The following is a 141,463-nucleotide window of genomic DNA, read 5'->3' as shown; positions in this document are numbered from 1 at the left end:
ATAGGAAAAATGGGGATCCCTAACCTAATGGCTAATGCTCTGTCGATAAAATTCCCAGCTGCGCCTGAATCGACGAGCACCTTATGCTGGGAATGTGGGGAAAACTCAGGGAAACAAACAGGCACAAACAGTTGATCAACAGAAGACTCTGGATGAGTGTGGTGCAAACTCACCTGGGGTGACGACAGATTGCCCTGCCTGTTGCCTCGACTCCCAGAGGAACCAACACTGCAACGACCGGCAGTGTGTCCTCTGCGGCCACAGATGGTGCACGTGATGGCTCCTCCTCCAGTCTCCCTATGAGCAGCCCCTTCTAACTCCATGGGCACCGGAACGGGGGTGCTGGAAGATGGAACCGACAGAGCCCCCTCTGGACGTCCGCGGGTGACCAGCAGGTTATCCAACTGGATGGACAAATCCACCAGTTTGTCAAAGGAAATGGTGGCATCCCTGCAGGCCAGCTCACGTCGGACATCCTCTAGTAGGATGCTCTGGCCAAGGTCCGGAATTCCAGGGCGAAGTCCTGGGCGCTCCTCATCCCCTGCCTCAAATGGAAGAGCCTTTCCTCCGCCGCTCTGCACTCGTTTGGATGGTTCAAGACGGCTCAGAAGCGACGGGTGAACTCCTCGAAGTGGTCCGACGCCGTGTCTCCTTCTCTCCACACGGCGTTTGCCCACTACAGCGCTCTTCCTGTGAGACAGGAGACGAGGGCGGCCCCTCTCTCCCCTCCTGAGGGAGCTGGGTGCACAGTGGCCAGGTAGAGGTCCAGTTGTAACAAGAATCCCTGGCACTGTGCTGCCGTTCCATCATACTCCCTGGGAAGGGAGACACGCATCCCACTGGAATTCTCCTGGACGCGCTCCTCGACTCCTCTAACCGGGGTACCTGCTCTTGCTGACTCCATTAGAGGTGTATAATTATGTTATGGTGTGTACTGGAGGGGAAGTCAGGTGCAGGAGAGCAGAGTAATGTTGACAGGCGCACTTTTATTTTCGTTCCAAAAAACGAGAGCACTACATAAATCAAACGCGCTCAAAAACACAGAACATAACAAAAGTCAAGTGCGTAAATAAAACACCACATGACATGAAACAATTACACACAAATACATGATGGGAAACAGAGGGTTAAATACAAGTAGATTGATTGGGGAAATGAAAACCAGGTGTGTATGGAACAAGACAAGACAAATGGACATATGAAAAATGGAGCGGCGATGGCTAGAAAGCCGGTGACGTCGATAGCCGAATGCAGCCCGAACAAGGAGAGGGGTCGACTTCAGCGGAAGTTGTGACAGTTGTGGCTGCTTTGCGTGATGTATTGTTGTCTCTACCTTCTTGCCCTTTGTGCTGCCCAATAATGTTTTGTGTATGGTGTTTTGTGCTGCTACCATGGTGTGCTGCTACCATGTTGTGTTTCTACCATGTTGTTGTCATGTTGTGTTGCTGCAATGCTGTTTTTGTTTTAGATCTCTTTTTATGTAGTGTTCTGTTGTCTCTCTTGTCATGATGAATGTTTTGTCCTATATTTTATTTTTGTTCTTTAAAAAGAACCTCCCTGCAGGAGGCCTTTTGCCTTTTGGTAGTCTGTCATTGTAAATAAGAATTTGTTCTTAAGTGACTTGCCTAGTTAAATAAAGGTAAAAAAAATAAAAATAAATTGGAGTCAACATGGGCCAGCATCCCTGTGGAACGCTTTCAACACCTTGTAGAGTCCATGCCCCAACGAATTGAGGCTTTTAATGTTTTGTGCAGTCAGTATATCTACTTCTGTACTAAAATATTGGATTATTATATGCTTGTTGACATTTACTGCATTGATTGATAGGAACTAGGAACATAAGCATTTCTCTTCACCTGCCATAACACCTACTAAACTGTGTACGCGACCAATACAATTTGATTTGAACACACCTGAACAATCTTGTCCAGGTTAAAATTGGCGTCATTCCTTGGAGGATTGTGTACTTGTTCCTCACAAGTCCTATCACTCGCTCCGCATGTATTCTAACAGCAGCAAGACCCCTGGTGAATTCGACTTCTGCAGGAAACTGCAGTTGTGACTTTAGATGGGCAGGTATCTTTAGATGGGCATTTACCAAACCCACTGACTCCCTCACAGTGAAGGCTTTTGTCTGCCAGCACAACATCTTCTGAAGACAGTTTGTCAATAAACCCAGAGTTCTCAGTTATTTGTTAGTCGCTGGTCCTTCCACTCCACCTCTGGAAACAAAAGAGATTACTCCCAGTGGGGTGATAGAGATGAGGTACTTCCCTGTACTGTGACGTTTGTAATTGGAGTAGTTTTCCTCGAGGTTTGGCGTTTTTCAACCTCTTCCTCCAAGCTCCCTGTGTACCCAAATCCATGGGCGTTGTTGTGACACCCGCCTCCACGTCGATCTCCTGTGACATCTGCCTCCTCCTCTGCCTCTAGTGGAGCCTTTACCCTTTTCGTTGTCCTCTTCATCTCCTGTCTGGTTTCAAATTTGTTTAGGATGTAGTGACAGGTGTCTTTCTAATGGGATGTAAGGTGGGCGAAGACAGATGGCACGTAGTCTGGGCTCAGTGGACTATCCCTTTTCCTTGTGAAAAGATTCAGAAGTTGGCATCAGCAAAATGTAATCTGCTTCCTGTTATTCTTATAGCAGTTAGTTCAGAGTAAGTTTAATAGTTGCAAGACTGCTGTAGCTAGCAAGCTAGCAGTGAAATCAAAAGATCAACTCCAATTTCCACTCCTAAAATAGAGATAGATTAGCAGGTTATTTCATTAAAATGCAAATATATAGTAGATAAAAACATATGGATGGCCCTCATTTTGGCTGTAGCCAGTATGAAGCTTTTGTCGTCATTCCCTCAGGCTTTCCTCAGGTGTCAGTCGTCATGTAAAGATGGCTAGCTGGCTAATGTTAGGTAGGTAATCAGAAAGCAATTGTGGCTAACTGATGAGAGTAACAATGCTGAACAAGTTGAATTTAATGACGTTGATGATTTACAACAGAAAACATAGCTAGGTAGCAAACTGTGACAAAACTTACCAGACATGAAATGTCCACTGCACAGCTGATAGTGCTTTGTGGGTGTCCATTCATCCATCCGTAAGGCAGCAAGCCACCATTGCTGATGGTCTAAATCGTTTGGGGTACGATGGAAGATAACCCTTTCCGTTACGGTGCAATTGTTACACTCGACAGCACAACATATTACAGGCATGTTGGCTAATTCAGCGATTTAGATAGAACTATTGAGGAAAATAGTGTGAATGCTAATGCTTCGTAACTGATTTTAATGGAATGATGCTAACGAGTTGGGCAGCAGTATTGAGGGCACCACGGCACGCACCACTGTTTATGACGTCAGGTGCAAACCATTAATAGGGTTCCAGGTAGAACCATTTACAGAGGGTTCAAAAAAGGTTCCCCTATGGGGACAAACCAAAGAACCCTATATGGTTCTATTTAGCACCTTTTTTTCTAAGACTGCATATGTCAAAATGTGGTTGTCATATATTTGCTTGCTTCTTTAGACTGATCACATCTCCAAAGTGGCTCTGCTAGAGTAGCAGAGCAGCTAATGTCTTCACACACAGCAGAACATATTTCTTATAAGGACTGAGTTTTTAGGTCCCTTTCAATGCCTTTGTAACGTTCAGTAACAGTGGTGCTTAATATGTGTTGTGTTTGATGCGTTTCACGGCAGTTGAGCTGTTAGGTTATTCCTGTAGCTTTCCCTGAGATTGTGAGGCTCTGTCTATGTGCTGGTGTGGAGCTTGTCAGGCCATGACTAAGGACCTTGGGGCTAGGCCCTCAGCTCATAGAGACTGGCATAAATAAAGTACTGTATGTCAGCCAGTGATTGCTGCGATTAAGTTACGGCAAAGGAGATGGCCTTTCGAAAATATTCCGTCTAGTAAATGAGAGAGGGAAAAGACCAACAAATAAACAAGATTTATTGCATGCCCACCCTGCCGAATCAGTTTCACCGTTACAAGAAAAGAGCAGAATGTTTTCTGTTGAAAGAGAGAGAGAGAGAGAGAGAGAGAGAGAGAGAGAGAGAGAGAGAGAGAGAGAGAGAGAAAGATTGATTGATGGATTGGCTTCTGGGGGCACTTCTAAAGGGGAGAGGGGACCCGAAGAGAAAACAAATGACTTGGTGTGTGGGAGTAGATTCACAGACCAAATGATTATCAAACTAAGTTTAAATGAACTCCCCTTGAACCTCTTTCTGTGTGTGTTAGAAGTGCATTAGCAATGTGCTACATGATTCTCAAGCCTCCCAGACAAAAAAGCAAACTGGACTCTTGGGTGTCAGCAAAGGCCATATGACCGTTTTATGATGGAAACCGTAGGAGCGTTCACTGTCGCCCCATCCCTCACCCACGATCTCCGGTTACCAGTGATACTCTGTAACGCTAACGGTAAGCGAGATCGTTAATAGCCTGCAATGTTGACAGACAGGCCTGGGAGATAAGGTGTCCGAGGTAGGGTAGGATTTGCGCGGGCACTCATTTTACCCAATTGTGCATGGGTGGTGGGGGGGTGGGGAATTAGGGTGCACCTTTGGTAAGGGTCTGTGTGGAGTGTTTGCGTGCGTGTGCATGTGTGCGTGTGCATGTGGAATGTGTAGGCAGATGGGGTTCCATCAGGGACGTGTTTGTGATGTTTCACCTCAAGCGAAGAGAAACCTGTTTACAGTGTCAGACCATAGAGCCTGCTTGTATTCTTCTTTATTGAAATAACAGATCACAACCTTCCCACCATGGGATTGAGCCTATCGCTATGGAGCAAACGGTTCAGTTTGTTAACCCTCATAGAATCAAGGTCTCTGCTGCCCCCCCCCCCCCCCCCCCCCCCCCCGCCCAATTAAAATCTGCTCCTCTGGGCATCCCTCTGGCCTCGGGTCTCTGGCTCCTCCTAAGAGTTTGGGAAGGCAGCTGGTTTGTACTGTACCATGTTTTCAACATGCTTCCTTACAAACCAACACACACTCACGCACACATGTACACACAACCTGCCCAACTGGAGCACGGTGTCTTTTGTGTGGCTCCACCTGTATTGTTTACAACACGATCACCGTCCTCAGAGAAATGAGCTTCGCAAACGCACATTTGCATAATGTCGGCTCCATGCTGGATGTGTGCGTTGTTCTCTTTTCTCTCTACACACAAACTCTCCAGGACCAGCTCCAAACTGTTCAACAGGAACTTTAAGAAGCTGAAGCCTTATTAGTTGTGGAAGGAGGCTGTTGCAGAAGCATTCCGTCAATTACAGAAGTATGTCTAATCCCATTCCATTTAGTCTTATCTGCGTTTAATATGGATCAGCTGGGTTTTATATAAACCCCAGTGAACGCAATGAAGAAAATGTCTTTTATCAGCACATAGTAGATGGAAATGTCATGTGTCAGCTGCCACTTGTGCGATATCATGCTTCACATCTGTGCCATATTATCTGTTCCTTACATGGAAGAAGGCCCGGAACATGCCAAAGTGCTCCCATGAATTTTGGGTCTGAAGATGAACATTCCAGTTGATCATGGGGTGACGCTACTCTGGCTGGTATCCTATGGTCGAGGATCTATCAAATTGGAGGAACTCCATTGCAAAGGCAGTGGAAGGCAAGTTGGGCAACCTGACAGCAGGTTTTCATTTCACATCTCATTAATTACTTTGGGGAGAATCCATCACAAGAGGTGTCATGTGGCCTTGGACCCTTCTGAGTTCACTTTCTGAGCATGTATTGGTCATCGGAGGAGAGGTTTGAATGGCTTTGCCAGCTGCCGGTCCCTTTCCGTTGAGATGAGTTACGACTACAGCTACGGTCAAAGCCATAAACAACATACATCTAATCATGTTAGGGCAGAATCCGCCTCCCGCTTGTTCCCCCCAACCCGCCCACAGGCCTTTCCACCCAGGGGGGGTTCATATAGGTCAAATATTTTGCCATTCAATTTTAGCTCAAGGCTTCCCTCTTAAGTCCCCCAGGTGGAAAATGGTTGTACCCCTCAATACCACCACTCCCCTCCTCCCCTGCTTGACGTAAAGACTCTGCTCTTTAGCAGTAACTCCAACTGACCCAGCTGCTGTGTGTGTGAGCCACACGCAGGGAGAGTTCCTATTTTATGAGTGCACCGCAGTGCATTATAACAGGGGAAGTCTATTTAGGTCTGGCCTCTTGGCAGTGACCTCTAAGTAGGGGCTTAAGAACCAAACTTAAATGAGGAAAGAGGCCTGGGCCAGGAGAGAGAGAAAGAGAATCTCCTCTGTTACTAAGCCTTCTCAAGACGTTGACTCTATGCACAAAAAGGCCTGATAACACTTTTCCGAAACTTTCAAGTATAAGGCATTATGAAGCGGTTATTCAAGCTCATACAAGTAATGAAGCATTATACCAGCAGACTTGAAGTAGTGTTCTCAAAGGCCTATTTCAGCTGTGTCAAAGCCACCTCCTGGAATGTGGATAAGCATAACATGGCTGTGCCATGTTACAGAGCTCTCTGATGCTGCCATCTAAAATATTGTTCTACATTCTGCAATAAAGAGCCATGACAGAGCCCATGTGAGGCCCCAGAGCAATTGGAGCAATGGGAGAAGTTAAGTCAAATTGGTCTCTAGAGTGTTAATATTTTGTTTGGATAATTCCACATTTTGTTGTGTTACAGGCTGAATTTAAAATGTATTAAATTGAGAGTTTTTTGTCACAGGCCTACACACAATACCCCATAATGTCAAAGTCGTATTATGTTTTCCTTCTTTTTTTTTTACAAATTAATTACAAATGAAAAGCTGAAATGTCTTGAGTAAATAAGTATTCAACTCCTTTATTATGGCAAACCTAAATAAGTTTGTTAACAAGTCACATAATAAGTTGCATAGACAATAGTGTTTCACATGATTTTTGAATGACTTCCTCATCTCTGTACATCACACATACAATTATCTTTAAGGTTCCTAAGTCAAGCAGTGAATTTCAAACACAGATTCAGCTACAAAGACCGGGGAGGTTTTTCAATGCCTCGCAAAAAAAGGGGATCTATTGGTAGATGGGTAAATAAAAAAGAAGCTGACATTGAATATCCCTTTCAGCATGGTGAAGTTCTTAACTACACTTTGGATGGTATATCAATACAACCAGTCACTACAAAGATACCGTTTCCGGAGAGGAAGGAAAGTGATCAGAGATTTCACCACAAGGCCAATGATGACGTTAAAACAGTTACAGAGTTCAATGGCTGTGATAGGAGACAACTGAGGATGGACCAACAACATTGTAGTTACTCCACAATATTAACCTAATTGACTTAAGGAAAAGAAGGAAGCCTCTACATAATCAAAATATATAAAAAATGCATCCTGTTTGTAACAAGGCTCTAAAGTAATACTGCAAAGAATGTGGCAAAGCAATTCACTTTTTGTCCTGAATACAAACTGTTATGTTTGGGGCAAATACAATACAACAAATTACTGAGTACCACACTCCATCTTTTCAAGCATAGTGGTGGCTGCATCATGTTACGGATATTGTTGTAATCGTTATGGACTGAATGTTCCGGAGTGGCCGAGTTACAGTTTTGACTAAAATCTACTTGAAGATGGTTTTATAGCAATAATCAACAATGAATTTGACAGAGCTTGAAGATTTTTTTAAAGAATAATGGGCAAATGTTGCACAATTCAGGTGTGGAAAGCTCTTAAAAATGTACCCAGAAAGACTCACAGCTGTAATCGCTGCCAAAGGTACATCTACACAAGTATTGACTCAGGGATGTGAATACTTTTGTAAATTTGATATGACATTTTCAATACATTTGCAAAAATGTCTAATAACATGTTTTCACTTTGTCATTATGGGGTATTGTGTGTATATGGGTGAGAAAAAACCCGAATTTAATACACTTTGAATTTAGGCTGTAGCACAACAAAATGTGGAATAAGTCAAGGGGTATGAATGCTTTCTGAAGGCACTGTAGCTCAGGTTCAACATGACAAAGTCTCTTTTCTAAGTCTGAAATCCAAACTGTGTGGGTCTAGTCTACAGAGGAAATGAAAAACTGTCTTATTATGCGTTGGCCGGTTCTCTTCAAAAACATTATTAGTTTTTCATTTTCTCCCAGGTGTTTCCAACGCAAATGGTATATTTTGGAAAACACATTAGCTTCCTTGTATGGACTTGTCCTTATTTTTCTAATGACGCTGTTTACTTAAAATGTATTAGCCCTATTCATCCCTGTCATAATACGACACAGAAACATCCTTCATTTATATTTGTTCCACCAGAGTTCTAAAGACCAGAAATGCTTGGTACGTTGGTTAATTATTCTCATGAGGGAATAAATAGTGAAACCAGTGCTAATCCACAAACCTACTGATACTGTTTTCAACTGTATACACTGTCCTTGGCCCAGTTAAATACAGTAGTGTCCTTTGTTTCCATTTCTGCTGACAGCTTCTATCACATTTGTCAAACCACTTGAGTTTTTTGTTGTTGTGTTACAGCCTGAATTTAAAATTGATTAAATGGAGTTTTTTGTCACTGGCCTACACACAATACCCTATGATGTGAAAGTCGTATTATGTTTTTCCATGTTTTTTTTGTTTTTTTTTACAAATTCATAAAAATTAAAAGCTGAAATGTCTTGAGTAAATAAGTATTCAACTCCTTTGTTATGACAAACCTAAATACGTTTGTTAACAAGTCACATAATAAGTTGTATAGACGATAGTGTTCCACATGATTTTTGAATGACTACGTCATCTCTGTACATCACACATACAAGTTTTTTTTTTTTTTTACAAATTCATAAAAATTAAAAGCTGAAATGTCTTGAGTAAATAAGTATTCAACTCTTTTGTTATGGCATGGGTAAAATTGTTCTTAAATGATATTGTAAATTATAATGGTAGAGTTATGTCCTTCATGGCGTTATCAGAATTGTACTGTGTGCATGCTAATTTGGAAAGGTTAACCTAATCCGATGCGGAAATTGCCTACGATCAGACAGCAAGGTCAGGCCCAGGACAAGAAAGGACCATGGACATTCCACAGGGGCGATATGGCAAACTCATTGGGGTCATAAAATGTATAGCTGTGGAGGTGACACCTAAAGGAGGGAAGAGTATAAGATGTGTCACAACAATTACTTTAGAGCCTTGTTAAAAACAGGATGCATGTTTGTTGTTGAATATTTTGATTATGTAGAGGCTTCCTTCTTTTCCTTAAGTCAATTAGGTTAATATTGTGGAGTAACTACAACGTTGTTGGTCCATCCTCAGTTGTCTCCTATCACAGCCATTGAACTCTGTAACTGTTTTAACGTCATCATTGCCTTGTGGTGAAATCTCTGATCGGTTTCCTTCCTCTCCGGAAACTGTATCTTTGTAGTGACTGGTTGTATTGATACACCATCCAAAGTGTAATGAAGAACTTCACCATGCTGAAAGGGATATTCAATGTCATCTTTTATTTTATTTTACCCATGTACCAATAGATCCCCTTTTTTGTGAGTCATTGAAAAACCTCCCCGGTCTTTGTAGCTGAATCTGTGTTTGAAATTCACTGCTTGACTTAGGAACCTTAAAGATACTTGTATGTGTGATGTACAGAGATGACGTAGTCATTCAAAAATCATGTGGAACACTATCGTCTATACAACTTATTATGTGACTTGTTAACAAACGTATTTAGGTTTGTCATAACAAAGGAGTTGAATACTTATTTACTCAAGACATTTCAGCTTTTAATTTTTATGAATTTGTAAAAAAAACAAAAAAAACATGGAAAAACATAATACGACTTTCACATCATAGGGTATTGTGTGTAGGCCAGTGACAAAAAACTCCATTTAATCAATTTTAAATTCAGGCTGTAACACAACAACAAAAAACTCAAGTGGTTTGACAAATGTGATAGAAGCTGTCAGCAGAAATGGAAACAAAGGACACTACTGTATTTAACTGGGCCAAGGACAGTGTATACAGTTGAAAACAGTATCAGTAGGTTTGTGGATTAGCACTGGTTTCACTATTTATTCCCTCATGAGAATAATTAACCAACATACCAAGCATTTCTGGTCTTTAGAACTCTGGTGGAACAAATATAAATGAAGGATGTTTCTGTGTCGTATTATGACAGGGATGAATAGGGCTAATACATTTTAAGTAAACAGCGTCATTAGAAAAATAAGGACAAGACCATACAAGGAAGCTAATGTGTTTTCCAAAATATACCCTTCCGGTTACTGGTCCAATGCTCTAACCACTGTTGTTCTGCCCCTGAACAAGGCAGTTAACCCACTGTTCCCCGGTAGGCTGTCATTGTAAATTAGAATTTGTTCTTAATTGACTTGCCTAGTTACATAAAGAATAAATAAATAATGAATTACAAAAAAAAGTATCCTGTCTTGGAGCTGTAAGTTGTAGAAACATCTGAAAGATGATCAATGGAAACAGGAAGCACCTGAGCTCAATTTCGAGTCTCATAGCAAAGGGTTTGAATACTTATGTAAATAAGGTATTTCTGTTATTTGTTTTTAATAAATTTGCAAACATTTCTAAGAACCTGTTTTCGCATATTTCAACCCTGCAGGCGCGACACAAAACGCAGAAATAAAAATATAATTCATACCTTACCTTTGACGAGCTTCTGTTGTTGGCACTCCAATATGTCCCATAAACATCACAAATGGTCCTTTGGTTTGATTAATTCTGTCGATATATATCCAAAAGGTCAATTTATTTGGCGCGTTTGATCCAGAAAAACACCGGTTCCAACTTGCTCAAACGTGACTACAAAATATCTCAAAGGTTACCTGTAAACTTTGACAAAAAATTTCAAACTACTTTTGTAATACAACTTTAGGTATTTTTTAACGTTATTAATCGATAAAATTGAAGACGGGATGATCTGTGTTCAATACAGGATTAAAACCAACTATAGCTAGCTTTCTGATCACGCGCTTCTATCTAACAGGACACTTCAAGTGACTCTCGTTCAAGATGGCCGTACTTCTTCATTACACAAAGGAATGACCTCAACCAATTTCTCAAGACTGTTGACATCCAGTGGAAGCGATAGGAACTGCAAACAGGTCCCTTAGAAATCTGATTTCCCAATGAAAACTCATTGAAAAGAGAGTGACCTCAAAAAAAAAAAAAAATCTGAATGGTTTGTCCTCGGGGTTTCGCCTGCTAAATAAGTTCTGAGAGAGACATAGAGCCTGACTTGGTAAAGTGTGAGATGTCCAGACTGATTGTGGACTACGATAGGACTGGCCAAATGGTAGAGACATCGCATATCAATTTATTGGACTCATTATGAATACATATGACATCTAACTAACACTACCATCCTGAAATATAAAGATTGTTAAGACATCTGATGGCGGTCTGTGCCTTTAAGGATTTACAACTGAAATGGTGAAATGTACTTTCCTCCACACTGTCATTTATATTCTTGAAGTCGCTAATTCTAGCACAAAAAGAACCCATCCTTCAATGCATCGCAAACAACAACAGATTAGACAAGCATAATCAAATGCAGTTTGGGGGCTGAAGAGTAGTGACAGTCAACAGAGGGTAATGGACATTGAACTTTTGTTTCATTTATTTGTTTTCTCTTAATAATTTGTATGGAACATTGTGAAATCTATGTATTTCCCCACCTGAATCAGGACAATCAATAAACTCCTTCAAGTCGTTCTAACCTTGGTTAGAAAGGTTAAAGGCCTCTGTACTTAGGTGAAAAAGTAGACCTTTATGGGTCCACAACTCAAATCCTTTAAATCCAATCTAAATTCACAGGCCTCTTCTTTGAAGATGACCTTTCTGGGATCCTTTGTAGCTGGGTAGTTGCAAGAGGCTCACATAAAAAAGGCCTGTAATTGAATAGCAGTGCTTTGTAGAGCGAGGAACAGGTACCATGGTTGTGTCAGCGTGGAGTAGGAAAGTGAGTAGAGGCTGGATTTGGGACTTGACGTGGGATTTGACGATAGCATGGCGTCTTGGCTCCAACCAACCCCGTCTCCCCACACCGCTGTTACCGGGCAGGAAACGGCGAAAGTGTGCACCAATACGTGCTCTATGTATCACTGCTCTGTGCATCACTTACATAGTCTGGGCTTTACAGACATATTAATCTGAATCTTGAAAACGATGCTTAAATAAATTCAATAAGATCTAAATCTATAATGCCTTCATGTTATCACAATGATTCGTAGTTCAATAATCGAAACATGACCAGCTGTATTGCTAAACTGTAGATACCTCCACGCTGTGGTAACCATTAACAGATGGTTAAAAGGCTTTAAAACAATATCATGCAAAGTCACTGGCACGGAGACACAGGGAAAATAGTGCTTCTGAGAAAACATGTCTGTTTCAGACTGCATTCCCATTTGTGATATTAGTGCTCACACAGCGATGTTGGGAAATCCCACAGCCTGCCAAACACGTCACTTTCTATTTAAAGTGTGTCCTTGATCCCTAGTAAGGTATTGGTTAATCATTGGTCTCAATCATTAGAGTTGAGATTTCTTTCTGCTTGAGGTTCACATTAGGTGTTGGTTGAGTCTGTGCTTGTCGTCCATAAGCATCTCCTGCTTCAGCATCTTATGTTATTCTTTACTATGAAACTACACTGTCTGTGGACCCCTGCAGATGAGGGCAGTTTTCTGGAAGTTAGATTGGATATTGTAAAGACCTGTGTGTTCTGACCTGTCAGTTAGGGAGAAAACGGCTCCAACGGGTGGGCAGTATGTGCGGAGTGAGACCTCGTTTATCCAGGCACAGATGGAGAAAGTGGTGTCAGATGGGTCGCCCAAAAATAAACCTCCCTGCTGTCTGTACACTCGTGGGTTATACCAATTCTGTGGGTCACAGTCCAGGGCTAATAGGGTAGGTGGGGAAGTCCATGAGGGGCGTGACTCAGGGGGCAACTATTCAACTGTAAGTGTTAATGCAAAACGACTCTTTAGTTCACACACACATACACACACACACACACACACACACACACACACACACACACACACACACACACACACACACACACACACACACACACACACACACACACACACACACACACACACACACACACACACAGCAGATGAGGAGGGAATGTGGCCTGTGTTTAGGATGGGCTATTCAGTCAAAGAGAACCCAAATATCCTTGGAATTGATATATCACTGGATAACTATTAATTAATTCACAATAAAGACAAATATTTCTCTATTTATGTCTTCAAGTGTGTTGAACTCGTAAAATATTTCACAGCTGCTCTGAACCATAGACTGTGCTCTGAACACATGCATATTCATTCTGTCAATTGGATAGTAGTAAATCATGTAGGATATTTGTTTAGATATGAGTGCACAAAACTCATGATGGTTAAACAGAAGTGTTAAACGACAGTTTAACACCTTAAAACCCCCCCCCCCCCCCCCCCCAAAATAATATATTCTGACAGAGGTACAGTGTATTCAATAAAAGTATTGCAGCTAAATTATTTCTGTGGATAAAGAGTACGATACTGAGGCCTTTTGGTGACCCCTTACAATGTGAACTTTTGAACCGTAAACACTGCAAAACAACCCCTGCTTGATGGAGAGACAACTCTCTTTGACACTTTAACCACTTTACGACCACTAACCCCTACTTTGCCTGCTCTCACATCTACTCATGAGGTGAACAATGTACTGTAGGCGTTTGCTTTTGGCTTCCTGCTTTAAATTAATCAAATAGGCTCTCAGATAGCACTATTTGTTTTGAGATTGATTTGTGCCACACATTTGGTTATAGAAATTTGTCTATACCAAAATAGGTTCATCATCGCTGTCCAAGTTTCTGGCAAAAGTGGCAGGCTGTTTCAAGGTTTAAACGTTCCAAGGCCTCTTCTTTTCTTCTATCTTACATGAGGATTTTTATCTTACATGATGATTTTGGGACCAGGGCCCATATTCACAAAGCATCTCAGAGTGCTGATGTACGATGAATTTTACCTTCAAAATCATAATGAGTAACATTACATGGACAGGGGGATCTGAACCTAGATCTGCACTACTACTCTGAGAGGATTTATGAATACAGGCCCTACTCTTTAAATATTGATGATGACGAGCAACACATGCCAGTAACGCTACACTAAGCTTCACAAGGCGCTTAGTGTCATTTTGTCGTCAGATATGTTTTTCTCTTTCTCTCAATGGGGCTGTCCCACAATGAGTTTTCCAACAGGCAGAACAAGTATTACACAGTAGATAAAAGGATGTTATGACAAAAGCAAGAAGAGTCTTTAGGTGATTTGCCAGCAGGCACGGTTATAGGCTGTGTTGTGTCTTGAGAACAAAGCTATTGCTATGAGTGGAAAAGTCTAACTTCCCTTTGCTAGTTACAGTGGTGTAAAGATTTTTATTTAATTTTATTAACCTTTATTTAACTAGGCAAGTCAGTTAAGAACAAATTATTATTTACAATGACGGCCTACCAAAAGGCAAAAGGCCTCCTAAATACAATATAAATATAGGACAAAACACACATCACAACAAGAGAGACAACACAACACTACATAGAGACCTAAGACAACAACATAGCAAGGCAGCAACACATGACAACACAGCATGGTAGCAACACAACATCACAACAACATGGTAGCACCACAACATGGTAGCAGCACAAAACATGGTACAAACGTTATTGGGCACAGCAACAGCACAAAGGGCAAGAAGGTAGAGACAACAATACATCACACAAAGCAGCCACAACTGTCAGTAAGAGTGTCCATGATTGAGTCTTTGAATGAAGAGATTGAGATAAAACTGTCCAGTTTGAGTGTTTGTTGCAGCTTGTTCCAGCTGCAAGCTGCCGCGAACTGAAAAGAGGAGCGACCCAGGAATGTGTGTGCTTTGGGGACCTTTAACAGAATGTGACTGGCAGAACGGGTGTTGTATGTGGAGGATGAGGGCTGCAGTAGATATCTCAGATAGGGGGGAGTGAGGCCTAAGAGGGTTTAATAAATAAGCATCAACCAGTGGGTTTTTTGACGGGTATACAGAGATGACGAGTTTACAGAGGAGTATAGCATGCAGTGATGTGTCCTATAAGGAGCATTGGTGGAGAATCTGATGGCCGAATGGTTAAGAACATCTAGCCGCTCGAGAGCACTCTTACCTGCCGATCTATAAATTACGTCTCCGTAGTCTAGCATGGGTATGATGGTCATCTGGATCAGGGTTAGTTTGGCAGCTGGGGTGAAAGAGGAGCGATTATGATAGAGGAAACCAAGTCTAGATTTAACTTTAGCCTGCAGCTTTGATATGTGCTTAGAGAAGGACAATGCACCAACTAGCCATACTCCCAAGTACTTGTATGAGGTGACTACCTCAAGCTCTAAACCCTCATAGGTAGTAATAACACCTGTGGGTTCTTCTTACCAAACCACATGACCTTTGTTTTGGAGGTGTTCAGAACAAGGTTAAGGACAGAAAGCTTGTTGGACACTAAGAAAGCTTTTTGTAGAGCATTTAACACCAAATCCGGGGAGGGGATAGCTGAGTATAAGACTTTATCATCTGCATATAAATGGATGAGAGAGCTTCCTACTGCTTGAGCTATGTTGTTGATGTAAATTGAGTAGAGTATGGGGCCTAGGATCGATCCTTGGGGTACTCCCTTGGTGACAGGCAGTGGCTGAGACAGCAGATTTTCTGACTTTATACACTGCACTCTGAGAGAGGTGGTTAGCAAACCAGGCCAAAGACCCCTCAGAGACACCAAAACTCCATAGCAGGCCCACAAGTATGGAATGGTCCACTGTATCAAAAGCTTTGGCCAAGTCAATAAAAATAGCAGCACAATATTGCTTAGAATCAAGGGCAATGGTGACATCATTGAGGACCTTTAAGGTTGCAGTGACACATCCATAACCTGAGCGGAAACCAGATTGCATACCCAAGAGAATACTATAGACATCAAGAAAGCCAGTCAGTTGATTATTGACAACCACAGATGTTTTTTGGGGGTCAAGTTTAAGGAGCTCCTTTAGTACCTCGGACTCAGTTACTGCCTGCAGGGAGAAACATTGTAACGGGGCGGTGGAAAAAGAGGGAGAAGCATCGGGGATAGTCGCATTAGAAGGAATGGGAGATGAGGAAATTTTGGACGGGCAAGGAGGCATGGCTGAGTCAAATAGGAATCCTGACTTAATGAAGTGGTGATTAAAGAGCTCAGCCATGTGCTTCTTGTCAGTAACAACCACATCATCAACATTATTAAGGGACATGGGCAGCTGTGAGGAGTAGGGTTTATTCTCTAGGTATTTAACTATTTTCCAGAACCTCTTGGGCTTAGACCCACAGAGAGAGAACTGCTCCTTAAAGTAACTAACTTTGGCCTTCCGGATAGCCTGAGTGCACTTATTTCTCATTTGCCTGAACAATAGCCACTCAGCCTGATTATGCGCGTGCCGAGCCTTTCGCCAAATGCAATTCTTGAGGTGGAGTAACTCTGCGAGATCATGGTCGAACCAGGGGCTGAACCTGTTGTTAATTCTCATTTTCTTTATTGGGGGCGTGTTTGTTAACAATATCACTGAAAATATTTTTTTTAAAGAAGGTCCAAGCGTCTTCGACAGAGGGGATCCAGCTGATTCTATACCATTTAAAAAAGGTAACCCTTCCACAAGCTTCCCACTATGAGTTGGGTGAATTTTGGCCCATTCCTCCTGACAAAGCTGGTGTAACTGAGTCAGGTTTGTAGGCCTCCTTGTTCGCACATGCTTTTTCAGTTCTGCCCACAAATTTTGTATAGGATTGAGGTCAGAGCTTTATGATGGCCACTCAAATACCTTGACTTTGTTGTCCTGAAGCCATTTTGCCACAACTTTGGAAGCATGCTTGGGGTCATTGTCCATTTGGAAGACCCATTTGCGACCAAGCTTTCACTTCCTGACTGATGTCTTGAGATGTTGCTTCAATATATCCACATAATTTTCCTCTTCCCTCATGATGCCATCTATTTTGTGAAGTGCAACAGTCCCTCCTGCAGCAAAGCACCCCCACAACATGATGCTGCCACCCCCGTGCTTCACGGTTGGGATGGTGTTCTTTGGCTTGCAAGCGTCCCCCTTTTTCTTCCTAACATAACGATGGCCATTATTTCCAAACAGTTCCATTTTTGTTCCGTCAGACCAGAGGACATTTCTCCAAAAAGTACAATCTTTGTCCCCATATGCTTTTTTATGGCGGTTTTGGAGCAGTGGCTTCTTCCTTGCTGAGCGGCCTGTCAGGTTATGTCGATATAGGACTCGTTTTACTGTGGATATAGATACTTTTGTATCTGTTTCCTCCAGCATCTTCACAAGGTCCTTTGCTGTTGTTCTGGGATTGCTTTGCACTTTTCGCACCAAAGTATGTTCATCTCTAGGAGACAGAACTCATCTCCTTCCTGAGCGGTATGACGGCTTCGTGGTCCCATGGTGTTTATACTGCGTACCATTGTTTGTACAGGTGAACGTGGTACCTTCAGGTGTTTGGAAATTGCTCCCAAGGATGTACCAGACTTGTGGAGGTTTAAAAAAAAAATCTGAGGTCTTGGCTGATTTCTTTTGATTTTCCTTTGATGTCAAGCAAAGAGGCAGTGAGTTTGAAGGTAGGCCTTGAAATACATACACAGGTACACCTCCAATTGACTCAAATGATGTCAATTTGCCTATCAGAAGCTTCTAAAGCCATTACATAATTTTCTGGAATTTCTCAAGCTGTTTAAAGGCACAGTCAACTTAGTGTATGTAAACTTATGACCCACTGGAATTGTGATACAGTGAATTATAAGTGAAATAATCTGCCTGTAAACAATTGTTGGAAAAATTACTTGTGTCATGCACAAAGTAGATCTCTGAACCGACTTGCCAAAACTATAGTTTGTTAACAAGAAATTTGTGGAGTGGTTGAAAAATTAGGTTTAATGACTCCAACCTAAGTGCATGTAAACTTCCGACTTCAACTATAAATAACATTTCAAATATTTAGCAGGACAGGAAAATGGCCCAGTTCTCACACTTATCAAGAGTACATGTGTGATATGGTGAGGTTAGACCCAGGTTCAGAGAAGAGTCCAGACAAGGAATCAGCGGTTAAGGATAAACATAACACTTTACTGAGAAACGGTAACGGAAGGATCACAGTATCACTGGGAAAACAACAAATATGAAGTCTCGAAAACTCACTCAGTAGACAAACGCACACGGCACATAATTCAAGCTTCAGCAAAGGACAACCGAAAACACACTTCTTTTAACAGGGAAATAATAATAAGTAAATAGGACACACCTGAGTGTCGTTAATGTCTCTAGGTAGGTCTCTGCCGCCCTCTGGTGACATGTGGAACCATGACAACATGTGTTCATCCCTACTGCCTCTGATCTGGCGGACTCAATAACACAAATACTTTGTTTTTAAATGATGTCTGAGTGTTGGAGTGTGCCCCTGGCTATCCGTCAATTTAAAAAACAAGAACACTGTGCCGTCTGGTTTGTTTAATATAGCATAAACTTTTGCTTTTGATACTTAAGTGTATTTGAGCAATTCAATGTAGTTTTTATACTTATCTTTAAAACCAAATATTGTATTACTTTTACTCAAGTAGTATTTTACTGGGTGATTTTCACTTTTACTTGAGTCATTTTTTATTATTATTAATGTATCTTTACTTTTGCTCAGGTATGACAATTGGGTACTTATTCCACCACTATCTAGTTACTATTTGGGTATTGTCTTCTAGTTGTGTCTACGCAAGGGGTACTTTAGGTTACTTGTGGATTCACTTGTAGGCTTACCACTGGAAAGCTGTAGGCCTACATGGCAAGGGAAAATGATCACTATGTACATTCTATCTGGTCTATGTCAAGATAAAAAGCAAAGTCAATATAAGTCAATATAAGTCAATAGTTGGGGTTGTGATTCTTGCAATTTGAATGGTCTCAATACCACTCAACAGAACTTTGCCTAAGGGCTTGTTTGTTCACTGTTTTTCCGAGACTACGTTAGTTTGATACATCCTAACATATGTGCCAATATTTGCCTTGCAAATAGCTCAAGGCAATGTCACTGTAACCCCAGGACCTGAACTGTCAGTGCATCCAGTTGGTCCAAGCACTCAGGTCTGTTGATAAATAAATATGTCGAGCACGTATGGTAGATATTGAATTATTTGTGCAAGGTTCATGCCACCATCATCATTTCAGTCTCCATCACTCTGGTATATCTTAATCAAGACTAATGATGTTTCCTCCTGTCCAATTTATGCCAGGACAGAAATAACTTGCTGTAGTATAGCAACAAATTATGGAACATGTCTATAAGACCTCTCGCCTGCCTTATACTGTGTATGCAGCGTACATGACCAATGACATTTCTGCAGAAGCACTGTAGTGACTGCAAAAATGTAACAATTGTGGTGGACTTTGTTACAGTATAAGTAGGAAACATTTTGCTAGTGTAACTATACTGAACAAAAATACATGTAGCATATATATGTATATGTACATGTAGCAATTTCAAAGATTTTGCTGAGTTTTACAGTTCATGTAAGGAAATCAGTCAATTTAAATACTGTATATTCATTAGGCCCTAATCTATGGATTTCAAATGACTGGGAATACAGATATGCATCTTTTGGTCACATATATCTTTCAAAAAAGGTAGGGGCATGGATCAGAAAACCAGTCAGTATCTGGTGTGACCACCATTTGCCTCATGCAGCACAACACATCTCCTTCGCATAGAGTTGATCAGGCTGTTAATTGTGGCCTATGGAATATTGTCCCATTCCTTTTCAATGGATGTGCGAAGTTGATGGATATTGGCGGGAACTGGAACATGCTGTCGTACACGTCGATCCAGAACATCCCAAACGTGCTCAATGGGTGACATGTCTGGTGAGTATGCAGGCCATGGAAGAACTGGGACATTTGTGTACTGATCCTTACGACATGGGACCGTGCATTATTATGCTGAAACATGAGGTGATGGCGGCGGATGACTGGCACGACAATGGGCCTCAGCATTTGGTCACGGTATCTCTGTGCATTCAAATTTCCCTCGATAAAATGCACTTGTGTTCATTGTCCATAGCTTATGCCTGCCCATACCATAAGCCCACCAGCCACCATGGGGCACTCTGTTCACAACGTTGACATCGGCAAACCACTCGCCCACACGACGCCATACACGTGGTCTGCGGTTGTGAGGCCGGTTGGACGTACAGCCAAATTCTCTAAAATAACATCTTATGGTAGAGAAATGAACATTCAATTATCTGGCAACAGCTCTGGTGGACATTCCTGCAGTCAGCATACCAATTGCACACTCCCTCAAAACTTGAGACATCTGTGGCATTGTGTCCCCAGCGAGAAGTGCACCTGTGTAATGCTCATGCTGTTTAATCACCTTCTTGATATGCCACACCTGTCAAGTGGATGGATTATTTTGGCAACGGATAAATGCTCCCTAACAGGGATGTAAACAAATTTGTGCACAATATTTGAGTGAAAATAAGCTCTCTTTTTTTGCATACGGAACATTTCTGGAATATTTTATTTCAGCTCATGCAACATGGGACCAACACTTTACAAGTTGCATTTACATTTTTGTTCTGTGTACGTTTGACAGGGGGATACCAGGAAGGAAATTTGACCTGTGTGCGCACTGAGCACTAGTCACACCCCCTGCTGCGCTGCGAAGGAAGGCTCTACTGTAGCCAGTACTATAGCTGCATATTGTATGCGTTCTCGGAGAATTTCTACACTTTGAATTCATTCCTCGTGAGCGCACAGTGCAGTGTCGCGTTACAACTGCTCTAGCTATTTAATGTGACATGAATACGAAACGGACCTGATGAAAGGCTTGTTGAACGAGCTGATAAACGTCATTCCCGCACATTTTTCGGTCAATACGATGCTTGACACACAGTAGTCAAAGTTAGCTCAACTGGCCTGTTTATTCGGATTGCAACCTATCATCTAAAATTATTTCTTTGACAGTGTGACAGCAACGGATCCTCCGCCGACTGTCACCCAAGAAGCTATACGACCCGGACCCGCCAGAGGAGCGTGAAAAAAAACAGAAACATCGGAGGTAAGCTATAGCCTGTCTGTCCTTGCTCTAGTATGTCCTTGTATCCCCACCAACTACTATATATGCTATAATGTATCACATGTGAGGTTATTCCCATGGCATGATACAGTGTAGTTACTATTATATAGACTAACGTTTCGGTAGCAATGTTATGTTTGCATTTCTCTGGGATTTCTTTGGCACCATATCTCAAGCGACAGAAAGTCGACAGCTCGATGTCACTTTAAATGCATTCCTTGTTGTCGATTGATTGATCAGCAACGCTCGAGCTTCAGTTCAGTCAGCCAGTGAGGTATCCAGCTTTCTTCATAAATGCATCAGTTACATAGTGCAAACCCCATTCATTGTTCACCCCCCCAATTATAATTTCACAGGATTTATGAGCAAAAAATGGGACAGGGTTGATTGTGCCACCCTTTGCATAAATAATCATTACATCATATCATATATCCTGTTGCAGTGTGCTCTAGGATCCTGGCTTATTGTTCTCTTAGCGCAAATAATATCTGTTCAAATGTACACAGATAAGAAAGGCGTAACCACATTCCCACTGGTATCCTGGCACGGGTCCTTATAACAAAGAAGCTGTACTGTACTGTCACTTTTGTTTTTTTACTAAGAATAACTTTTCTATTTGCTGTTCATGGGGATCATTGTAAAGCAATGGGATTGACAGTAATCGGCCTTGTGGTCTTTCACAGTATGTATGCTCTGTTGTTGACTAGCCTACAGTTGATGCTGTGTACATTTGAGGATCCTGACACTCCAGTGTCAGGGTGTTGTATTTACAGGGTGTTGTATCTACAGTGTGTTGTATCAACACTTGTCTCTTCACAGGATTCACAATTTACGTGACATTTCTTTTCAGACAGTCCACAATGTTCACAGGAGAAGTCGACAATTTGATATGGAGTTTTTGACACTGCCAACTCTGGGGTAACGCCACTTGTGTGTGAATGTAACGACTTTGGCCCCGGTAGAATGGCTACCACTGAAAGTTGACCAAATACACCGGATATCTACAGCTTTAGCCTACATTCGAATGAAAATGTCTGTCAATAGGCAAGACCTAACATATACATAATCTCACCACATTGCTGAAATAAGGAACGATAGCTTGCCATTTGCCATGCTGTTCACAACGGACCAAAATAGAGAGGACCTTTAGCTGTTGAGTTCCATCTTGATAGCAGCAAGCTAAGACGCATATCCTCACGATTTGAGGATGCCTCAGTCATTTTCTACTATGTATTTTCAGGACAACAGTTGTGTAAATCAAAAGCTCACATAGCTACATATGAACTTTTCACCTATTTACAGCAGTCCAAGAAATAAACATACTGATTATAGTGCTGACTGATTAGGTTTTGAAAGAAGTCTCAAGTAGCAACAAAGATTATATGTACCGCACATGGATCCTTCTCCGATGGTGGGAGTGGATGTGAACTCGCTGTGGCGGTTGTACCCAACAGAGGGACTGTCTCACGTAGACAGACACTGAACTTTTAGTGAGAACACACTGCTATGGGGCGCTGTATTTTCTCACTCTGAGAAAATGAAGCACATTACTTTTCTCAGCCTTTCAGTTATCGAGTGAGTTTTTTTTGTTTGGTTTTAGTGATTATTGTTGTATTGTCCAATTCAACGTTGGTTTGTCAGCTTTGGTCAGTGTTGAGTTTGCTGCAGAAAATCACAATGACGCAGTCATGGTTGAAAGAATTCTTATCTGAGAGTGACATTATTAATAGGCCTAAATCAAGTTACAGTGGCCTTATTTGGTAATAAGGCAACTTTAAGAAACATAATAATTATCCTATGATGTCCATGGAACTGTATGGAAGGAAGCTACGCAGTGTATCTGGACTCCAGCAGCAGAGTCCGCTTGGCAATCCCGGAACTGCCTCTATAAAGCCACGTCTTGAGGGAAAACTCTGACACCCTGACAATGATGCCCACATTTCTGGTCCATTTTGGTAACCAAAGACAACATCAGTGACAGTTGCTATGGCGAGTGTTATCTCAGTGGTCCATATAGATGCCAAATGTGATTCCAGCTGCTTCTGAGGCATCCAGGTCTTAAGGATAGTGTAGTTGATTGAGCGGAGTGTGTCTGTTTATACTCTTGCTGCTGTATCGAGTTGCCCAACCATTGTTCGCAACAACTTTTGCCCTTAAATAAACAGGTGACCGGGCTTGAGCAGCTGTCACTCTTTGCACCAGGGGCCCTTTGGGTGTGTTTGTGTGTCTGTCAGTAGAGGGTACATAATTAGTGTAGATGCTTGTCACAGCCTTTTGGATGTTTAAATCCTAGTGATTAGGCTGGGGAGCACACTCTGTCAGGAGGAGACAGGCAGCTGCCTCTGGTTATCAGTTGGAAGTGGGTCACTGTTCTCTGACTGAATGGACCCACGATTCATCACACTTTACAGACACTTATTACTTATTAAGTTACAGCTAACTACAACTGGAATGGGCTACACATATCCTTGCCGTTTTACCAGTAGGATAAACCATTCACACACAATTCAGGGGAGCATCTATTTCAATCAAGTTTCAATCAAGTTTATTTTATATAGCCCTTCGTACATCAGCTAATATCTCGAAGTGCTGTACAGAAACCCAGCCTAAAACCCCAAACAGCAAGCAATGCAGGTGTAGAAGCACGGTGGCTAGGAAAAACTCCCTAGAAAGGCCAAAACCTAGGAAGAAACCTAGAGAGGAACCAGGCTATGAGGGGTGGCCAGTCCTCTTCTGGCTGTGCCGGGTGGAGATTATAACAGAACTATGCCAAGATGTTCAAAAATGTTCATAAGTGACAAGCATGGTCAAATAATAATCATGAATAATTTTCAGTTGGCTTTTCATAGCCGATCATTAAGAGTTGAAAAACAACAGGTCTGGGACAGGTGGCGGTTCCATAACCGCAGGCAGAACAGTTGAAACTGGAATAGCAGCAAGGCCAGGCGGACTGGGGACAGCAAGGAGTCATCATGCCCGGTAGTCCTGACGTATGGTCCTAGGGCTCAGGTCCTCCGAGAGAAAGAAAGAGAGAAGGAGAAAATTAGAGAGAGCCAAGATTTTCAAAATGTTCATAAATGACAAGCATGGTCAAATAATAATCAGGAATAAATGTCAGTTGGCTTTTCATAGCCGATCATTAAGAGTTGAAAACAGCAGGTCTGGGACAGGTAGGGGTTCCGTAACCGCAGGCAGAACAGTTGAAACTGGAATAGCAGCAAGGCCAGGCGGACTGGGGACAGCAAGGAGTCATCATGCCCGGTAGTCCTGACGTATGGTCCTAGGGCTCAGGTTCTCAGAGAGAGAGAAAGAAAGAGAGAACGAGAGAATTAGAGAGAGCATACTTAAATTCACACAGGACACTGGATAAGACAGGAGAAGTACTCCAGGTATAACCAACTGACCCTAGCCCCCCGACACATAAACTACTGCAGCATAAATACTGGAGGCTGAGACAGGAGCGGTCAGGAGACACTGTGGCCCCATCCGAAGATACCCCCGGACAGGGCCAAACAGGAAGGATATAACCCCACCCACTTTGCCAAAGCACAGCCCCCGCACCACTAGAGGGATATCTTCAACCACCAACTTACAATCCTGAGACAAGGCCGAGTATAGCCCACAAAGATCTCCACCACAGCACAAACCAAGGGGGGGCGCCAACCCTATTTAAGTTTAAGATGATGATACATGATACAATAGTTACCTAGTGAATGCCCAGTTTGCCCAGTTTTGGCCCCTGCAATGCGCTACACGGTTTTACCAGTAAGATAAACCGGTCACACAAAATGAAGTGAAGGAAGTGATTATACTCTAGTAGTGGGTCCAGTGGATGAATGCAAAAGTTATGGCCCTCATCCTGTTTAGTTTCATTTGACAGGCATTTAAGAGCTTTCAGAAAGGGTTATTCTCAGCCATGTGAAACCAGTCCCGAGAAAAACAGATGTTTTTTTTGTTTGCTTAATTAGTTTTAAACAGATTCTTGGTATTACAGTATATGCAGTTATACAGCTACACAGCTATAGTCTACAGCTATTAAATCAACTGTGTATGACTAGGTGATAAAGGTCTTCTGCAGAGAGTACTTTGCAAAATGTCTAATTTCATAATATGCCATACCATCTGTTGACCAGGGTTTAGTTTCCCTTTATTTTTCCAAATGTGGATACGGGAGCACGCTCTGAATGCCAGTCATGAAATGTGCCCGGTAAGCGAAAAAGTATATTCCAGTGCCTTCAGGAAATTAGCCCTGGAAGCCAAAAATAACAAGCGCAGTCTGCAATGAAGAAAAGCGAGGGAAGGAGCACCATAGAGGAGTAGCAGGAGGAGGGATCCATTTCAATACTCACCAAAATAGTAGCAGGGATATACTCTGCGACTAGCATGTGCTGCTTGATGCCGGTGCACCGTTTTTGAAGTCCTCCCAATGTTTAGTCTGCAATTTCCTCCTCATGGCATCCCCCCTCAGATGCTTTTCAAAATGAAAAATAAATGTTTTGATCCCTGCCCACTTAGACCGAAGATCATATGCCATGGAGAGTGTCCATAGACTGAATAACCTCATCTGCTGTATCATATGAATCATTCTCAGAATATAGCCAGAATCCCCTTAAGGAATCGTATTTACCCTCCACAGGGGTAAGGAACATGTTAGGCACTGATTGTGCTATTGAAGAATGGACATTCTCTGGCCACTGATTGGCAGTTGCATTAGGGCCAATAATCAGATAATCTTCTCAACTCTCACGAGCCAATCCACTTGCTGGTCTGGCACCATATGACGTTATCCTTTTAATTTGTTTATTTCGAAGAGTGTTTTTCACACATAATTGACATTCAAGGTGAGCCAGAGTGACCTCTTCTTTATTGGCAGCCCAGTTGTTCAGTCTGTGAATCTTATAAAGCTCTCCAGTAATATCTTGTAACTTTGTATAATCAAATCGAAGTGTATTGGTCGCGTACACATATTTGCAGATGTTATCTCAGGTGCAGCTCCAACAGTGCAGTAATAATACCTAGCAATATGAAACTATACGCACATAATCCAAAAAGTATATATATATTTTTTTTTAAATATCAGAATGAGCAATGTCAGAGTTATTGGGTACGCCCATCTAGTACCGGGTTGGATCCCTCTTTGCCTCCAGAACAGACTGCATTCTTCAGGGTTCAGACCCAGGGCCCTGACCTTAGTGATGAGCTTGGAGGGAACCATAGTGTTGAAGGCTGAGCTGTAGTCTACAAACAGCATTCCTTACATAGGTATTTCTCTTGTCCAGGTGGGATAGGGCAGTGTGCAGTGTAATGGCGATTTCGTCAGCCGTGGATCTGTTGGGGCGGTATGCGACTTTGTAGTGGGTCTAGATTGTTGGGTAAGGTGGAGGTGATATGGTCTTTAACTAGCCTCTCAATGCACTTCATGATGACAGAAGTGAGTGCTACGGGGCGATAGTCATTTAGTTCAGTTACCTTTGCTTTCTTGGGTACAGGAACAACGTCTTGATGCAAGTGGGAACAACTGACTGAGATATGGAGAGACTGAATATGTCTGTGAACACTCCAGCCAGCTGGTCTGCACATGCTCTGAGTACGTGGCTTGGGATGCTACCTGGGCCGGCAGCCTTGCGAGGGTTAACACGCTTAAATGACAAAATCACGTTGGCCACGGAGAGCGAGAGCACACAGTTCTCATGAGTGGAGGGGGTCTGTGTCGGTGTCTCAATGCTGTTTTCCTCCAAGCAGGCTTAGAAGGTGTTTAGTTTATCCGGGAGTGAGACGTTGTGTTTGACGTGGCTAGATTTCCCTTTATAATCCGTGATTGTTTGGGTTCACTTCCACATATGTCTTGTGTCTAAGCCATTGAATTACAACTCCACTTTGTCCCTGTACTGTCGAATATACACTGCAGTTATGATGACCAAATAAAATTATCTTGGGAGGTAATGTGGTCTGCATTTGATGGGGAGGTATTCCAGATCAGGAGAACAAAAGGACTTGAGTTCATGTACAGTATGTTACCACAATCACACCATGAGTTGTTAATCATGAAACAAATCCATTCGCCTTTCTTTTCCCCTGAGAGTTTTTTCTTCCTGTCTGCGCGATGGATGGAGAACCCCGCTGGCTGAATGGACGGGGACAATATATCCGGAGAGAGCCATGATTCCGTAAAACAGAGTATGTTACAGTCCCTGATGTCTCTCTGGAAGGAGATCCTCGCCCTGAACTTGTTTACTTTATTGTTCAGGGACTGAACGTTAGCAAGTAATATACTCAGAAGCGGTGGATGGTATTCACGCCGCTTGAGTCTGACTAGGGCCCCACTTCTTCTTCCACTTCTCTGGACTTCTTCCTCTTCTCCGATGTCGGAATTTTGGTGCAGCCCCCAGGATGAATAGAGCTGCCTCGGAAAGTTCAAACAAAGGATCCAGGTCAGGGAAGCCAAATTTCTGCTGAAATTTATGGTTAGTGGCCGCTGATCTAATGTCCAAAAGTTTATTTTTCAGCTGTAGGTAATAATACAACAAACGCTCTGAGCAAATAATGTAAGAGATACCACAACAACAACAAAAATTCTGCAAAGTTGTCTAGGAGCTAGAAACAGGGCGACCGTGTCTGTCAGCGCCATCTTGTCCTGTCCTGTATAATGATGATATAGTAACGCCCCTGACCTGTAAATGTTGCCTATCGTTTTCTATTGCATTCCATTTAGCACTGAGACTGATTTGAAAGTTATAAACGTGTTACAAACATCAGTCATGTATGTTATTATTTCTTCATTGGTCCACCGTGTCCATAAAGCCTTCGCTGTCACTCCTCATACTCCTTCTCTCTTTTTCTTTTCCACCTTTGCACGTAAAGTGGTTCTAAAATCATCTACACGGGAACAAAAACAGGGTTGTAATACTATTAAATATTGGAATGATTAATGAGTTTTCTATTAACATAGAATGCTGTCCTAACAATGAGACTGATGGGTGTTTGGTAAGTAGTGAAACAACCCCTACACTTTCCTCTTTTATCTTTGCTGAAAGCTGCCATTAGTCTATTTTTGAACAGCTGGCTATAAGGATTTCTCTCTTGAGAGAACAAGCATTCCCATCCACCATTCTTAGACTAGCACAATAATTAGGGACAATGTGACAGGCTAGTGGAATGTAAGGTGATTGTTCCATTTGTTACTGGATATATAAAGTGTGTATAGAGGCTCGAGCCTAGAATGCATCTATCCCATTAGAGTGAAGTCTATACTTAAGCAGACTTAGTGTAAGGTTCCTCATCTTTTCTTGGGACCAATACAAGTCAAAAGTTCAGTCCCATCACTGGAATGAAACTGATTCCTTAATGCAAATGACTGACTACATGAAACTGGTTTAAACTGACTACATGAAACTGGCTTTAAACTGACTACATGAAACTGGCTTGACTGATTATGTAACTTGCACCTGCAGTATCCTCACTGTTCTCCAACAGTTTTTTTGGGGCAGCAATAGTTAGTGTACGCTAGTACATTTTTGCACAGAAGCTTTTCTGAAGTATGGCATCTCTTGAATGCCTCATGTCTCTTGGAGGCATTGTTGTCATGGTTTTCTCGAGTCACAGCTCTTTATCTTAATCCCTCTGTTTCTGCAGTGATTGTAGATAATCATTCAGCGGCCTAGCCATCTGGTTGTAGTTTGCCACCTGATACTTCGGTCACAGTGATGGACAGATTCGCCCACTTGTACTATTTGACAGTCGTTTTGCTCTACATCTTCAAATACGTATGTGAAGAATCCTTTATCTTGTTAAGTTGTATTAAATTGTGGGTATCTCCTATGTAGTAGGCCTCTTTGAAGAATGTCCGTTTTTGTACGCAATGGTTTCAGATGACAAAAATTAAATAATAGTCAATCATTGTTATTAATCCTATGACCAGCACTTTAGCTGATTTCAAATGTTCCTTGTTCTACTTATTCAATGTTGCCTATGTGGGCCGATGGAACCTGTGGGTGAAATGTTGAAATTGAATAGATGCTCATGATCACTCATGACTCCCCTCTGTTTGTCTTACAGGCTGTCGTCTCAAAGAGGTTGCCTGCAGTGATGTCCAAGGCAACGAAGTCAGCGTCCAAGTCTCGGTCCCACTCTGGGTCCTGGTCCAGATCTCGCTCCAGAAGCAGCTCACGATCCAGATCTAGGAAACATCGCTACAGGTGGCTAACAACGTAACTTACTGTAACTTAGCTAACTTACTCAAAGTGAGTAACTCAAAGACCACCTCAAACTAGGACATTGTTATGAATTCATATTATTTTGTCTATAAATTGTCTATGAACAGGTGAACCAACATATTCCACCTTATAAGGACTTATGAAGTATTTTTTTTCTGTAAAAGGTCATTACATGGGTAGAGAGCCTGAAGAAGATTTTGAAACAGAAACAAGAGGGGAGGTAACAGTTTTCAGAGAAAGATTTTTTCCGTCTTTCTGTCTATATGGAAAACAACAGGAGTGACAATTCGAAATGAGATAGGAGTTGCCAGATATGCTACACATAGATTGTAAGAAATGCTTTTGACCCAACAAAGGTTGTTGCTATGTAGATTACTCAAAGTTTTTAAATGCTCCTGATTGGTTGCTGATCTCCAAGTTATGTGTGGACTATACATGCTATGTTTGGGCCTCAATGAATGACATGTTTCATTTGTCATCACCAACATGTGAAGTTCATAGTAGCATGTCAAATGAAAGCTCAGTCATAAATGTGTTACAAAGTATCTATAACCATATATCATGCTTTATAGAGGGTCATAAATGTGGCATAACTATGTGACATAATCACCCATGTCAAATGTGACATAACCAACTATGTCGAATGTGATATAACCATGTGCTTTATAAAGGGTGACATGTTGGGTCGAAGGATTGGATTACGCTTTAAAGTAAAGTAATGTTAGTCACATACCACCTAATCTCATTCGCAGACCCTTCCACCCAAATGTGTGGAAGTTCTGGAGGACCAACACATCAAACTTGGCTTTTATTAGTTATGGTTAGATTTAAAATCTAATTTTAAAGAAGATACATTGTGGAAGTGGGCCGGGTTTTAGCCATAATCATGAATTTCTGACTGTGTTAACTAGTGACAATGACAAATACTTCATTCAGTAAGGTCACTCCTTTAACATTATATGGTTACTCCCACTAAGGACAACTTTGAATGGTTGATATCCCAGGCTTATATGTGCCGTGTGTGCAGTAGCCTGGAGACAATGTTGCAACAAGAAACACTGACCTTGGTGAAAGAAATTGAAAGTGGCTTTCTTCTGCAACCAAGTTACATGTTCCTCAGTGCACAAACACACACACAACCAAAACGAGCCATACCGTGCGGTGTTGCGTCCATCAGGTCTTTGACACATTTCACCCACTCCCCCACTGAAAGATCACCCACAAAATGTTGGCACCATTGTAACAGGTTGTAATCAAGCCCTGGTCTCCAGCATGGGAACAGAAGAGGAATACCTGTTGCGGTGGACTTAGGTTGGACTACTCCAAATCATCTTGGCTCTGACACACACAAAAGCTTTGCAGGTCCATCAACTTATTTAAATACCTCACACACCCTACAGTAACCTGTGGATCACGAGAGAACCTTCATAAATCAGCAGAACGTTAATAACCTATTTATTGACACTCTATGTAGTGTCCTGTAGTACTTAGTTTGAAGTGAGACACCTTCGGTCATTCTCAACACATACATAAATACTCTATATCACATGGTTCTTTACTTAATTTAAAGTCAGAAACATTTTGAAATGTACAACATATACATAAATGCCTTATATCATATGACGCTGTACTTACTATAAAGTCAGACACCTTTGGTCATTCCTAACACATACACTACCGGTCAAAAGTTTTCGAACACCTTACTCATTCAAGGGTTTTTCTTTATTTTTACTATTTTCTACATTGTAGAATAATAGTGAAGAGATCAAAAAAACTATGAAATAACACATATGGAATCATGTACTAACCAAAAAAGTGTTTAACAAATCAAAATATATTTTATATTTGAGATTCTTCAAATAGCCTTGACGACAGCTTTGCACACACTTGGCATTCTCTCAACCAGCTTCAAGACTGTTGCAAAAGCATTCCTCATGAAACTGGTTGAGAGATTGCCAAGAGTGTGCAAAGCTGTCATCAAGGCAAAGAGTGGCTAAATTGAAGAATCTCAAATATAAAATATATTTTGATTTATCTAACACTTTTTTGGTTACTACATGATGTTATTTCATTGTTTTGATGTCTTCACTATTGTTCTACAACGTAGAAAATAGTAAAAGATGAAGAAAAACCCTTGAATGAGTAGGTGTGTCCAAACGTTTGACTGGCACTGTATATACGGTGCCATTTCATCGGGTTCTGAATAATACGGAGTGTTGCTGGCCTTTTACTCCACCCATTCCGTTGGCGGTCACAATGCAAATCACTGTATATGGAATACATAATCATCACATGTGCGATTACTGCACTACAAAAAACTCTCCAACCAAACAACAGTGCAGGGAATGAGTGCTGAATTAAAGGGCAACTACACTAAAAAATGTAAGTTTCTTTGATTTCTCACAGACCTCAAAACTCATCCCCTGATTTGGTTTGAGCATTGTTGTGGACACAGAAAATCAAATGTTGTTGTTTTTCTGTTAAAAATGTTTGAAAAACTAAGGGAAAACCTGAAGATATTGGGAAAATTTGAGAAAACTGAGAAAATGTAATTCGGTGAAAAAATCTAACTGATTTTAAAAGGCCACACCAATATTTTTTTGCTGTGACTGACTGCATTTAGTTAAGAAGTTGGGCCATCCTAGAAATGTTTTAGAAAAATGTAATATATCAAATTTTGCTGATGATTTTAATGAAAACGACAGTCATGCGTGAATATATTTTTATGTATGGCTGGCCCCGGGAATCGAAAACGCTATCCTGGCATTGCAGTGCTCTACCAAGATGCTTGACAGGGTTATAAATGCTTTGTGAAGCCTCAATTTAATACGATATATAAGTCCTTTATTAAGCTGTGCTTATGCCACCTTTTATAAAGCACAGGTTTATGTCATATTTGACATAGTGGGTTATGTCACATTTGACATTGGTGATTATGTCACACAGTTATGCCACATTTTGAACCCTTTATAAAGCATGACATATAGTTATAGATCGGCAGGTAGCCTAGTGGTTAGAGCGTTGGGCCAGTAACCCGAAAGGTTGCTGGATCGAATCCCCGAGCTGGCAAGGTAAAAATCTGTTGTTCTGAGCAAGGCAGTTAACCCACTGTTCCCCGGGCGATGACGACGTGGATGTCGATTATGGTAGCCCCCCACACCTCTCTGATTCAGAGAGACACATTTCAATTGAAGGCATTCAGTTGTACAAATGACTATGTACCCCCCTTTCCCTTAGATGATTTGTTACACATTTATGTAGTGTTTATGAAGGCTTTATGAAGCCTTTATAAGCTGCATGTCATGTCAAGATGGAATAAGTAAAGGCTTTGATTTATTCTTATATAAAATCACAATAATGTTGAATTAAAGACCCCTGCCAAATAATATCAACACTTAACATTTTTTCTGCCTTCTGTAAGTTTAAGAAACATTGCCTTGTGCCTTGAAATTCTGTTACCAAAATCCCACATATCTTTAAGATATTTTCTAATTTCTGACCCTCATGAGGAGAGAGGATAATGAAAGTACACAGAAGTTACAAGTAAAGGTACACCTATCAATTAGTTATACTGTTTTTACTAATATACATTTTGTTTATGAATTATTAAATGAATAAAAATCGGTAACAAAATTTCATAAAGATCTGTAACGGGATTTCTGCTATTTAATAGGCTAAAATGGGAAATCATAGTACTCACAAACCACAAGTGGGTGACCTGCTACTGTCCTCCCTTCCACTGGAATATGTTCGGCTGATAACGGTTTCCTTTCTATTTCGGTCGTCTGGTGGTCAAAGCGAGTCGGACAATCCTCCCTCTCTCTCCTTCTCTACCTCCAATTAATGTCACCTCTCACGGCTCTTACTGACACCTACCCATGAGCCCCCTCTCTTTCCATTTACTGTAACCAGCAGCATCCTCATCCACTGAGCACAGACCGATACCGGACGTCCATGGACGTTGAAAATTAGTTGACATTTGGTCAGTCCGCCCTAGCCTTGATTTCAACGTCTACAAACGTCAGGACCAGCCTTCATTTGACCCAGACTGGACCAAATCTGAACCAATCATAGATATCTATGTTTCAACAATTTGGAAAGCACAGTACATTACAGTACAGTAGAGCACAGTGGAGTACAGAACAGTAAAGTAAAGAAAAGCAGTGTATAGTTCTGTACTCCAGAATAGAGTGGAGTAGAGTTCAGTACAGTACACAGTAGACCACACTAGAGTTGAGTACACTATAATGTATTGTACTGGACTGTACAGTTCTGAATACTTTACGGAACTGAATTCTACTCTACTGTACTGATTTCTACTGTACTGAATTATATTCTAATTTAATATACTCTACAGTACTGAACTCTATTGTACTGCACTGAATCCTACTCTATTGTGCTGTGCTGTACTGTACTGTACTCTACTGAGCTCTACTGTGCTGTACTTTGATGTCCAAACTTGTGAAACATAGACGTCTATAATTGGTTCAGATTTGGTCCGGTCCGAACCAACCAAACAGGGTCTTGTTTGGTGGCTGAGCTCATTAAAATAATAGCCAGTGTGTAAAATAATAACCAAATATGCAAAGGAGGATATTGCATATTTCTACCTTTTGTGTACCTATTTAGAATACACCACCATGAAGAGAATGACATTCATATCCAGATCAGAGACCCATGATGCAATTCCTTTAACGCAATTCTGTTAATGAGTGTAAATCCACTTCGCTTACTGTAGTTCAATAACCAAAATAGATTTTTTTCAAAGTCGAGGTGTCATGTCATAGCTGACACCCCATTCTTTCTGCAGATGTCCGTGGCGTAATATTTGAGTGTGCTTGGAAGGGGTTGCAGTGGTGCTGAAGCATACATCTTTTGATTTCCTGCCTCAAAACCCATGCACTTCCTGTGGTTTATGGTGAGTTGGCGCTCATATTAACTGCAGAGCGACAACAGCTTTCTATTGGTTACGGGCCTTAACCAGGGTCTGGTGCACTTTATACAAAGGGAATTGCTGTGTGTGGGAAAGAGCTCTGGTGCTGTGATGGCACACTTGCCTCAGTGAGACTTGGTACTTGGCCATTTGTAATGAGCTCTCCCACTACTACACAGGCCTTTGACTTGCACCAGAAACATTTCAGAATTATTTGCATCACCCGCACCTCTCTGATTCAGAGGGGTTGGGTTAAATGCGGAAGACACATTTCAGTTGAATGCATTCAGTACAACTGACTAGGTATCACCTTTCCCTTACTACGATATTGGCATTCCTTAGTAGGCTACATGTCCAACATCTACCTAGTGCTTTTACTATGTTGCTTTGTAGTCCTAAATGGAAATTCCTTGGCAGGGGTGTGGGTTATCTGTCAGTCGGCTGCAATGTTGTTCATTTGCAAGGGAAACTGTGGTTTGAGTGTGACGCCACCGGTCACTCTTGCTGCTGGCAGAATTGTTTTGTGTCTATTAAAATGGAGTGCATGGCAGCTCTTTTCCGGGGAGTGGCACTGCATGGCATGGCACTATTAAGCCATGGTCTTGAGTTCTGTTAGTTCAGAAAAGAGATGGCTTGAACATGAAAGTCAACACTGACCCTGGATTGGCCTATCACTGTTTACAGTGTGTGAAATGTAACCCTCTCGCAATACAAGACGGCACACACGCACAAACATGACTTATTTTAGATGTAAGCATTCCATGAAATGTTCCTTCATCAAAAGTACTCCATGTAGACAGAAATCTTTAGCATTTCAAGTGAAATTGAAATCCAATGCTAAGATAGCCTACATTGTTTGGTTTAAAAATGCTGTAGATGCTGTATTATGTAATATTAGACCATTTCATTCATAAAACTGTGATTTTAGCTGTCCTAAATAGAGGTCGGACGATTATGATTTTTCAACGCCGATACCGATACCGATTATTGGAGGACCAAAAAAGCCGATACCGGTAAATCGGACGATTTTATTTTTTTTATTTGTAATAATGACAATTACAACAATACTGAATGAACACGTATTTTAACTTAATATAATACATCAATAAAATACATTTAGCCTCAAATAAATAATGAAAAAAGTTAAATTTGGTTTAAATAATGCAAAAACAAAGTGTTGGAGAAGAAAGTAAAAGTGCAATATGTGCCATGTAAGAAAGCTAACGTTTAAGTTCCTTGCTCAGAACATGAGAACATATGAAAGCTGGTGGTTCCTTTTAACATGAGTCTTCAATATTCCCAGGTAAGAAGTTTTAGGTTGTAGTTATTATAGGAATTATAGGATTATTTCTCTCTATACCATTTGTATTTCATATACCTTTGACTATTGGATGTTCTTATAGGCACTTTAGTATTGCCAGTGTAACAGTATAGCTTCCGTCCCTCTCCTCGCCTCTATCTGGGCTCGAACCAGGAACACATCGACAACAGCCACCCTCGAAGCATCGTTACCCCCCGAGCTGACAAGGTAAAAATCTATCGTTCTGCCCCTGAACAAGGCAGTTAACCCACTGTTCCTAGGCCGTCATTGAAAATAAGAATGTGTTCTTAACTGACTTGCCTAGTTAAATAAAGGTGTAAAAAAAAAAAAAACGGCCAAATCGGTGTCCAAAAATACCGATTTCCGATTGTTATGAAAACTTGAAATCGGCCCTAATTAATCGGCCATTCCGATTAATCGGTCGACCTCTAGTCCTAAATCCCTGTATATAGTTGCTGTCTGACTGAATTGCTCCTTTTAGCCTAGGTTTCTGGGCAGGCTGGCCAGCCAGGGTAATTGGCAAGCCTAGCCCCCTCCTTTTGCTTTGAAGGATTAGAGTAGACATTTTTCCCATATGGCCCATGTGACCGCCTCTTTCCACTAGTGCTCAGCATAAGAGATGCAGATTGTCTTGCTCTCAATGTGAGTGTGCAATGCTGCTCGGTGCACTACTTTCTCTGCTTACTCTTAATTCCAATGAAAAAACACACGGGGTGAGTAGTACAGCAGGGCTTTGTTATTTACTTCAAAGGTTTCCAGATGGGTCTTATTTAGAAGTACTAGATTGTTCTGTCAATGGTGGTTTTCTGTTTCGATTTTGTGTGCTTTTAGTCTAAGTGATGTCATATTAGGTATTTTTCTCTAATGCTGACTGTAGTTTGGATTTCTCATTGTTATTTGTGAAAGTTATCCATCTTTGCCTGCACAGGGCAATATTGACTGCAGTGCATAGCTGCTGAGCAGTTTGAGATTTTAATGACTTTTAACTCATATATTATTATCAAAGGATTCTGCTTATTTACCAGTCTATTTATTGTTGTATCGTGCGATAAGAAATTTCAGAGATGTATCCTCTTTAAAATGAGATTGTTTTCTTTACTGTAGCTAAGATGGACCATATGTGTCAACTAAATCTTAATACTTACAGAGGCGATAGATTGTTTTAGAAACTGGAGAAACTTGTCTAGTGGTACTGAAGGCTACCTCTGTTATGCTTTAGCGTCCATGGTGCTATGGAGCCACCATGTGGACTGGGTAAACCTCACAGCCATGTCTCTAGATGAATCGAGAAGTCTGTTTTTCTCCATTGCTCCATTGTGCACCCATGTATTTCCACTTCCCAGCAGTTAAATGTTAAGATGTGATTTGCTACCTCTGTTAATATATTTGTCAGATGCACATATATGCATCACAGTGTGCCATGTCATTACCTGTACATGGGATTATGATATACTTTACAAAAACACAACTGCTAAGTACATGAGTATCTGTCACTTTTTTTGCATTTTTCCTGTAACCAGAAATCACTTGAATTTAAGCTGTAGATCCATGAGAAATGTGAACTTGAAAACAAAATGTGTTGGCCTAATTGTTTCAAAGGTTTCGGAAGGAGGACAGCATCACTTTCATAAGCAACACAAACAAATGAATTGCTCATAATATAAGCTTGTTTATAGTCTTGAGAAAAACAGCATTGCACACCTTTTTCCTCAAAGCATTTTTTTCTAATGAGATTTATACAATGGAAGGTGTAATCAGTCATCTTTTCTTTGTCTTCCCTCCCTTTCATCTCTCTCTCCATTCTCCCTTCTCTCTTTCTCCCACTTTCAAAGCTCTAGGTCCTGCACTCGCTCGCGCTCCAGATCTCATTCTCCATCCCACAATAACCGAGAGCGGAACTACCCAAGGGAGTACCAGAATAATAACCGTGAGTTCCGGGGCTACCACCGAGGCTTCCGGAGGCCCTACTACTTCAGAGGCCGAGGGCGTGGTTACTTCCCACGGGGGCGCTTCCAGAGGGGTGGGGGAGGCGGCTACAACAACAACTACCGCCCCAATAACTGGCAGAACTACAGGCAGCACCCCCAACAGCAGCAGCAACAACAGCAGCAGCAACACCCCCACAGCCCGAGACGGGGACGATCCCGTACCCCTAAAAAGCGCTCGGGTAGCCCTCGTTCCCACAGCCACTCCAAGGTCTCGGACCGCTCTTCCTCGCCCCGATCCCGGCGCTCCCCCCACTCCTCTTCCTCACATTCCTCCTCTCCCACACGCAGGTCGGGCTCTGGGTCGGCCACGCAGAACTCTAAGGATGTCAAGGAGGAGCGCTCTGCCTCCAAGGAGGTCCAGAAGAAAGGAGGAGGAGGAGGAGATGGCGAGCCCGTGGAGATAACAGGGGGGTCTGCAGGGCCTGATGGGAGCGCTGGTGGGGACAATCCCAAGGCTAACTGGCAGGGCGTGACGGATCACAGCAACAGCACCAGCCCCAAGGAGTCAAGTCCTCAGGTGCGCTCAGCTGTTATCATTGGTCAGGGCGCCCCAGCTTCGACCCAGTCTAGTCCCTCTCCTAAAAGCACTAATGCTAATGGCTCCAATTCCAATGGTGCCCCCTCATTGCAGATACAGACAGTGGGCAGTTCACCTTCCACCAAAAGCCCTTCTCAGAAAAGCCCCACACCTGTGTTCTCTGGCTTTGGCTTCTTCTCTAAAGACGACAACCTGGCAGGAGATACAGCAGCTATCTCCTCAGTGTTCAAAAGGTAATACAAATATTTTTCTCCTTTTCTCTTTGCCACTTATGAAATATCTTTAGAAATTAAAGGTTAACACACACACACTACCATGTTTTTCATTTTTCACATTTTTCACATTCTAGCACATGATTATTGTCAACATTTTGGTCAAAGACCCTTTTCAAGGCTAGGAAATATCTGTCATATTTTTTGAAACCTTTTATTTAGTGTGGTTAGTGGATAGTTCTAACGTGCCAATTGTATGAGTCTAGGACTCTTTCTCTGAGAGTCTTTTATTTGTATTTAGAATTCATGGTTCTTTCCCAATGCGTCATGCACCACATAGAATCCACATAGAATAATTTGTCCCTGGTATTTTTCCTTGGACCTAAGCCCTTAGGGAAGTGGTGGTCGTCATAGCATGCTGAAACAGGAGTTTGTAAGTTGAGAAGGCTTTACGGACTCTTGGGAGTTTTGAGACGTGTGTGTTTTCTTGGCCAGTCAACGCTGCACTAACCATGACAAATCCCTCATGGCTTGGGCCTTTGAAGAGGGGAGATCTTTTGCTGACTGTCATATTCTATAACTGTATCATCCATTACCCTAAGTCCTCCACAATCAATGGGATTTTTTTTTGACAAGCGTCCTTATTTCTTTCACATTTTTTTGTAATTAAGTTGCAGGGCACTCACCTGAACTGGTGTCCAAGATGCATTTTAACACAGTTGTTTCTCTTTCTCTCTTCGCCATTGTCTAGGTTCTTGGAAGAGCACAATCATAAGAAAAAGCAGTCTGGTTGGGAGAATGGCAGAGAGATGGAAACCAATGATGGGGATGTGGAGCGGGAGAAAGGGAATGGCATGAAGGCCTCTGGGGGCATCTTTGACAGAGAGCCCGACAAAGGGGAGAACGAGAAGTACAAGTACAGGGAAGACTTTGACGATGAGGGGAATGTGTCGTTGAACAGCTTCTTGAAAGCCTCCCCTTTCTTTTCCTGCGATGGCGAGGAAGAGGACGAGGAGATGATACCCAAGTCCCGTCCCAAGGTGCTCCGCAAAGAGCGTGACCGGGAGGACGACGGGTCGCCCAAGCCCAAGGTCAAAGTCACCCTCTCGGCCAGGGAGCTATTTGAGGAGCGCTTCGGCAAGTGGGAGGACCTGGCCTACTCGCAGGCGTCTGCCAAAGATGATGATCTTGATGCCATGGCGGAGGAGATTTACCGCAGCCAGAAGCAGGAGAAGGCCACGGCCATAGCTGCGGCCTTGGCCAAGAGAGAGGCCATAGCGGGCATGCTCAGAGGCTTCTCCCCGGAGAACGTCAGCAAAGACAGGAGGATGGAGAAAGCTGCCTCCAGCCGGTCCCCCATACCCGCACCACGGAGGAACTCTGACCGGGAGATGTTCATGGTCAGGGGGGAGGACTCTCCCCCAAGGGCCTCTGAGAAAAGAGGAGCGGAGTTCAGCGTCAGAATGGATTCCCTCAGAGATGACGTGGCAAGGTAAGCAGAATGCACCATCATCATATAGATTCACATAGAGACTCTGATGCCTTATCGCCTTAGGTAGGTTTCGATCTCCATTAGCAGGAAGCCATGAATCATGAGACACACTCTTTGGCTCAGGCCTGGACCATGTTTTATAGCCTCTTTGAGTCATAGTTCTATGAAACCATGAGCTTTATCAAAATGAATTAAGATGTGTGCTAAGACAATTGAGATAATGAAATGACCTCTCCCGATTAAATCTTTCAGGTGTTGTTTATAAAAGTCTCATGAGAAAGATCCCATTCTTTGTTCTCTGTTTATTTTTGCCAAAAAGGGCAAAGGTGAAACATCAAATGAAATGTTGTTGTTTTGTCTCTTCCCCAGCTCCTCTGGTGTTATGGTTGGTGAGCGAAGGTTATCACAGGATCTTGTGCATCCTACTAAAAAGGAGCAGGAGTTTCGCTCTATCTTCCAGCACATTCAGGCCACACAGTTACAAAGGAGTCCCTCAGAGCTGTTTGCACAGCACATTGTCACCATTGTCCACTACATTAAAGGTGACTGACCTCTCTCACCTCTGATCCTTTGCAACTGACCAGTCTCGCTGCTAGCTGTGCTTTTACACAGGTGCAAGTTAAGGTGCAATTGCGATATCAAAAGGTTTATATAGCCTATACAGTATATCAGTTGATAGTTCAAACTGAAAAGGGTTGCCAAGTGCTTGTGAATCTAGCCCTGCAATGCAATCCTGTGTGGGAATGATTATGGAAAAATATTGCTGTACACCGAAAAAACATGGAGTCGTTTTTCAGGCACAAATGTTATGTAATTTCATTTGGTTTCGAGAAGTTTTCCAAAAACGGTTTTCATTGCTATGACACATTTGCATAGTTATTATACATTTTATGACCCTATGTGGCTAATAAAATCACATTTAAATATATATATAATCTTTGATGCAGTAGCTGAAAATATTGTTTTTATGGTCACACGCTAATACTGTATGTAACTTGTGAATTTAAATTAATGGGAAAGTGCATTGGCACCGAACGTACGGTCATATCTGTTGTGTAACACAAGTTCTGGTTCCTGTTTGATTACAGCACAGCACTTTCCATCCAACGGAATTACTCTAAATGAGCGATTTGCCATGTACCAAAGAAGAGCTGCGCAAAAAGAAACGATGAAGCCAAGGAAGAGCCCCGAGATACACAGGTAGAGTCTCCTTCTGAGTGACCATCTCACCTTCAGTGTGCTGTGGCATCACCTCTAGTTTTATCAAAGCTTGCACAGGTATTTGTCTTACCTTTTTGTCATTCAGTGCAGGTCCAATGGTGGTCTTGTTTGCTATGTGATATCCTGGAGTTACATCTATACATCGCTCGTAGACTATTCATTTTAGTCCTCATCTGATCATCACTGAAAATAAGAATAATTCATTGCAGTCATTTCAGTCCTCACCTGAGCAGCACAGACTTGAAACTAAGAGTAATTAATTGCAGTCATTTCAGTCCTCATCTTAACAGCACGGACCTAAAATGTTTTAGAGTAATCCCTTCCTCATGTTATGTTTGCAACCTGAGCTGTGGAAAAGTTAGACCTTGTGTATTTCTCTCTTGCAGGAGAATTGATGTTTCTCCCAGTGCTTTTAAGAAACACTCTCACCTGTTTGAGGGGATGAAAAGCTCCGGGGATGGCAGTTACAAGGTGACTGAACATTTTTGAAATATGAAGTATTTTGGAAAACTGACAAAACAACAGCAAGCGAGCGAGTGAGCCAGCCATCCCCCTTTAGACTGCGTTCTCCGTCTAAGCCTGTGCTTGTCTTTGAAGGGAGATGCATAACGTCTAAAAGAAAAGCAAATGCAAAACGAGGCACATTGAATTTGTTGTGTGTTATATACTCCCCCTCCACGTATGATGATTTGGTTATACTGTGGGTACAAGCCCCCATGAGACCATTGAGTCGAAAAACATGAGGGGTCAGAAATGGAAACGGCCAATTGCTCCTGTGTCCAAGCCATTCAAAGGACTCTAAACAAATGTCATAGTAAGTATTATTCTTCAACAAATAAGGGGAAATATAGTCAAAAGGAAAACCTGTTGTACTTATAGAGTGCTTATACAGTCTCTAGGCCTACTTATAACTTCGGTCGTTTGATGATATCGGACTGAGACCATTTTGCGGTATGGCTAAGTTGAACTCTCTTCAAAACGGAAACATTTTAGGGGAATGAAACAGCGTGAAAGTCAATGAACTCAACCTTCAGGAGTTTGTAACCTCATTATGTCCGGTTGTATCGCAGAGGTTCAACATTGTGTTGTGCAAACCTGGGAAAGTACACTGAACAAAAATATAAACGCAACATGCAACAATTTAGAAGATTTTACTGAGTTACAGTTCATATAAGGAAATCAGTCAATTGAAATAAATGTATTAGGCCCTAATCTATGAATTTCACATGACTGGGAATACAAATATGAATCTGTTGGTCACAGATACACTATACATCTCTGGGAATTGTTTTTTTTTAAAGACCACTGCAAAAGTATCAGTTTCTCAGGTTTGACTATATATAGGTGTTTGGGAATGAGACCTGAACCCCATTGAAAACCTCTGGAATGTAATCAAGAGGAAGATGGAAGGTCACAAGCCATCAAACAAAGCCGAGCTGCTTGAATTTTTGCGCCAGGAGTGGCATAAAGTCACCCAACATCAATGTGAAAGACTGGCGGAGAGCATGCCAAGACGCATGAAAGTTGTGATTAAAAATCTGAGATATTCCACCAAATATATATTTCTGAACTTTTCCTAAGTTAAAACATTAGTATTGTGTTGTTTAAAAATGAATATGAACTTATTTTCTTTGCATTATTCGAGGTCTGACAACACGGTGCTCTATATACAATAGTATGTGGACACCCCTTCAAATTAGTTGATTCTGCTATTTCAGCCACACCAGTTGCTGACAGGTATATAAAATAGAGCACACAGCCATGCAATCAACATAGACAAACATTGGCAATATAATGGCCTTACTGAAGAGCTCAGTGACTTTCAACATGGCACTGTCATTGGATGCTACCTTTCAAAAAAGTCTGTTTGTCAAATTTCTGCCCTGCTAGAGCTGCCCCGGTCAACTGTAAGTACTGTTATTGTGAAATGGAAACATCTATTAGCAACAACGGCTCAGCTGCGAAGTGGTAGGCCACACAAGCTCACAGAACGGGACCGCCGAGTGCTGAAGCATGTAGCCCGTAAAAATTGTCTGTCCTAGGTTGCAACACTCACTCCCGAGTTCCAAACTGCCTCTGTAAGCAATGTCAGCACAATAACTGTTTGTCAGGAGCTTCATGAAATGGGTTTCCAGGGAAGACATTTTCAGCTTCCAGGAATTGTGTACAGATGCTTGCGACAGGAGGCTGTGCATTAATATGGTAAAAATGAGGTGATGGTGGCGGATGAATTGTACGACAATGGGCCTCAGGATCTCGTCAAGGTATCTCTATGCATTCAAATTGCCATCAATAAAATGCAGTTGTGTTCTTTGTCCATAGCTTATGCCTGCCCATACCATAACCCCACTGTCACCATGGGGCACTCTGTTCACAACGTTGCATTCAGCAAACCACTCGTCCACATGACGCCATACATGCCTTCTGCCATCTGCCCGGTACAGTTGAAACCAGGATTATTCTGTGAAGGGCACAATTCTCCAACATGCCAGTGTCCATCGAAGGTGAGCATTTGCCCACCGAAGACAGTTACGACGCCGAACTGCAGTCAGGTCAAGTACCTGGTGAGAACAACGAGCACGCAGATGAGCATCCCTGAGATGGTTTCTAACCGTTTGTACAGAAATTCTTTGGTTGTGCAAACCAACAGTTTCATCAGCTGTCCAGGTGGCTGGTCTCAGACGATCCCGCAGGTGAAGAAGCCGGATGTGGAGGTCCTGGGCTGGCGTTGTTACACGTGGTCTGCGGTTGTGAGGCCGGTTGGATGTACTGCCAAATTCTCTAAAACGACGTTGTGGCTTATGGTAGAGAAATGAACATTCAACTCTCTGGCAATAGCCTGCCAATTGCACGCTCCTTCAAAACTTGAGACATCTGTGGCATTGTGTTGCGTGACATATTAGAGTGTCCTTTTATTGTCCCCAGCACAAGCACAAGTGTAATGATCATGCTGTTTAATCAGCTTCTTGATATGCCACACCTGTCAGATGGATGGAGTATCTCAGCAATGGAGAAATGCTCACTAACATGGATGTAAACAAATGCGTGCACAATATTTGAGTGAAATATGTTTTTTGTGCGTATGCAATATTTCTGTGATATTTTATTTCAGCTCATGAAACATGGGACACACACTTTAAATGCTGCGTTTATATTTTTGTTCAGTGTAGTTCCAGAATGGTCTGTTTTCACTTATGCCGGTCAACTGTAACACAGCAGCCGTTAAACGGGCAGTTCCCAGAATTAGTTGGTTATTTATGGTCTTGTAACAGTTCTCCCGGCCCCTCGCATGCAGTGTGCAAACAAGACTGACTGCAGACTGACATCACTTCTCCACGCTAACCCATAGCATGTCCACATCCTTGTGTTCTTTTTCTTTTTACCTGCACAGGACGAAGGTAAAAAAATGAAGGGTGACTCAATGGACCTTCGTCTGGATATTGAGCGCCGTAAAAAATATTCCACCCGGGAGACTGATTATAAACAGGATGGGGGGAGAGATTCAGGAGACTCCCCAGAGGCTAGCAGGGAGAGGTCTGCTGAGAAATCCTCCAAGCACCACAAGAAGTCCAAGTATGTTCAACCAACTCTATAACAGTGGTTCTCAAACTTCTCCTCGGGGCCCCCAGCCGTTCCACGTATTTGATTTATTGCATAGCTAGCACACCTGATTCAACTTGTCAACTAATCATCAGGCCTTTGACTAGGTGAATCAGGTGAGCTAGTTCAGAGCTACAACAAAATTGTGAAAGGTCTGAGGGTCCCTGAGGAGAGTTTTTAGAACCACTGCTCTATCACAAGTATCACAATTACTTTACTTTACTACATTCTATTTACTACATTTACTTTACAAGTCCTGTTCATATCTAAAACTAGCCAGAGTCTTACCAGACAAGCAATGGAGCCAAACTATAACTATAAACTGACTTTTAAAAGGGGTTTTGGTCCCTCAACCTTCACCTCTTCCTCCAGGAAAAACAAGAAGAAGCAATCTCGCTCTCGATCCTCCTCTTCCTCTTCATCTGCCGAATCTCACAGGGGAGGAGACTATCCCCACGAGGAGCCTGAGCCCAAAGACGAAGGCTTTAACAAGGCCAGGCTGGGGCCTCGGGGGGACTATGGCGGCCCCATGGAGAGGGGACGAGGACGCGGAGGCTTTGTAAGTCTGCTCATGGACGTGCACTCATATTCATTTAGGAAAGTAAAGGGTCTAATAAAGAATAGAATCATCAAGAGAACAAGACAAAGTACAACCACAAGTAACCTGAAACAAAACATTTAAAATAGAAAAATATGTCATGATGGCACGTTTGTTTTCTTCTTTGACTTTGCACTTGGAAAGATTTTTACCGGAAATCAAACTCAAGGATAGTTATTTTAATTTGTGCAATAATTATTGTCTTCTTGTTTTTATGATTTGGGTTCTTTGTGTCTGACTCATATTGCAGCAATTTAGAATAAGAGGAAGGGGCTGGAACAGGGAAAATTACCAGGGAAACAATTCTAACAGTAATACCGCTAACATGGGCATACCAGTTCACCCCAAGAATGAGGACTGGGACCCAGAGTACACCCCCAAGAGCCGAAAATACTACTTGGTAGGTTTGTACACATGCCATTATAAATTATATCTTTGTTTCCTCTTGCCTATATATAACATTCCATCCTCAAATTAATTCATTCCTCAAGTCTAATCGGTGAATTCGCCAAATTCACAACTCCTTTGAACTTGCTAACAATGGTATTACCTTCAAGCTCACTTCAAGATATTAACTCTTTCTCTCTTTTCCTGTCTTTCCATTTCTCCTTCAGCATGATGACAGGGAGGGCGAGAGGAAGTGGGTGGACAACCGAGGACGTGGAGGACGGGGGAACTTCCTGCGTGGCAGCAGGGGCCGTTTCATTATCCGGAAGGCCAGCGTTGGCTTACCCAACAACCACACCAACAACAACAGCAGCCCCAAGTGGACACATGACAAGTTTCAGGTCAACGGGGAGAAGGAGGAGGGCGAGCCCCAGGAGGAGGACACAGAGCAGGACCACAAAGACCAGGAGAAGTCTGAAGACATGGAAAACGCTGAGCAGTGAGGTAGCTCAGGGAGAGAGAAACATTGTACCAGCACAGTGGAAATGTTCTACTGTCTCAAGTCATCTAGGTCGTGTTGAAATGGATGAAAACGGACTGAAACGGAAGGAAAGGACTACCTAGACTTGTCCAATAACAAACACTGTCCAATAAGAAACTACCTGGACTTGTCCAATTAGAAAAGACCCTGCTCACAGCCTATATCTATCACAATGGTTGGACATGGGAGAGCGTTGCCCATGCACAAATAAACACATTAGGAATCAATCAGGACTCACTTTGACACAATATCTTTACTTAACATTATGTTATACTTTTGTCAGGGTATAGCTAACTTGTGTTTTATCTGCTTATAGTAGAAACACTGTTAGACAGTGAACTGCTGTGTTGGAATAGGAAATCTACGTAACCAACCTCTGTGCTTGATAGGTTAGCGCTATGAACAGTGCATTGTGGGGTGTTATGCCTCTTAGTTACAGGGCTGATGCAACATTGCATAACACTTTTAAAAAAATGTTTAGATCTTGACGCAAGAGCATGACAGGAGGATATTTTTGTGCCTTAGATTTAATAAAATATGTCGAACACATATTTATCTAATTAAATTACATTTGAGGACAAACAGATGAATACTATGCTAGAAGATAAACATTTTATTTATTTATTACACAGTAGTGATAAAACGTACACTATTACACAGTAGAAATCTTTTTAGACCAGTTTAGCCATCAACTGCAGAAAATACAGTATACTGTTGACTTTAGCAAGTTTTAGGATTCAACAATGTAACCTACGGATTCAAATACGTAACCTGCGGATTCTAATACGTAACATTCAACTACGTAACATGCAACTTTGTAGCATGTTTTTGGATTCTACCAGGCTAAAGTACAGCTAGAGGCAATCGAATCCCTGTTTTACATGACAACTGGGCCAGTGTCTAATGGTCTATATGGTTTAGACCGTATGGTTTATAGTGGGCTTGCTAGTCCAGCATCTTGCAAGTGACCCCTCTGACAATGGGACCAAATTGGGTCAAAGGTTATATTCTACAGACCTGCACTGTGGAGTGAAACAAGATGCTCACAGTCCCCCAGAAGAGCAAACAGCAGTGGTGGAAAAAGTACCCAATCTTCATACCCAATCGTCATCCCTTAAAAGAAAATGACTCAAGTAAAAGTTGAAAGTCACCCAGTAAAATTCTACTTGAGTAAAAGTCAAAGTATTTGATTTTAAATATACTTAAGTAACAAAAGTTAATAAAAAATATATATACTTAAGTATCAAAAGTAAAAGGATACATTTTTAAATTCCTTATATTAATCAAACCAGACAGCACCCTTTTTTTGTTTTTTAAATGTATGGATAGCCAGGGGCACCACTCCAACACTCAGACATAATTAACAAACAAAGCAAATGTTCTATGAGTCCGCCAGATCAGAGGCAGTAGGGTTGACCAGGGGCGTTCTCTTGATAAGTGCGTGAATTTTTCTGTCCGGCTAAGCATTCAAAATGTAAAGAGTACTTTTGGGTTTCAGGGGAAATGTGTGGAGTAAAAACTACATTATTTTCTTTAGGAATGTAGTGAAGTCAAAATTATAAAGTGTAAAGTAAAGTATAGATATTCCAAAAAAACTACTTAGGTAGTACTTTAAAGTATTTAAATACTTTACACCACTGGGAAACAGAGACTGTAAAATAAAATGGCATACCCTATCTGCAAAGTCACATTGGGCTACCTGGACGTTTGTTATCTTGTCTAGTTTGTTTAGAATCCTGTATTGGATTGTTATATCTCGTACATTTCAAAACTGTTAACTTGGTTTTGGGTTGGGTGTGTGTACTACTTATTAATGGCTCACCATTGGAAGTCTGTGCCTCAGAAATAAGTTAATTTAACTTTTGATTAGGCGACACAATTTATAATTATTTGTAGCAATTAATGCTTCCTTTGTATATGAAGAAAAAATGGTGATTGATTATATCACGGCATTGATTAGATCATGGCACACTCACTGCTTTGATGTGATAGGTTTTCTCATTGAATGGGGACTTTCCCCCGTGTGTAACGTCTATGTTAAATTTTGATTGCTGAGTTGTATGTGTGGGGTGCAACACAGTAAACTTTGGTTGAATTTAAAATAAAATAACTTCTAAGGTATTTGAATTTGATCCAAAATGATTTGTGCTGTTCAATAAAATATAGTTTGTAAAAAAAATATGATAGAACAAGTAGACTGTTGCACTATTTGGATTTGTATGTCTTGCTGTGGGAGGCACTACTCTTTAATGTACATGATAAATGTTGTGGTTGACACTTTCATGTTCAATTTTATGTGGTTGGGGCAATAACTTTTTTAAATGGTTCCTGTAGCCAATGTTTTTCAGATGTAAATTAAAAAGAACTTTGGTTAATTTAACATCTGTTAAATTTACTTCTGTGTTGCTTATTTTACGTATCTTTATTCAATAAGGAGTTGAAAATCTAACATTTACATTATTGACACCTGTCTATACTGTACTGGAAAGGTGAGGTTGTAAGAGCCAGAGCATAGGCCACACAGTACATGCACTAGACACGGAAGAGCAGAGATTTATAAGTCGTTATACTGACTGTCAGTACTGTATTCTGTGTATAGGGAAGAGAAGTGGTGAATGCTTTGATTTACAGATGTAGGATCTTAATTTGATCACTCTTTTGTTGTTGAGAATTTTACTGCACTGCAGGAAATGCAGATAAGCTTCATCCTTATTCCAAGATGGCGTAGCAGTCGGTGTGTGTTTTGTGTTGTCCTGTCTTGTCCCGTGTAAATAGTCGTATTCCTTGTTTTTTCCGTATATATTTGGTATATATTTTAATCACTCTTTCCATCTAAGGACTAAATATACTTTCCTGCAACCCGCCTCACCCAATGTGGTACGGATCTGCTAAGTTTATACTTTAGAACCGGAACCCCCAGCAGCAGCTAGCCAGTTAACTAGCTACTAGCTAGTAGGCAGTTAGCCACTGCTAGCGGTCTTCAAATGACCACCCCTCATCACTGTCAAATGCTCGCTAAAACACTTCAGTGAGCAGGCCTTTCTAATCGACCTGGCCTGGGTATCCTGGAAGGATATTGACCTCATCCCGTCAGTAGAGGATGACTGGTTGCTCTTTAAAAGTGCTTTCCTCACCATCTTAAATAAGCATGCCACGTTCAAAGAATGTAGAACTAAGAACAGATATAGCCCTTGGTTCACCCCAGACTTGACTTCCCTTGACCAGCACAAAAACATCCTGTGGCATTCTGCATTAGCATCGAATAGCCCCCGCGATATGCAACTTTTCAGGGAAGTCAGGAACCAATATACACAGTCAGTTAGGAAGCTAAGGCTACCTTTTTCAAACAGAAATTTGCATCCTGTAGCACTAATTCCAAAAAGTTTTGGAACACTGTAAGAGCCCCTCCTTTCCAGCTGCCCACTGCACTGGGGCTAGGAAACACTGTCACCACCGATAAATCTACGATAATCGATCATTTCAATAAGCATTTTTCTACGGCTGGCCATGCTTTCCACCTGGCTACCACAACCCCGGCCAACAGCTCTGCACCCCCCGCAGAAACTTGCCCAAGTCCCCCCTGCTTCTCCTTCACCCAAATCCAGACAGCTGATGTTCTGAAAGAGCTGCAAAATCTGGATCCCTACAAAGCAGCTGGGCTAGACAATCTGGACCCTCTCTTTCCAAAATGTTCCACCAAAATTGTTGCAATCCCTATTACTAGCCTGTTCAACCTCTCTTTCGTGTCGTCTGAGATCCCCAAAGATTGGAAAGCTGCCGCAGTCATCCTCCTCTTCAAAGGTGGAGACACTCTAGACCTAAACTGTTATAGACCTATATCCATCCTGACCTGCCTTTCTAAAATCTTCGAAAGACAAGTTAACAAACAGACCACCGACCATTTCGAATCCTGGTCATGGGTGCACCTCAGCCACGCTCAATGTCCTAAACGATATCATAACCGTCATCGATAAAAGGCAGTACTGTGCAGCCGTCTTCATCGACCTGGCCAAGGCTTTCGACTCTGTCAATCACCGCATTCTTATCGGCAGACTCAATAGCCTTGGTTTCTCAAATGACTGCCTCGCCTGGTTCACCAACTACTTCTCAGATAGAGTTCAATGTGTCAAATTGGAGGGCCTGTTGTCCGGACCTCTGGCTGTCTCTATGGGGGTGCCACAGGGTTCAATTGGAGGGCCGACTCTTTTCTCTGTATATATCAATGATGTCGCTCTTGCTGCTGGTGATTCTCTGATCCACCTCTACGCCACCTCTAGAATATGTGGACAACTACAAATACCTAGGTGTTTGGTTAGACTGTAAACTCTCCTTCCAGACTCACATTAAGTGTCTCCAATCCAAAATTAAATCTAGAATCGGCTTCCTATTTCGCAACAAAGCCTCCTTCACTCATGCTGCCAAACATACCCTCGTAAAACTGACTATCCTACCGATCCTTGACTTCGGTGATGTCATTTACAAAATAGCCTCCAACACTCTACTCAGCAAATTGGATGTAGTCTATCACAGTGTCATCTGTTTTGTCACCAAAGCCCCATATACTACCCACCACTGCGACCTGTATGCTCTCGTTGGCTGGCCCTCGCTGGCTGGCCCTCGCTACATATTCGTCGCCAAACCCACTGGCTCCAGGTCATCTATAAGTCTTTGCTAGGTAAAGCCCCGCCTTATCTCATTTCACTGGTCACCATAGCAACACCTATCCATAGCACACGCTCCAGCAGGTATATTTCACTGGTCATCCCCAAAGCCAACACCCCCTTTGGCTGCCTTTACTTCCAGTTCTCTGCCGCCAACGAATGGAACAAATTGCAAAAATCACTGAAGCTGGAGACTTATATCTCCCTCTCTAACTTTAAGCATCAGCTGTCAGAGAAGCTTACCAAACACTGTACCTGTACACAGCCCATCTGTAAATAGCACACCCAACTACCTCATCCCCATATTATTATTTATTTATTTATATATATCTTTGCTCTTTTGCACCCCTATATCCCTACTTGCACATCATCATCTGCACATCTATCACTCCAGTGTTAATGCTATATTGTAATTATTTCACCTCTATGGCCTATTTATTACCTTACCTCCCTAATCTTACTACATTGGCACACACTGTACAGAGATTTTTCTATTGTGTTATTGACTGTACGTTTGTTTATCCCATGTGAAACTGTGTTGTTGTTTTTGTCGCGCTGCTTTACTTTATCTTGGCCAGGTCGCAGTTGTAAATGAGAACTTGTTCTCAACTTGCTTACCTGGTTAAATAAAGGTGAAATATATATATATTTTTACATAAATGCACTGAAACCCCACTCTCAAACACGGTTGACACTCCAGTTTCCTTTTCACGTCATTTAACACCTGATTTTCATGACATGGCACAAGTGAGGCAGTGGACCTTTCCCCTTTTGCTCTCTATTGCTCCTCTATTATTCCTCAGGTGGCTGTTGACATCACAGATTCCCATCACACCAACTTATTGAATGCTCTTCTCCTTGAAGTTTGCAGTTGTGTAAAAATATATTATTTTAGCCTTTAGTGTGTGTACTTTACTGTATTTACGGTTGGGCTATCACTCTTCAACAGTAAAAGTTCAAAATCGCTGTTAGGACGTCTTTAACAGTATTGCACGTTCATGTACAGTCGTGGCCAAAACTTTTTGAGAATGACACAAATATTAATTTTCACAAAGTCTGCTGCCTCAGTTTGTATGATGGCAATTTGCATATACTCCAGATTGTTATGAGGGGTGATCAGATGATTTGCAATTAATTGCAAAGTCCCTCTTTGCCATGCAAATTAACTGAATCCCCAAAAAACATTTCCACTGCATTTCAGCCCTGCCACAAAAGGACCAACTGACATCATGTCAGTGATTCTCTCGTTAACACAGGTGTGAGTGTTGATGAGGACAAGGCTGGAGATCACTCTGTCATGCTGATTGAGTCGAATAACAGACTGGAAGCTTCAAAAGGAGGCTGGTGCTTGGAATCATTGTTCTTCCTCTGTCAACCATGGTTACCTGCAAGGAAACACGTGCCGTCATCATTGCTTTGCACAAAAAGGGCTTCACAGGCAAGGATATTGCTGCCAGTAAGATTGCACCTAAAATCAACCATTTATCAGATCATCAAGAACTCCAAGGAGAGCGGTTCAATTGTTGTGAAGAAGGCTTCAGGGCGCCCAAGAAAGTCCAGCAAGCGCCAGGACCGTCTCCTAAAGTTGATTCAGCTGCGGGAATGGCAGCAGGCAGGTGTGAGTGCATCTGCACGCACAGTGAGGCGAAGACTTTTGGAGGATGGCCTGGTGTCAAGAAGGGCAGCAAAGAAGCCACTTCTCTCCAGGAAAAACATTAGGGACAGACTGATATTCCGCAAAAGGTACAGGGATTGGACTGCTGAGGACTGGGGTAAAGTCATTTTCTCTGACGAATCACCTTTCCGATTGTTCGGGGCATCCGGAAAAAAGCTTGTCCGGAGAAGACAAGGTGAGCGCTACCATCAGTCCTGTGTCATGCCAACAGTAAAGCATCCTGAGACCATTCATGTGTGGGGTTGCTTCTCATCCAAGGGAGTGGGCTCACTCACAATTTTTTCTAAGAACACAGCCATGAATAAAGAATGGTACCAACACATCCTCTGAGAGCATCTTCTCCCAACCATCCAGGAACAGTTTGGTGATGAACAATGCCTTTTCCCGCATAATTGAGCACCTTGCCATAAGGCAAAAGTGATAATGAAGTGGCTCAGGGAACAAAACATCGATATGTTGGGTCCATGGCCAGGAAACTCCCCAGACCTTAATCCCATTGAGAACTTGTGGTCAATCCTCAAGAGGCGGGTGGACAAACAAAACCCCACAAATTCTGACAAACTCCAAGCATTGATTATGCAAGAACGGGCTGCCATCAGTCAGGATGTGGCCCAGAAGTTAATTGACAGCATGCCAGGGCGGATTGCAGAGGTCTTGAAAAAGAAGGGTCAACACTGCAAATATTGACTCTATGCATCAACTTCATGTAATTGTCAATAAAAGCCTTTGACACTTATGAAATGCTTGTAATTATACTTCAGTATTCCATAGTAACATCTGACAAAAATATCTAAAGACACTGAAGCAGCAAACTTTGTGAAAATTAATATTTGTGTCATTCTCAAAACTTTTGGCCACGACTGTAGCCTACTTTAGACCCGCTAATAGCCTGGCCACCATTCATTCAACATTATGTACTAAACATTTAAATCATGTTGTTGTAGGATGATTGCTGTGACAATATAGGTCAAATGAAGAACCTAGATCTGTAAACATGAGGCAGATAATATTTAACGGGAAACCATTCAATGACGTTAAACACTATTAGCAATAGAGAATTGTCACATGTTGCTACCTGGAGTCTTCAAGACATTTTCAATACCTTGAGAGAGTAATGTAATTTATTTATTCTTTGCTGCAGCAATGTCCATTTCATGCACGCCATTACAGGTTTGTTCAGGTTTAGTCAAGCATACTCGTTATCTGCAATCTTCAATGTAATCTATTCTATGACTGGATGACAGCTATTCTATGACAGCTATTCTACCCTACGGGGCGCACACACACACACACACACACACACACACACACACACACACACACACACACACACACACACACACACACACACACACACACACACACACACACACACACACACACACACACACACACACACACACACACACACACACACACGTCACACTGATGTATTGTGACTGTCTTGTTCTTTCCCCATACAATGTGTGACAGTTACTTGTACAGCTGACAATATGTGGTCATGTTCTTTTTCACCCTTGCCTATCGTCTCTCTCCTTCAATTAGAAACCTGTCCCACCTGTTCTCTCTCTCTCCTTCTCTTACTCTCTCGCTTGCTCTCTTTGACCCGTGCTCCTCTTGGCTGGTGGCTTGTCATGACTAGCCCGAAGTAGATGTTAATGATTGACTAGAGGGAAGGAGGGCCCTGGCTAGCCATATATAGCTTTGCTTCTTGGGCAATTCACTCACTTTCTTTCAGTTCCCCTCCTGTAGCATATGAGGTGTCTGTCTGTCCTCTGAAGAGGAATTACCTAAAAGTCTAGAAGAGAGAGTAAAGCTTTCCTAAGAAGTCATGGGTAAGTGCGTTGTAACTGTGTTGTCCATTTAGTGGTGTTTACAAGGGTTTGGGGAATGTTTACAATGTCTGTCAATTAGTTACATTCAGGGCAATTGATAAGAACTCTAGCTTCGAAAATGTGTGGTCATTTTTGTAATCCCAAATAATATTTGCGATTGGAGGTGATTTTAGTATACCAGATATGTAGGCCTGTTCATGTTTGTAGATTATACACCCTCTTTGTCAGAAAACAGATAACAGAGATAATGATCTTGCTTCTTTATTATCCAGAAAACAAAGAGGTAGTACACCTCTGGGTGTCCACTATACTTTTGTATTTGGTGTTGCAGGGTTTCTTCATAGCTAACATTGACATAAATGCCTAAACCCAGGTAAACAGGTTAGCACTAGTACTAGCAGTGGGTAAGGTACATTTTTCATTATTTTCTTACTTGCAGGTTGGTTGTAGGCAATGGGTGTGTGTGGTGTATAGTCCTTGCCTAAAAACTACTTGAACAGAAACTTTTTCACTATGCCAGGGCAAATTCCAAACTGTAATGTTTGGTATCCATTTTGCTGCCCCGGTACTGTACTGTAACCTTGCTTTACATACGTGTTGTTCAAGCACAAATATGCTACAGGAGACTGGTTTGGTTTACAAAGGCCTTGGTGTTTATTCAGAAAAAGTCAAGCTGAAATCTTTTAACAACATACCAATAGCTATGATTTACTGCACGTTTCAAACACAATGATCTTGATGTTACCCTTCTCACACTATGCAGCCAAGCTGAGTCAAACAAGCTGGTTATTTACCCACCATAGTTGCCCAAAACATGCTAGAGAGAACAATGTGCAAGACCATATCCATGCCAGCACTGTACGGTTTGGATCAGCACAATAGTGTGAAAAGTGTCCACGTTATCTCTCTTCCCCTCCCCATGTTTTTGAGTTACTAGACTATGGTGTTAACCTTCTAGATGTTGGGCCACGTTACTTGTTAAATGACTCGAAATAACTGCAGTTCCTCAAGCAATATTGTTAGGTCTGTATGAAAAGAGAATGAAACTTGCGACACCATATTCTCTTCCCCCTCCTCCTCCATTTGCGTGTCTCAGAGGTGCTGGTGCTGATAGACTTTGAGGGCATGATGGGAGATGAGATGACGGTGCAGGTGGGAGACGTGGTGACGAGCGTCACCAAGCCCAGCGAGGAGGGCTGGCTGGAGGGGGATCTGAGGGGCAAGAGGGGCATCTTCCCCGCTAACTTCGTCAAGGTACAGTATGTCCATCAAGAGTTTGCCTTCAGTCCCAGGATTAGGATTAATACCATCTCAATTCAGTCAACGAAGGAAGTCAAATTAAATTATATTCTTGACTGATTTGAAATCAATTTGACCCCGACTCTAATCAGCCTATTGTTCGTGCATTTTTCATGTGCAATCCATTGTCTAATACTTGACTCATTATCTTTTTCCTTGTATGTGTTTGTATATTTTATTTCCCACACAGGAGGTGCCAGTGTATTTGATAGGTGACAGCAAGAGGGAACCAAGAAGCCTACGGAAATGTATGTGTCACTCTCCAATGTCTTTAAACCTCCACTACCATAACACTCTGCTTATTGTGTTTCCCATAACGTGATCTGTAGCAAAACTATATCCAGATATGTTTCCCAGTCTGTCAAACATGAACCCTGTTTTGTACTGAAATATGGAAGTGTTTTGGTTCGTGCTCATCAAGATACACACACTTTGTCAGCAAGACAGGCTAAAACAAGTAATTAAAGGCCTTGTGTAGATATACAGCCTCGCCTGCTAGCACCAAGCTTAATTATAATGTACAAAGAAGGAACAGATAAAAACCACAGTCTACTGTTACAGCACAATCCCTTTGAGGGATTCAATTAGTTACAACACAAAGAAGCTTCGATTCTTCTAATCATGCTCTGAGTCTGGAGTCTATAAGTTATCATATTGAGACTTCTGTATTTGTTTACTTCTGAATTTCTCTACTAAATTTCTATTCATCATTAGTTTTAACTATCATTTTACAATAATAAGAGCAGTCTTGACTAATTATGTGCTGGTACAATGCTTTGCTCATGCAGCAAGGATGATTAAACAAACAAGGAAGTGTGAGGTGGCCTTTGCCTACAGTCCCTTGAATGAGGATGAGCTGGAGCTGGTTGTCGGGGAGACCATTGAGATCCTCAGAGAGGTAAAGTGCTGCTTTACTGACACTAGATTATCAATAGATGGGAAAACACTTGCAAACATACTAGAGAAGGAATCTCAAACAAATATCCCACAAGACAATTTAACAAGGCCCTAGACCCAAATTAGTTTGAGACCCCTGCTATAGAGTATCAGTGTAAATGAGTTGTAGGTTCTTGGAGAGAACATTAGCTGCTTATGTTTTTACTTCATAATTGGAGTGTCATATCATATTTACTTTCTTTGTATCATCTCTCTAATGGCAAATGCATGCGCATGAGGGAGCAACCACAAATCATTTATCTTGTTTGCCTAGCTAGATATGATACTAAAATATCACCCCTCCAAAAGCTCAGAAAACCAAATTGTCGCACAGACATTTCAGCAATGCATATTCGTTGTGATATTTCCCCAAGATTATGCTGAGAAATCACATTTCTCGCACACATTCCAACTTCACTTTGAGGTGTGTACAGATGTAGGATCTTAATTTGAGCCAGTTTGCTACAGCAGGAAAAGAATCCTGCAACAGTAACAGGAAATTATAGATGTTATGTGGATCACAGGAGGTGGGTGGCACCTTAATTGGGGAGCACGGGCTCGTGGTAATGGTTTCACCGTTCCAGACATTATTATGAGCCGTCCTCCCCTCATATAGCCTCCACTGATGTGGATTATAATTAATGGACATTTCATAGGGGAATTTACAAACTTCAGAAACCTTTTTAAACCTCAAATACACTCAGAGTTTTTCATTTCCTGGAAACAGGAAAGTTCTCCTGCAACAGGATGATCAAATGAAGAGCCTACATCTGTAGACATTATGCTGACCAAACCTGTTTTGAGAATTCCAATGCATGTGGATGATTGGTGAAATATGCTCTGCTACACTGTACTATTCTTAAATTTCTGTTTCTCTTTCTTTTTACTTCTCTCTCTTTTACCTCTCTCTTTTAACACCTGACAGATTGAAGATGGGTGGTGGATGGGAATGAAAAGTGGTAAAGTGGGAGCGTTTCCATCAAACTTCACCAAAGAGATATTTGTCTCTCCAAAAGGTGGGTTGGGCACATTTTTCACATGGCCTTTTTTTGTTCTGAGAGTGGACTTGAATCAATATATCCTTATAGAACTTCCTTCTCAATCATTTTCAGATGTTAAGCATAACGAGAGCAAAACCAGACCCAAACTCTCAGATACAATGTTCAGTAAAGAGGTATGGAATGCTGGATAAATCAAAATACAATACATATGGGACTTATTCTCTCCTGAAAAACTAGTTGTGAGATGCCATAATACATTTGTCTTTTTGTTAAGACAAAGCTACCTCAGAGGACGAGTGTGAGGAACAAAACAAAAAATGGTAAGTTTCTATAGTTCTAATTCCTACTTTATGTAGCTCGTATAAATGAGTGGACTGCATTTTGAAATACATTTTAAATTGTAAAATAAAAGGCCCATCCTTGTACCGCTCATCAAATTCATCCTCCCTGTGGGAGATACTTTTTGATACATTGAATGAAACTGCAAAGCAATGGCTCCACTGAATATAGACATGTTCTGATGTACTACAACAACAGTGAGACCTCTGCTTGTGACAAGTGTTCTATTTTTGGACCAAACTACCACTTAGGCAGGTGTCCACAAAGAACAGACAGCCACATCATTGGCATGTGACAGTCAGTAATTCCCGCAGTTTACCCAATAGGCTATGTGGGTGTGGGCCCACAGAAACTCTGACAGTAACCATGGCTTGGTGTCACAGTTGTATGTGGTAAGAGATGAATGATTCAAATAGGTTCCTGTCAATGCTTCACAGTTCATATCCTTCTCAGAAAAATATATGGATGTATGGACTGATATTCTTCCTTGTCGATTGGTTAGTCATGATCAGTGGTGTAAAGTACTTCAGTAAAAATACTTTAAAATACTACTTAAGTAGTTTTTTTGGGTATCTGTACTTTACTATTTATATTTTGGACAACTTTTACTTTTACTTCACTGCATTCCTAAAGAAAATAATGTACTTTTTACTCCATACATTTTTCCTGACACCCAAAAGTACTCGTTACATGTTGAGTGCTCAGTAGGACAGGAAAATGGTCCAATTCACACACTTATCAAGTGGTCATCCCTACTGCCTCTGATCTGGCAAACTCACTAAACACAAATGCATTGTTTGTAAATGATGTCTGTTGGAGTGTACCCTGGCTATCCGTACATTTTAAAAACAAGACAAATTACTTATACTTTTACTTTTGATACTAAAGTATATTTAGAACCAAATACTTTTAGACTTTTACTCAAGCAGTATTTTACATGGTGACTTTCACATTTACTTGAGTAACTTTCTTTTTAGGTATCCATACTTTTACAACATAATTTTAAAACCAAACTATTCCAGCCATGCATTGCTTAGGTTCTCTTTATAACACTCCCTTCTCTCTTTTATGTCTACTCAGTGAAAGAATGTTGTCAAGTCATGTTCGACTACGCAGCCTTGACCGAGGACGAGTTGAATCTAAAGAAGGGAGACATTGTTACAATCATCACCAAGGTTTGGGTCTTTGTACTAATGTTGTCGTCCGTGTTCCCCCAATACAATATACTGTACCTTCAGGACTTTATGCCTTTTGGGGCCAAAATCAAGAATATAATGCTCCAATTTTGGACTAGAATAAACCTGGTTATACAATTTCATCAATATTTTATCTCCTCTTCAACCAGACAAACCTGTTATGTGACTTGTGAGCAATTCCGTGAAAATATGTGCCACAATACACATAAGTAGGGAAACAATCCAAAAGTCTGATGGTATAAATTATATTCCAAATTACAGTGGTGTAAAGTAACTACATTAAGTAAAAATACTTTGAAGTACTACTTAAGTAGTTTTTTTGGGGTATCTGTACTTTACTTGACTATTTATATTTTTTAACAACTATTACTTTTACTCCACTACATTCCTAAAGAAAATATGTACTTTTTACTCCCATACATTTTCATTGACACCCAAAAGTACTTGTTACATTTCAAATACTCAAGTAGGACAACAATGTTGTCCAATTTACGCATCTACAGTATCAATATAATGTGTTGTCATACCTACTGCCTCTGATCTGGCGGACTCACAAAAAGAAAAATACTTTGCTTGTTAATTATGTCTGACTGTTGGAGTGTGCCATTAGCGGTCTATAAAAAAAATAATTGTATATATATACAGTACCAGTCAAAAGTTTGGACACACATACTCATTCAAAGGTTTTTCTTTATTTTTTCTATTTTCTACATTGTAGAATAGTAGTGAAGACATCAAAACTATGAAATAACACATATAGAATAATGTAGTAGCCAAAAAAGTGTTAAACAAATAAAAATATATTTTATATTTGAGATTCTTCAAAGTAGCCACCGTTTGCCTTGATGACTGCTTTGCACACTCTTGGCATTCTCTCAACCAGCTTCACGAGGTAGTCACCTGGAATGAATTTCAATTAACCGGTGTCCCTTTTTAAAAGTTAATTTGTGGAATACCTTTCCTTCTTAATGCGTTTGAGCCAATCAGTTGTGTTGTGACAAGGTAGGGTTGGTATCCAGAAGATAGCCTACATATTATGGCAAGAACAGCTCAAATAAGCAAGGAGAAACGACAGTCCATCATTACACTTTTTTGGTTACTATATGAGTCCATATGTGTTATTTCATAGTTTTGATGTCGTCACTATTATTCTACATTGTAGAAAATAATAAAAATAAAGAAAAACCCTTGAATGAGTAGGTGTGTCCAAACTTTTGACTGGCACTGTTTATATAAAAGAGAGAATCGTGCCGTCTGGTTTGCTTAAAATAAGGAATTTGATGTCTAGCATTTACTTTAACTTTTACTCAAATATGACAATTGAATACTTTTTCCACCACTGTACTTAAGTATATTCAAAACCAAATACTTTTAGCCTTTTACTCAAGTAGTATTTTACTGGGTGACCTTTACTTTTACTTGAGTCATTTTCTATTAAGGTATCTTTACTTTTACTCAAGGATGATATTTGAGTACTTTTTTTCCACCACTGCTAAATTAGGAAAAGGGAGGTTTATGATAACTTTGAAGATCAAATAAGAGTGTCCACTGTGAGCAATGACCATGCTTCCCCTGACCCTCTGTTAACCTCTCAGATGTTCAGATTACTTGTCCTCGTGGACATTGTCATTTTATCAACTACGTGTAGTTCTTTGAGTTGCTCTTTACACAATCTCTTCTTCTGAAGGAAACAGAGGACGAGGGCTGGTGGGAGGGAGAGCTGAACGGACGCAGAGGTTTTTTCCCCGACAACTTCGTCATGGTGATACCGACGATAGACGGTCTCCAAGTAAGTTAGAGCAGGGAATGAGGGAAACATTCCCAGGAATAGTCTCGCTGTAGCCCTGTGAATGGGAATTTCCCCCACACATTCCAGGGAGGTTTAGCCATTACATTACACTGACCTAAGCAGCTATGACACCAACCAGCAATAAACATGAGCTTTTTATTAGACCGCAACAGGTCAATAAAAACAAAGCCCTTTATCTACAGTTGGCTAAAATAAAAATACATTCTCAGTCAAGTTTTTCTTATTTTCTATATAACCTTTGTTTAACTAATCAAATCAAATTTTATTTGTCAAATACACATGGTTAGCAGATGTTAATGCGAGTGTAGCGAAATGCTAACTAGGCAAGTCAGTTAAGAACAAATTTTTAAGAACAAATTCGTATTTACAATGACAGCCTAAGAACAATGGGTTAACTGCCTTGTTCAGGGGCAGAATAACAGATTTTGACCTTGTCAGCTCAGGGATCACGATCTAGCAACCTTTCGGTTAACTGAATCAATACAGCAAAATCACACTACTAGCCAAAGACTCTAACCACTAGGCTACCTGCCGACCTTTACTTAACTAACTTATAAAGGTTTCTGACTCAAAGACCTCTTCAACATCCGCAGTTTAGGAGTCAATGGCTTTAAATTTCCGTCTGTGGAAAGAGTGTGTTAGTTTATTTTGAATTGTATTCATTTTATATATATACGTTTTTTAATAAAACAGTAAAAGACAATACGAATGGCCGCTCGCATCAATGGGTGCTCTAATCAGTGGGTATGTGTTGCTGCAAATAGGCAGCAAAGAGAGACTGATCCAACCTGTTGTGTTTTCCATTGCTTTTCCTCCAGTCTGGGAGCACCAGCCAACCACCTGCGCGCCGTGGCACGGAAAGACGCTCAGGTAAAGACAGCAACTTCCTGTTTTAACAGCGAGACCAGTGCAACGGCATATACTGTTACACCAGTTAGTCCATGACACCAATATGACAGTACAGAATGTCTTGTGATTTAGATGCTGACGATGGAGCTTATGAGGTGTAACATAATAACTGGTGCAACAAAATATACTGTGACACCCATAGAGATCCTATTAAATGACTATTCTAATTACTATTAGTGTGTTAGTATTTTAATTCCTAATTCTATGGTGACACCAATCTGTGACACACCAATATGAACACCAATATGACAACATCGATTGTCTTGTGATTTAGAGATGCTAATGGGAGCTGAATTAGAGAATTCTCACACAAGGAAATGGCTACGGTTGCTACTGTGTACATCTGCGGTGGTGCTTGTTCAGTCTGGCACGGTGTTCATGTTTTAGGGTGTGTGAGGTTGTTGTTTTAGCAGCTGAATATGAGATTTTGTGTGGTCCAAATGGCTTCCTGAATATTTCAAGATCACGGTCTTTGCATTTTACAGATACTGTTGTAGATGGAAAACTGACATTAACATAGGCATGTCACAAAGAAATGTAATACTCAGGTTGAGGGAGTATGGCGACCCTAAGGGTCAAATTAGCTTTTAAAATTGAGTGACAACGGCACATCCACTCTGTCTGTCTGTCTGTCAGCTGTCTGTAACCGAACTACAATGAGGTTTTTATTAGCAAACCAGGCCACAGACACACTCACATTTCCTCAGTCCAGGCTACATAGGCAAATCTTATGTAAGTGAACCCCCCCCCCCCCCCCCCCCCCTAAAGACCAATTTAACGCAGGAAAGCCCCAGAATACTCGGCGTCAAATTCACACAACCACAGCTATATTAACGGATGTCACTGGTAACAGGTTAGATACTTCAACAATCTAAAATGTGGTTTGTATGATGTAAATGGAAGCTCCCGATCATCCCTATTTCAGATGCTAGTTTTTTTTATTGCCTCTCAATTGTCTATAGCTATGCATCATTCAGTGAAGTTGGGTAGCATAAATGATTGTTCATTGTTGAAGTTTCAAAGCTGTTTCAATTTGACCTCTCTTGACCTGCTATCTATGTGGTATATCTCGAAGACACAGTTCCCTTTTGAGTTTTTAATGACTGTATGTTGTTCAATAAAGGAATAGACCCACTGGGCACACCACGTCATTTCAATGTGGATAATAAGTTGTCAATGCCGTTCAAAATCCTGAACCGATTATTACAGCAATTGTGAAGCTCTCCACAGACCTGCGACAACCTATGCATGCTATCTTGAACATATGATTACATAAGAAGAAATGTATAGTTACAATAACCTTACAGCGGCCATGGATGTGTTAATCATTTTAAGGATGAATGCTACATTAGTTTGTAAGATAGACTTTTACTGTATTACAAAGGTCATATTGCATTGTGCTGGGTTGATATATAAAAGAGAGAATCGTGCCGTCTGGTTTGCTTAAAATATGTAATTTGATGTCTAGCATTTACTTTTGTTTTTACTTTTACTCAAATATGACAATTTAATACTTTTTCCACCACTGTACTTAAGTTATATTCAAAACCAGATACTTTTAGACTTTTACTCAAGTAGTATTTTACTGGAGTCATTTTCTATTAAGGTATTTTTACTTCCACTCATGTATGACAATTTAGTATGTTTTCCACCACTGCATTGTAGAATAATAGTGGAGACATCAAAACTATGAAATAACACATATGGAATCATGTAGTAACCCAAAAAGTGTTAAACAAATCAAAATATATTTTATATTTGAGATTCTTCAAAGTAGCCACCCTTTGCCTTGATGACAGCTTTGCACACTCTTGGCATGACTAGCTTAATGAGGTAGTCATTTGGAATGCTTTTCAATTAACAGGTGTGCCTTGTTAATAAAAGATCATTTCGGGAATTTCTTTCCTTCTTAATGCGTTTGAGCCAATCAGTTGTTTTGTGACAAGGTAGGGGTGGTATACAGAAGTTAGCCCTATTCGGTAAAAGACCAAGTCCATATTATGGCAAGAACAGCTCAAATAAGCAAAAAGAAACGACAGTCCAGCATTACTTTAAGACATGGCGGTCAGTCAATCCATAACATTTCAAGAACTTTTAACATTTCTTCAAGTGCAGTCGCAAAAACCATCAAGTGCAATGATGAAACTGGCTCTCATGAGGAAAGGAAAGGAAGGTCCAGAGTTACCTCTGCTGCAGAGGATAAGTTCATTAGAGTTACCAGCCTCAGATTGCAGCCCCAAAAATGCTTCACAGAGTTCAAGTAACAGACACATCTCAACATCAACTGTTCAGAGGCGAAGGTGTGAATCAGGCCTTCATGGTGGAATTGCTGCAAAGAATCCAATACTAAAGGACACCAATAATAAGAAGAGACTTGCTTGGGCCAAGAAACACGAGCAATGGACATTAGACCGGTGGAAATCTGTCCTTTGGTCTGATGAGTCAAAATTTGCGATTTTTGGTTTCAACCGCCGTGTCTTTGTGAGACACAGAGTAGGCGAACGAATGATCTCTGCATGTGTGGTTCCCACCGTGAAGCATGGAGGAGGAGGTGTGATGGTGTGGGGGTGCTTTGCTGGTGACACTGTCTGTGATTTATTTAGAATTCAAGGCTCACTTAACCAGCATGTCTACCACAGCATTCTGCAGCGATACGCCATCCCATTTGCACTTAGTGGGGCTATCATTTGTTTTGCAACGGGACAGTGACCCAACACACACCTCCAGGCTGTGTATGGGCTATTTGACCAAGAAGGAGAGTGATGGAGTGCTGCATCAGATGACCTGGCCTCCACAATCACCTGACCTCAACCAAATTGAGATGGTTTGGGATGAGTTGGACTGCAGAGTGAAGGAAAAGCAGTGAACAAGTGCTCAGAATATGTGGGAACTCCTTCAAGACTGTTAGAAAAGCATACCTCATGAAGCTGTTTGAGAGAATGCCAAGAGTGTGCAAAGCTGTCATCAAGGCAAAGGGTGGCTACTTCGAAGAATCTCAAATCTAAAATATATTTTTGGGATACTACATGATTGCATGTGTGTTATTTCATAGTTTTGATGTCTTCAGTATTATTATACAATGTAGAAAATAGTCCAAATAAAGAAAAACCCTTGAATGAGAAGGAGTGTCCAAACTTTTGACTGGTACTGTAAGCAGAGCTTCGTTAAAACCCTGGAGACCAAGGTATAAATAAGTTATCCAGTAGGAGGTGCTGCCTAGCCTAATGATCTGACATTGTTTAAAAGTTACAAATTGAACTTATTTTATGTTGAGATTTGGTGATGACATAATCCTGTGGTTGTAATTTCACCCTCAGAACAACAGTTTACGTGGATTACTTTTTTCAAATCCAATGTCGTTTCCATGTAGATTCCGTCTCACAATACGCTGACAAATGACATTGAAACAACATTGATTCAACCAGTTTGTTCCCAGTGGGGAGGGATAGACAGCATGTGACACATGTTTTGCCTTAAACAGTAAAGAGGATGTGAGAGTCCAATACTGAGACTGTCAGTGCCACACATTGCAGGATGTGGTTCACAGGCAGATCTGAGGGCACCAGATCTTGTTTCAAACACACACTTCTGCTGAAGGTGCAACTTGTGTTTAAGACGCTACCTGTTAGTTAGCTGTTAGGCTGGATGTTTCTTCCCAGCTTTAAATATATAAAGCCTTTCTAATTGAATACGAAGTGTACACAACATTAAGATGCAATATTTCAATCACATCATTTCTTTTTAATGATAAAATCAGTGCACAAATACTCAAAGAAAGCTTGTTATTGCCACATGACCCCCTTGACTGACATTTTAAGGCACTCGCTCTCGCTGAACATTCACAAACGTTCATATCTTGCTGTTTGAGTTCAAACATTAAGAGGCCTAACAGTCATTTGGAGATAATATCATCCCAACTCAAAACAATCCCAGCCTCTGCAGTCAAGCCTCTGCACTTTGAGTCCCTGCACCCCACCCCATCGCTCCCACTACTCCATTGGCGTCTAGTGTCACTGGGGGGTTGCAGCTATGTCACAGGAAGTCCTACACCATGATGGAGAGGGGGATGTAATACAGTACATCACATGACCTGGCTGAGATGCCTTGGAGGAAGCCAGAGGGTGGGGGACCGTAGAGAGGTCTGTCTGTCACAGTAGCTTTCCACAAGCGGCCCAAGCAGCAACTCTGCAACAACTCTAGTGCTTCACATTGGTGGAAGGGCTTGGTCAGGGAGTTTTACATGTGCTTTGAACTGAGAAGGTAGGCTCTGTTCTCATTGATTTGCTATTGGTACTCTTAGTCTGTGGAATTCATCATCACCAGTCACTTTTGGTGGTTTATTGTCTTACATGTCAGCATGACACTCGGCATGTTCTTCCTCTGTATCTTGAGAGCTGTGCTAAAAGCTATAACGCAGATTCATGTTGTTATTGACTTAGCTGTTTTGTGGTCAGTTCCCTTCACTGCACTCTCGTTGATCATTTCTTGTTTTTATTAAACACTATAATTGCTCGGTTAACTCTTAATGGTAATTGAGAGGCAGAATATTGTGCTTTGTCAAAAGACACTCCCATAAGTCTATTATACATGCTGTAGCTGTTCACACTTGAGGGATCTCCTTTGTGATAAATAAGTTACTTCCACCCCCAAGCCAAGGCCTTCTCAAGGGAGACTCTTGGGAACAGTAACTACAGTATTTTGGATTCTGTAGGATTCTATTGGACACAGCTGTGACCTACCCTGCTCCTATGACATGCAGCATCTTGGCTTCCCATGCCACTATACTGGTTGGAATTTCTTCAAACTCAAATGGAAGAAAATGAACAACGTTTCTGCGCTACATGAATATTAATTTGCATTTGAATGAAATTATGCTAAATTCATTTTTGCAGAGAATGATTAACCCCGGAGGTCTGGGTCTTGATGCTGTTGTACACTCACCGTTCTCATAGCAAAGAGAACAACACACCAGTAGCAAGATAGATAGCTGTGGCCGTGTATAATATGGTGTGTATTTTGTGCTCTAATGTTCTTTTAGTCAAGGCAGAGGGTTCAGCGATGGAGAAGAGCAGCCCTGCAAAAGCAAAAGGTAAGATACAGCATGTTGATCCTGTTCAATTAAAGTACAGTTTTACTGTATCTGCAGTCTCATTTAACCAGATGTTGTATTACATTATACTTCAAAAAACAGAGGAGATGACGCTTCACAATTACAACAAGGTGTGTGTTGTTAATAAGTTCTTACGAGTACAATTTGCTTACTAGCAGCAATGCTTAAATGTGCACATGTGCTTACAGATGAGAAACCAGAGACTAAAGACCTGAGGAGCAACCCCCCAACCAAAGTCAAGCTCCCTGCTCCAAGTAGACCTGCACTACCACCTCCAGTGAAGCACAAGCCTCAGAAGTTCGGTTGTAGCAAGTGAGTGACTCTAGAACATCAATTTTTTTCTCTCAGTCAACACCAACCATTTAGGTAGAGTACGGAGGTATAGTAGTGCCAACATAAATGCAATCTTAATCCAATGTTGACACTAATATCACTCCATAATATCAAGTATGAACGTTAATAGTGAGACTTGTAAAATAAGGATTTCTTCATGAAGCATCGCTTTCAGACTTTGTTACTGATCAGAATGAACAAATAGGGCACTCGTATGGAAGCCTTAGTAGTTATATATTTGCAAAAGCCAATAATAATAAAATAAAAAGCAAAAGGTCTCTGTCAAGACAGGAACTGTTTGTTCTCTTTAAACTGGCAAGGAAGGAGAGTGTGGAGGAGAGTTTTGGTCGGTGCCTAGGTTACTATAGCACATAGTCTCCATGTCTTAACGCCGAATGCCAGGATTCCCAAACCTTGAGCGGTGCACTGGAAACTCTGGGATGAGTCAGTGTGGGCCTAAACAGACGAGAGCAGCCCATTTCCTTCTTCCTGAACAAACACGCATGCACTCACACACAAACACACACGACTGGGAAAACAAAAAGGCTGTCTTTACCGAGGGGAAATTGACGAATAAAAAGACTTTCGGATTGTTCTTTCTAAATAAACTGTCACATGTTGTAGGCAATGCAATGACAGTGTGGCCTTGGCTAAAAGCATATTGCTTATTTGTACAATTAATTTGAGATTATACATGCAAAGGTCAAACAAGTTTGTATATTTTATTAAAAGCTATGGCGTCTTTTTTGTTGTTGTTCTAGTGAGGTTGTGGACGATGAAAGGGGAAGTCTTAATGCTTGGCTAAACATAAACTCACTGAGGTTTCAATATGCAGTGCATCAGCACCTGCCTCTAAGACCCTGCAAGAGGAAACAGGATACCACTTTTTCCACACTGAACCACAGCAATTTTCTTCAACTGATAATCTCAACCGTAGAAAATGAAGCACCTCTTTCAGTTTTCTCTCTCGACATCAGAGCAATTTGGGTCAAGTTAACCTGATGAATCAACCAGTGTAGGCCTGAAAGAATGAATGTTTCATTTCTCTGAAATGATTTTCTCCCATTAGAGACAATGGCGATCTCCCTCCACTTTCCCCAAAATGTACAGAGGAGAGCAACTCGGACCAGTTTGACGGAGTGGAGGTGTCCCCTGAGAAACTGAGTCACCCCACAGCCAACAGAGCCAAACCCCCACAGAGACGACCTCCATCAGCCCTCGTCACCGGTCCACAGGTATGGCAACAATATACCATACTGTATTATTATCAATATTATTATGGTACAGAATGCACCTCTGTACAGTGTACATATTATGACATACTAGAAACAGAAGTGTTTCGCTAAACCCACAATGATATTTACTAAATATGTGTATGCGACCAATAAAATTGTATTTGACTTGATTTAGGACAGATCGCATATTAGGACAGAGTCACACATCCATGGAAGTTGTCAGAGTCACTTTGAGTTAGTGTCGTTTTCATATGTGTGTCCTAACATGGACACCACACACAGTTATGTTTCCTTCTGAAACCACAGGGAGACAATGTGGCTTAATCACATGACACATGACACATCACATGACAGTAGACCCACAACCCCTAGGTTATCATAGCGAGGATGCAAATCCCTGATTTGTCTAGTGTCATGACGCCACCAGTCTATATCTTCCCAAACGTGCACGTTGTACTCCACATCCCCTCTGAAACCACAGGGGGGCAGTGTGGCCCAACACTCATCATGCCACTCATCATGACATCAGTGACATTATGAACCGACAACCCCAGGTTGACATAGAGATGATGATACATTCTCTGGTTAGTCTGATGTCATTTTCTAATGTCACGCCACAAGTACATATCTGCCTAGAGGAATCACTGTCATCACAGTCATAGGGGCATATCACTGGAGAATAGTGGCCCTTGTTAGATTTCATTGCTCCAGAGTATCCCTGAAGACTGTTTGTTCGTATGACGTGGCCCATCTGGCCCACTAAGTCTTAACTCACCCGCCCAGAGAGAGAGAGAGAGATGGCCTGTTCATAAGTGGCTTGACAAGTTGCATGCCATAAAGGGTTAGTGAGGCCATGATGTGAGGAATGACTCTTAAAAAGGAATCGTCATTGAGGTCATGGTTGTTGTTCTAACCCTAGGCTCTGAGTGGCAGGGACCAGACAGATGCAGAAAAATCGCCTAAACTGCTGAAGGTTTGCAAAATTGACTTTGATTCCATATACATGAATACTCTATCATCATGTTAGGCCTTGTTGGCAAGTACGTAGAACACAAAATTAACATAACGTCAATGTATCTCTCTCAAAGTATCAATTAGCCACAAAGTAACAACTGACTTTAAATAAAATGACTGAGATTGAATAGATTTCATTCAAAAGTGTTTGAATCCTGGACCTGTCAATCCTTGACAAAACATTGAGATACCTTGCCTAAACATTGCAGGTTGCAGAAAGTCATTCACCACCATCCAAGCCTGAACATCCTCCCAAGAATCCGGTAGGCTCTGGTAATCCGGTAATCTCCAGGCTAGCGCTACCCAAGGCTATAGTGGAGGCCAGAGCAGCCCAGGAGGAGAAGCCTTGTCTGGACAGCCTACAAGCTGAGGTCAGGGAGCTGAAGATTGCTCTGGAGCTGCTGCAAAACAGACACGAGTAAGTAGTATTACCCATGTATTCAGACTTCCAGATAACCAGGGGAAAAACTTGAGGAATCAGGTACATTAACCCATTTGTTCAGTTGTTCCACCAAGCTATTTTCAACTATTTTCAACTATGATAAAAGGCAGAATCTACCGCACACTTAAAAACGATTAGTGAAGGTGCTGGAGGCAAAATGTAAAACTGGAAAGACAGGAAAAAGTCCCTGCACACTTCCAGTCAGATTCTCCTAGCCTGGTTAAACCAGACTGAATGCTGGGCTCACCATTGTTGAAACACTTCAGTATGGGTTAACCAGGCTACATCTCTCCTGCCAAAAATGTAAACCATTCCTTCATTTTCCGACTCTTCTTTGACCTCTTAGTGCATCTATTGATATATATATATATATTTGTTATTTCCTTCTAGACAAGACATACAGGAACTGAAAGAGGAACTGAGAGACGAGAGAAACAAACGTGTGGCTCTGCAGGTATGTGGAATATTTACAGTGAGCTCCAAAATAATTGGGAGAGTGACACATTTTTTGTTGTTTTGGCTCTGTACTCCAGCATTTTCAATTTTAAATGATACCATGACTATGAGGTTAAAGTGCAACCTGTCAAATGTCGCACAAATATTGCACAAATAGTATACCCCCAAAACATGCTAACCTCCCCTGTTATTGTAATAGTGAGAGGTTAGCATGTCTTGTTTTGAGCATGCAGTGGAACATACAATGTTTGGAGCATAACACAAGCTTTTGATTTAACTGAATATTAACACAATGTTTCCCCTGTGCAGGAGGAAGTACATGGTCTTAGGACTAAACATTCATCCTGACTGACACCATGACCGGGCAGTACATCTACATAAGGCTCTGCTATGTCATTCCCTTGAACACAAACTTGAAAGGAAATTAAAATGTTCCTGACGTTGGAGTGCAAGAGGGGATGGAAACGATGCATGTCTGCTTCCTCTGCAGACATACCAGCTGAGGCCACATTAAGGCCTGGAATCAATCCGTATCCCTGAAGTATCGTGGAAGTTCTCCTTTATAGCTTGATAAAAAATTTGAAGGCAATGTTTCTGCATTTGTGTTTACGGTAAACACTCCATCGGAAATTACCTTTAAAGGGATACTTTGGGATTTTGGAAAGTCTACTTCCCCGGATTCAGATGAACCCTTGGATACCATTTTCATGTCTCTGCGTGCAGTTAGAAGGAATTTGCTAACTAGCGTAAGCGCAATTTCTAACTAGCTTTGGTGCAATGACCTGAAGTATCTACTAGCATGCTAGTAGACACCATAGACTTCCAGCCATTGCCCTAACTCTAGTTAGCATTGGCTCGCAAAACTACCTCTAACCTTGAGTTTATCTGACTCTGGGGAAATACACAAAGGTCTTCATTGTCAAAATCCCGAAGTATAACTTCACATTTTAACTTCCGCGATACTTTCGCGATAACGATTGAATCCAGCCCTAGATTGTGGTCAGCCATTTTGTTTGAGGGCATTCTGGACTTGATTGGCAAGAGACCAAGTGAATTGACCAAAATGCTTTGTATACATCGACCAAAATACCTTGTAGCCGGGATTTAACTTAAGGTGGGTTATAGCGTAGTGCACAATACAACTGACAATGTGTCTTTTAAGGGACTTTTCCCCAACGTTTAAATGGTAAATGCTGCACACGTTGGACCTAAATCACCTTTAAAAGTATGTTATAGTGTGGCGTGCTTTAACACGTTGCATTGAATCCCGGCCTTTGGGTAGAAAATGCGTTTTATTTTATATTGATGATATTGTATATTCATTGAAAGAACAACATCACCCAACAATACAGAGGACTGGTTTTATACATCGAATGTGGGCCATGTTTCTCAGTGCTTATTTTTCTCTAAAAGCATATTTCTTATTTTTTGGGGTATGTTTGGGAATATTTTGAAGCATAGTGTTTGGGGAACATGAGTCAACTGAACAAACTACTTGTATCTTTTGTGCAAACTGCCATTGTATATAAGAGTAACTATTTTATGTATTTTTTAAAATATGAAATATTACTTGTCCATAATACTCCAGTGATTTAGCAAGCAATATTTTGCAACTATTCTGCAATGCAGCATGTGTCCATTGGGAGGCACTTTTGTTCTACTGTTGTTAATTCAGTGCTGCATTGTAGTTGACTTTCAGTCCACAAAAACAAAACTATATTAGTTAATTCTGTATAAATGTACCCTTTTCTCATTTTTGGATATGTCTTTTAGATTAGGTGCTAAAGTGAATCTAATTAAAACCTTGAAAATACAAACACACTGAAATGAAGTGATCCGCAGTGAAGCATGTCGGTATTATACTTTTGCAGCTGGATAAAAGTGTGTCAGTCACACCAGAACATTAACTTATAGCATACTGAAACTGAAAACAAGTTGACTTGTCACAAGTAACAAAAAAATAGAGGATGAAGGAAGAAAAACAAGGAGATATTTACTATCGGATATTTGATGAGATTTGATGATCAGTATTTGTTGTTTAGAGCTTTGGCTTCTCTTGAGTGAGCCCAATAGATCTGTTCCCCCCATCTCAGCATTGGTGACATGCTTCTGGCATGGTCCGGGAAGTCTGTGAGCTGGAAAGCACATCTGGAGAGCATCTGGAACACATTACAGAGAGTGGGCTTCTGAAACTGCCATGGGAACAAACTATTTTTAAAAATGGCATTGAATACGCGTGATGGAGTGCATATTCCCTCTCCGGCTAAAACTGCTAGTGTAACGTGAAATAAACTAAAGTAAATAAATAGGGTTTGTTGGTACGGCAGTATTTTCATAATTTATTTCACATAAGGCCTATTGAAAGTGACCCTTCATCCGTATGAACCTGCAAAGACAACTGAAAACTGTACTTCATAAAACATATTTGATAGGTCATTAATCATAACTGTTACAGCACAGGCATTTCCATTAAACACATCCATTGTGCAACTTCATGAAACTCCATAATCATCCAAAGAGAGAATAGACAGCCTTTTCATTAGTCCAGAGCAATCTTTTTTAGAGGGAAACAGTTACTGTAAAAGAGGAGCGATTTGAGAGAAGAGAAATGGTATCGGCGCGAGGCACGGAGCCAGAAATAAGACATGGAGGAGGGTCAAAGGTAAACTAAAATTAGCCTTAATAAAAAAGGGTCTGATACAGACAGAAAGAGAACAGTTTTCCTCGCTTCTGTGAAGAGGAAATTATGGATGAGTAGAGGGCACGAGCTACATAGATAAGTGGGTTAACCTCCAGGAAATGACAACAAAGCCCTTTTTTTTTTTAAATGTGTCAATGTGTCCATAAGGAGCCACAAGTCACAAACAGTACATTTGTCACTGACATATCATTCAAAAGACATGGGCCCATTTTGAATGACTTTATCAATCATTCCTTCCTCATATAGGTTCAGAACTTTAGTGAAACAGCACAGTTCAAAATATACAGTTGAAATCTACAATAGTGGATGGAAATGTGAACACACATAACCTAAGATGTTATTATTTCATAGAGTGATACATTGTAAAATAGAAAAAAAAGACATTGTTATTAGCATGTCACATCTATACTGAAGAAAAATTATAAAAGCAACATGTTGGTCCCATGATTCATGATCAGAAAAAAAGATCCCTGAAATGTTCCAAACACACAAAAAGCTTACAGTTGAAGTCGGAAGTTTACATACACCTTAGCCAAATACATTTAAACTCAGTTTTTCACAATTCCTGACATTTAATCCAAGTAAAAATTCCCTGTCTTAGGTCAGTTAGGATCACCACTTTATTTTAAGAATGTGAAATGTCAGAATAATAGTAGAGAGAATGATTATTTCAGCTTTTATTTCTTTCATCACATTCCCAGTGGGTCAGAAGTTTACATACAGTCAATTAGTATTTGGTAGCATTGCCTTTAAATTGTTTAACTTGGGTCAAACGTTTCGGGTAGCCTTCCACAAGCTTCCCACAATAAGTTGGATGAATTTTGGCCCATTCCTCCTGACAGAGCTGGTGTAACTGAGTCAGGTTTGTAGGCCTCCTTGCTCGCACACGCTTTTTCAGTTCTGCCCACAAATGTTCTATGGGCTTGAGCTCAGGGCTTTGTGATGGCCACTCCGATACCTTGACTTTGTTGTCCTTAAGCCATCCTTAAGTCCATTTGGAAGACCCATTTGTGACCAAGCTTTAACTTCCTAACTGATGTCTTGAGATGTTGCTTCAATATATCCACATAATTTTCCTCTTCCCTCATGATGCCATCTATTTTGTGAAGTGCACCAGTCCCTCCTGCAGCAAAGCACCCCCACAACATGATGCTGCCACCCCCGTGCTTCACGGTTGGGATGGTGTTCTTTGGCTTGCAAGCATCCCCCTTTTTCCTCCAAACAAAATTATGGTCATTATGGGCAAACAGTTCTATTTTTGTTTCATCAGACCAGAGGACATTTCTCCAAAAAAGTCCGATCTTTGTCCCCATGTTCAGTTGCAAACCGTTTTTTTTATGGCGGTTTTGGAGCAGTGGCTTCTTTCTTGCTGAGCGGCCTTTCAGGTTATATAGTAGATGTCCTAACCGACTTGCCAAAACTATAGTTTGTTAACAAGAAATTTGTGGAGTGGTTGAAAAACGAGTTTTAATGACTCCAACCTAAGTGTATGTAAACTTCCAAATTCAACTGTATGTCAAACAGAAAACACACTGGATGGACACCAGAAATAGATGGGAGAGGTTGAGGGTTGAAGTAGAACAGGACTAAAAACAAACAAAATATAAAGTATTGTGAAATAGATTGTGTCCGTAAAATGTATGTATAATGTATTTAGTATGCATAAGCTGGAAGTAGAAGCCTAAGTGTTGTTGTCCATTAGTTTACTCCAATTAGGGGAGGGGTGGTAGTGTTAGGGGCAAAAAATAATACAGGAAAATACATTTTAAAAATATGTGTATATATATATATATATATATATATATATATATATATATATATATATATATATATATATATATATATATATATATATGTAAGTGTATTTATATGTATGTATGTATGTATGTATGTATGTATGTTTGGACACATACTCATTCAAGGGTTTTTCTTATTTTTTAAAAACGATTTTCTACATTGTAGAATGATAGTGAAGACATCAAAACTATGAAATAACACAAATGGAATCATGAAGTAACCAAAATAGTGTTAAACAAATCAAAATATATTTTAGATTCTTCAAAGCAGCCACCCTTTGCCTTGATGACCCTTGAATGAGTGGCTGTGTCCAAACGTTATTTTTTATTTTATTTAACCAGGCAAGTCAGTTAAGAACAAATTCTTATTTACAATGACGACCTAGGAACAGTGGGTTAACTGCTTTGTTCAGGGGCAGAACGGCAGATTTTTACCTTGTCAGCTCGGGGATTTGATCTAGCAACCTTTCGGTTACTGGCCCACTGCTCTAACCACTAGGTTACCTGCCACCCCAAACTGGTAGTTATATATATATATATATATATATGGAAACAGGATGCACCTGAGCTCAATTTCGATTCTCATAGCAAAGGGTCTGAATACTTATGTAATTAAGTTATTTCTGTTTATTTTTAATTTTATACATTTGCTAAATAAATCAAAAAACTTGTTTTTGCTTCGTCATTATGGGGTATTGTGTGTAGATTGCTGAGGGTTCTTTAGAATAAGGCTGTAACGTAACAAAATGTGGAAAAAGTCAAGGGCTCTATATATATGGGGGATTGGAAATAATGCAGACATTTATATTGATGGAAGCTACAAAAATTCCATCCTATCTTCCTTGAAGTAATCACAGATCTGACTTGGTTGCATTGGTGAAACTAATAGGGTGGTAACCTTGCTTCCACCTATCCAATCACTTATAGATCTGTGCTTGCATCCAGGAAATGAGGAAGGAAGGATGCATTCCAAAATGATTCAAACAGGGCCATGTTTTGTTTTTCCAAGGAAACGATGGAACTCCAGAGATGTATGGTTTGTGACATTTCGATTTGATTCTCAATTGCAAATGTGCCTATTATGCTAGTCTATAGAATCATCTGTGGTTCGGTGAACAATATGAAGGGGTTAACCAGTTACATTGGGGAGGAATAGAGCTTGTGTGCTGCTGTCGCGGTAATTCTTTTTGAAGTGGTGTTTTTCCCAAATCAGTCACTAAACCACAAATTACAGTTTACCCTTTGTAGATGTTCAGATTCTTTCAGTGGGCGAGTCTGAAACTTTTCCCACTCAGTGTTGTGGTTCTCTGTGTGGTCCATCCTAATTGGAGTTTCCTCATCTTAACATTTTGGAACTCATCTTTGTCTCATTCATTGATTTTTTTTTTTTTCATGTGTTTTTCCTTCACAGTTGTATAATCGGTATTAGTCAAACCCAGCAAACAGTTAACGTTGCTACAATGTTAGAGACATTAATGGAGAAAACGTTATAGCTATGTCCTGAGAACATCCCTGGGAACCTCTGTCAAACGTTGCCATTTTAACATTCTCAAAACATCCCTGCTAATGTTCTGGTAATAAGAAGGGAACCAGAAATTGTCCGCTGGGAAGATTTGCTGTGAAGATCCTCTACTCTCAATTACTACTACTGAGATTGATAACATGTCCGATGGAAAACAAAGGCAATTTACTCACATTTAGTCACACTATATACAGCTTAAAGACGCTTTCATAAGCACTACGTAGATGCTTCACAAATCATTTACAAACAAATGTCACCATATAAAGTTGATGATCTAATTGGTACTTTGAGAATTGTGGCATGACCCTTTTGCCACCCCTTATATGGTATGACATTCGTTTATACATTATTTGTGAAGCATTTAAGGCCTTATTAAATGAAAACAAATACTTCAGTGTCTTCGATGATCGAGGTTGGACCCGTGAAAGTTGTACTGACAGCATTCATATATTTCCAGATGAATTGCCATACTATTTCATCGAATTGAATGTTCTCTAATGTACTGACATACGTAATTGAATTGTAGTTACAGTAAACGCTAGTCAACATCATTGAACAAAAAATGTCTAGAAACCTTGCAAATTCAGTAACGAAGTCTGACACCTGAAAGGCCATTACCACTACAACCATAAAACAATGCAATGCCCATTTGTTCTAACCGTTATGCGACTATTAAATAGCCCGTTCCTGCAGTCAAATGACCTAGTGGCCTCATGGGTGGAATGTTATATGTTTATAATTTCATAATTAATAAGCATGAATTGTTTTTAAACGCCTGAAAATCCAGTGTTTCTATGTTAACAGTTTTGTTATATTTCAGTCTTCTGTGATGTATATAAAGTGTAATATTGCGACGCAAACTCAACGTTGAATATATTTCACCGCCATATCTGACATGGTACACATGTCTTCTTTTGTTTTAAGCCCATAACCATGTGTGCGAGGTGTATACTTTTTGTTTCAAAGTAGATTTGTTCAAGACTACCAAGAAACACTCTGTGTGACCCTGATTTAGCCCACTGCAGTAGAAGGTTGAGGCTTCTGAGACTTACGAGCTGGCTATAGCAATCATAGTCCAAGCCTTAATTTATACAGATCCGCTGTATAGTGCAATTGACAATTAAAGGCAATGTTCCCACGGTTGTGGAGAGCTCAATTGGTCAGCTCAGTTGGAAATTACCTTAACATTTTAACGCAGATTTTCTGCGATACTTCTGCGATACAGATTGAATCCAGCCCTTAATATGATATCTGAGTGAGAGTGACTAACAAAAACAAGGTGGGCCCTCTGGAGGTCAGGGCACCTGGGGACGTGCCCTTCGTGCCCGGTCGGTAAATTGACCATGATTACTTCAAGTCTAGATAGCTGGCTAGACTAACTATAGTAATTTACCAATCGAAAAGGTTTTAACTGATATGGGCTAATTGAGTGACTGTCAGTGAGTGACATATAACAAGAGGAAAACTGATGATGCACAACAAAGTTTTGAAATTGCACCTTGTGTATTCTACTATAACTCTCAACAGCAAGTTGAGACCCCAATTATTATTAATTCTAATTCAGAAAAAAAATCCAGAGGTCCAGACCTCCATGTCGTCATATGTAGCTAGGACCTTGGCCACAAGGTTTTAGCCCTGACCTCAACAGAGAAAACCTCGCCAAGGCAAACCTGCTACCCTGTCTGCTTTTCCAGCACATTGTGTACTCCGAGGAGGTTTAAGACATGTTACAGAAGTTCTTGGCTGGTTTCCTCTACAAGCAATGCCTTCCTCCTCGCAACGTTGGCCTGGCCTATCTATACATTGGTGTCCAGCACAGTCAGACTCTAGTACTAGAGTTTGGCCAAAAAGTCAAATGGATATAAAACATACCTACTGATCACACACTGGTTGAATCTATGTTGTGTCAAGATTCAAGTTTTAATGTCACGTGCACGAAATGCCTTTATTGCGAGCTGTAAACCCAGCAATGCAGTAATCAATATAAATGACTGCATTGGTTCAATGTAATTTCATTGAAATTACGTTGAACCAACGTGGAATAGATGTTGAATTGATGTCTGTGCCCAGTTGGTACACTGATGATGATATTTTGTTGGAGGGACAGATCTTTATTTGGTTAAACACCTGTACAGCTAAAGCCCAAGAGAAACAAACTGGATAATGATCATACCAAAGATACATACGCAGATTGTGTTATTCATCAACGTTCAACATGATTCTGTTGGCAATCAAACATCCTTTTGTCCTGTGTTTTATTTCAGACAATAAAATAAGACTTTATTTAGTTTAGATAGAACACTGGGTTTTGCCAAAACATTTAACAAACAAGTTTTCAAGATATTGTATTATAAAAATCATATCTATTTAACATTTCAAGGCACACATGGTAGCAATTGATTAAGATGAACAATTAACAATGAGTGACTTTAAAATCCATTGTAATTAAATGGCTCAACTGAGGTCTTTCAGTTGTTAAATTTCACCCCTAGACAATCTTTATATTGTACAGTATATTAAAAATACACAGGGACATTTTAAGGAAGAGCGTTGTTTGTCTAAAAGACATTATGTGTAACAGAAACAACCACAAGGCCTTTTGAGTTTAACACTTTAATTATTTAATTTCCCCTAGTGTAATTGGTTCTGAAAACAGCCTAAAACCGTGTCTTTAAATTGAGCAAACTGAGCAGTCCAAATCCAAAATGATTTGACATCAGATGAAAAATGGTCCCACCGAATCTATTTCTATTTCCTCACAGAAGGTTCCAAGACCACTCTAAAGCATTGAGGATCATTTCCTAATATAATGACAAACAGTTCACGGAGCTGTCCCGCTGTAAACTCACCAATGTGTTGAGGGAAACATGGCCCCATAGCAAACAAAAGGAAGTGACCTCTCATTACAAAATACTTGGTCCCTACTCCCTACAGCATCTCTGGCAATTTGTCAATAGCTGTATTAGTCCTTCCTTACTCCCTTTGTGCTTTTCTAAGGGCAATACTTTATTCAGGCATCTCTCTATACTGTAGACTCCAATTATTTTAAATGTTCCCTTTCACATGCCTAGATCACAAAGCAGCAGAACTGGTCTCAAAGGTGCCTTGTGGTGTAACTCCATTATGGCAGTGATAGTAGGTGACAAATGTTGATGGGGGAAATACATTCACACAGCACACCACTATCACATAGTGTTAGAGTCAAGACTTAAACTTCAGGGGCCTGTTCAGAGGGATGTCACTTCACAGAACGTTCAGATAGAAACGTATCGTGTAGAACAGATATGATTGTCTTTCAGGTACAATAGGGAATTGTGTAAGCTCTATTCATTATATTTCTATCTGCAACGTTCAGAACATTTCACATCACTGAATAGACACCAGATCGAAGTAGCGCGCCATTTGTGACCTGCCTGTATGCAACAGCATGAGTAACACCCCTCATGGGAATCGTAAGGTCTCTGGTCTCCCAACCAGAGGTCTGATTCTAAGTCTGTCTTTGGCAGGTGTGGACCACAGTGTACCCCCTGATTCCATAGCACCATAGTTCTATATAGTATGTCCATTCAGTGGTCCCGTAGCACTGGGCATTAGTAGTAGTGCACCCGACCTATAGTGCCTGTTCCTGAACCCAGGATATCAGGCTGCCCATTCCTCCAGATCTCCCGTATGATTCGCTCCCTCTCCTCCAATCGCTGCGCCCGCTCCAGCTCCTCGGCCGACGTGAACACGTTAACGCTCAGTGTCCCGTCCGATTGGCTGTGGTTGTGGTGGTTGCCAATGGGAATCTCTGTGGTGGGCAGGGGGGCGGGTGCTTCGACGTCACCCTCCTCTTCCTCATCCACGCTATCTTCATCACATTCGTCCTCACTGAAGTCCTTTAAGTGTTTCTTCTCGGGCGTGGAGGCCGGGATGTTGGTGCGGGGCTTGCAGGAGATCCGGATGACCAGGAGGCAGAGGGTGAGGACCAGGCCGAAACAAACCCCGATCACAAAGTACAGCCCAAAGCTCTCCGGGTTCTCTACAGGACAGAAAAAGATCATTGGTAAATTCACCTAGGATAACAAAACACCACATTATGTCAAAAAGTAATTGTGCTAGTAGCCTAAATCAATATTGTTATGACTGGCACATTGCCGATTTTGTTTCATTGATTCATTTTGTGGTACTTTAAAAGCAATGTGACAACTGCTGTTGTTAAAGTGATTGATTGATTGACTGACCTTTGATGTGTGCGTAGGCAGCTATGCTGTTGCTCAGGAGGTCCATCTCTTTCCTCTTTGCATCCATGCTGACGATATGTCCAGTAGCCCTGCCTTACACCTAATACAAATAAACACAACACACTGCATCAGAATTCCTTGCGATCTCAACTACTATGCCAATCATGCAATGCCAAGTACTGTCTGCATTAATGTATGCATGAATTAAGTTATTCCCACCATGTATCACAGAAACTTCCACACACCCTCAAACAAACTGACACAATGAGGTTTGGCCAAAAGACACATGCTACCCTCATGCACCCCACAGCTACCCTCATACTACCCTCATGCACCCCACAGCTACCCTCATGCTAACCTCATGCTCCCCACAGCTACCCTCATGCACCCCACAGCTACCCTCATGTTACCCTCATGCACCCCACAGCTACCCTCATGTTACCCTCATGCAGCGCACAGCTACCCTCCTCCTACCCTTATGCTCCCACAGCTACCCTCGTGCTACCCTCATGCACCCCACAGCTACTCTCATGCTACCCTCATGCTCCCCACAGCTACCCTCATGCTACCCTCAGCTACCCTCATGCTACCCTCATGCACCCCACTGAAACACTTCTGCTACCACAAACCCCCATAATTCCCCACCCCTTTACAATGTAGATAAAGTGTTTTACGAACGCCTCTAGTGCCACACTAGATGTTTTCTTGTTTGCTGTTGCGCCAAACACACTGACCACAGCATTTTTCCATACTAACATTCAAGTGACATTTTCTTAAAATTGGACTTACAAGTTGATCAACTTTCAAAGCGGAATTACTTTCACATTGTTCCTCAACTGTAGTGTATGATATACCATTTCCTAGCTCTGAGTCTACTTTTATCCAATGTAAAAAAAACACAATTTCAAATTTTGCTACATAAGACCGAATCGAGCAGGTCGGTCACACATGTCTTTGGGTGGGTGAGGACAAGGCCTACTGGTCCAGCTGTGGCAAACAAAAGCTCCACTGTTTCGTCCTCAAATACCAACAGCGCAAACTGGGATCATGACGCATTTGGAACATGGTCCTGCCTGTGAGCTGGGACAGGCCTCTACAGTGAGGGGCCAGGGGTCAACTCTCTTCTCAGAAGCCAATGAACAGCACTTCCTCCAACGAGCCTCCCGGATCAATAGAGGCACGGCCCAAGGACCTCTGAGTTGTTTTTACAGTACCTGGGTTGTTCACCCTTTAAATTTCCCTGACTGACACAAATGGGTGAAGACCTGGAAGACCTGTGTTGTTGCTATTGTGTAAATATCTATATGAGTCACACTTTTACTATCCCTGACTGAAACAGAGTCACTGGGTTTTCCTTTCTTGATCTTGTTCTGAAGGCAGCTCTGCCTGGAGAGCAGAACCAAATGTGAATGATTAAGCTTAGGCAAGTCATTTGATTGGTTTAAGTTTTGTCCACTGGGCTTATCCCTGGTGACGCTTTCTGGTCGTCTGAATCTTTTCCTCAGCGTTTCCTGTCGCTCTGTTTGGCTCCATTGTGTTCCTGCAGGCCCTCGCTGGCCCGGTCATTGCTCCCTCGCCTCAGGCTTCCCAGGAAGTCTCAAATTTCCCTCACAGAGAACCTTGCGGCACCACGCCTCGCCACGCAACAAAAGTACAACGCCTGGTCCTGCTTCTTTTCTTATGTGGTCAATTACGTAGGCTAGGCTATAACAGCGAGCCCCTATGCTACCCCTGCGCTTTTGAGAGAGCAAGAGAGAAAGAGAGAGAGAGTGAGAACCTGTTTCCAATCGAAGTGAGAGGCTGGATGGATTCTCCCATATGGAACACTCTATCCAAAGGGTCATGTGGCTCCTACTGGGTCTCTCCTGCATTTCCTGTGCAACCCCCTCTCTTCACCCTCAACCCTTGTCATAGCCCTTTCCTGCTGACTCTTTCCTGCCCTTTTCTCGTCCGCTCCACTATTGTTCTCCCCCCCCGACCCACCTTGATGACATCATCACATGGTACATGCAAGGCACAAGGCACAGGAAAACCAAGACGTGATAGATAGCGACACAGGGGCCCAGCCAATACGAGTATCCCTGAACCTTTTGATGTGTTAGCACGTTACCATTAGCTAACCGATCCCTTTCATTCTACACGTGTTCTGTGTTATGGCTCCCAGAGGAACAAACATGTTGTTCAAGTATGAAAAGATGGCTGACTCTAGCACAGTCACATACAGTACTAACCCGTGGAATTGCTCACAACAAGCTAAGTCATAGCACATGACCTACAGATCATTGACATAAAAAAGGCACAGTCCACCTGTTTTTGTTCTATGTCACCTCAAATTTTTGGGGTGATCTCTTCAGTCTATGGATTCTACGCTAATGTGAATCTCAAGGATATTATGCTGTTGTTATCGTGCTCGTTTGTTGATACAAAAATGCAACAAAAACATGGGTCAACCATATGTATTGCAGCTGTTCATAGCACACGCCTGACTCTTTTTAAAAAAGCACAATACTCTTTCTGTTGCTCTAAGATATAAAGATAGGCAATAAGAAGTACAGACAGATGTACACTTTTGTATTGTATCATTAACCTTACCATAAAATGAAGCTTTAGAGGTAAGTCTTCAGTCCCAGCTCATGGTGGAAGTGGAGAGGTTTGCTGAATAATTGAGCCTCTCTCTCTCTTTCTCTCTCTCTCTTTCTCTCTCTGGATCTATGCCCGTGCCCTTCGCTCCTCAGACCGAACAGTTCATTTGGCCGCCCTGAGACAAGAGCAAACACACAGACACTCACACAGCCGTCAGCCTACATCAGATCCAAACTCACTGAGGCGTTTGCAATGAAACAATGACTGGCCTTTTGCTGTTGCCGAGGGATACACAGTCCGCCAGCAGACAAAACGCAGGCTTAGCTTTCAGTAGTACAAAAGTTCATATTTGGATACGCAAACGCCTACATATACAGTGCATACTGTATAAATACAGTTTACATACGCATATGTCCAAAAGGCATGTACAACCATGATGAAAAGGCATGTAAGATAATATATTAGAAATAGTAAACACCGAAACACTGTACATGTATGGAGACTACACAACAATAAATTATGTGCAGGGAGACAGAGAGATTTTGGGGCGGATTTGTCCATGGTGTTTGTAATCAAACATGACAAAGAGTGAATTCTCTCTAGGTTTTTGTGTGTACCCCTAAGCACTGATATGTTTGAAGTCAAAGCTGCTTACAAGGGATAAATAAAAGTACATAAAATATCTCTGATACAGCTACAGGCTGATGCTTTCCTGGAACAGTTTAACATAGAAACTAAAGTCTCATCCCATCTCTGACACATCAAACCACTGTGATATCCTCAGAGCACTTTGTCTCCAAGAAGTAGAACTCCTAGTCTGTATACCCGACAGCCACAGTATATCTCACAGAATATGAGCAGCTCTATACATTTCAGGTGGGGAAAGAGGACCATGAAAAACGCTGCGCTTTGAATTTTTCGCAAACCCTTTTTTGTGTTGAGAGGAAAAAGCCCAGTGCCAGCTTGAGTTGGTTTAGCAGGGCCTCTTTGCTTTCCAGTGCAGATTTTGATCTTGCTGACTCTTGCCAGACCCTATGTACACTAATGCTGGGCCTGGGAGAGTGTTCGCGGCTAGCAAGGACACAGGGAGCAGTCGCCATGGCAGCATCACTTTATTATAATATTTTTTTGGCAGCATCTCTTCAGTCCAGGCCACCGAGTCATATGGTCAGCCTTTTGTTTTGGACCACAGAAGCAGGATCCTTCCTGTATGTGCTGTATGTATAGCCAACTACAGTCGTCGTAATTGCCAAGCAAAAAACTGATCTCGGACCAGGTCACCTAGGCCTAATCCTTGCTTAGCTATTTGAAACGATTCTTTGTCTAGGCAAAGCAGCCAGTATCCACATAGGATACTGTCTAAAGCGCTTTCCAATGCAATATTATGCTTTGGTCTCAAGGGTAATAAAGTGTAAGGTCCCAGCGACTTCACCAGTTTTCCAAGGTCATGGCTAATGATTGGACTGCTAACTGGGCCTAACTGCTCTTTTCTCAGAGTGGAATGCACCAGAACGAAATTCGTCAGAACCCAGGCATCTGAGAACGGTGGTTAAAGACAACCGGAGACTCATTTGAAGCCAATCTAAACAATAATTAACCTGGGCCTGTTGTTTTGTTGTGTTTTTGTTTTACCGGGAGGAAGAAATGATGAACAGACGTGCTCTCGACCTCCCTCAACGCACATTCCCATGACTCAACTGTCAGTCATGCTCTCCAAGTTAATTAATTTTCTAATCAATAGCAGATGTTGCTATGTCCCTTGACTGCTGGAGAGAAAAACACTGTTTACATATGTTTCAGTATTTCTGCAGTTTTAGGGACCTTGAATGTGTGCTGAAAATGTTCTAGCATATTACTCCCTTCAAGAGCCTCCAAAGAAGTTAAAATGCCGACTGGATCATTATGCCACTACAAAAAAAGTTGTCACAATCAGGTTCTCAAAGGGTTCTTAGTGGTTGTAGAATTCTAAATGAAACGAAACTGGGTTCTCCTACACCGACATGCCGAAGACCCTTTATGGTACTAGAACCTTTTTTTGGAAATAAATGGAGGCAAACTCCAAGCTAATGTTGTGTGAGAAGGCTTCCACTTTCATGGTATCACTCATAGATTACATCACCTCGCATGTGACCAGATAATGCCTGTCATTCATTCCTAACTGACCTCATAACCTCAGGTCAAACAATTTGAACACACAATCCACTTCCTGTGTCCTTAGTCACATGGTGGGCATCATCAGTCAACCAATGAGTTCACATTGAAGCCAATCAGTTTGTACTTAAGAGTGTAAGAAAAGTGTATCTTGACACCACGTCAAGATACAAAAACAATGAAAAGTTCATCCAAGTCTCAAATAACTGTAAGGCCTAAGCACAAATAGTGCTGAGACTGACGCCAAGGTAAACAACATGTGCTATTGTGAGGCCTGGGAAGAGTTCATTCTCTATTTCTGACTAACAGTTGTTTACTTTGGTTGGGAGGAAAGAGGAACCAAATGAAGGAAAACCCTGTCCGTTACGTTGTGTGATATTTTTGGTCTTATCAACTTGGAGAAGAGCCCAATAGCTTTTCCTTTCCTACCAAGTTACCTCCCATACATCTGGTTGTACTGTCAGTCCGGAACCCAGTCCAGACAAACACCCTCATCTCCCACTCCTTAAATTTGACAAACAACAAAACGGCAGCCCCGCCACCTGGTTTGTTATAAACTTGGGTCAAGGAAATGTAAACAATTCGAATTCATAGATGGAGGTATGGATACAATGTCTGACTGTCCATGAAGTCAACATAATAGTTTTAAAGTGGGCCTTTAAAGTGAAGGATAGCATTGTCTGATTGTCTGAGCTTTGTCTGATTGTCTGAGCTAATCACACTGTTATTGTCTTGTGGGGAGAAGCTGATTATGCCGTCTCACTAGATAAAGATACTTCCTAAACTATTGACTAGCCACATAGTGACAGGGACCAACCTCAGAAGCAAGAGTTTTCATGACCAAACAGGCCCTTTTGTACACTATAAACCATTCATAAAGTATCTAACCATAGTACTCCTCTGTCAAGTCTGAGAAATCACATTAACAGCCCCTGAGTAGGAATTTATCCAGGGAGTGTAGCCAAAATTGAATTACAATGAAAATACATTAGAAAAAACTGATCCCACAAGGCAGCGAGTACGCCTGTTTCCTCACCATAATGACACACTTTGAACCACAGAGTGAAAGGGATATTTTCGATACCTAGAATTGATGTGCAGCCACAATAGTTCCCTGGCACAATGGATGGTCTTTCTGTGGTTTGCCTGGCATAGGTCTTCAGTGAGTTGAAAAAGCCCAGATTTGAAATTAATCACATTTTGTTGTTTTTATGCACATATATAGCCTAGCTCTGGCATGGGAGATCAGAGACGTACTGTAACTGGTGTCACTTTGAGTTTGAGTGTAAAATGAGGACAATTTTATAGCATTCATCAACTTTGCCCCTGACAAAGTTAATTAAAAAGTTCCTTGTTTCTTAGATTTTTGTTTCAGCTACTGAGAGAGAAAATATGTCTGGGATTAATGATCCATGGGATCAAATGGACCACCGAGGAGTAATTTATTCATTGTTTTGAGCACATGGAGGCAGTTCTAAGCTCAATATATTCCACTTGACTTTTGCAACTTGAATAAATACTATATGCTGCAATTGAGCGGCCTGTAGAGCTAGTGCTTTGATTTACTTAGTTTCCAATTTTCTCAGAAAGCCATGATGTGAGATTCTGTAAGTAGCAGAAAAGCAGGTTAATGGCTGTTCCCTAGAATGCTCATAAACTGTTGTATCACAAAAGTATCTACTGGATTTTTTTTCTTCCATACCTTTCCTATTTTAACAGCTTTCTGTAAAATAGTTTACCATGTGGCCTCAATCACGCCAGTGTATGGTCTCCCAGGCATTCTCTATACCTAAACCCAGCCAACCAAGATCACCTGACCACCAACCAAGGCAGGACAGTCCAGAAAAGTCCAGAAAAGCCTGATGGAACTTTTTACTAGATGGGATACAGCTTTTGTCATATTTTATTTTTGGTGAGAGGTTAGGAGAACTTACGCAGAAGGTTAGGAGAAGAGGTTAGGAAAAGAGTTAAGGTTAGCTAAAATGCACACCAAAAAATCTACTTTTCACATTCATTTGACAGAAGCTGTATCCCTTCTAGCCCTGACACTCTCCCTGAGACAGACAGGCAGAGGTGCATGCGGTAACGTTCCAACTAATAAAAACGGACACTTTTCCTCAGAGCAAGGGCTCTGTTCGTGCCGGTGCCTGCAAAAGCATTCAGAGGGTAGGCATCTGGTGAAGGCATTTTCTGTCCAGCGCGGCTGGTCTTTCTTGACAGCCATGAATGGTTGTAACGGCATTTTGGAGAAAAGAGAGTGTCTTCCTTTTTCGTTTTCTCTTGACATGGGATCTTGGGGCTCAAGCTGTGCTAAGTGTTGGTTCTGTTTTCCATTGCACCGTGCCCTGGCCATGGGCTTGTACTGTGGGGGGGGGATTATTTCAGTTCGAGCCCAGTCAGACATGTGTTTGCCATCAGGCTCAGTGACACTGAGCACAAGGTAGAGCTGACCCCAAAGATGGCTGCCAGCTGAGAGTATGGGGAGCTCCACAGAGCTGAAACTCAAACTTAGAAAATCTGCTTTTTCTTTTCTCCTCTGAACAGCGAGCAGGATTGCCACCCAGTGAAGGTGGTTTCCAAACAGTAGCCTTGGATTAACTTTCTGGGGGCTTTAAGTGAGACATTTTAAACTGCCCACTTGGCACAAACTTGGAGAATCAACCTTTTTTTGTTGTATTTTTTCACCAAACTTTTAACCAAAATGCACTTACATGGCTCAAAGATTGTTTTGATTTCATTTTCAATTCACACTCATTGACAACGCAATGAAATATAATTCAAAACTAGACGTTGTACCGACATTTGTGCACAGTGGGTGGACACATTTGAGTTACACATCATTCTCCATTACACACTTTTGCCACTTACTGCCTTGCTGACAGCCAGCCAGTTTTGATAAGTTGTTGAACTTGACTTTAGACTCAATTAACAACAGCTTTTTAACACTGTAGCTTTCAAGGACCAGAACTTTTTTCTCGATCAAGGCATTACTAAACATTCTGATCTCATTCACATGGCAGGTACTCAATAAGGAGGTTGTTTTGGTTTCTTTATGTCATACTTCTCCACGTGAGGCCATGATTTCATTTAAATGGAGAGTGCCAACTTCAACTCCACTCCAACTTGGTTCAGCAGAGAAGCCTCTATGCTTTGCAGGGCGTATGTAACTGCAACCCGTGACAATTCGAAGCAGGTATTTTAGTGACATAAGAAATGATCTAGAGAGCAATCTCTTTACCCCGTGAGGATTGGGCTGGTGGAGGTATGGGGGGTAATGGAGATACAGGCCCATGGTGGTGGGGGTTAATAGTGGCCAGATGTGGGGTTGAGGGGTTTGATGGTAGACAGAGACAAAATGCTGCTCTCATATGGAAATCCAGAAGAGGAAACACATGCTCTTTCTTCATATCGACTTTATCATACGTGTTCCATCTCTATCCAGTACTGGACATACAGAGCCCAGGACATTGATGCTCAGAATTTGAACTTAATGAGTTTGTGTGTGTGTGCACAGGAATGTGTGTGTGTGTGTGTGTGAGAGACAGAGCGTGAGAGTGTCTGTCTGTGCATACCACCATATGTGTGTTCATTTTTGCCCCCTCGCATGCACCCCAGGTGATCCCCAGCCTCAAGCTCCACAAACGGAGTTGTGATCTCTGATCGATCTGGGCCAGCATGCAACATCCGACCACAACCACACACTGTATTCATTACACAGGACTTGTGATTACCCTACGACACAAAACGTGTTAACCCTTTCCATGGGTGGCGGGGCAGAGTTAACTGTCCTGTCCACAAACATGTAGACATAAATAAAGCCTAGTCTTCTGGGAAAGTGATCCGTGGTGTCATTTTTAGTCTGTATGGTATGAATTCTTTAGTTCGTCAGGGTACAGTTTTGTCAGAGCTGGACAAACAACTTGTTTGGTGTAGACCATGAATATTTGATAACGGACCTTAAACTATGATTCAATTATAAGATTAAGCTTCTGAGTCCAGTGTCTCTTATTGAATGTGTAAATAACTAGAGATACTTTACAAACGTCACTGTACCAGTTTCTGTGTGCTCAACCCTGTCATCTTGTTTTTTTATTCCTTCTTCACCATATGGTTTCTCTCTTCCCCCAGATTCCCATGTAAAGTTTAAACAAATTCAACCTTAAACCCAGGGCTTATTTATGTTCTTGGACATTCACGTGTGTACAGAGAAAGAGAGAGAGAGAGAGCGAGAGAGAGAGGCTTAGGCAAACCCTAGTGGATTTAGCACGTCAAACATCCCCCTAAGTCTAAGGAGACCAGGGAGAAGCCGTGACTAGAAAGAATTGAGCCTTTATGAGACAGCAGTGGTTTTAGTAGGAGTCTTGCTAAACACAGCTTCAGAGATAAATCCCTCATCAACTTATTATTTGTCAATGGCGAATCTGAATCGAATACAGTCTTGTTGGCTTTACATCTGATTAGATGAGGCAGTTCATAGCTTCTGCGTCTCCTTCAAAGCCTGTTTATAACATGTAATGGCTAGTGGTCTACAAAATATAATATACTGTATGCCCCACTTCATTTAGATGGCATGTCTCAAACTCTCTCTCATGTTACACAACAAACCAATCATTATACCAACACAAATGGGAGAGTAATGTTTCACTCACCCTAAGAAATTGTCAGATGTGAGTTACTCTAACAGTGTCTGCGAGGAGAGAATAGCAAGACCCAAGGCAATGGCTTAAATAGCGATACCAAGGCATCATTACAGGATGGTAGTGGTAATAAAGCAAATACACCACTCATAAAATACACCACTCATAAAATACACCACTCGTCTTGATCCTGGACTATGTATGTCCGTGAAAGCACTCTGAAACACTGTTGTCTCCTGTGCAGCAGAGGGCCAGGAAAATGGTTTAGAGTTTAGACAAGCGTTTCAAGTCAAATATTGACTTGTGACTCCTTAGAGGCCACAGATAAGGCAAAAACCCCAGTAATAAAACATGGGGCAGTGAGATTGAGGAGAACAAGAGGATGGAGGGGAACACAGCTGGGAGAGGTCAGATACAAGTCAACTGTCCCAAAACACGCCTGAGGGTTATAGGCATTCACACTTATCCTGTTATCTGTCACTTTATCAGATTGACACAGGGAGGCACAGCAAACAGCCTGCCCACTTAGATATGCTAATTAGAGGGGACCTCTGAGAATGGCTATCTCCTACTGATAAGAGGACCACAGTACTCCAGTGGAGATGGTGTGTGTATGTGTGTGAGACAAAACCATTATTCCCCCTCCCACACAGACACGTATGCACACACACAGGACCCCTATATGTTGACGAAACGGAGGGCTGCACATTAGTGAAGCGTGACGCTCTAACCTCGGCTCCCCCTGATCGTATTACGCCGTTGATGCGGCCCTCACCAAAATACAGAATGTTTTGTATTTATTGTGGCGAAAGTGCAGTCATTTATCACCGCAAGGTTAGCCACTGTGCAGCTAGCTGCATCGGCCCTGCTCTCTGGCACCGATCCATCAGATACGTGTTGTAACCACACACACTTCATACTGTAGCTCTTGTTGAGATGCTCAAAGGTGAGCATTGCTTCTCTTGAGGACACTCCAACAAGAACAGTATAACCCCCTATGAATGAGCTTGAATCACGTAAAGATATGAATATAGCTACTGAAGGAAGGAAACAAGGTACAACACACAGCGCTGGAACCTATAGCTGTGTGTTCTACTGAGTGTTCTGACCGAAAGGGAACCTCTAGTCGTCATCAGAGTTTTAAAGTGTTTTTAGTGTTCGCAAACTCGTGCAACCGCAAGAGTACTGCTTTGCAGAGTTCTGAAGGAACATAAACTGCAAAACATGAAACAGCAGGCACTCATTGAAACCCCACTGTACCTAGACACGCACCACACGTCGCACCCCCATAAAAATCAATCAGTTTAAGATAGCGATATCAGCATCTGCCTATGTTGCACTTCCACATCTGCGGTGAAAGGTGAAAGAGATAGAGCTGTGTTTGTCATACCATGAGACATCACGAAAATCAGTCTTCCCAAACTATTATGACCCCTTTATGGAAAGATGAGACTTTCACAAACCCGATGGTTTTCTCCTTTTTGCTCCACGACCCCAATAAGCGTCTTGGAACTTGTCTGAAGTCGGTACAGCCAATTTGCCAACTTCTGTCTGTAGAGTCCTAACAGTTTGGGCTACACACTAATATGATACCAGTTGAAAAAAAATTATGGAAGTATTTATATATATATAAAGACTGTTTTGTGCCAAAAATAAGGGGTTAAATACATGTAAAAAACAATTTACAAATGTTTCCTTATCTTTCTTATATCTCTCAGATATAGGAGTGTCACGCCTGCTCCCGCTCTTCCTCCCCCTTCCCCAGTCAGCTTGCCCAGCGCCTATGTCTCGGCCGGTTCGCCCAGGTGGGACGCCGGGAGGCACCCCTAGGGGGGGGGGGTACTGTCATGCCTGCTCCCGCTCTTCCTCCCTCTGGCGCTCGAGGACGCCAGACTCCCCAACATTACGCACTCAAGTCACCTTCAGTAGGCACACCTGCCTTTCCCCGTTACGTTCATCAGCGCTCATTGGACTCACGTGGACTCAATTACTTGTGTAATTTTCTTCCCTATATCTGTCTGTTTCCTAGCTCTGTTCCCTGCTTCAGGATTGTTTGTCATATGTCCTTGTTTTCCCGTGTGCTGACGCTGTTCCTGTCGTGTTCTATGTCCGTTCCTGAATAAATGTTTGACTCCCCGTACCTGCATCTCCTGTACGGCATCGGTCCTCACAAGGAGAGACATTTCAGAACAAACTTCCTTTTGATATTTTTGGGGGGCTATCTGTTGTTCCATGTAGTGAATCTGCTATTTACTGCGTTTGTATGGGCTAATTGCAGGATGGCCCAATATCATTTTTCATATTTATTTATTTTTTACATATTTTTGGTGGATACTTCAAGAGGTCTTAAAATTATAAATCAAATAGCCAAATGATCCTTGTTATGAACTTCTTTAAAAAAAATCCATATAGCTTAGTAGAACCCCCTCCCCCGGCTTAGGGAGGGCTTAGACCCTTATGGGTTTTAAGGGAAACACAAAAAGTTACAGCCTTTACATTGTAAATACAGTGATATAAATACCTTGTTGAGGTTCATATGTTATTATACATACACAGACTGGGGTTGTCACACTTACCAAGTAAGTAGTGCTGTCAAGGTGTCCACTTAGGAAAGTTAATTCATGTCAAGATAAGGTAAGGCTCAATGCTAGCCTCAGTCAAAACAGTCCACTTCTCGCCTCCAGGTTGGGAAAATCAACACAACAAGCAATCCTGACTTTGTCAATCTTGCCGATTCCCTGTGTGTGACTACTGCTGTTCTCCAGTCCTGGAACTTGTAGAGAAGCCTATAAGGAAGAGGTGGTAACTTCCTCTGAATAACAGACTTTCCCTCTCCCTCACAGTCTCCACTCTCTCTGCCAGCAGCAGGAATAGCTGTCATACAATCCCTTTAGGAGAGAGAAAAAAAAGGAGGAACGAGGAACTGCCAAAAATGAGCAGGGTTTGGGAAAGAGGGAGGGAGGAAGGAAAGAGGGAGTATTGGGAGGGGAGTTATTCCCCCTCGTCCCCTCTGTGTTAAGATGATGAGCAGGAAAAGCACAACCCCTCGACAAATTGATTTTCCACACCGAGTACAGAATGACAGCAAACACAAACAAAAACAAAACACGAGGCACAACAATGAAGAATTGTTGTTTACCTTTGGAGCCATTAAAAATAACTGTATATAGGAAACCAAACTGTACTGTATTGCAGCTTAAGCCTTTTAGATGTAAAGATGAATGGGAAAGTGGAACATTTGGGGGGTAGGACTAAACATGTAATCTGAATAGTATGACAACCCCCTCACTGAAAGCTAATTGCTAACAGTTGTGAGCCACACTCAGAAACAATATCAATATGATTTTAAAATCCATTATAGAAAGGACAAGGACGATTGAAGAGGTTGGACTGTATAATAGGAGATACCTATCTCGTAACTATCCTTGCTGAATAACAAAATAACACAAAACCACACAGCCATGTAAGTATCCATACTCTTTTGAACACTTTTGAAAAAATAACCTACTTTTCAGGCTTAGCACTTGGCCATGACAGCATGACATGGACATAAGTCCTACATTACAGACAGCACACATTGGTCTTGTTTTGTAACCCAGAATTACTAGCAGGGAGGAAACCCCCAACCAACTTAAGAGAGTGAGCAGTAAATACACTGGGCCACCAAGCAAAGCCTTGAGCAGATTTAATTAAAGCCAGGCGGAGTGGGTGGGCATGGAGATACAGTATTTCCCATTAACATGGACCGGGCCTCCATGGGAATCAAGGGAGTGGAAGACTTCTCTACAAAGTGCTGTGAAATCAATATTGAAAAGCTGCATTAAAAAGTGCTTCATCAAGTTTCCTTATTTCTCAATGGGGTTAATGTCGGCGCAAAGCTGTTATTTTGATACACCCTGTTGCTGAGGTGGAAAGAGAAAGAAACGTGGTATTGGGATACATCCCAAATAGCACCCTATTCCCAATGTAGTGCACTATGGGCCCTGGTCAAAAGTAGTGCACTATAAAGGGATTAGGGTGCCATTTGGAATGCAATCTTGGTTTCTCTCCACATATTTTACTCATTAACCCACGCTCACTAGAGAGCAGAAGTTAACAACCCATGATGGGACACAAGCTCTTTGGATGCTCTGGAGGTGGATTCAGTTCAATTGGACTTCATCGTGGTGGAGATGGGTAACAACTGCGCATGTGCGCTCTCTCCCTGCCACGTAGAAACTGCACGTTATGCCCTTATTCACAGATGCACGTTTTTTAGGCGGAGAAGTGGAGACAGCGTTACACATTAGTTATACAAACTAAACCACAACCTACAAATACTGTATGTCTGGTGACAAAATATTCGCTACTGGAGCTGCACCGATGATGTTGTTGAATCGTATTTATATGAGCCTGAGTGTTCGGATGAAGAATTGAGGCAAGTTGAGCTTCAGATGGTCGCTGTCGCTCTAGCCACCAAAGCTGCAGCAGTAGCTGGACCAAAGCCCTAACCCATCCCCAGGATCAACACAGACTGGTGGGGCAGTTGTGGCAATTGTGCTCCAATGGCACGAATGAGGAATGTTTCCGCTGCAGAGAATTTGAACACGTGATGACAATTCCTACAGAAATAGAGGAACGCAATGATGATGAGGAGAGGTAAGGTTGCTTTTGCGACCACAGGGATTTTGCTGCCCACATAAACTCTGGTGTCTTGGAAACAATTGTCCGTATTCCAAAAATGAATTGGTGACGCAACCCTGTTCCAGCTGGGCAAAACGGACAGTTATTTCATGAATAAGTAGCTAAACCTTACTTCATTGAATGATTGCGTATCATAAAACTCTATGAGCGGAACCATTAGAGGGTTTATCATTTCACATTAGCCCAAAACACAATATAGCCTCGGTTTATTTATCACAATGGTTTTAGGATACTCTATTCTGCAATGTAAGGTGACACAATGTCTATTGTCTCTCACCCCCCGTCAGAAATACACAGGGCACATATGCTAACCTGTAGAGCACCTTTGCATTTTGGCACTGCGCCAGATCCAGTCCATGGAAATACAGTAGCAATGATTGTATCTTTTAGTATCCTTCGGTTTTCTTTCTCCATAATTTCAGATGACATATCTCAATCATATGCATTGTCGCTGAAGTGCACACACATCGATGCAAGGTTGGCTGCAGCGGTATTTACATATTGTATCGGAAAACAGTGAAATTTGGTACCTTCTTCCCTTGATTTCCTGTATAAAGTGCAGCCAGGGACCGAACACCAGCTTGCTCTTGCTGCCATCTCTGTTTCCACTTTGTGTAAGTGACTTTACCTGCGATATGCCTAACTCCATCAACTTTTGCACAAGCTCCATCTCCCATCCCAAAAACTTAAATCAATCAATCAATTGGTGGCTAAAAAAAAAACCCTAGAACGCTTTAAAAAAAAAGATGAATTTGTCCACAGTTCGTGGATATCGGAATCATGAATTCACTGGCAATGGATCAGAGCAAGGCCAGCATCCAGCAATGTCACGTGTCCCGTTTTTGCTGCTGTTTCAGTACAGCACTACAGGGAGAGAGATGGGGAGAGGGGGAGAGGGCAAACTCCACTGAACTAGTTTCAATGTATGGAATCACTTGTATGGAATCACAGTTTCTGTATTTTGGGTAAACTTCTCCTTTAAGGGTTAAGGTTTTGGATATGGTTAAAACATGAAGTTTAGGCACTCATTCAGAATGGTTAAGGTAAGGGTTAAGGTTTGGGATAGGGTTCGAACAAAAGACTAAAAACAAAAGGCTGACCAGGGTACTGCAGGTTTCCATTAGCAACTAAATCATCCTCATAACTTCTTCTGTGTGCTATTTTAAAATAATTGGTTCAAGGACATACATTATTGGTACCATGATTGCCTTCGATTTTATACATTTTTTCCATGAAGATTGACCAAGAAGATGAAAAAGGATTAATTCAGTTTAATGGGGGGGGGGGGGGGTCTTGTTTTCTGCTAATGCCTGCAATACTGCGGTTGGCCTTGGACTACTGGGGCTTCAACGAGAGGGGGCGGTCGTTCTCCCTTGCTGTTGCCCCTAGTGGCTGGTTTTGAAGGAATTTCCCGACGTCCTCAAGACATGGACAGAGGTCCAATTTATAATTCACTCTTCTGCTTAGCCGCCTAGCCCCCTAGGGTTGCAATTCGTAACATATCATATTAATTGTTATTCGTAACATATCATTTGAAATGGATGGACATCCACAAATTAATACATACCATACGAAATGTAACATATCATAAAATAGAGGGAGACAGACGTTTACTATGTTACGTCTACCCCTGAGTCCAGGTTGACTGTAAATGTTAAGCAGGTTTTGGAAGAACAAAGACTATGAAAGTATAGCCTCTAGCTCAGATGAATCCTCATAGAACAGTGTTTGAGAGAAGGGAATAAGGGTGCGCCCACGCGATCCAAAAGATTTCCTTTAAACTCCTTTGTTGATGCTTTGTATTGTGTGGGTGGATGTGTGAATGGTACTGGGGAACACTGGTGATGAAGGTCTGGGCTGCTTTACAGACACATTCACACAAAGACAGAAAACGCCTGGCAAACACTGGTGCCAACCTGATACATACATAAATAATATAGGCTACATATGCTTAGCAAAATGACCCTTATCCCACATGTAAGCACTTGTTACACTTTAACTGTGAACAGAACAGGGCATTAAGATTGACATGGTTAGCTGTTATGCTAGCTAGTAGTTAGCTTCAAGATGAGGAGCATAGACTGTAATAAACAACGCCACGATTTTTCAACACAGCCACTAACCTGATAATTGACTATGATAATTTCATCAGTCAAGCTTCAATGGCCATTGAAAAGCCCAGACAAAAGTGAGCCAGTTAAATCCATGGGATAAACACACCTCACACCACTGTAATAGTCATCTGTAGAAGTGCAGTACGCTGGAAATTAATATCAGGGGACAGCTCCCAAAGGGATTTAGCATACTTTGTTTTAAATCAGAAACCGATTAAATATTTTCAAACTCCAAACACATGTTGCTCAGCCTCGGCTCGAGCTGTGATTGCTTACCTCGACTGACACTGAAATTAAAGAAATCTTAAAAAGTGAGCAAGATGGAAGGAATGGAGGGAGGAGAAAGGAAAAAGCATGTTCCTTTTCCAATTTACATGTCAGACATGCCAAGTTGAAGATAGCATGCCAAGACACAACAAAATGCCTTGGCACCTCGCAACCATTCATTAGCTAAAGACGGCTCCCTTGACAAATCTACCGGATTATTGGTCCAGTTTTCCCTGCAGGTAGAGCCCACACCTACACCCTCCACCCGGTACATAAAAACACGTCTTTGTCTTTTGGCCCCTCATAAAACCAACTGGAGGCATTAGCCAGGAGACACTTTATGACACACATGGGATTCCACGGCAGTGGCTCCACGTTCTGTACGTTTTATGATCAGGGGGCTCCACTTCCCCCTACATCAACTACTCCTATGCACACACACGCATGCATGCCGGCTAACACGCACACAAACAAACACACGCAGAACCCACAAAGAACATGCGCACATGTACACACACACACACACACACACACACAGAATCCACTCTCTACCTCTCCACTCCCTGCTGAGCCATTGCTTACCTTGTGATTCTAGAGAAGTGGTGACAGCCAGCTCCGTACTCCTTTCCCCTGCCTCTACTCCTAAGTGAGAAGCCTAACAGAATCCCGAATTCCTCTATTACAGCCAGTTTTAACCCCTTGTTAACTGACCATAACGTGGAATATCAGGGACACTATGGTGTTACCCAGCCATTGGGGTTTTACAGCCCAATATGTTTCCGGGGAGGGACTGCAGCTATGGTGAAATGGGCGTGAACTGTGAAGGTTCTGGCACACCCATGCAGCTTGGAAAGAAGGAGAAAAAGCTACAGTAAGCCTCAGGACTGAATAAATGGTCTATTAGGCGGGAAAGGCTGGGTAAGCTGGTACAGGAAATGGCTCAGGGAAGACTGGGGAGGGAGGCCCCTGCACGGCAGTGGGCAGTGGTCCCGTCATGCAGCCCCAGGGCCGAGGGCCGAATATAAGGCCCCTGTGTTCCCCTCTTCTCAGAGGGGGTGACAGAGTTTGAACTGGTGCAGGCTCAGAACTGAGGGAGAGAGGGTGGAGGGGAAGGTATGTGTTCCCCTCGGTAGAGAGGGTGGAGGGGAAGGAGAGGGGGTGGTGTGGGATTACATAAATAGTTCCACACCCTGGCAGCCAGGCATCTTGACTTCCATCTACCTCTTCCCATCTCTCCCATCCCTCCCTCCCTCCCATCTCTCTCCTTGACAGCCCTGTGCCAAGCCCCCAGGGCTGTAGGCCCCTGCAAGGTTGCAGCAGACACGTCGGAAGCACTCCTCACATTCCTGTGCTTCAGCTTGTCCAGATGATACGGTAACGTTAGACTAGTTGGTATTAACTGTTTCATTCAACAGAGTGGATTGTTGGCAGGACACGTAGTCTTTGTGGGGTGAAATGGTCCCTAAAGCAGCCATAATGCATAGGAATGCGTATGTTCTATTTATTTTCTACAGAATGAACTCAAGAGACTGGAAACAACTCAGTCATCACTAGTCTTTTTTTGTGGAGGGACTAAACTCATGACAATTTGAAACATATACTTGGATATTGTCCAAATGTTGTTTTCCAAAGACCTAGATTTGCATACTAAAATAGTTCACCGTGCGTGTGTGTGTTGTGCGTTGTGAGGAAATAGTGTGACGGGACTACTTCCCCAGTCAGCCTTGAGGCAGTGGGTGCAGACTGGCACCTTTGGACCCCTGTATGTGCCATTATCAATATTTAATGGGGACCAGCATCAAACACTCACAAGGCCAAAACACTCATTATTACGCCTGCAGAATGTAATTCCAGGGAGGGATACTATGTCATGTTCATTAGGCACCAAACGGAAGAAAACGGATTGAAACAGTGAAGGATTCACAGTAAAAGCGCAAGAGTTAAAACCACTCTGGTTTTGTTGTTAAAATTACATTAAATGCCATTCCACACTTGTCCATGTTGTTTTTAAATAACTCCCTTGTCATTTTATACTTTTCTGTGTTGTTTTGAATTAACTCACTGAACTGGTGTCAAAATAACACTTTTGAAAGTGTTGAAAATAAACTTGGTTTCATTGTTAATAAAGTAAATGGGGATAAGATGAATGTTGTATGCTGAATGACTGTGATGTTACTAGCTATGCCTGTCATGGGCCGTTCAGTAACACGGTTGTTGATTAAAACCATTCTAGAACCCACCTCCTGAAAGGAGTTCAACAACCAGTTACTGAGTTACTGTAGGTCGGGACACGAACAGGGTTAGAAAGTTCAGAACCAAGTTTGAACACTTAACATTGTTATAAAATGGCAGTTGACAGGACTTAAAAGTAAAAGTATGGTATACATGTTGGCATTCAGCCTTCCAAGTCTTCCATGCACTGGAATTTTGGAGTAGCTGAACCATTCATTTTCACTGAAGGTATAACTTTTACCCCTTATAGCATTTGTGCTTAAGAGAGGGAGGGATATGAAACACTTCTGTGCAGCATTGTGCAACTTGAACATTCAGTTTTACTTGAGCTTGACTAAACTTTAGTTACACAGATTTTCTGTTGTCAACCATTTTCAGGAAAACCCAGAGTTAACCACATGTTACCTTATATCTGAACCTACCAGCCAGTGCTATATTAGCTCATAACTGTCTGGGTCAAAAAACGAAAGGAGATGCTGATGTTGGCATAACATGTGGTCCTTTGCATAGCTGTGGGAAGAGTGCATCGCTGTGAGTTAGGGGTGCTAGACAGGAGGACACTTTTTTTAAACAATATTTAGTAAAGCATTGCATGCATCTGTAATCACATTCTATTTGAGCACACACATTTTAGGATTTCCATGCATGGGGATTTTCATGGATTTTTTTAGCAGGGTAAGGGAAAAATGGGCCTTTTATAAACACAATTCATGCATTCTATGTAATTTACATGATAGAAGACATTCTTTCTTAATACCACACATATGGCCGAATGCAAGCTACTACGCAATTCACTATTCAGGTAGGATGCAGTTTTGGAACTGAATAATTTTTTCTTAGTATTTATAATAATTTGTTTTATCATTATTATTATTATTGTATATCATTGTTATTATTGTAGGCCTATTTGCATCAAAACATGTTTTGTTTCATTCTGTTGCGACATTGTCTTTGGCTAAATTATGTTTGAATCTGTCTTTTGAATTTTGTGTTCTGTATTTAGTTTAGGATAGGTTTTTAAGTAGGCCTGTCGTAAAATAAATATCATTAGCCTATTGTTGTCATGTGTTGGGTACGGTAGGCACTAGCCTTAATTGGTAATTGCTGCAATATATTGTAGCCTGTTCAAAACCAGTTCGCAAGTGTTTTATTTCATTATGTTGAACCATTTTCTTTGGCCAAATGAAGTTCCAGCTGTAATGTTCTGGTTGCTTAGATATAATATCCTGCTCGTATTTTCCTTATAAACAATGGCTTGATATACTTTTGATATTACCTTAATAAAGTTGACAAACTTTTGTGAAGGTTTAGTGGGTGTGGTCATTAGCCTATTATACTGCATGCCTATGATATGAACGCAGTGCACACTGGCACTCCAACTGACTCTGACAGTTAAACTTGAGGAAGAATGTTTTAGGCCTACCAGAGTTACTCCTATAATCTAACAATATAATTCTCATCTTTACAAAAAGAAGAAGATTTGGAATGAAAATGAACGAATTAGCCTCCTTCTGTATGCCTATATCTGTATAGCAGCCGCAGTAGCATATCTGATAAAGATAAATGTCCTATCATTTGACTGGTCATACTTATCGTCCATGGGTAATTTGCATAATTTAGTGTAATTAAATTGTGTATATTCCTTATGAATCGTATTAATCACATGCGCACAGCATACAGATCCAGAGCCTTTGAATGGACAATCTGGGAGACAGCGATTTTATAAGCCCAATCATTGCACAACAATTCCAAATGCAATCATGTGTTAAATTTTTTGGGATAGCCACGATTAAAAAGAGCGAATATTTTTTAGGCCTACTTCTCATGGTAGCCTAATTGAAGCACGCTTCCCATTCACCATTCAAATGCATAGGCGGGAAGGCAGACTGCATCAGTGTGTTGCACACTACTTTGCAACGAGCTGGAGGCAGCATGCATTTTGAAAACATATGTGAATCCTGAATGTTTTTCTACCTATGAGGTATGTTTTACCTTGCTTCAAAGTAGCCTTCGCAAAGTATCCGTGGAGGCAAATATTTTATACAGACTTCCATATGCTATTGAAACCAGTAGCCTATTTCTCTCTTGTTCTATTGGTTTTCAACTTTCTTTCATTGTCCGGTAGCCAAAATCACAATCCTATTAGTCATATTAGCAACCCATAGTTGTTGCATCTTTAGATTTCTAAAGGATATTTCCATCTGTCACTTTGACTATGGTGTTCATCTAATTGTATTATGAAACCAACATTTGTGCCTAGGCTACGGCCTTGTGCGCATTGCTACGCTTATGATGTGAAGAAAAAACAGTTTATCAACATTTTAAGCTAAACTTTCTGATCTGTTGCATCAGACTCATTGCTTTTTTTATGTAGCCTAGGCCCACTGGTTGTATGAATCTACCGTCCCACAATTGTCCCAGAGTCTGTTTGGAATAGGATGTTTCTTTCTCAACAAGCTGAATAGAATAGGTCAACTGTTCTACTATGGGAAATAGTATATTGACATAGGCTAGTGATTCTGCTGTTCGTAACTAGTCTTGTTGGCTGAGGAAAAGTAAATGTAGTCTAACATTTTCAAAGTGCAAAAAAAAATTCAGTAAGAAGAAATTCAGTAAGAAGGACGCACTTCATTGCGTCCTCACTTGCATGTTCTGTTAAGATGAATGACCATAATCTAAATGTGATTTCTGTCATTCTGAGAACCACGTCCTAATCAGGTTAAGCACTCAATGGATGGTCCAGTAAATTTCTCAAATGTCTGGTAAATGAAAATGCTGCCTGTCCCTGGTCCGGCGCCATATATATACAGTATACATATACACAGTGCCTTCGGAAAGTATTCAGACCCCTTCACTTTTTCCACATTTTGTTACGTTACAGCCTTATTCTAAAATGTATTAAATAAAAACAATTCCTCAGCAATCTACACACTATACCCAATAATAACAAATAACCTTATTTACATAAGTATTCTGACCCTTTGCTATGAGACAAAAAATTTTGCTCAGGTCCATCCTGTTTCCATTGATCATCCTTGAGATGTTTCTACAACATGATTTGGAAAGGCACACACCTGTCTATATAAGGTCCCACAGTTGATAGTGCATGTCAGAGCAAAACCAAAGCCATGTGGTTGATGGAATTGTCCGTAGAGCTCCGAGACAGGATTGTGTTGAGCCAAAGGTCTGGGGAAGGGCACCAAAAAAAATCTGCAGCATTGAAGGTCCTCAAGAAAATGAAAGTACTGAGTAAATGCCCAGCTAGCACAGTGGATCTGGGCCGATTCCGGCTGAGAGTCGGGGCACTGGGCTGAGAGTCAGACTCGGCCGACGTCATGTCTGGGGGGGTTGTATTTCGGGGGACACATGGCTCTCGACCTTTGCATCTTTCGAGGCCGTACGGGAGTTGCAGCAATGGGACAAGACATTTAGATATGACGAAAAGGTAATGAAAAATAAACAAATTATACAAAACATTTGTGGATGGGTATAATTTGTATGTATAAAATGTATAATAGTAATATTTTTAATTACTAAATCGTGTAATTTTGTATACATTTATTTTAATTTGCATCGGGCTGCTTCTGGGGAGATTCTGGTAAGATGCCGGCAAAGTCGACTGAATTACGGTGGACGGAAACGGCCCGATGTACTTGGACCGATTTTGGGCAGTCATTCATTTTGATTCCGTGCTGAGTCCGACACCCGATTCCGGGCCGATTCAATCAGTTCCAGCCCCCCAGAACAGTCCCGCTTCTCGGCCGATTCCTCATTGCTTAGCTGGGTGATCTGAATACCTATGTAAATGTCATATTTCTGGTTTTTGTTTTAAATAAAAACGAAATTTTCTAAAAAACAGTTTTTGCTTTTTCATTATGGGGTATTGTGTGTAGATTGATGAGGACATTTTTGTTAATCAATTTTAGAATAAGGCTGTAATGTAACAAAATGTGGGAAAAGTCAAGGGGTCTGAATACTTTCCAAATGCTATGTCAAATACTGACTGCGCTTGATTGGTGAACATCATGCATATAGGACAATGGGTTTTAGAGATATAGAACTTAACGTTTTAAATATGAATATTTGACCTAATAGGAGTATTGTGTCACTTGTTCAGCATAGTTTGCACTTTTGAGACTATCACATTGGGTCCTTTGTACTGGGTATGCTAAGTCAAGCTCACCTCAAGTATTTGAGTTAGGCCTAGATTCAATCAGATCCACCTTAGCCCGAGGTAACCGAAAAAATGCATAGCATATTTTAATTTTTGACAATGTCAGAGGTGTAACTGCGTTAAACTGTAAAATCGGTAAGTGGCTGTTCTCGCAGCAACCTATGGTGTTGTGGATGGGCTTGAGGAAGGAGTAAATTGTGAGCTATGGCTTCAAACAGCTCCGGTTCAATCCCAGTACTAGGCACTGATTTATTCATTTCAGTTTTTCTTTTTTAAACCTAACCTAAACCACTCGGGATGAATGCCTAAACTTAACCACTCAGAACGAATGCCTAAATGTAACCCTCATTTGACGAGTGAATGACATCACTGTCATTGAGCAGTTTGACTGATGGCTGACAGGACATGTTGAGATGTCATATTTAGTTGGACATTGGGATTCGTATTTGGCTGTTTAGAAGTTTGAAATGGGGGAGGTTGTAATTCTGGAGGTTGTGTTGTGCATTAAAGTATAACATTTTTGAGTGTTTTAGAAATGTGTGCAAATTTAGGTGGAATTGAATGTGAAGAATCTAACTACAGCAATGAAGATGTTAATTATTTATTTTACTTTCACTTAACTATGCAAGTCAGTTAAGAACAAATTCTTATCTACAATGTCGGCCTACACCGGACAACTCTGGGCCAATTGTGCATTGCCCTATGGGACTCCCAAAGGCCGGTTGTGGTCGGGCCTGGATTCGAACCAGGGTAGTGATGCCCCTAGAACTGTAACGCAGTGCCTTAGACAGCTGCGCCACTCGGGAAGACTCTTTCAAATCGTTTGGAGAAAATATATTTTATTCAGCATTGTCCAATTGTGTTCTTAATACTATATAATAATATAAAATAATGCCACAGAAATCTTGTCTGCTAAATGAACTAGTGTAGCCCATAGCCATTTGGCATAGCCACATCAGGAAATAACATAAGGACAACTCAGAGTATGATATTCTTGTCTTCTGAAGTAGACTACATATTCTTCATATCATGCTTCTTTAGACCTGTCTAATATAAATCATGAATTTATTGTGAAAGTGTAGGCTATATTGCATGGATTTATTAGACTTTTTAAAATGACTTGTAGGCGATGTGTGGAAGTCAGGAGATGCTAAATGTGTTTGTTAATTAACGGCCAATTACCGTGAGACTGACAGTTATTTGCTTGACAATCACCGGCTGAGGAAATTCCGTGACCGCCACAGCCCTAATCCTGTTTTTCTGATATTCTTGTATGTTTGTCACATTTAAAGTCTTTAAACACAATCTTTCTCCACAATCATCTCCTCACCTGGCCCAGTAGTCACACTGCACAGTTTGGAACGCAATATTTAACTCAATGCTACTATTTGTTTTCCGTTGCAAAACGTTTTCCACGTCATGCCCTGATGAATACACCCCTGGTGAACCACACTCAGGGAGTAAACGATTAACTTCCACATTTGTCCAGCAGCACAACTCATTGTAGCCTACAGCCAATAAACTCATAGCCTATTCACAGATCATGTCTTTTAGGAGAAACAGTAAAAGATTCCCAAAAATGATGACCAGGACCATTGGTAAGTAAACAGCTTCCAACCCTATTTAGCTGAACTACTTTATGCTCTGTATACAGTATGACACATTCATAGCAGGGATTTAGACGAGGTGGAGGTGTGTCGTGGGGGACAGTATCAGCTAGGGGACCAGGAACCACTATCCTAAGAAGGGAGACATGAAACGAGGGTGAGATACGATAGTGACTGGGTAGTTGTAACCTGTACGTCACCTCGTTGAACCTCCAGAAAACCTTGAACGGCCCCACAAACCGGGGGCTCAGTTTCTTGCAGAGCAGGCAGAGGTTTCTGGTAGAGAGCCAGACGCGGTCCCCAGGATGAAACACAGGGGTCTCACTGTGGTGGCGGTCTGCTTGTTCCTTCTGACGATGGACGGCTCACTGGAGTCCACACCTCCTCCGCGCGCCAGAACCACTCATCTCCCGCAGGAGCCGCGGTCTGGCCCGGGGTCCAAGGGGCCGGCTGGAAACCCAAAACACACTGGAAGGGGGTCAACCCAGTGGAGTGACGTAGGGAGTTCTGGGCATACTCTGCCCAGGGAAGGAATCGTGCCCACTCACCCTGCCGGTTCTGACAGTGACTCCTCAGGAACCTCCCCAGCGCCTGGTTAATCCTCTCCACCTGCCCGTTGGACTGAGGTCGATACCCATAAGTGAGGCTGACCGTGACCCTGAGCTTCTCCAAGAAGGCCCTCAACACGTGATGTGAATTTGGGGCCACGGTCGGAGACGCTGTCCTCCGCCATAATGCCGGAAGACCTTCTGGAAGAGTACCTCAGCGACCTGGAGAGCAGTGGGGAGACCAGGAAGAGGGATTAAGCAACATGACTTGGAAAATCTATCCACTACCACCAGAATGGTGGTGAAACCATCAGAGGGGGGAAGATTGGTTACAAAGTCAATGGATAGATGTGACCAAGGTCGCTGAGGCACGGGAAGCGGCAGGAGCTTCCCTCCTGGAGCATTCTGGGGGAACTTGGTTTGAGCACATACGGAACAGGAGTTGACATCCCGAGTGACATCCTGCACCAAGGTGGGCCACCAGTACTTCTCAGCGATGGAGTGGATGGTGCGAGAAATACCTGGATGTCCAGCGACGACAGCTGTGTGCACAGGTCATCAGCCGATTCCTTATCCCTGTGGGAACATAGATGCACTCGGGCGAACTATTCCAGGGTGCAGGCTCCCTCTCTAGAGCCTGGCAGATGTCCACATCTATGTCCCAAACCACTTGACCTACGACACAGAACCCACAGATTATGGGTTCCCTCTGGACAGAATCGTAGATACGGGACAGAGCATCGGCCTTGATGTTCTTAGAACATGTGCAATAGGTCAGCATGAAGTCTAACCTGGTGAAGAAAAGTGCCCACCTGGTTTGGAGCAAATGGTTCCTTGGCGCCCTCCAGCCACTCCTCTAATGCCAACTTCACCGCCAGGAGCTCCTGATCGCCGATGTCGTAATTCCTCTCTGCGGAAGACAGTTTATTAGAGAAAAAAGCACAAGGATACAATTTCAATGGGTTACCCTGTCTTTGTGACAAACTGCCCCCACGCCCACCTCAGATACGTCTACCTCAACCACAAAAGGTAGTGTGGGATCTGGGTGTTTTAGCAAGGAGGCGGAGGTGAAACGCCCCTTGAGGAGACGAAAGGCCTCATCGGCTGCTGGAGACCACACCAGCCTACGAGGCCCACCCTTGAGGAGGGAGTTGAGAGGAGCGGCGACGGCGCTGACGTTCCTGATGAAGTCGGGAAGCAGGTGCAGGCGAAACGTTTAATAAAACATCAAAACCAGAAACGAGACAGTTCCATCTGGCTATACGCCGGTAAACAAGCATAACTCCAACTGGTGAGAAAACATAAGAAAGTGACATATAAAGGGTAGGAAATGATGAAGGTAATGAAGTCCAGGTGAGAATTATAATGATGAACAGGTGTGCGTAGTAATGAGTGCCAGGTGTGCGTAACGATGAATCCCAGGACAGGTGGTTCGTGTTCTGGCGAGGTCGTATGCTGGAGGGGAGGAGCAGGAGAAGATGTAACTACCACGTAAGATTGGTCTTTTCACAGATATCTTGTAATTGACCAATATGAAAGGTTCCACCGAATTATCTTTTTTATGAGATGTAAAAAAAATGATAGAGCATATAAGCATAAAAATGTCCAATAATACTTGTATACCAAATGTATTTTTTGAGGTTAACACTAAAAATGGCAAGCGTGGTGGTTTGGGTTTGATAAAGCACCAGGCCTGCAAGCTGGAGCCGGTTAACTGTCCTACCATCCCTCCCCCTACCCCACACTGGCGACTTCATAATGACAGAGTCCATCTGTAGTTGCCCCACCTAAAACATTCTGCTACTTTGGCCTCAGTCTGACCTCTTCCTCCCCAAACCATCTCCCTGAACTCTCCTACTTGCCTCTTCTTCGACCCTCAAAAGTCTTGACAGATGCGTTCTTTCCCCTTTAAAAAAAGAGAGACTACGATGAATCTCTCAAAGGCATACTGTGTTCAACTCACAAGGGGAACAGAGAGAAAGAGGCAGAGATGGAGACAGAGAGAGAGAAAGACAGGGAGGGAGTTGGAGAGAGAGTGGGAGAGACGAGGGAGAGGGAGAGACGAGGCCTCACATGCCTGTGTTGACCTGTGTTTTGAACTCTGGCGCCTTGACCATTTAACTCACTTAATTTCATAAGACAGGGACATGACAGATCATTAGCCTGGGAATATAGAATCAAAATAGTAACTATCTCAAACTGTTTAGACTTTACAGATGTTTTCATGAGAAGACCTGTTTCCGGGATGTCTCCTCGTCTCCCAAACTCTGCTGTATGTCAGCTGTTTTCCATCGCAGAACCAAATGGCCAACAATGGCGGATGGAGTTGATTGAGACCCAACCCATGCCAAAACCTGAAGTCTCTAGCTTATATTATGTTAAATATTATACGTCGACCGTCGACCGCCGAACACCGCCCGAACAAGGAGAGGGACCGACTTCGGCGGAAGTCGTGACAGAAAGGTGTTCTTAATGTTTTGTATTCTCAGTGTATGTTGCCCTAAGAATTTTGAAAAGGTTCTATAACTTTCTTTCACTTGGAAAATGTGGAGTAGGTTGTCTAGGAAAAAATTGTGGAAGTAGTGGATACAGCTCCGGGCGAAGTCATCCCCCAAGCCCCCTCCTCTTAGTTGATGTCCTATACAGTATATGAGTCACCAAGTCTGAGTCCCTCTACTCTACTGCCTCCACTCAGACAGGAATCTCAGGAACGGCATGCGGGTGCCTTGTGGCACTCCGGGCTGCAATTTGGTTTACACGTAAACAAGCGTTCCTGCCAACAGGAAACCAAGTCAAAGCATGTTTTGAATTCCCAGTTATTCCCAGCTATTCCTGGTCTATGGCAAAGAAAGAAAAAGGAGGATGTTAAAAAAGAATTACCACAAAAAAATGGTGTTTTTCTTAACACTATACCCTGTTAAAGGCTATAGTGGGATTATGATTTAAGATCATGAGGCAATTATACATGATAATCAATGGGTATCATTCATTCAATTGTTTAAAAAACATGGCTGTAAATATCAGAGTAAGCCTTTAAGGCTGTGAAACCTTGTGCAATCTGTTAGTTTCGTTCACCTGGGGGCAAACGTCCTTGTTTGTCAAAGGAGGATTTCCTTGCTGATAGAGCTCATTTAGAACAGGGTGTCTTTTGGTCAAGGAGTTCTCACTACGAAACACTAATGGTTTATGAGGGCTAATGGCTTGTTTATGAGTAAAAAGCTAAAGGCCTCAGGAAGAGAACCCCTCGTGTAGCAAGGCCAATAAAAAAAAGCTTGGCCAATCAGAGAGACACTTTAACTAGTGCAAATGGCCCAATATTGTTACATTTGTGTCTTGGGCCTGAAGGATCGAAAAAGGCCTTGTGATATGAGACTAATAGTCAAACAGATTTGTCTTGACATGGGATAACACTCACACACACAAACACGTGTACACAGGCACAGGAACAGGCACGCACGCGCACACACACACACAAACATGTGCACACAGGCACAGGCAAAAGGACACACGCACGCACGCACGCGCACACACACACAGGGATAATGCAAAAAGTTCATTAACCAGCAGTCTACTGTAGCAGAGGGGCCTTCATGCTTTACAAACATCTAGCCACCTAGTTATTTTGTCACCCCTCCCATTTCACCCTGCCAATACCTCACCCCAACCAATGAGCACTCCCTTGGGACCAAATCTGCCAATCGGGTGCCAGATAAATCCACATGGTCCCCTCACTAATGTATCCATGCTCCAATGATATATTGTACTTCCTGGAGCCCCAGCAAGTTTCAAGTCCTTACAAACATCATCCTCCCTATAAAAACACATAACTGCCTCACCCAGTCCTGTAGACACTGTACTGTATATACACAGACAGAGAACTAGACTTACAGACTCACAGCCTGTGGAACTCTGTGACTCTGTGAACTATCCCACAGATGTGAGCTATAATTACAAGCTCTTAATTCTTTCTGTTGTGAGCTTCTCGTGTCTGTTACGGGAAAGAGATGAAGAGGTGAAATGTTAACCAAATGCATCAGATGAGGGTTGCATGAATCATAAGGATGCCGGTTTAGACCGTAGACTGTATAAAGGAATACCCCAATGCAGATTATAAACTGTATAAAGGAGTACCCCAATGCAGATTATAAACTGTATAAAGGAATACCCCAATGCAGATTATAAACTGTATAAAGGAATACCCCAATGCAGATTATAAACTGTATAAAGGAATACCCCAATGCAGATTATAAACTGTATAAAGGAATACCCCAATGCAGATTATAAACTGTATAAAGGAATACCCCAATGCAGATTATAAACTGTATAAAGGAATACCCCAATGCAGATTATAAACTGTATAAAGGAATACCCCAATGCAGATTATAAACTGTATAAAGGAATACCCCAATGCAGATTATAAACTGTATAAAGGAATAGACCCATGCCTTGCCAAAGCCACAGAGACAAACAATCACCTCACAGGACTAGATCTTGGATAAAATACTATTGACCGTTGGCTTTAGCCTGTGCCAGGTAGACGTGTTTGCACATTTGGGACATTTCTATTGGTTCCTTTGCAAGAGGCAATTTTAATCAAGCACAGGTAAAGTATTTGAAATTATTTCAAATAGTTTTCGAACCCAGGTCTGGATGGATGCGTGCCTCACCACAGCCGAGGAAACCAACAAACACAGCCTTCCACATACTGACATGGAAACTAACTGGCAGCAACAATATAATTCCGACAACAATCTGTTTCCAGTCATCCGCTTCCCACAATTTAATATCTGGACTTGTGCATAGTGTATACAGTATGAATATTGAAATACCACAGAGAAAAATGTGGGCACATTCTAGCATTTATAACATAAATTAATGTAGACTCTACAGCATGTGGGTGCCTGTGTGTGGTTGGGACATTTGTGTGTGTGTGTGTGTGTGTGTGTGTGTGTGTGTGTGTGTGTGTGTGTGTGTGTGTGTGTGTGTGTGTGTGTGTGTGTGTGTGTGTGTATATTATGATGACGTAGGACAGATCCATTAGCACCAGTGCTCTCCCTTTCATTAAGATGGCCTACAGGAGCATGCTAGAGCAGAGGGGTATAATCAGTATAATGATAGGGTGACACACATACTGATGATAGGCAATGGAGACCAGAGCCAGGTTAACAGGCCAGGCCCACTGCACATTTACTGCAGGTTAGCACCAGGTTCAATGCACATTCTTCCCCCAGCGCAGGACCCAACAAGCTCAGGCTGGGAGAGGGGAGAGAGAGGACATGCCAATCCTGAATTTCCTTCACTATGTGTTCTGTCTGTCTCTATCACACACACACACTGTAGTCGACAATAGTTGTATTCCAAACATCTACATGCTAGACAGACAATATGCACATTTTTCTGTGTGGTATTTCAATATTCATACTGTATACACTATAAACAACATTTTGAGATATTTAACCTAAACTGTCTCCATCTCCAATTCCCAAATGATTTGCAACACTCATACATTTTGGTCTTCTGAATCACTCAGATTTCCTACTAGTGTTTCTTTCAACTTCAGATGGCTGCTGGCTAACTCAATCCCCATGCAATCCCTCATCACTGTGGCCCTCCCCTTCCTCCCTCTCCCTGTGCCGGTAACTGTTGACTCACAGTTAATTCAAATAAACAGACTGAGTTAGTGGCATCCTCCTGGGCTGGAGTCATTTCTGCATGGTGTTTGCTCAGCCATTGGCCTCTACCAGTTCAACGACCCAGGAGTGCTGCTCAAAAGACACCCGCACTAATGATAACAGGAAGCACTGCTTTTCATCACAGTCCATCCACAAGGCAAAGATTGACACTCCACATTAATCAGTGGGGTTTAGACATATGGTTAGTGCAAAAGGAATCTAGCCTCTTAGAAATGGGGGAAGAGACTGCATATTCCAATGAGCAACATACTGTAATTCAAATGTGTTTTTAAGGCAAAAGTACTGCAAACAAAGACTTTGGGTTTTAGTTACACATGGCTGTAGTAAGGATATGCAAATGTCGTATTTTGCCCTGTCACCATAATAGTAGTTTATAGATAAAACACGGTCTAAAATCATGTGGACTAATTGTCTCTGTAATACGAAGAGGAGGAGTAGTGATTGGACCAACGTGCAGCGGGTTGTGAATACATAATGAACTTTATTAACAAGACGAAACTAAACACACGAAGAACACTTGATAATTTTACAAAACAACAAAACGAAGTAGACAGACCTGAACGAGAGAACTTACATAAAACATGAAGAACGCACGAACAGACTATTACAAACGAACGCTACAGTCCCGTGTGGTGCGCAGACACAGACACGGACGACAATCACCCACAAACAAACAGTGAGAACAACCTACCTTAATATGACTCTCAATCAGAGGAAACGTCAAACACCTGCCTCTAATTGAGAGCCATACCAGGCAACCCAAAACCAACATAGAAACAGAAAACATAGACTGCCCACCCAAAACTCACGCCCTGACCAATAAACACATACCAAACAACAGAAAACAGGTCAGGAACGTGACAGTCTCCATTTACATGGAGGTTAGATCAGCTATAATATTGCTGATAGATTGTAGGTTTTATCAATTTAATTGTTTGCATAATTTCTGAAGACATCAAAACTATGAAATAATACATATGAAATTATGTAGCAACCAAAAAAGTGTTAAACAAATTAAAATATATTTTATATTTGAGACTCTTCAAAGTAGCCACCCTTTGCCTTGATGACATCTTTGCACACTGGCATTCTCTCAATCAGCGTCATGAGGAAAAACATATTCAATCTCTCAACATCACCAAGAATGGTTCAGAGTTGAAAGCTTAACAAACATAGCCAGGTCTCTGCTTTTATAGAGAAAATACAATCCCTTTCTGTTTACGTGGCAGTCAGCAGATAGTGTGTAAAAAGTAATTAGTTGTCTGTGCATACTTTAACAAGTCCAATACAGCAAATGAAAGATAAACATCTTGTTAATCTACCCATCGTGTCCGATTTCAAAAATGCTTTACAGCGAAACCACAACATATGATTACGTTAGATCACCACCAAGTCAAAAAAACACACAGCGCTTTTCATTGCCGATGATTCAGAGTATCTCTGCCATTCCTGCTGTCTCTAGAGAGTTGAAAACAGCAGGTCTGGTGAACAGGTCAGGGTTCCATAGCCGCAGGCAGAACAATTGAAACTGGATCAGCAGCACGGCCAGGTGGACTGGGGACAGCAAGGAGTCATCAGGCCAGGTAGTCCTGAGGCATGGTCCTAGGGCTCAGGTCCTCTGAGAGAGAGAGAGAGAATTAGAGAAAGCATACTTAAATTCACACAGTACACTGGATAAGACAGGAGAAATACTCCAGATATAACAGACTGACCCTAGTCCCCCGACACAAACTATTGCAGCATAAATACTGCAATAGTTTAATAAGATTGGAATTGCAAGCCTGTAGCACAAACTGAAAAAAGTTCTGGGACACTGTGAAGTCTCTTATGGAGAATAAGAGCACCTCCTCCCAGCTGCCCACACATGCTTTCCACCTGGCTACCCCTACCCCGGTCAACTCGCCGAAGCCTCCCCCATTTCTCCTTCAACCATATCCAGATAGCTGATGTTCTGAAAGAGCTGCAAAATCTGGACCCCTACAAATCAGCTGGGCTAGACAATCTAGACCCTCTCTTTCTAAAATGATCTGCGAAATTGTTGCAACCCATATTACTAGCCTGTTCAACCTCTCTTTCGTGTCTTCTGAGATTCCCAAAGATTGGAAAGCTCCCGCGGTCATCCCCCTCTTCAAAGGGGGAGACACTCTAGACCCAAACTGCTACAGACCTATATCTATCCTACCCTGCCTTTCTAAGGTCTTTGAAAGCCAAGTTAACAAACAGATCACCGACCATTTCGAATCCCACCATACCTTCTCCGCTATGCAATCTGGTTTCAGATGTGGTCATGGGTGCACCTCAGCCACGCTCAAGGTCCTAAACAATATCATAACCACCATCGATAAGAGACATTACTGTGCAGCCATCTTCATCGACCTGGCCAAGGCTTTCGACTCTGTCAATCACCACATTCTTATCGGCAGACTAAACACCATTGGTTTCTCAAATGACTGCCTCGCCTGGTTCACCAACTACTTCTCTGATAGAGTTCAGTGTGTCAAATCGGAGGGTCTGTTGTCTGGACCTCGGGCCGACTCTCTTCTCTGTATACATCAATGATGTCGCTCTTGCTGTTGGTGATTCTCTGATCCACCTCTACGCAGAAGACACCATTCTGTATACATCTGGCCCTTCTTTGGACACTATGTTAACTTCTTATGGCTGAAGTCCCGTTAACGGGATCGATATGACAACAGCCAGTCGAAGTGCAGGGCGCCAAATTCAAAATACAGAAATCTCATAATTAAAATTCCTCAGACATTCATGTGTCTTATATCATTTTAAAGGTAATCTTGTTGTTAATCCCACCAAAGTGTCCAATTTCAAATAGGCTTTTCAGCGAAAGCACTACAAACGATTATGTTAGGTCACCACAAAACCACAATAATCACAGCCATTTTTTCCAGCTAAAGATAGCTTCACAAAAACCAGTATAGAGATAAAATCAATCACTAACCTTCGATTATTTTCATCAGATGACACTCATAGGACTTCATGTTACACAATACATGCATGTTTTGTTTGATTAAATTCATATTTATATAAAAAAATCAGAGTTTATATTGAGGCGACTAGATTCACTAGTTGCAAAAACATCAAGACTTTGCATAGCCACATCGTTTCAACAGAAATACTCATCATAAATATAGATGATAATACAAGTAAGTTATACACATGTAATTATAGATATACCTCTCCTTAATGCAACCACTGTGTCAGATTTCAAAAAAACTTTACGGAAAAAGTAACCCACGCTATAATCTGAGACGGCGCTCAAAAGTAAAACACCACAGCCGCAAAGATGGCGTCAACATAAACAAGAAAATATATGATAAATATTACCTTACCTTTGATGATCTACATCAGAAAGCACACCAGGAATCCCAGGTCCACAATAAATGTTTGTTTTGTTCGAAAAAATCCGTTATTTATGTCCAAATACCTTCTTTTGTTAGCGCGTCTGGTTTACATATCCAAACGCTAATTCTGGTCAGCGTTATATCGAACAAAAACTTCAAAACGTGATATTACCGGTCGAAGAAACATTTCAAACTAAGTACACAATCAATCATTAGGATGTTTTTAACATATAGCTTCAATAAAGTTCCAACCGGAGTATTCTTTGTTCTCTTCGTGAGCAATGGAACGTAGTGGCTTCCATGAAGAAAAAGCATGATCAGAAAATGGCTGCTTGATGGACACCTGACTGATTCTGCTATCATTCTCTCCCACAACATCATAGAAGTCTCATTATAATTTCTATTGATGGTTGACATCTAGTGGAACCCCTAGGCAGTGCAACATCATTAATAGCTCAAGGGGATTTCTTTAGGGACTCTGGTGAATACATACAAGCTCAGATTTCTGACTTCCTGTTTTGATTTCAACTCAGGATTTTGCCTGCCAGAACTCTTCCCGCCAAATGTACAGGACAACATGCAGATATTTTTTGATGGTTTATGCATGTGTTATCAATTTTAACAGGTAGGGGCATCGTGAGCAACTCTTTCATAGTCACTCCCGAGGCTTCTACAGTGGTAACTGATTCATTTGACATGGGAGGATTGGACATAGATTTTGAATTCATGACAGACATTGCAGTGCCAGTATCTGCTAGAAATTCAATTGACTCACCATTGACGAAGAGACGAACCTCCACATGGGGGTTTGAAAAAAAGGGTGTCAATTGTCTCTACCTTGTGTGAGTCCATACAGTGGTTTGCGAAAGTATTCACCTCCCTTGGCATTTTTCCTATTTTGTTGCCTTACAACCTGGAATTAAAATTAATTATTTGGGGGTTTGTATCATATGATTTTCACAACATGCCTACCACTTTGAAGATGCTAAATATTTTTTATTGTGAAACAAATGTGGTGGTTAATTTCTTTACTATCAAATAAGGAGAGACAAACTTATCACACAAGTCAGCGTTATACTTAAACTAAATCTTTAATAATAAAAGCTTTGCAATAGCAATAACTTTCAACGATTCACCATTTCTAATGATCTGTTGAGAGTGATAAAACAAAAGTACAAAGGTCTTTTATAGCCAAGATACACCCCTTTCAACCTACATGACGAACAACAGATACATAGAATGTTCACAAGGTTAAGACTCCAAACTGGAACCATCTCTTCCTGGTATGGTATAGAGCAGAAACATTAACTCATGTTCTCTGGAATGATCTTTAGGTTTTATCGTAAATCTCCTCTGTCAGTGTTATCTCATAGAGGCCCATCCTCAGTAGAACACACTCTATTCAGAATACTCTATTCTGTCGAATAAAACAACCATTATAATGCAATACAAGCATTATAACATAATCTTGCAACTTCCCTGACACAAACAAGAAATTAGACAAAAAAACTGAAAACTTGAGCGTGCATAACTATTCAGCAATTACAGCTGCAAGTCTCTTGGGGTGTCCCTATAAGCTTGGCACATCTAGCCACTGGGATTTTTGCCCATTCTTCAAGGTAAAACTGCTCCAGCTCCTTCAAGTTGGATGGGTTACGCTGGTGTTGAAGTCATCTTTAAGTCATACCACAGATTCTCAATTGGATTGAGGTCTGGGCTTTGACTAGGCAATTCCAAGACATGTTTCCCCTTAAACCACTCGAGTGTTGCTTTAGCAGTATGCTTAGGGTCATTGTCCTGCTGGAAGGTGAACCTCCGTCCAAGTCTCAAATCTCTTGAAGCCTGAAACAGGTTTCCCTCAAGAATTTCCCTGTATTTAGCGCCATCCATCATTCCTTCAATGCTGACCAGTTTCCCAGTCCCTGCCGATGAGAAACATACCCACATCATGATGCTGCCACCACGCTTCACTGTGCGGATGGTGTTCTTGGGGTGATGAGAGGTGTTGGGTTTAAGTCAGACATAGCATTTACCTTGATTGCCAAAAAGCTCAATTTTAGTCTCATCTAACCTGAGTACCTTCTTCCATATGTTTGGGGAGTCTCCCACATGCCTTTTGGTGAACACCAAACGTGTTTGCTTATTTTTCTTTTTAAGTAATAGCTTTTTTTCTGGCAACTCTTCCGTAAAGCCCGTATCTGTGAAGTGTATGGCTTAAAGTGGTCCTATGGACAGATACTCCAATATCCGGTGTGGAGCTTTGCAGCTCCTTCAGGGTTATCTTTGGTCTCTTTGTGTCACGCCCTGACCTTAGAGATCCTTTTTTTGTCTCTATTTTGATTTGGTCAGGGCGTGAGTTGGGGTGGGCATTCTATGTTTTGTGTTCTATGTTTTTTTATTTCTGTGTGTTTGGCCGGGTGTGGTTCTCAATCAGAGGCAGCTGTCTATCATTGTCTCTGATTGAGAACCATACTTAGGTAGCTTTTTCCCACCTGTGTTTTGTGGGTAGTTGTTTTCTGTCTTTGTGTCTGTACCAGACAGAACTGTTTCGTGTAGTTCGATTTTCGTTTATCTCTTTGTTATTTTTGTTATAGTGTTCACTTTTCTAATAAAGGCATGAACACTTACCACGCTGCGTTTTGGTCTCCTCCCTTAGACGATCATTACACTTTGTTGCCTCTCTGATTAATGCCCTCCTTGCCTGGTCCGTGAGTTTTGGTTGATGGCCCTCTCTTGGCAGGTTTGTTGTGGTGCCATATTCTTTCCATTTTTTAATAATGAATTTAATGGTGCTCCGTGGGATGTTCAAAGTTTCGGATATTTTTTTGTAATCCAACCATGATCTGTACTTCTCCACAACTTTGTCCCTGACCTGTTTGGAGAGCTCCTTGGTCTTCATGGTGCCACTTGCTTGGTGGTGCCCCTTGCTTAGTGGTGTTGCAGACTCTAGGGCCTTTCAGAACAGGTGAATGTATATTGAGATTATGTGACAGATCATGTGACACTTAGATTGCACACACGTGGACTTTATTTAACTAATTATGTGACTTCTGAAGGTAATTAGTTGCACAAGATCTTATTTAGGGGCTTCATATCAAAGGGGGTGAATACATATGCCCACACCACTTTTCTGTTTAAATTTTTATTTTATTTTTTGAAACAAATTATTTTATTCATTTTATTTCACCAATTTGGACTATTTTGTGTATGTCCATTACATGAAATCCAAATAGAAATCCAGGTTGTAATGCAACAAAATAGGAAAAAAGCCAAGGTTGTGTGAATACTTTTGCAAGGCACTGTATGTGGGTTGTAAAGGGTTGTTTTCGGTGGAGGTCCGGTTTTCCAACCTCCCCCCGATGCCCCCTGTTTGGTAGGTTTGTTTCAACATGTTCTGGTGAAATGTCCCTTTTTTCCGCAGTTGTAACAAGCAAAGTTCCTGTCCTTTTGTTGCTGTTGTCTAGCCCACCCATCAGCACTGGCTTCCCTCCTCCTTATCCTCTACCCCTTCCTCTTCCCTTCTGTCCATCATTTTGAGGTCTTCCCTGAGCCTGCCGCTGCTGGCCCTGTCCTTGAAAAAAAGCCAGTTGTGCAGCTTGTAACTTCACTCCTTTTTCTATTCTCTGTTTTGTCTTGTCTTCTTGAGACAGTTGCTGCCTCTCAGCATGTTTACAGTGTTCAATAACCTCTTGTAGACTGGTAGTTTCCCAGCCAATGCAAGTTGTTTTAACCTGTTTACCAAGGGCTGGCAAATGTCCATTCATTAGGGCAGCTTTAAAGAGGCTGTTGTAGTCATCATTGCGGTGGCCATCAGTCATTGGTTTGAGCCCACTATGCTTACGGTAGCAGGTCTCCAGCCTATGTCTGTATTCTTGCAATGACTCTTTAGCTTTCTGCGTGCAACTATGGATAGCTGCCCAATCGTTCATGGGTGGGTAATGTTCTCTTATGCGATCACACAGCGTAGCCAGTTGGGTCTGATAGGCTCCACCCTCTTCCCATTTGTAGTTTTCATCAAAGCCTCCCTCCACGTCCGCCCATCGCAGCATCATCATGATACGGCAAATGTGCACGATCTCAGCTGCAAAATGGCTTGTACAGCCTGGCCATCTTAAGTAGCTGTACGGTAAAATCACCAGCGTCCTTTGTAGGATCTGGAAGTTCTTTAGCAATGTCCTTCATTTTGTCCCGTCTCCAAGTCTTCTGGATGTCGACAAGCGGGTGCCATTCGTCATCGCCCTCCACACCATCTACAGGTTGTGGTTGTGGATTAGGGAACGTTACCAGTGGTGCCTGGAGAAAGGTTGTGTTTGGGTCCCCTTTTTTACCTGTTCTGGTCGTGACTGTTGCGGGTGAGGGACTTAGCTGTGTGGTAGGGGTCGACGTTGATGGTGGACTAAGTTCCTAGAGTACATCAACACCAGAGACGGGACTCAATGTGGGCGGTGCACGGAACGGATTTCCACTGCTCATGGGCCACCTCCGAGGGGTCTGCTGGTAGAGCCGCGGTGGGGGAGACGGCTGAGCGAGCTGCTGTCAGACAACCAGGGCTGGTGCTGGTGCAGTGGATACAGGGGTATAATAGGGGGGTGGAAAGTCATTATCATCATCATCCCTGTTTCTCCTTCTTTTCTTATCTTCCTCTGTCTGTTTCTTCTTCTAACTTTTTTTCACCATTATTCCTTTAACTTTCCTGTCTGACTGTCTTTCGGCTTCCCTCTCCCACTTCCTAAACTTACCCCAATCTATTAGACATGTCTTGCCTTTTTTGGTTTCCTCAAACTTCTCTAAGCTCTTTCTGCAGTCTGCTAATGAAATTTCACTCAATGTGCCTTTGAAGGGAAAATCTTCTACTTTATACCAGAGCGGTACCTGTTCCAGAATGTCCCTACCCCATTTATCGGCCATTACCTTCACTGGTCCGGTCAGTGGATCGGGCAGGTAAGGTTCTCCCTTGCTGCTCTTGGCTCCAATTGTGAAACTCCACTATACACACACACATTCAAACACAAACACACAGGCAACAGTGTTTAATTAGGAATGTCTTCCTTCCTTTTTTACATTTTTTAAATATATATATATATATATATAAAAAAAAAAAATCACCTTTATTTAACCAGGTAGGCAAGTTGAGAACACTCAACACTCAACTCTCATTTACAATTGCGACCTGGCCAAGATAAAGCAAAGCAGTTCGACACATACAACAACACATAGTTACACATGGAGTAAAACAAACATACAGTCAATAATACAGTGAAAAATAAGTCTATATACAATGTGAGCAAGTGAGGTGAGATAAGGGAGGAGAAGGCAAACAAAATATATATATAAATAAATAAAAATATAAAAAAAGGCCATGGCGGCGAAGTAAATACAATATAGCAAGTAAAAACACTGGAATGGTTGGTTTGCAGTGGAAGAATGTGCAAAGTAGAGATAGAAATAATGGGGTGCAAAGGAGCAAAATAAATAAATAAATACAGTAGGTAAAGAGGTAGTTGTTTGGGCTAAATTATAGATGGGCTATGTACAGGTGCAGTAATCTATGAGCTGCTCTGACAGCTGGTGCTTAAAGCTAGTGAGGGAGATAAGTGTTTCCAGTTTCAGAGATTTTTGTAGTTCGTTCCAGTCATTGGCAGCAGAGAACTGGAAGGAGAGGCGGCCAAAGGAAGAATTGGTTTTGGGGGTGACCAGAGAGATATACTTGCCGGAGCGCGTGCTGCTATGGTGACCAGCGAGCTGAGATAAGGGGGGACTTTACCTAGCAGGGTCTTGTAGATGACCTGGAGCCAGTGGGTTTGGCGACGAGTATGAAGCGAGGGCCAGCCAACGAGAGTGTACAGGTCGCAGTGGTGGGTAGTATATGGGGCTTTGGTGACAAAACGGATGGCACTGTGATAGACTGCATCCAATTTGTTGAGTAGAGTGTTGGAGGCTATTTTGTAAATGACATCACCCGAAGTCGAGGATTGGTAGGATGGTCAGTTTTACAAGGGTATGTTTGGCAGCATGAGTGAAGGATGTTTTGTTGCGGAATAGGAAGCCAATTCTAGATTTAACTTTGGATTGGAGATGTTTGATGTGAGTCTGGAAGGAGAGTTTACAGTCTAACCAGACACCTAGGTATTTGTAGTTGTCCACATATTCTAAGTCAGAGCCGTCCAGAGTAGTGATGTTGGACAGGCGGGCAGGTGCAGGCAGCGATCGGTTGAAGAGCATGCATTTAGTTTTACTTGTATTTAAGAGCAATTGGAGGCCACGGAAGGAGAGTTGTATGGCATTGAAGCTCGCCTGGAGGGTTGTTAACACAGTGTCAAGAGAAGGGCCAGAAGTATACATTTAATTATACTATTTAATTATACTATGTTCCTCCTATGCAAATGCCCATGTAGGTTTTACATTTATAGCTGGTTTCCCAATCCTAAACAACTGTTTTACCAGTGCACTGATTCAATAATTTTATTTTACTTAACATTGTTTTTCTAAGCTGCAGGAATATTTTTTGACTTGAACCTCAGGACCCTGTCCTGGAATCACAAAGCTCATGCATTTACATTTTACGGTCGTAACCCATGGCATATTTCTTCAGGACTTTGTCCTGGTATCTCTATAGTACCTCAGGATCTTATTCTGGAATCGCTTTCATCAGGGCTCTCTCCTGGAATCTCGAACACAAAGTTAACTTTCCCCAATTGGAGGTTTGTGTTTAAGAAAATCAGTCTCACCCTTAACTCTGCAAGTTCGGAATGGCGTATCCACTCACTGACGCTTCCAGCCATTCTGGGGCAGGTCCCTTTCTGCTCCGTTTAAGTCGGAGTGTGGGCTCCCTGAGCCACATCTGAGCCACATCTAACGCAGCCCTGCACACAGGTAACCCCGTCTCCATCGGGAGTAATCAGCAAGCAGAGTTAGCCGTCCATCTTTGTCGCCAATTTGTCAGGGAAATTCTAGAGGAAGAGAGAGATTGTAGATTTTTTCCAACAACAGCTTTATTAATAGATTTGCAAAAATGAAGTAGTCAACATCACCAAGAATGGTTCAGAGTTGAAAGCTTAACAAACATAGCCAGGTCTCTGCTTTTATAGAGAAAATACAACCCCTTTCTGTGTGTTACGGATACAAGTGTTCTGTGTGTATCCTGTGTATTTCTTTTCTCTCCTGCTCCCCTACTCACAGGTGACAATAATCATTCCCCAATCAGTCATCAATCAGTCGCTAATCGGAAGACACCTGCTCCTTTTCCCTTACCCAATCACAGTCCCTTTCCCTTGGTTTAAAACCCCTGTCAGTTGTTTTCTCCCGAGCTCAATCTCTTTGTAACATGCCTTCTGTCTGTAGATCGCTTGTGTGTTTTGCAGCTACATGTCACTTTGTCCCCACCTGTGAGTATTGTTTTGGTTATGGTGTTTGAGTGTTTGTTTGATGGTGGGAAAAGGGGGTAACCAGACAAGTCGCCCTTGGGCTACACTACCCGTAGTTAAACATTGTTAAAAACACTAGTTAGAACTGGGCGGACCACCCCCTGTATTTTTGGTTAGTTAGCTGTTTGTGAAGTAGGCTAGTCTAGCTTAGGGGTGTTTTTGAATTATTATTCTTTCATTCCTTGGGTCCCGCTCAGCCCCTTTTCCTGCTTCCCCCCCCCCCATTTACCGTGTGTTTATAAATAAACATTTAGTGTTTGACGGTAATTAAGTTGTCTGTGTTATTTGTTCTCACTGTTACGTTTTCACTACTATAATTTGCATGAGTTGTGTTACGGGTCCCATTACCATCCCCCCTAGACTGTCGGGCCAAAGGGATTCGTAACACTGTGTATGTGGCAATCAGCAGATAGTGTGTAAAAGGTAATTAGTTGTCTGTGCAGACTTTAAGATAGCACAAGGTTGATAGCCCGAGGGCTCAACCGTCTAATTGCATTCACAACAACAAACACTATATTTGACTCCTTTCTGCAAGGTTCCATACATGTGACTTTCTGTAGATAGTAAACCCATGGGATTTCACATGCTGCGGTTGCACCCAAACATCTCTTAGCTGTAAGCCCAGTCTTATGACTAAGTCACACCAAGATAAGTTTGTATCAGGTTAGAAAAAAACAGTGGCATATAACAAGAGACTATTCTTTAAGCAGTAAAACACGGGATAGCATGACTAATTATGTAATTTTCAACGACACCTTCAATGTTGAATAGCGATTGAACAGGTTTCCTGTTATATTCAGAGGTGTAGGGAGAGAGAAGTTTGTGAATCCAAAAAATAGTAATTATCCTCTAACGCCTACCAAACCCGGATCCGGGATCCCCCCCATCACAAAAGCTGACTAGCATAGCCTAGCCTAAAGCCACAGGGATATCATATAATAAAATGTTCATGAAATCACAAGTCCAAGACACCAAATGAAAGATACACATCTTGTGAATAAAGCCATCATTTCTGATTTTTAAAATGTTTTACAGGGAAGACACAATATGTAAATCTATTAGCTAACCACGTTAGCAAAAGACACCAGTTCCATACTCCACCATTTTTTGTTACTCCATCAGCAGCTATCACAAATTCGACCAAATAAAGATATAAATAGCCACTAACCAAGAAACAACCTCATCAGATGACAGTCTGATAACATATTTATTGTATAGCATAGGTTTTGTTAGAAAAAGTTGCATATTTCAGGTATAAATCATAGTTTACCATTGCAGCCCCCATCACAACTCTCACTAAAACGACTAGAATAACTACAGAGACCATCGTGTATTAGCTAATTACTTATCATAAAACATTTCTTAAAAATACACAGCGTGCAGCAGATGAAAGACACAGATCTTGTGAATCAAGACAATATTTCAGATTTTCTAAGTGTTTTACAGCGAAAACACAATATAGCGTTATATTAGCTTAGCACAATAGCGAACATCACACCAGCATTGATTCAAGGCAAAAATAGCTATAACGTATAAACCACCAAAATATATTAATTTTTTCACTAACCTTCTCAGAATTCTTCAGATGACAGTCCTGTAACATCATATTACACAATTCATATAGAGTTTGTTCGAAAATGTGCATATTTAGCGGCACAAATCGTGCTTATACATTGAGAAGTGTCCAAAATATCAAGCAATCTGTCCGGCGCCATCTTGGAACGGCACCTATTCTTATCGAAAACTATTCATAAACTTGACTAAAAAAATACAGGTTGGACAGCAATTGAAAGACAAATTAGTTCTTAATGCAATCGCTGAATTACATTTTTAAAATTAACCTTACTGCGCAATACAGGCTGCGATAACGCAAGGCTACACTGCCAGAAATGGCGTCTCATGCATTTTACTTTTTTCAACAGAACAATGAATTATCAGCATAAATAGTTCTTACTTTTCGATGAACTCTCATCAGAATCTTGGGATGGGTGTCCTTTGTCCAAAAGAATCGTTGCTAGGTTGGAGAACGTCGTCTTCAGAGTTGCAATTAGCAGTAAACATTAGCACGAAAGAGAGAGAGACCCAAATTCCTACAGCGCCAAGGAAATAAATACCCGAAAATCGCAATATACTGACATAAACTGATATAATTCGGTTCAAAATAACAAGATTATGATGTCTTTAAAGCCTATATCGAATAAAAACACAGCCGGAAATGTCAAAGACCTATAACCGATGTTTCCAAAAGAACGTCCCAAGGTCCTTTGTGCGCCAGAGCGAAGGTGAAAAGAAAGAGCCACCTATTTCCCAAGCAATTTATAAACTTTGGGAACTACGTAGAAACTCCATTTCAAGTCTCCCTATTCGCTAACAACCAGGGGAAGGCGTATGCAGTGCATCTCAACCAATAGAGGACAGGCAAATTAATACACAGGTCTCAGAACAGCCAGCAAAATTCTGCAATCTGACATACACATAGGAAAATTGCTCTAAGTCGAGTTCTGTTTCACCCACAGATATAATTCAAACGGTTTTAGAAACTAGAGTGTTTTCTATCCAATAGTAATAATAATATGCATATTGTACGAGCAAGAATTGAGTACGAGGCAGTTTAATTTGGAAACGAATTTGTACTATGTCGAAATGGCACCCCCCTAGTGGCAAGAAGTTATACAGATGTTTCACAAAACATGCTCACAACAGTTTCCATACCTTGGTTTTTGTGGTAAATGTGAATGAAAAAAAGTGTTTTGATAATGGTTTTTATACACATACCTTGTCCATAATGTAGAGGCTTATGGGATTTTCATTAAAGAGGTAAAGGACGAGGATGGTACATACCAATTGACATACCTTAGTCTGCCTCCTCATCTGTATAACTGCAGACACAGACACAAAAGTGAGCAGTTCAGTCATCTGCACCCAATATAGCTAGCCTTCAACATATTCTTATAGCATACATATTCTTACCTCTTTGTTGACTGATATACAGTTGAAGTCGGAAGTTTACATACACCTTAGCCAAATGCATTTAAACTCAGTTTTTCACAATTGCTGAGATTTAATCCTAGTAAAAATTCCATGTCTTAGGTCAGTTAGGATCACCACTTTATTTTAAGAATGTGAAATGTCAGAATAATAGTAGAGAATTATTTATTTCAGCTTTTATTTTTTTCATCACATTCCCAGTGGGTCAGAAGATTACATACACTCAATTAGTATTTGGTAGCATTTCCTTTAAATGGTTTAACTTGGGTCAAACGTTTCGGATAGCCTTCCAAAAGCTTCCCACAATAAATTGGGTACATTTTGGCCCATTCCTCCTGACAGAGCTGATGTAACTGAGTCAGGTTTGTAGGCCTCCTTGCTCACACACACTTTTCAGTTCTGCCAACAAATTTTCTATGGGATTGATGTCAGGGCTTTGTGATGGCCACTCCAATACCTTGACTTTGTTGTCCTTAACCTTTCTAGGGTATGTGGGACGGTAGCGTCTCACCTCGTCAACAGCCAGTGAAACTGCAGGGCGCCAAAACAACAGAAATCCCATAATTAAAATTCCTCAAACATACATGTATTTTACACCATTTTAAAGATACATTTGTTGTAAATCCAGCCACAGTGTCCGATTTCAAAAACGCTTTACGACGAAAGCAAACCAAACGATTATGTTAGGTCAGAGGCAAGTCACAGAAAAACACAGGCATTTTTCCAGCCAAAGAGAGGAGTCACAAAAAGCAGAAATAGTGATAAAATTAATCACTAACCTTTGATGATCTTCATCAGATGACACTCATAGGACTTCATGCTACACAATACATGTATGTTTCGTTCGGTAAAGTTCATATTTATATCCAAAAATCTGAGTTTACATTGGCGCGTTATGTTCAGTCGTTCCAAAACATCCGGTGATTTTGCAGAGAGCCACATCAATTTACAGAAATAGTCATCATAAATGTTGATGAAAATACAAGTGTTATACATGGAATTTTAGATCCACTTCTCCTTAACTTCTCTAGGGTATGTGGGACGGTAGTGTACCACCTCGTCAACAGCCAGTGAAACTGCAGGGCGCCAAATTCAAAACAACAGAAATCCCATAATTTAAATTCCTCAAACATACAAGTATTTTACACCATTTTAAAGCTACACTTGTTGTAAATCCAGCCAAAGTGTCTGATTTCAAAAAGGTTTTACGACGAAAGCACACCAAACGATTATGTTAGATATGAGCCAAGTCACAGGAAAAGACAGCCATTTTTCCAGCCAAAGAGAGCAGTAACAATAAGCAGAAATAGAGATAAAATTAATCACTAACCTTTGATGATCTTCATCAGATGACACTCATAGGACTTCATGTTACACAATACATGTATGTTTTGTTCGGTAAAGTATATATTTATATCCAAAAATCTGAGTTTAGGTGGGACGCTACTGTCTCACTTGGCAAAAATCCTGAGAAAATGCAGAGCGCCATATTCAAATTAATTACTATGAAAATTACTATAAAATCAAACTTTCATTAAATCACACATGAAAGATACCAAATTAAAGCTACACTGGTTGTGAATCCAGCCAACATGTCAGAATTCAAATAGGCTTTTCGGCGAAAGCATACGATGCTATTTTCTGAGGATAGCACCATTGTAAACCAAGAGAGATAAGCATATTCCAACCCTGCAGGCACGACACAAAACGCAGAAATAAAAATATAATTCATGCCTTACCTTTGACGAGCTTCTGTTGTTGGCACTCCAATATGTCCCATAAACATCACAAATGGTCCTTTTGTTCGATTAATTCCGTCGATATATATCCAAAATATCCATTTATTTGGCGCGTTTGATCCAGAAAAACACAAGTTCCAACTTGCTCAAATGTGACGACAAAATATCTCAAAGGTTACCTGTAAACTTTGCCAAAAAATGTTAAACTACTTTTGTAATACAACTTTAGGTATTTTTTAACGTTAATAATCGATAAAATTGAAGACGGGATGATCTGTGTTCAATACAGGATTAAAACCAACTGTAGCATGCCTTCTGGTCATGCGCTTCTATCTCACAGGACACCTAGAGTGACTCGACTTCAAGATGGCCGTATTTCTTCATTACACAAAGGAATAACCTCAACCAATTTCTGTAGACTGTTGACATCCAGTGGAAGCCGTAGGAACTGCAAGCAAGTCGCTTAGAAATCTGGTTTCCCAATGAAATCTCATTGAAAAGAGGGTGACCTCAAAAAAAAAGAAGATCTAAATGGTTTGTCCTCGGGGTTTCGCCTGCTAAATAAGTTCTATTATACTCACAGACATCATTCAAACAGTTTTAGAAACTTCAGAGTGTTTTCTATCCAAATCTACTAATAATATGCATATCCTAGGAGGTGGGCCTGAGTAGCAGGCAGTTTACTCTGGGCACGCTTTTCATCCGGACGTGAAAATGCTGCCCCCTACCCTAGAGAGGTTAAGCCATTTTGCCACAACTTTGAAAGTATGCTTGGGGTCATTGTCCATTTGGAAGACCCATTTGCGACCAAGCTTTAACTTCCTGACTGATGTCTTGAGATGTTGCTTCAATATATCCACATAATTTTCCTGCCTCATGATGCCATCTATTTTGTGAAGTGCACCTGCAGCAAAGCACCCCCACAACATGATGCTGCCACCCCGTGCTTCAGAGTTGGGATGGTGTTCTTCAGCTTGCAAGCCTCCCCCTTTTTCCACCAAACATAACGATGGTCATTATGGCCAAACAGTTCTATTTTTGTTTCATCAGACCAGAGGACATTTCTCCAAAAAGTACAATCTTTGTCCCCATGTGCAGTTGCTAACCATAGTCTGGCTTTTTTTATGGCGGTTTTGGAGCAGTGGCTTCTTCCTTGCTAAGCAGCCTTTCAGGTTGTCGATATAGGACTCGTTTTACTGTGGATATAGATACTTTTGTACCTGTTTCCTCCAGCATCTTCACAAGGTCCTTTGCTGTTGTTCTGGGATTGATTTGCACTTTTCGCACCAAGGTACGTTCATCTCTAGGAGACAGAACGCGTCCTTATTAGGACACCGGGCATCAAAGTAGGGAGGGCTGAAATTTAGGGAGTTCAGAGGGTCCATGCAATGATAGTGTTGGCCTTATAAGACATTAAGAGGCCTTATTCACAGCCCATGCATGTGGATATCAATTTGAGAACGTTCTTCCAAAACCTGGGACTTGAAACTCAACTCTTCAACCCATTATGGAGTCTGGTGCTGCAATTTCCCCCAGGGCCAGACCATCCAGCACTCTTTGCCTAACAACAAATCCCTTCATAACATAAGTAGTACACACAGCCAACTTTTACTGAGCTCGATCTCCTTGATCCACCCCAGGGAATGCATAACTATAATTATATAACTCAGATAGATATAGGTTTCCAGTGTGAAAACTAAATACATCAACTGAGTCCCAGTTTGGAGTACAGTACATGAAGGCAATATTTTCTGCACCTGTGGTGGGGCTTGTGTGTGTGTGTGTGTGTGTGGGGGTGTGGGGGGGGGGGGGGTGCATTGCATTTCTCAGCTCTCCCGTGACAGTGGAATGCAAAAACACAACTCCCTAGAAGTCCAACCATTTGCTTCACTTGTAATTGGCTTGTGTCGTGTCAGTGTTTACAGGGTTTGAAAAACCCTCAGACTCCACCATTAATCAATTTCCACACAGGACGTATGAAGACACACACGGAGAGCACACGCACATACAGACACATCCACTCACGCACACACACACACACAGACCAATGAAGATACACATACACACATGCATATGAACAGTGGTGGAAAAAGTACTCAATTGTCATACTTGAATATATATGTAAAGATGCCTTCATAGAAAATGACCAAAGTAAAAGTGAAATTCACCCAGTAAAATACTACTTGAGTAAAAGTCTAAAAGTATTTGGTTTTAAATATACTTAAGTATCGAAAGTAAATGTAATTGCAAAAATATACTTAAGTATCAAAAGTAAAAGTATAAATCATTTCAAATTCCTTATATTAAGCAAACCAGACGGCACTATTTTCTTGTTTAAAAAAAATATATTTACAGATTGCCAGGGGCACAGTACAACACTCAGACATAATTAACAAACAAACAAACATTAGTGTTTAGTGAGTCCGCCAGATCAGAGGCAGTAGAGATGACCAGGGAAGTTCTCTTGATAAGTGTGTGAATTGGACCATTTTCCTGTCCTGCTAAGCATTCAAAAAGTAACGAGTACTTTTGGGCGTCAGGGAAAATGTATGGAAAACAAAGTACATTATTTTCTTCAGGAATGTAGTGAAGTAAAAGTAAAAGTAATCAAAAATATAAATAGTAAAATAAAGTACCGATACCCCAAAAAACGACTTAAGTAGTACTTAAAATATTTTTACTTAAGAACTTTACACCACTGCGTATGAAGACACACACACGCATGCAGGCACATAGGTTATTCACCCTAACTGTATGTTGCTTATCAGCAATGACTTCATGTCTGGGGTCAAGCCAGAGAGCTTTGCCCAGAAACATGGTAGTGTTAATAGGCACCTCTAACTGCCGTGGAGGGTCAAAATACATCAGACTTTAACTCCCAATCCATATAATATATGGCATCAAATGATATCTACAATAGTGGATGGAAATGTGAACACACATAACCTAAGATGTTATTATTTCATAGAGTGATACATTGTAAAAAAAAAAAAAAAAAAGACATTGTTATTAGCATGTCACATCTATACTGAAGAAAAATTATAAAAGCAACATGTTGGTCCCATGATTCATGATCAGAAAAAAAAGATCCCTGAAATGTTCCATACACACAAAAAGCTTACAGTTGAAGTCGGAAGTTTACATACACCTTAGCCAAATACATTTAAACTCAGTTTTTCACAATTCCTGACATTTAATCCAAGTAAAAATGTCCTGTTTTAGGTCAGTTAGGATCACCACTTTATTTTAAGAATGTGAAATGTCAGAATAATAGTGGAGAGAATGATTTATTTCAGCTTTTATTTCTTTCATCACATTCCCAGTGGGTCAGAAGATTACATACACTCAATTAGTATTTGGTAGCGTTTCCTTTAAAACTTCTACTTGGTCACAATCCCGGATCCGGGAGCACCCCCATCAGTAAAAAAGCTGACTAGCATAGCCTAGCATAGCGTCACAAGTAAATACTAGCATCTAAATATCATTAAATCACAAGTCCAAGACACCAGATGAAAGATACACATCTTGTGAATCCAGCCATCATTTCTGATTTTTTAAATGTTTTACAGGGAAGACACAATATGTATTTCTATTAGCTAACCCCGATAGCAAAAGACACAACTTTTTTTTCCCACCATTTTTTTCCTGCATAGGTAGCTATCACAATTTCGACCAAATAAAGATATAAATAGTCACTAACCAAGAAACAACTTCATCAGATGACAGTCTGATAACATATTTATTGTATAGCATATGTTTTGTTAGAAAAATGTGCATATTTCAGGTATAAATCATAGTTTTACATTGCAGCCACCATCACAACTCTCACCAAAGCAACTAGAATAACTACAGAGACCAACGTGAATAACCTAAATACTCATCATAAAACATTTATGAAAAATACACAGCGTACAGCAAATGAAAGACAAAGATCTTGTGAATCCAGCCAATATTTCAGATTTTTTAAGTGTTTTACAGCGAAAACACAATATAGCATTATATTAGCTTACTACAATAGCCAACCACACAACAGCATTGATTCAAGCCAACAATAGCGATAACGAATAAACCAGCAAAAGATATTAATTTTTTCACTAACCTTCTCAAACTTCTTCAGATGACAGTCCTATAACATCATATTACACAATACATATAGAGTTTGTTCGAAAATGTGCATATTTAGCGGCACAAATCGTGGTTATACAATGAGAATAGTAGCCAAGCTGCCAACAATATGTCGGGAGAAATCTTGGGAGAGGCACCTAATCTAATCAGTAACTAATCATAAACTTGACTAAAAAATACAGGTTGGACAGCAAATGAAAGATACATTAGTTCTTAATGCAACCGCTGTGTTAGATTTTTAAAATTAACGTTACTACAACATACAGCGTGCGTTAAAGCGAGACCGCACCGGAATTAATGGCGGAACAGTAGTTTTACATTTTTCAACAGAACAACGAATTAACATCATAAATACTTCTTACTTTTTGATGAGCTCCCATCAGAATCTTGGGCAAGTTGTCCTTTGTCCAGAGGAATCGTTGCTCGGTTGTAGATTGTCGCCTTCAACTTTGGAATTAGCAGTAAACATTAGCCATGTGGCGAAGACGTGTCCAACTCACCATAACGCAGCACAAATAAAATACCGAAAATCGCAATATACTGATATAAACTGATATAACTCGGTTTAAAATAACAACATTATGATGTCTTTAACACCTATATCGAATAAAATTAGAGCCGGATATATCTAAGGCCTATAACGGTAGCTTTCCAGAACGCCATCCTGAGGTCTGTCTTGCGTCATGGCGAAAGATGAAAAGACTGGACCCCACGTTCCCAGCCCATTTATATGGCCTCAGATCTGCCTAGCAACTCCATTCCAATTCTCACTATTTGCTGACATCTAGGGGAAGGCGTATGCAGTGCATCTCGACCAATAGAAGACATGCAAATTAATAAACTGACCCCAGAACAGCCTGCCTTATTTCAGATTTCTCACTCCCTCACAGGAAAATTGCTCCAACTTGAGTTCTGTTTTACTCACAGATATAATTCAAACGGTTTTAGAAACTAGAGAGTGTTTTTTATCCAATAGTAATAATAATATGCATATTGTACGAGCAAGAATTGAGTACGAGGCAGTTTAATTTGGGAACGAAATTTTTACAAAGTGAAAACAGCACCCCCTATTGAGAAAAGGTTAAATGGTTTAACTTGGGTCAAATGTTTCGGATAGCCTTCCACAAGCTTCCCAAAATAAATTGGGTAGATTTTGGCCCATTCCTCCTGACAGAGCTGGTGTAACTGAGTCAGGTTTGTAGGCCTCCTTGCTCTCACATGCTTTTTCAGTTCTGCCCACACATTTTTCTATAGGACTGAGGTCGGGGCTTTGTGATGGCCACTCCAATACCTTGACTTTGTTGTCCTTAAGCTATTTTGCCACAACTTTGGAAGTGGGCTTGGGGTCATTGTCCATTTGGAAGACCCATTTGTGACCAAGCTTTAACTTCCTGATTGATGTCTTGTGATCTTGCTTCAATATATCCACAACATTTTCCTGCCTCATGATGCCATCTATTTTGTGAAGTGCACCAATTGGAAATTGCTCCCAAGTGTCGTGTCTTTGACTATGCCAGATTAATTGCTATGCCATGCTATTCTATAAAATAATTTCTCCGTAATTAATATTACCTGATTGAACTAATCATGTAAACGTAATTAACTAGAGAGGGACACCACGAAATAATATTTATAGAGCTGTTATCTTCCGAATAAACTCTTAAAGATTTACTAATATTTTACATCCATAGCAGTCACATTAATCGTCATTTTATTCAGTCTCATCTGAAAGTGGTAAATCCTTGGTTATCTGCAAGAATCCTGGCTAACAAGTTGAATCAGCAATACAAAATTGGGTTTAATTATTTATTTACTAAATACCTAACTAATCACACATAAACAATTAAATCATAACTTGATCACAAATTGCCATCATAAAGGCAAACGTCCCTAGCGGGCGGAACAGATATGACAGCTTGTTACACAAAGGGAAGGGGCGGGATATTAGTGAAAGAGCGGGAGACTGGAACATAGGCGAGCTGTGCTATCGTAAATACAGTATCTTATGCATTCTAAATTACCGCCCATTTGAAAAAGGAAAATGCAATAAATATTTACTCTGAGCTGCGCTTCAGTAGGTTGGTGGTAGATGGAAGACCGTATCGCCAACCCGAGTCCTCTGTCCTTTGAAGAAGGTCTCTGGTGGTCACTGGATACGTTGGAGTAACGTCGTGTGTAGTAGACGGGATACTCTGACAGTCCTTCCTAACCTGCGTTTGTAGCAGCTGTTGCTAACTCAACGGCTAGGAGGTATCACTTCTGTAGTGAATACGAGTTCAAAGTTCATACCATTTGCAACCAAAGTCCATGCTGATGTTGGCTTAGTTCTGTAGTTATTATCTGAACCATTCTGACATCGGATCGTCATCCTAAATGTACCCGGAACAGGAAGTTATATTTTTGTCAATGGCTTTTATAGTGGAGGGAGAGGGGTGTGTCTGAAAAGTTTATAACCCATGTCTCTTCACAGGGGCGGGCCCCTGGTTGAGCAGAAGCCAAACTAATGAAAACCCAAATCTCTCATTTGGAAGCTAAAATTACATTTAATCTCTTCACAAATAATTTCATATTCAAACATTTGAATTAAACAACAATTCCATGTGAATCCGATACCTCTGACGTTTAGACTTTCCACAGTAGAGTTTATGTCATTCTATCATTGATGAGAATGTGTCAGAGGGCAACCGAACTGACATAATATACCTCAAGTACCACCGCATATGTTCAGTTGGTCGGATTACCAGAATATAGTTCATTTCCCCCCACTTCTGATGTTCCCAGAATCTCTATGTTAACCAAGGGGTTTTCTTATGTCACATCAGTTATAGTAGGGAGAGGGAAAAGGGGGGAAAGAGGTATTTATGACTGTCATAAACCTACCCCTAGGCCAACGTCATGACACAAGGATGAACCAGACTTGTGGAGGTCTACAATGTGTTTTCTGAGGTCTTGGCTGATTTCTTTTGATTTTCCCATGATGTCAAGCAAAGAGGCAGTGAGTTTGAAGGTAGGCCTTGAAATACATCCACAGGTACACCTCCAATTGACTCAAATTATGTCAATTAGCCTATCAGAAGCTTCTAAAGCCATGACATGATTTTCTGGAATTTTCCAAGCTGTTTAAAGGCACAGTCAACTTAGTGTATGTAAACTTATGACCCACTGGAATTGTGATACAGTGAATTATAAGTGAAATAATCTGTCTGTAAACAATTGTTGGAAATATTACTTGTGTCATGCACAAAGTAGATGTCCTAACCGACTTGCCAAAACTATATTTTGTTAACAAGAAATTTGTGGAGTGGTTGAAAAACGTGTTTAAATGACTCCAACCTAAGTGTATGTAAACTTCCGACTTCAACTGTATTTTTCTCAAATTTTGTGCACAAATTTGTTTACATCCCCGTTAGTGAGCATTTCTTCTTAGCCAAGATAATCCATCCACCTGACAGGTGTGGCATATCAAGAAGCTGATGAAACAGCATGATCATTACACAGGTGCACCTTGTGCTGGGGACAATAAAAGGCCCCTCTAAAATGTGCAGTTTTGTCACACAACACAATGCCACACATGTCTCAAGTTTTGAGTGAGCTTGCAATTAGCATGCAGACTGGAGGAATGTCTACCAGAGCTGTTACCAGAGAATTTAATGTTAATTTCTCTACCATAAGCCATAAGACATTGGAGGTCAATGTCAAGAATTTGGCAATACGTCTAACCGGTCTCACAACCGCAGGACACGTGTCACGAACATCGTAATAACATTCGGACCAAAGCACAGCGTGATATGGGTTCCACATGTTTATTCAATGAAACGCACAAAAACAATAAAGAACAAACGAAACGTGACGTTCTGGAGTGCTCACAGGCAACAACACAAAAACAAGATCCCACAAAACACCGTGGGGAAATGGCTGCCTAAATATGATCCCCAATCAGAGACAACGAACAAACAGCTGCCTCTGATTGGGAACCATACCAGGCCAACATAGACATAAACAACCTAGATTACCCACCCTAGTCACACCCCGACCTAACCAAAATAGAGAATAAAAAGGCTCTCTATGGTCAGGGCGTGACAACACGTGTAACCACGCCAGCCCAGGACCTCCACATCAGGCTTCTTTACCTGTGTGATCGTCTGAGAATAGCCACCCGGACAGCTGATGAAACTGAGGAGTACTTGTGTCTGTAATAAAGTCCTTTTGTAGGGAAAAACTTATTCTGATTGGCTGGCCCTGGCTCCCCAGTGGGTAGGCCTATGCCCTCCCAGGCCCATCCATGGCTGCACCCCTGCCCAGTCAAGTGAAATCCATAGATTAGGGCCTAATAAATGAATTTCAATTGACGGATTTCCTTATATGAATTGTAACAGTAAAATCGTTTAAATTGTTGCATGTTGGCTTTATATTTTTGGTCAGTATAGTTCTATCACGACAAAGTTCTTTCAACAATGAGATGGAGTCTTGAGAGTGTTGTGCATGGGCTATAAAACACCTTGATTCTTTATTATTAAAGAATGCAGAACCTCCAGGTGCTTTGTCTGCTCTCTGCATACAGTACAATGAACCCAATGGCATTCATTCAATCACACAATCCGTGGAAATCTCCTTTTGCTCCACTGGGTGAAACGTAATAAACATCTCCTGTTACCGCACATGCATTCCATCTGTGCAGCTGTGGCCACCATCTACAAAGCAGGCCTGGCTTTAGTGATGCATATGTGACCCAGTCTCACAAACAGACCTCTGTTCAAATACTATTTGAAATACTTTCAAATACTTCAGCTGGGCTTGATTGAGCTTGCCTGGCCCAATGGAACCAATAGATTAGTCATGGAAAGTGCAAACCCCTTCCATCTGTCATCCAAGGCAGGTCAAAGCAAACGCTTAATGATTTTGAATCGTTTTTTAACCCAGGTCTGCTCGCAGATGTTTCACCTTCTGAAACAGCACGTAGCACAAGTCCATATGTCCCCATCAGTTAAACACCATATTTCTCAAGGGTGCTATAGGGTGATAATTCTATTGGATATAGGTCATTAAAGGTCCAGTGCAGTCAAAAACGTGATATCCCTGTGTTTTATATATATTTCCACACAATGGGGTTGTAATAATTATGATAATGCCATTTTAGTGTAAGAGCTGTTTGAAAAGACTGCCTGAAATTTCAGTCTGTTGTGCTGGGATGGAGTTTTGGCCTTACATGGTGACATCACCATGAAGTAACTTAGTTAATAGACCAATAAGAAAAGATTCCAAACCACTCTGCCAACAACAACTCATTATCAGTTTTCCCCTCCCCAATCAGACAGTCCTAGCAAACCTGTTTCTTGAGAAATTGCTCTTTGCTAAGAAGCAATTTCTTTTTTTCTTTGACCATTTTAATTGAAAACAAGGTACTTAATTGTTCTCCAGAAATGAGTTGATATTGAGATAAAAACGGCTGGATTAGACTTTTAAATTGGACTAATCTATCAAATGGAAAATTGGATGGAAATGCCAAGATGTGATTTGAGAGTTAGTCCAGGATTAATGCTTGGTAGGTTAAGAATGTATCATAGTATGGTGACCCTAAGGGGCAAACCAGAGTCTAAACCAAACATTTCTCCCGGATTATATTTGTCTATGGAATCTTGATTCTTGATTTAAAGGCCAGCCTACAGCCATAGACACGCAATGACATGATAGTATTATAATGAACATTTCATAGGTCTGAGATCAGTAAAGATGGGGGATCATTCCCTGGCCAGCTAATGGTCGATTTTTTATGGGGGTGGGGACCACAAAAAATCTAAACTAATCCTCAGGGGCCGCAGTGGCTTGCGGGTCTGCGTACCCACATCCATACCCACACATACAGTCAGAGCCAGCCGTAGCATTTTAGGGGCCCTGAGAATTTTTTTGTTGCAGTTCTAAAGGAGGTTTGCTGCAATTCTATACATTTTGCCATGGGGTGGAGAGAAGATTTAGAAATTCTACACATTTTGCCATGGGTCTGAGAGAAAAACAAATCTGTTTTACAGCTAATTTCCTGTAATTCTACACAAAGGGTGGAGATTCGTTTTTGCAGTTTTTTATATGATATCTGAGTGCGAGTGACTAACAAAATCAATGGGGTCCCCCCGGTCGGTAATTTGACCATGATTACTACAAGTTTAGATAGCTGGCCGCTAGACAAATTTACCAATAATAAAAAAATGATGACATGGCTAATTGCGTTTCTAACCAGGTTTATATACAACCTTTTTATGCAAGTTAAGTACATGTCAGATAAAAAATTTAATGACAGGCCTGATGGAAACAGCACATTTGTTTGTAAACTTTCCAAATGTCGACAAAAGGTGCGATCTTTTTGTGTCTGTAAACTTAATTATGCGAGAGAAAATAACCTTTATGAGCAAATATTTATATAATAACCATCGAAGTAAACTTGGCGTCACATGATGTTGTGTGCTCCTCCCACTACGACTCGGGAAAGTATATTAGGCTATAGATGAAATAAATGATGATGAGCTTCACAGGGTGGTGAAAGTGCACGTTAATGAGCTTGATGATCCTTTCCAATAAATACAGAGGATCTTAAATTCTTATTCTGGTGACATGATGATCAATGCTTGGCTTCCTTTTGACAAATAAAAATAATTGAGCTCTTTTGTCCATAATAATCTCATCATGTAGGCAAGCCTACACGCACTGTATCTGTGAGCTGTTGGCTAGAGTGCATGTACCAAGACCATAACTAAAAATATTTTTGGACAAAACCATTTGTAGAGTTGAAAATGCGATGTAAACCCATTTAACTGAAATGTTTTATTGGGTAGATTGGAATTTAACCACAAAAGTAATATTATGTGCATTATGTCATCAAGCACCTCCTTTCATCCTCAACAAGTCAATTATATGGAAACATCTCTGGTGGGAAATGTGCATATTGTTTTTATGCAGATTTTTTTTTTTTATTAAAACAAATTGTCAGTGGCTGACATAACAAGAGAAACTGCTGATGCACAACCACATTTTGAAATTACACCTTGTGTATTCTACTATTCTCACTCTCAACAGTAAATTGAGACCCCCCCAAAATTATTTGTTTTATTACATTACTATTATTTATACATTTTTTTTCGGGAAAACAATGTCAGGATCTGAGCCTATCAGCCCTCCAGTTGCCAGGTCAGTACATCCCCTTTTTCCAGCGCCAGGCCCGGGATTCGAACCAGCAACCTTTCGGCTACAGGTCCAACTCTTAGTCACTGGGTTATCTACCGCCCAACCATTTCTAAGTTTGGAGCAGTCTGACCGTGTCAGATGCCTTTTATTCAGATTCTCCTGAAAAATCTTGTTGGAAGTTGTCTCCCAAAGTGCTATCATTACAATTGTACGCACCACATCTGACCATTAATGCACTGGTATAAATTGCGTGTATGCCATGTTGAGAAAAACTCTGAGGTGTCTGACCTCAAATCTGGAACTGTCGTTCCCGCGTCTCCTCATCTAAACTAAGCTTTACTCATCCTAAAATTAAAGGTGTGTTTGACTGTCCTTTTATCTGGCCTGGAATTGAAACAAATTAGATTTTCAGATAAACCACCAATATGTTCTGTGGAAACGAGTTGTACGGCATCCATATTTAGAAGTTGTCGGACAAAACTCCCTCAGTTCTCCGTTTTCAAACCATTCAAAACAGTATCACTGTGTCTCAAAGCGTTGGTCACTTTTAAATCGTTGTTGTTCTATCTCTAACCAAAAATAAAACTAAGTACGTAAAGTCAGACCTGTAATCTGTAAATGTGGACATGGTGAGTTCACTCCAGGACACAGACCAAAAGAAAATGGCCTCACAAATAGTTCCCTTGAAACTAAAAGCTGTTTGTGGGGGCAATAAGTAAAACTTCAGATCTGTCCTCCCCATGTGGGGTTGCCTGTGTTTTATATCAGAGCATAAACACAGCTGACACCTTGTCAAGAGAAGTAAAAAACCTCTTGGATGGATGCACACACACACACACACACACACACACACACACACACACACACACACACACACACACACACACACACACACACACACACACACACACACACACACACACACACACACACACACACACACACACACACACACACAGGCGTATGAAGACACACACACACGCACATACACACACACACACACACACACACACACACACACACACACACACACACACACACACACACACACACACACACACACACACACACACACACACACACACACACACAGAGGCGTATGAAGACACACACACACGCACATACACGAACACACACACACACCACACACACAGTCCATTCACAGGAATGCTCCATCCTCCTCATATGTGCCTGATAGCGAATTGAAGGTCTTGCAGTAAACCACAGTGCCTCGTTCTCCTCTCCTCTCTCTCCTGCAGAGCCTTCCACGTCGTCCAATGTCTGCAGACCTACTGTACTGATACAGTATGTTTATCAGCTGGTCTGATCTGGATGGGCCAGGTGTTTTGAATGAGGGCCTTTACGTAACTTGACGTAACGCACACATACACACCTCAGTGGTGGAGGACAGAGGTGACTGTGTGGATGATGGAGGGTGATTGATGGGGTAGTCTAATAAATAACAGAAGCACCCTGCGCTGCCTTTAAAGCGTCATTTTACAGTGGGTTCTCATTTTTCAACAATAGCACTACAGCACATAATACAATCTTGCCCCCAGTGCCAAGATCTCCAAAGCATTTCCACAGATGGAAGATAGTTATATTGCCCTGACGTACACCAGGAGTACAGGCTTATTTTTTTACTGTTTGGGGAGATTTGAAGTGCCTCAAATCCTAGGTTTGAGTTTTTCTTTCAGGTGCAGAATTCCAGTCTGTCCTGAGCCCTCTACTTACATTTCTTCAGGGAATGTGTTGACTAATTGTTTTGCGTTTATGGCTTGGCTTACACTATTCTTTTGTTGATCAAATGTCTGATTGGAGCTTTAATTAAGTTCAATCACATTCAAATCAAACAGAGAGAGAGAGAGAGAGAGAGAACACTGGGTTTTATATTTGCTGAAGCTGAAATACCCTCTTTGGGGTAGCTGAATTCAATTAACACAGGAAGAGATGCTATTGGCGTAATATTCTGGGATTCTGACTGAAACAGTTCATTTCTCCTTGTTATTTCAGTGTTTCTTAACATGGAACGGTCTGAGACTGCGTCACCACCCAGAGAAAGTACAAAGATATGACCTTTCCACCACATTTTTCAAATGCAAATGAAAATGATAGACTTTCAGGAATTCAACAGCGACAGCCTAAAAAAACTCTTTAAAATTTAAAATAAAACTCTACTGCTCTTAGAATGTCTAACTCAGACAAATTTAAAGGTTTTTATTTTCCAAACCTGACAAAGGTCCGTGGCACACCGCCCGTTTACTGTGATATACTGCTATCAGGAAGTTGGATCACTTTGTAACTCCTCATTGGATATAGACTGAACATTTACAAATGAATTATCTATATTAAAACTATTTGGGATTGTATTTGGGATTTGGAAGATTTCCTATATGTTTCCATAATTAGACCCCTAGGTTATGTGGAAAGCTATGATCTATAGAGTATATGAAAAATGGTATAGTGCAGTTCAGCAAAGACAGAGCATATTTTATGCTACAGAGACACCATCCTTTACACACGCCTGGAATGAAAACATAAACACACTTCTTTACTTTGGCTAGAGAGGTGATGACACTGTCGAGGAGGCTTGTTATGATTTTGACCAGACCGAGCCCCATTCTCCTCGGCCAAATTGTTTAAATGATTGACAGCGACGGCTTGACCTCATAACAGACCATATACTGCACCAGGTGACCCCCACAGCTCAGACAGGCTCCAAACATGGGCATAATCTAGCTACCAGACTACCCAGGAGACTCCACTCCTTTCCCCTTAGCTTGTGGGTAGAACAGCACTCCACCCATGTCCCATTGTAGCCGAAGGGACAGCCACAAGAATTACACCCTGCAGGATTGTTTGACGCCCCACTGCTTCTACGAACCACCACCACCCTCTAAAATTGGGCCTGTGTCAGACTGCCGAAGACGGGAGTCGTCAGTTAAGCGTTACCCACGTAAGCCCATAATGACCACCCAGCTGTGTGGCTAAGAGGACCGACTGAGAGAGAAAGAGAGAGCTCGTTAAAAATAGTAGCTATTCCAGCCACAGAGCTCCATTGGTTGTTGTTCCCTCCCGCCCCTGGTTCTTTCCTCCTTTCTTCCCATGTTCATGAGGGCAATCAGAACTGTCTTTGTATTGTGTGTAGGGGATTGTAAGTGTGCAGGAGATTGACCTACGGTACAATTGCAGTCCGTATTATTTATGAAAAGCCCATTACAATATTCCCATATCACTGTGTGTCGACAGCTGTAGGTTGATGTATGGCAAATATGTCATTTATTAATA

The 141,463-nt window shown here is 41.4% G+C and overlaps 3 protein-coding genes across 8 annotated transcripts; 2 read left to right on the top strand and 1 right to left on the bottom strand.

Annotated features, from left to right (window-relative positions):
- The first annotated feature begins 20,784 nt into the window (after positions 1 to 20,784).
- Positions 20,785 to 47,398, top strand: thrap3a (thyroid hormone receptor associated protein 3a). 3 transcript variants are annotated; one of them, XM_038976394.1, is made up of 12 exons: positions 20,785 to 21,123; positions 29,197 to 29,336; positions 37,441 to 38,113; positions 38,228 to 38,367; positions 39,098 to 39,838; positions 40,208 to 40,380; positions 40,927 to 41,038; positions 41,446 to 41,530; positions 44,451 to 44,632; positions 45,032 to 45,218; positions 45,508 to 45,657; positions 45,872 to 47,398. In XM_038976394.1, the coding sequence occupies exons 2-12, from the start codon at positions 29,227 to 29,229 to the stop codon at positions 46,145 to 46,147; spliced, it is 2,829 nt and encodes a 942-aa protein (XP_038832322.1). In that variant the 5' UTR covers positions 20,785 to 21,123; positions 29,197 to 29,226; the 3' UTR covers positions 46,148 to 47,398. The 3 variants fall into 3 exon arrangements, with proteins under 3 accessions (XP_038832322.1, XP_038832321.1, XP_038832323.1); XM_038976393.1 differs by having other exon boundaries at positions 37,441 to 38,367; XM_038976395.1 differs by having other exon boundaries at positions 37,441 to 38,367; positions 45,508 to 45,661; positions 45,872 to 45,959.
- A 6,856-nt stretch (positions 47,399 to 54,254) lies between these two features.
- On the top strand, positions 54,255 to 72,257 carry LOC120031081 (SH3 domain-containing kinase-binding protein 1-like). 3 transcript variants are annotated; one of them, XM_038976648.1, is made up of 17 exons: positions 54,255 to 54,356; positions 55,453 to 55,610; positions 55,846 to 55,903; positions 56,444 to 56,553; positions 57,517 to 57,607; positions 57,704 to 57,765; positions 57,867 to 57,912; positions 59,012 to 59,106; positions 60,815 to 60,916; positions 61,756 to 61,807; positions 66,885 to 66,935; positions 67,145 to 67,268; positions 68,359 to 68,524; positions 69,444 to 69,497; positions 69,748 to 69,956; positions 70,371 to 70,434; positions 70,746 to 72,257. In XM_038976648.1, exons 1-17 carry the CDS (start codon positions 54,353 to 54,355, stop codon positions 70,782 to 70,784), a joined length of 1,485 nt encoding a protein of 494 aa, XP_038832576.1. In that variant the 5' UTR covers positions 54,255 to 54,352; the 3' UTR covers positions 70,785 to 72,257. The 3 variants fall into 3 exon arrangements, with proteins under 3 accessions (XP_038832576.1, XP_038832575.1, XP_038832577.1); XM_038976647.1 differs by having other exon boundaries at positions 57,680 to 57,765; XM_038976649.1 differs by lacking the exon at positions 69,444 to 69,497 and having other exon boundaries at positions 57,680 to 57,765.
- Positions 72,258 to 78,798: 6,541 nt separating this feature from the next.
- Positions 78,799 to 92,902, bottom strand: LOC120031127 (protein eva-1 homolog B-like). 2 transcript variants are annotated; one of them, XM_038976717.1, is made up of 4 exons: positions 92,626 to 92,901; positions 83,271 to 83,436; positions 80,679 to 80,778; positions 78,799 to 80,476 (listed from the first exon to the last, which is right to left on the bottom strand). In XM_038976717.1, exons 3-4 carry the CDS (start codon positions 80,743 to 80,745, stop codon positions 80,046 to 80,048), a joined length of 498 nt encoding a protein of 165 aa, XP_038832645.1. In that variant the 5' UTR covers positions 80,746 to 80,778; positions 83,271 to 83,436; positions 92,626 to 92,901; the 3' UTR covers positions 78,799 to 80,045. The 2 variants fall into 2 exon arrangements, with proteins under 2 accessions (XP_038832645.1, XP_038832646.1); XM_038976718.1 differs by lacking the exon at positions 83,271 to 83,436 and having other exon boundaries at positions 92,626 to 92,902.
- Between the last annotated feature and the right edge of the window lie 48,561 nt (positions 92,903 to 141,463).

This window comes from Salvelinus namaycush, chromosome 37, assembly GCF_016432855.1.
Source record: "Salvelinus namaycush isolate Seneca chromosome 37, SaNama_1.0, whole genome shotgun sequence".
NCBI lineage: Eukaryota > Metazoa > Chordata > Actinopteri > Salmoniformes > Salmonidae > Salvelinus > Salvelinus namaycush.
This window is presented reverse-complemented; position numbering and strand designations above follow the sequence as displayed.

Bases quoted from the DNA above. Each gene is read 5' to 3' on its own strand.
- thrap3a (XM_038976393.1), top strand. From the start codon at position 29,227: ATGTCCAAGGCAACGAAGTCAGCGTCCAAGTCTCGGTCCCACTCTGGG. The intron at 29,337-37,440 runs GTGGCTAACAAC...CCACTTTCAAAG, and splicing joins TCTAGGAAACATCGCTACAG to CTCTAGGTCCTGCACTCGCT. The intron at 45,658-45,871 runs GTAGGTTTGTAC...TTTCTCCTTCAG, and splicing joins AGAGCCGAAAATACTACTTG to CATGATGACAGGGAGGGCGA.
- LOC120031081 (XM_038976647.1), top strand. The intron at 59,107-60,814 runs GTTTGGGTCTTT...CTTCTTCTGAAG, and splicing joins TTGTTACAATCATCACCAAG to GAAACAGAGGACGAGGGCTG. The intron at 60,917-61,755 runs GTAAGTTAGAGC...CTTTTCCTCCAG, and splicing joins CGACGATAGACGGTCTCCAA to TCTGGGAGCACCAGCCAACC.
- LOC120031127 (XM_038976718.1), bottom strand. From the start codon at position 80,745: ATGGATGCAAAGAGGAAAGAGATGGACCTCCTGAGCAACAGCATAGCT. The intron at 80,477-80,678 runs GTCAGTCAATCA...TCTGTCCTGTAG, and splicing joins TGCCTACGCACACATCAAAG to AGAACCCGGAGAGCTTTGGG.